Genomic DNA, 121,896 nt, shown 5'->3' on the forward strand with positions numbered 1-121,896 from the left:
GACATTTTCATATTGGATTAATGAAGGTAAATTTGCTGAAAGGATTCTACATTACCACACTTCTAGCAGAGAAAAAAAAAAAAACAACAGATTTTTTAAAAAGTGAGACACAAGAATCCTTACCTTTCTCTTGAGTCTTCATGGAGGCCACTCACTAATCATTACAAGGTTTTTTAGTAGTATGCACTTGTGTTGCAACTAGGGCCTACAAACTCATCCAAACAGGCCCTGAGAAATGAGAGGATCATGAGTTTCTCTCTTAATTTCCAGGTGGTAACAATCAGTGCAAGAAAAGCACTCACATGTCTCCTGTTACCATATTATCCCCACACTTTGCAGCCTGTAAGGAGCATGACTGCCCCTTGCCTTTGCTGTACCAGGAGAGCCTGATCCTGCAGATCAGAGGCAGCTGAGCACCTGGCTTACTGACACCACAGAATCAGAATGTCGTGGCAGTGAAATCTTTCTGGTAGCCTGCATCCTTCAGCTCTCTTCCCACAGCTGAGTCCCACTAACACAGCAGCTCCATCAATGTTTCATGTCTATAGGATCATTCCTATAAGGAGGCTGGCAAACCTCTCCCTTCCTTACTCTTATTAGTCACATCATTTAATGTCCCTGAAAAGTAACTTTTCAGCTTGGGAGAACTTTCCTCATAGAACTAGATACTGAACAAAATTCCAATTATGCAAATCTCATTCATGTGGACATGTTATTGAATTTTTTATTGTTCCATTGTTTGCCCTTTCAGAAGTAATCTTTTTTAATGGACCTGATGCCTTGAGAGGCTACCAGGAACAGAGGCTAGACAGTGTTAAAGGAAACAAGCAGGGATTTAATAAAAAGGCCTTCAAAGGATACACCTTGGGCAGCACAAGAGCCTGGCTGAGGCTACCACAAGATGGATGCAAAGTTACAAGTTTTCACAATTTTATAAGTTTTGGTTCATTTACATATTGGGGTTAATTGTCCAGTTACAGCTTCAGGTTCTGAAGTCCCATCCTCCCAGACTGCTCTCCTCAATTTGCCATTGTTAATACTTTTTGGGCCTGAAGCTGCAATGGTGTCCTTGGTTCCCAGGCTGGAAAAGGATTGTTTTGTCTAACTAAACTGTGAAAAGAACTTGCTAACACTTTATATGAAGTTCAGAGTTACACACTAATGCAGCACAGAATCTGGAAAATATGAAAGCTAAAACTTAAAACATCAGACCAAAACAGTATAGTAACGTTTAAGGTCCACTTTGAAAAGTGAGAAACAGGTAAGAATTGGGCCAATTTACTTTAGCATTGTAGAGTTCTGCAACATTTAAATCCACAGGTTTATTCATATGTATGGAGCATGGTTTTGCCTTTTATTTTTGCATTAACACCCACATATGTATAGTACAGCAGATCATATGTGCACTATACTACTCTAAGACAATCTGTTCTTTTTCTGTATTTCCTTTCAACTTTATTCTGAACAAGGTTTCCATCTGTTCCTGTGGCTGTCAGCCTGCAGACATTCTAATTTTGTGATCACCTGTTCTCATGTATTCCTCATTTCTCCTAGTGTTTCTTCTCCCTTTCTCAGAAAAGCCTCTATGCTTCTGACATCTGCTCACCACCATTATCTTTTATGAACTCCCAGGCAAAAACCCATTCAGAGATGCTGTCAACTGCTCTGTCAAAATATTACACTTGGCACATCTGACAGCCTGCAATGTGCTGACCTTCATTGTGTCAATGCCCTTGAACAATATCTTTTTTTTTTCACTGCTGCAGTACAAACTAACTTTAGTTTTTCTTAGATAGAAACATGACTTAATAGAATCCCATAACCATTACTGAACTGACCAGCCTGCACACGAGATAGGAACTAATGCAGTCCTTATTTAGTCAGTGAGAAATTTAACTGAAAAAAATAATGGCTTCACTCATATAACTATTGAAACTGAAATATTCCTGCATTTCCAACTGAAGGAGACTGAGATGTCTTTTCTCAAGGTCACAAGGTGTGATCAGGTGTGATTGAATTCAGAAGGGACATTTGGTCACTTCAAATCCCAATACACCTCCCCAGATGCAGGACCAATTTTTCAAAACTTACACTTTTGCTCTGTTAGGATCCAAAATGTAGGTTCACTCATTTATCAGGAAAATAGCTTGGAAGTGAGAGCATTCACAATCTTCCTGGAACATATTTATCTTGTACAAAATAAATAAAAAGTTGCATGAATTGTCCACAAAGCAAGTAGCCACATTCACGGCAGAAAAACAAGTTTTGGCATCTTTTGTTATTGCTGCATCAATATTCCTTCAACACAGTTTCTCTGCCAAAGTTCTGAACACACAAAGGCAGGAGGGCTTTCCTCCACACTCCCACATTTCCATAGCTCTGGGATTAAACGGTGCATGAAGTGTAAGCACTTCATCTGCAACTGTCAGGCTAATGAACACAGAGCTGCAGAATATTTCTCTAACTGGAGGTCTAATTAACTCATAGGAAGTGATATTAAATGATCCCATGGCACCTGAGCACTCTTGGGATGTAAAAAATTTAACATTCTTTTCACCTGTACCCATAGGATCTGCCCACATTTTTGCCATCTTAAGACATATTTATTTTAAGAAAGAAACACAGTATAATCTCTATCACACATACAAAAATTTGTCATGCAATGCTTCTTTTACCTTCCATTTTAACACAACCAAAACTGATTATCTTACTCCAGGAAAACTTGTGGTTTTTCTTTTGTTATTAGAAAGGAATTTCCATTTTCCAAGTGCACAACCAGCTGCACTATGATCTTCAAAAGGTCTCTTAGAATCAAGACCTTTCTCGTGCTTCAAAAGAACTTGATTTCAGAAATATGAAGCAAAATATTTGCTAAAATTGCGGTTATCACCATAAAAAGGAATATAAGACCTATACTGAAGTAACACCATGTTATGCTGGTGATTACTCCTATTTACACTTAAGAGCTGTATGGGTGCCACCTCCTCTAATATGAAAAGTTCAGCACAGTTTTATCTTTTCTTTCAATTTACCCATTAAGGATCTGAGGATCACTCTCAGGAAAAAAAAAATAAAGAAAATTATAAAAGGGGGAAGGGGACAAAAATAAAATTTGTCTCTTTTTTTAAAAAGAGTGGTTTTCTTAAGGAACAAAAATTAGAAGGACAATTATTCTCTTCTTATAGGAAACAATTTCCAATTACGAGCTATCAGCAGGAACTTAATTTTATTCCTTATTGCTATACAGTATCAAAAATACTCTATTCACTACAACTGCCAATTGTCTGTTTTAACCAAGGTATAGTTTTGTCTACTTTTTAAAATGGGCTTAAAATGAGGAAAAAAATATCAGCTGTAGTGCATTGCTGACTGTGGTGTGTCGTTGAACCATCACAGTAAATATTCTAAAGAAGACTTGAAAAACAAGCTGCAGTATTAGTAATGCAGTAATCATCTTCAGGTTGTCTGCATTCTTAACTCCAGCTTTGTTCACTCAGGGGACTTTTTCAGGAGGGTTTTACTAAAATCATTTCCTGAGCCTACAGGAAACTCTTAATTACCTAACCTTGATTTTAACCATTGCTAAAAGATAATCAATTTCATCTTCCAAACAAAATAGGTTAATTTAGCTCATAGAGTGGGTCTGAATATTAATTGTGTCTTATTTACATATTTTTCATGATTAGCAGGCATGTAATAAGGGGGAAAAAATTAAAACAGCCCTTGAGTGAATGGAGGGAGAAAAAGAAGGAAACAGAAAATCTTCCAAGGAATGGTTAAGAAAATGGGGTAGGTGAAATTGCAGAACTCCCTGCACAAAGGTCTCAACAATAACTGCATATATTTGTTCTGTGTTTGCAAATATATTTTTTTTAAATGCCACTCTGAATTTATGTAAAAAATATCACTGCTGCTAGGGACAGCAAAGGTTATCTCATTAGTCAAACCCCTGGCATTCCAGTCTCAGGCTACCATCAAAAACGCATGTATGGATACATGGAACACACCATAAATGCCTGCAATGAATGATGATTTTGTAACAAACCATCCCAAGAGCTCTAGGAATATATTTAATTTCTCTATGGATATACACATGTCTAATCTGATGGTTCAGACATCCATGTTTACTTAGCCTCTGTGCAGTTTTACAGGAATCATTGTCACAACACAGCTCTGACGTTAATTCATTAATTCAGTCAAAATGTAACCCTGTTCAGGAGCTGCAACACTGTGTTACCTTACTGCAAAGGTAAGGGTGGTGCTACCCTTCCCATGGCAATTGTTGAGCTACTACAAGTGTCTCATTTACATCATCTCATTCACCACTTAGGGTCATCAGCTTTCCCCAAAATTTGTGACTTTGTGACCAAACAAGTTTCATATTACACAGCACATAAATTACACAGTGCTAATATTGGTTTGTATATTTACATATACACACACAGAATGCAAAAGCTCTGAGCTGTTGCGCTAAATATATTAAATACTAAGACATTCCTCTTCCTCAAAATCATTGCATTGTATTATAGATTTGGCTTTTGAGAGCTGAACATAACAAATGTTTTTTCATGACTGAGAATATCTGTAAAAATTGCATCTTCCATAACCATTTCCCATTTAACTATTCTGCTTAATAAATCAATAAATAGACTAGGACAGCTCAACTGGGTATGACTTTATAAATTTCTCTTGCCTTTGAATTATATTTCATCTGTATGTAATGTTTTTCTCCCTCCCTTACTTTCCTTCTGTTGTAGAGCTCAATTTTCAAGTTCCAATGATTTCACCACAGAAAATAATACAACCTTCACAATAAGGTTTTATTAACTTTTATTGTTCTAAAGCCTACATCTGAGATGAAATCCCACAGCTTTAACTGTCAAAGGTTAAATAAGTGATTGCTGCATCTAATGGGTGTCTGAAAGACACTCAGTTGTATTTTCCCTTATACAATCTCTCCTGAATGAAAATATAGATTACAGTAACTCGAGATAAAAGACTTTTAAAAACAAATCCCCAGTGCGGTATGTTTTAGGAAACTAGACCTTAATTTAAAGGGCTAAGTTTTAAAGTTAAATAGTTTTGTCTTGCCTACTATATGCAAATTTTTCAACTAGTTTGCTCAGCTAAAACTAAATAGCAGACTTGTACCTTATTATGGAAGAGAGGTACGATATTTCAGAAGGGATTTCTTCCTGCGTTATCACTGAACCACACTGAACTTCCATCAAAAGCATAGCACAACTTCTTGTTTTAAAAAGAAACAACTGAATTGGGTCTCTGTCTCAGAAAGGTAAAGATCTCTGCACATAATGATCATGAAACAGTTTCACCTTTTTCCTACTTATTTTGCTGCAAATTCTCCAGTGAAGCCATAGATAAAGCCTGAATGAGGGCTGAAAGAAGACCCTTCTTCCAACACAGAATCAGAATGTAGAACCCTGTTCTCAAAGTGAATTTCTCCCTCTATTTTTATAAGACACAGACAGAAGATGAGCCTGCTTTAAGGAGGCCAGAATGGTCAATGAAGCCACGGTAGGGGTCAGGGAACTTTTTCTAGGAGGGAAACCTTGAGTCATGCCTTCTAATTTCTTCAACTGAATTGTTTTCTGAAAGTGACAATTAAAAACAGGGCCATAATTAGAGGCTGTAGAACAGCACAAACCTTCTGGTCTGTGTTTTGCCACATATCGCAGTAATTCACAAAACAGCACAAAAATTTTACTGGCTTTAGGCTGAGCATGCTGATCTTCCTATCACTGGTAAGACACAAGTGCAACTTTTGGGCATTTTAATCTGCAAATTGTTGTTGCCCTGGAGCAGAATAGAGGCAATCTCTGCAGTCAGAGAAAATGTGCTGCTGTCTGCACACAGGATGTGATCTGTCTGCAACACATCACAGGATGCAAGGAGGGAAAGGAGAGTCTTGTTCCCAACCAGGCCATCAGCAGAATTCCCAGTGATGGAAGCAGTGACAATCTTCAGCTCAGCTAATACAACAAGAATTCTTACCCAGTGACACAAGTAACACTTAATTAGACAAGTCCTGAAGTGGATATTGATCATATTTTGATTTGAAAAATTTGATTTTTTGTATTTTGAAAAATTAATTCATCTTCATCACAGGCTACAGCCTGTAACTTTTATGGGTTTTTTCTCTTCATGAAAAGACTCAAAATCTATACAAAAGTGAACATACTTCCGTATGTATTTCCTTGTACTGAGAATCCAAAATAAACAGATAAAAGTTCTCCTGCTCATTAGCTTTGTTGCATTTTCTCAGTATCAGCCTCTGCTCCATGGGCTCAGTAGATGCAGTACATAAATGAGGCATGAAAAGAAAGCTCCTTGCCCTCACAGCGTGTCACATGCCCCGCTCCCTAGCACAGTGCCAGGTCGTGATACCCACCCCAGAACCAGCCAGACCAGTTTGTGATACCCACCCCAGAACCAGCCAGACCAGGTCACAATACCCACCCCAGAACCAGCCAGACCAGGTCATGATACCCACCCCAGAACCAGCCAGACCAGGTCACGATACCCACCCCAGAACCAGCCAGACCAGGTCATGATACCCACCCCAGAACCAGCCAGACCAGGCCACGATACCCACCCCAGAACCAGCCAGACCAGGTCATGATACCCAACCCAGAACCAGCCAGACCAGGCCATGATACCCACCCCAGAACCAGCCAGACCAGTTTGTGATACCCACCCCAGAACCAGCCAAACCAGGTCATGATACCCACCCCAGAACCAGCCAAACCAGGTCACAATACCCACCCCAGAACCAGCCAGACCAGGCCATGATACCCACCCCAGAACCAGCCAGACCAGGCCATGATACCCACCCCAGAACCAGCCAGACCAGTTTGTGATACCCACCCCAGAACCAGCCAGACAGGCTGCCAGGGCTGGGAGAACTGGAAAGCAGAACAAGGCTCAGAGAGGATGACCACAGACACTTCTCTCCCTCATCTGCTATTTCTAGCAGGGCCACATACAAGGGCAGGGCCTGCAGGCACAAACTGCTGGATGTTCCTTCCAAATACTCTGGAATTAAAAAATGATAACACATGGATTTTGGCCTGGAAACCCTTTGCCACAGAAAACAGGTACTGTACTCTTCTCCTGTGATTCTGACATTTGATCTCTTACGTGCTAGGAGCTCTGGAAGAAGCTCTGCTTTGTCCTGCTCCTTTAGAGATAAGAATGAGGAAAAAGGTAGGCTAAGAACAAGACAGAGAAATGATCAACAAAGAGACTATACAATAACTTGTGATTTCCCAGGATAGAAACGGATAGAAAATTTAGACTAGAACATCAGAAGTGTAAAGCACTATGAAAAAAAAAAGGGGAATTATGTACGTTGAGATGCCTAGATTCTAAGCAAACTCAATAGTAAGGAATGATTTTAAAAGAAAAAAAAAAAACTATTTTTAAATATCCAAGGAGTTTTTCTCCTTTAAAATTCCATGAATCTTGAAATGAGTTGAACCATGCATCCAGACAGTTTCAGGCTGAGATAGAAAGTAAAGCTACCTAGAGTATTATTGGCATTATTAGCACCATGATCTGACCAGCTGAGTTCATGTTTCTGATTTGTGCCTGTGTGTATGCATACACTTGTATGTGCCTGTAAATTCAAGACAACTTTCTGTTGTAAACAAAAAGAAACTCATTCACAAATGTCTCTGGTATCTCTGGACAGCTCTTTTTAAATCAGGTAAAAGGTTTTAGGGTTAAATAATGTTCATGACATGCTCAAACATGAGCTCAGCTGCCTGTCACAAGAGGGAATAAGCAGATGGGCAATGCTGAGGTACTCAAGTGGAGAGGTCCCTGTACACCCTGCTGTGCTCAGTGAGTGAGTGAGAGCACTGCTAGTCCCAGGAAGGGCAATTTACAGTCAGTCAGGTCTGCAATGATTCCTTCTACCTACCAGGTTTCAGACTAGAAGTTGCACAAGTAGCTACACTGGGCAATTGCAATGATCTCTCCAGCATTACAAACTATAAATAGACAAAGCACTCAGCATTCTGTTCAAGTTGCCAACGCTTTCTCTTAATTCCTTTTGATCTTTTTCTTTAATCTGCTACAACCAGTTGTTCAAGGCTCAAACACATACATATCTCTGTGCCATTATATTTATAGCTTGTGTTTTTCTTTCCATCCAAGACCAATCTGATGCTAATTTTTTTCTTTAGCTTTGATTTGTCAGTTCACATTCCTTTTAAGGTGTATTTTTTAGGTAAGAACAGGAACAAAGGTGTCTCTTTTTCTACCTTTCATCATTTAAGCCATGCCTAGACTATAAGCTTTCCATAAAACAAAAGCTGAAGTTCAGTAACTTTGAATCAAATGTTCCATTACTACAGGGCCTAAGAGGTTGAAGTCCTTCTAAATGTAGTACAAAGCTGTCTTGAGTAATTTGCACTTCTGCAAGAATTATTCCATTGTTTCTATCATTAGGGTTTCATATCCCCATTGTTTTTCCCCTGTGTGATTAAAGTAAAGCAATGTTTCCATGATTCCTTATACCAGACTTGGAGTGCTTTCACAACTAAAAAAAACATTCTGGAAGGTACAGAGAGAATTTTCTGAATTTCTAAACTCAACAATAGACATTGATTTAAAAAAGAAAAAACCCAACAAAAACCAACCAACCAAAAACACCTCGCCGAAAAACTTCAGAAAAAAACCTCAAACCATCCAACACTGGTGGCAAGACTGCCTGCATATCTAATAGAGCAGATGTAGACAAAATCTACCATCTAAAAAATGATCAGAGGAGGTAAATACCCATTAAGCAGCATTGCAGCACTGTCTGGCTTTTGCTGTGTCTAGTTCTAAGAGAAATAAGCAGTTGCCTAAGGCTGACAAGATATTCTGGTATCATCAGTTCTTCCAACACTACAGCAGGTACCAGTGATGAGAGGGAGCTGCTGCTATTGCTATTACTCTGTGCAATTTGTGTGTGGCATGCATGTGTGTGCACAGGTGAGAGAAGAAATAATAAAGCATTCTAATGCCTTTACCAAAATTACAGCTTTTAATATTTTCTGAATCAAAACAGCCTTTAAAAAGAATAAAATATTTTCAGAGCCATACATTACTGTTTTTGTCGTCCTCTGCTTCTCACTAATGTCCACTTGCCTCATAAAATTAATAATACAATGTACACACAAGCAGGGGTCAGACTGTAAGAGCATTCATGCACTGCAAAGTAGAAAGAATTGCCGAGAGAAGCAATTAAAAATAGCCTTTCTACAGAGATAGGAGTTGTGGGACAGTCGACCTCATTCTGGGCCAGTTAAACAGGGTTGTATTGAAATGCAAATATGTTGATTCCACAAGTCTTTCTGTGGGTACCTGTTAAAGAAGTTTCCTTCAAAAGCTATTAGAGAGTACATTGGTTTTGCATCAAGCCATACATGAGAACACAATAGGCTCTGTTAAATAAAGATAAAGGAGAGGAATAACCTTGTTAAAGGCATGACTGTATGAAACAAGGTTGTGCATTTACCACTATTTAGCTGTAATTACAACTGGTAGAAAAACAGTATTTTACTTGGGAACCAGTACAGTGGCTGCTGAATTCTTTTATACTTAAACCACTATTCATTTTGTTTTTAACCATTTTTATTTCCATTTCAGTGTTTTGGAGGGCTTTATTTAATGTATGGCAACATAAGTTCAGTAAGCACATGCCAGCAAGAAGGAAATAACCAGGCTAGGAGTGTTTTTGAATTCTGGCTGTAAGGGCTCACTGGGCCTTTGTGGCCAATGGACAGCAGTGAACAATGGAGATTTCCAGGTAATTGGAAGTACATCCAAGACAGTTTTGGAACTTCATTTAAATCCACTGTGCATAATCATTTCAACAGAAACAAATAACAAAACGGGAAGAACCTCAATGAATTTCCACTGAGGCACAGTGTAACTTTTTTATTCATAGTGATGCCATGAAAAAATAACCAGAGCTGCAATTAAGATCAGGTGAGAAAACAAGCAGCTTATCAATATAGCTATAGGAGAGAGCACTGGGCAACAGAGCCACAGAACTCTGCCAAAATGGGGCAGTGGCAGAATTTCTTCAGATTATTTAACTCCTTCACCAGGAGTTAAAATTCAGCCAATAAGCTGAATATGATAAGTAACATGAGCAATTGAAAACCTCCAGACAGCACATCCATTCACAAAGAATCCTCTCCCTTTACATAATCCACTCTGTTGTTAATTAAATTGTGCTGACTGGCAATTGAGGGAGAGGCTCCTTCTTATTCATACATTCTTCTTAGGTTCTGAAATCTTGATAGTAGGTGAGGCCTATGGATAGTTCTGGAATATATGTATTGCCCTGGCATAAATTCCCAGCATCATTTAGTCCCAGGAAATGAGTTTTTCCCTGTGGTTCAAATGCATCCTTGTTCCTTTTGACAACAAATTATTAAATAAATAAATAAATATTAAGAATTGAAAAATTTCCCAGCAAGAGTTTACAAAGATTTATGGTATAAATTAAGGTTTTTGAGTCCCTGACCTCCAGTTTAGTTGCTGTATTATTTATATTACTGAAAACCAATGTTTATCACTATCTATATTGAAATGACATCACATTCCTTTTTCAGATACAAATTAGATTTAAGCCAGAGCTTTTAGCCTCAAACCATTCTGAAAAGCCTGAGGATGTATTGATTGTCATAAGACACAAGGCATCAGTTTTTCACCTCTTCCAGACTGTTTCTCAGAGAAATACCACCAGAAGGGATTGTCTAAATGACTTCAAAACGTAGATTGTGATCAAAATAAGCAATGCAAGTACTAAACCCTTTCATTTTGGGAAACAGATATAAATCTCCTTGGCTCTTGACATTTCTGTTTTCAAAACAGAAGACACAAACTCAGCTAACCTCTCTCAGCAGCTATTTTACTCCAGTGGCTTCACAGCCATCTGTTTCTAGTGTCAGCAGTGCATCAGAATTGAAATTCAGACTCCATCCTGAACAGGGAGATGAGGCTTTTGAATAAACACCATGATCCAAAATATGTCCCACATCTCCAGAGCAATAACAGCAGGGAAGAGAAGAGTGGTGAGCTCTGAAAATGGGCCATTCCTCCAGCTGCAATGATTCATGGTTTTTTGTCTTGAATACATTGCTCACATCTGACATTGTCTTTGGACTGGCCTTGAATTCAAGTGCCTACAAAATAGAAATTGCTTGCACATGTTCTGTTTACCCTGGAGCAAATTGCCACGGTTATAGTACAATCTAGAAGTACAGAAAAAGCTACCACGTGGTCATGGAAAAGGCAATGATCAAAAAAAGGGGGATCACTAACAAGAAGAAAGGAGGTGTTTCATTTCAGTAGTTACTGGGGCTGAAACTGCATTTACAGATCTCTGTATACAAATTAAGCACTGTTTCCAACAGTATCATCAAGAACCACTCTGCACTTTATAGCCTTGAGAGGAGCATAACCAGAAATGTACAGAGGGTAAAATGGCAGTTTCATAAAAAAGTGGGATTTAAAAATATATATTAATTCAAAACTGTAAGTGAAGACTGAAGTCCTCAGAATTCTTGGAGTGATATAAAAGCCTGTGTTTACGTGGAATTGTTAATATCCCATACCAAACGAAGTACATAAAAATACATTTCAAAATGTCAAAATAAAGTAGAGAATTTTGATGTTGTTTGAATGTTCAAGAAGAAGTTTAACAAAATCAGCTTTGGGTTGGTTTTTTTGCTGTTATTGCCTTTTTTTGTTTGTTTGTTTGTTTTGTATTGGTGATGAAATACTGCCCTCACCAAGACTCACCACACAGTTCAGCTGCAGGGCTAGAAGTGTTAATCTAAAACTAATGAAATTATTTTGCCACATGCTTTTCTCTTTGCATGGCTTTTAGCAAAAGGAACACCTGTAAGTCAATTGATTACTGTATGTGGAGTGGAAGATAATCACCTTAAAAGGTTCCTTCCAACCCAAACTATTCTATGAATCCATGATTGTGGAGATTCTGAATAAGAATTAGAAATATACACAATGCAGTTCTGGATTACAGGTGTACCTACAATAGTGAAAACTATGTAACATCCCCTTAGCTCACACAATGCTTAGAAGATGCTATTCTCAGTTATCTATGTCCTGCTCAGATTACTATTTACTATATTTTCTCTTCTCCATATGTCTGAGGAGATGTTGTAGCTCATGGAAACTTCTGCAGCTGTGATAGTTAGCTGCCATTGATCACATTGCTATAAAAGGAGAAAATGTGGGCAATTGTGGCTTTGTCAATATTTGCTGCTGTGACAAAGGGTAAGTTCTTCCTATATCAACTGCAACTGCAGGATGAGGGTTGAAATAGAGTTTTGAGCTACATCTCTTGCATTACCTGTTTTAGACATATTATCTACCTTAGCTTTTAATACCTACTGTAACTCTTGTTGCTGGATTTACTTGTTAAAGATAAGCTACTTTGTATAGAAAAGACTTTATAATGAGCCCAGTGTTGAGCAGTGATACATAGACACCCACTGCACTAAATTTTCTGGAAGCTGATTAAGATGGCCTTTGGTAACACAGATTTGCTGTATTAAAAAAAATAAATCTAAATCAAAGTAATAAAGATTGTTTCTTTCCTCCTGGATTTTTAACATCATTTATATTAAAATAAAGATCAGAAGCCAAACCCAACAGCCCACCCATATACGTATACAAGTTTGTAATAGAAAAAGAAAAAGGACATACTGTAAAATCCATTTTACAGAGTAGGAAAGAGGAAGAAAGATATCAGAGGCTTTACCTAAAGTAAAACAAGAAATACACAGCAATAATAGTGACTGGTCTGCAGAAGGCAGAAGTTATCATCCCTGCTAGAATGTGTGAATCTTCTTTGGTACCATAATCAAGTCTCTGCCAATGATATACACGCTGCTGCAAAATGCCAGCCATGAAGGAAAAGGAAAAAGTACTTACCTGGATGTAGCAAGGTTCATTATTCCCTCTTCTGACAGGACTGGAAAGAGCAGATTTCTTCAATACCAAGGTACTTCAATTACTTTTGCAGCACAAATACATTCCTCTTATTTTCTGCTTCTTTGGCTATAGAGAAAAGAAAGAATCTCTGTCCTGGATTGTAGAAACCATGACTATGCTTTGCTCTCCACAATTTGGAGCCTATGTCATTGCAGGTGCAATTTTTCAGTCTTCAACCAAAACAATGCAAATTACTTTCACCAAGTCCTGTAATAATTTTAGCTATAACATTGTCATGAGTGTTGAATGTACTTGGCCCTCTGCTAAACATGAGAAGTTTATTCACTCCTACAGACTACTGACACTGCAAATAACACCTAAATTCTACTCTAGGTACTGCAGGAAAGGCTTGGAGATAAAAAACACAGTAATGGAATCTCTGTTCATCTGTGAGATAAAAACCAACAGAAATGGATCTCTGTTTACCTGTGTTTATCCTTTAAAGTGTTCTCTTCAGGTAAGCTAGGAAGAAAGAAATGTTCTCATGATTTCTACTTGCTCTTTCCTATTTACCTTTTTCATAGAAACAAACTTGTAAAAAAAAGGGCAAATTTTGACCAAGCATTTAAATGCCCTTGTGTGTTTTTGCTAAGCCAAAGGTGATTTAAGAGGAATCCCACTTAGAGGTAAAAAAAAACCACCCTTTGATACCACCACAACACATATGTCTGAACACATGGGTAAGATTCAGTTTTGAAGCTTTTACAAAATATCACTACAAAGCAGACACAGTAAAGATAGAACAGAGAGCAAATGTCCTTTCCAACAGAAAATACAATGTTCATTAATCCATATAAGTAAAAGAATGAAGCATAATTCATCTTATCAACTGTTTATTATACGATCATAATGCAAGACTTGAAGTGCCTTAACGCACTGGAAAATATAAATGAATGTAAAGAGCAAACTGGGAGCTGTGTTACGTAACAGCGTAATAGGCATGAAGGGAGTCATATATATGTATTTATTATCAAGGACACACAAAACTGCTTAGATCTATCCTTGATTTTTCAATATGGTTCTGTTCTATTAAGGGCAGAAAGATGAACTGTGCTAACTGAAAAACATGGGCAGGTGCATGACAAATCCATGACAGGGTGAAAATTTCCAAAGCATTCACATTTGTCTTTAAACATCTGAATTGCTATTTTCAACACAATGTTTCCTTCCACCCACAGCTGAGAACTAACGAAAAGCTTTCATAACACTTACTGTAAATATTTCTTTTCAACTGCATAATATGTGAGTGCTCCCATGGTCCACCTCTGACAAATGTCCTGAATAACACTTGCAATGGCAGAAATTCAGGAGTAAACAGAGTGAGTGACTCATATGACACAAAACTGTCTGGGAGGACGTTCGCCCCACATAGTTCATATTAAAGTGAAAGAGAACCATCACCTGGATTAAACAACTGAGGAATTACAGAGACTTCTGAAACAAAGAAGCAAGCCTGAAAAGAATTATTGAAGCACGAACATTGTAAGAGATGGGAGACCTGGAGGTTGACACATAGGTGGCCAAAACGTGTTTTGATGGTACCACAGGTGGTTACACAAGTGGCACAGCCTCTGCCAAGGCCTCTCAGAGCATCTTCATCATCAGACATGCTGAGCAGTCACAATGCAACCAGGAGAGAGACCCTGGGGGCACCAAGTAGGTACTCAAACCTGGAGGGGCTACACATCACTCAGGGAAGGTGGAGAGTTTGAGGGGAAAGGGATCTGAGCCCAACACTGAGGGTAGGATTAGTTACAAAGGGTGCTTCAAAATTTGTGGCCATCTGTTAACATTTTGTAAATGTCTGGTTTTGTTGATTATCTGATATTGATTCATAATATATAGTTAACTGATTGTTAATTACATGTTGTTAAGTCTTCAATAAAGTGGTTTGATCCTGATTTTGGTTTAAAATATGTGATCTGAGCTCTGTGAAGTACAGCTTCACATATCTCAATATTTTACTTCTTTTCTCCATGACATAGCAGCTGGACAAAGTTTATATGAGATATGAACTCATACCAGTAAAAAAAAAAAGGAAAAAAAAATCAGGTCAAAAGTTTTCAGTCGGTGGTAGTGGCACTTTTTGTGTACATGATACCACACACTTCACAAGGTTACTTTGAAACCTGAGAACAAGCGATCCCTAAATTCCATCTGTTACAGATGATCATGTAACTAGCTTTACACTTTTTCACAATTCCAGAAAAATTATTTAGCTATTGCTCCAAACACTTCCAGGGAAAGTTAAGTATCATTAGTGTTAAGGAAACCTCCCTCTCTGACCATCCAGGAGCCACTCTTGCAGTCCCACTCCCACAGCCTGAACTGGGACCAAAGCCCCTCTGCAGCTGCACCCCCCTGCTCACACAGTCAGACCAGGTTTCTTTACTCTAGGTTTCCCACAGCAGAGTCTCAGACATCCAGATCATTCAAATGGTTTCTTCTTGGTGCAATAACTAAATAACAAAACTACAGCTTGAGCTGGTGCCTCCAAGGAGGGACCCCAAAAAAGGAACCCCTGAGTTTTTATCCCCTCACAGTCTAAGTGTGTGAAAGTCTGGGCTCCTGCAGTGTCCCTGAGTGTCCCTCACCAGGTCCCCAAAGCCCTTTGTCACACAAAGGATCAGCAGAACCTTGTCACAAAGGTTCACAGTTTCTGTCTCAGGCTCCCACCACCACACCACATGTATTCCTCAAGCTATTAACTCTATTTGCAGTGGACAACTCGGAGCATTTAAGTGAAGACTATTCCAGGTTCTTGAATGGGAACTAGTTCTGGAGTAATACTAGTTATATGTAACATATCTTATGTAATCTTTCTGAGAAAATCTATCCCAGTTCAGTTTTAGGGATTTCTCTGAAGTAATTTACGTGCCATGATTTCAGTTTCCCCACCACTGAGGAGGATGCAGGAACACTTGCTTACCTTAAGCTCCAAAGGTGGTACCCTTCAGCTGTCTTCTTCAATCCAGAACAGCCCACAAGTCTGCTGCCTCCCTCATTTAATGACTGAGTAGATTAATCAGTTCACAGAACTTGTTAAAACTAGTCAAGAAATAAGAGTAATGGGGATAATTTGCTAAATTCTAGCTTTTGAAAATATCCAGGGCTCTGATTCATGACTAAGGACAGCTTGCATTGAGGTGGCAATCTGGCAGTCCTGCTCCAGCTGACTACAGGGAAGTGCAAGTATTTCTGTGGCAGCAGCTGAATAACCACAAATTACAGCCTGATGCATTACAGAAACCCAGAGCGTAGCCTCGGTTTACCTCAATACCCTGGGCTCTAAGACTGTGAAATTTCAACTTTTGCTTGGTGCAGAAATACCCAAACAGCTCAGAGCATTGTGCCTCTGGCACAGAGGGGTAGGAGCTGCTACATCAATCTTCTATTATGTGACTTTCACTTTTTGCAACTGTTATTGCAATAACAATTTAAGTGCATGAAAATGTCAAATATTTAAGAGCTACTTATTTTTAATTAGTTAATTAATTTCAAATTAATAGAATTTATTTCTAGTTTCCTTCAGGTTATTTATTCATCACTCTTAGATGTGTCATATGCTGGCCCTTTGTTCTTTTTATACTGCATATCTAGCATTTCCTGAGTCAGATGATTATTTAATTTGCAGTAATTCACTACTAATACATACTACTATTAAAACAGTGTATTTTCAGAGTTGAAAATTATTCCATCTTTGATGAGTTGTCACTCACACTTGCTTCTCACACTACATCTTTTAATACAATTCTCATGAAATCAAAATGGGATTTACTACTAGGATTTTTCCCACACACTGAAAAGCGTACTTCTTAATCCTACAATTACAACACAAAATATCACATTTGATTATCACTGAAGACAGGACAGGCTTAATTATAACAAGTCTGGTAAACTCAGTGTGCTCTTCTTGAATTATGTCTCGCACTGACAAAATTTTCACACAGCTGTCAGGGGTGAAGGCTGAGACAGATCACATAGATGTCTCCTATGTCTGCCTTCCTTAAACAAAGCAGAGGGAGGGTCTGGGAACCTCAATAGCTGTGAGCAATTGCTCAGTCTCAGCTATTAGTACAGTCCTGTTCATGCTCATCCCATTCTTACAGGAGAGCTTTCAGAAGACAGCATTTCCAAGATGAATATAGAATTAATAGGACAGGCATTGTGAATCTAAGGTAGTTTAGAAGTGCATGGTGACTGAAGTACAGAATGGATCTATTTAATAGCACCTGAAAGTCACTGTCCACAAGTATTTATTCTCACAGGTCTGCAACACAGGGCTGAGAAGGAAGCCTGGTGTGACTCCCTCACTCTGGGAGCTCCCTTAGCAGAACATCCACAGGCTCAAACAGCATGAGGTATTTGTAGCCAAACACACCCAAGCAAGTTTTGAAAACAAAAGCTAGAAATTTTTTTTCTGACTCTAGCACACGCTGGTGAGATCTTCAACACAATTTTCAGTCTAAATTCTGTGAGTTAAAACTGAGTTTGACCAAGACTTCAGTAGAGAGAGCAAGCACACCATTGTTAGGAACTGAAGCTTACAGTACTCACTTCTGGAAACAAAATGGGGAGTTCTAAATAATGGGGAGAGGTAGGGTGGGGGACATATCTGGGTTGGGGCTTTTTTTGGTTTTTTATGGGCTTTTTTTGGTAGGTTTTTTTGGTTGTTTTTTTTTTTTTTGGGGAGGGTGGGGGTTTTTTTGTGGGTTTATTTTCTTTCAGCAGAGGAAGCAACAGAAACTTTTTCGAGGGTTTTAGCCACACTTTGTAGATCCCACTGCTCTGAGTATTTAGTATTCAGGCAGAACATAAGATAGATCTAAATTATACAATAGCTAAAAGTAGACACAGCAAATTTGAAACACCGCTGGTCTCAGTTCTAATCCATTCTATGCCTTGCAGTTTATGACATATCCCAGAAGTTTCAGCTACAGGTGCTGCTTCACCATTCAAATCAAAAAGTGAAAGCAATGCAGACTATGCATCTGAAAACTCAACCTTTTTTTAAAACCTACTATTTTTACTGAAGAAAATGATGAATCAGGTGTGCAAAAATGTGCAATGTTAATATATCATAAAGTAATGCAAAAAGGAAGTTTGAATGAAAAAACTCTTGCATTGGACTGATTATGATTAGTTTTGCAAAGCAAAATAATCCACAGTGGAAACTTGGAAGGAAGGAAATTAATATCTCATCACATTCCTTTCCCAAAGATAATATCAAAGCTGCTCAATACAAACAGATTTTGAAGAAGTACCAAACCAACAAAGATAGAAGCTGGTCTATCTGTAATTCAGATATCAGTAATTCAGCTCTTCAGCAATGTCTCAGAGAACAATAGTTGCTACTTGATCACTTCAAATTATCAACTACTGACTCATTCAGTGTCTTCACCAGAAAATGGACAATAACTGATTTAAACCTAGTCTGTTAAGGCCTGTAATTGTCCTCATGGCAGAGAAAGCAAATAAAAATTAAACTTTTCTTCCTTCCTGTTTTGTATGTAATAATTAAGGCAGTGGAAGACATTATGGATCTCAAGGAGCATCCTAAACTGTGTAAGGATTGCCACCTGATAATAGCATCATAGTTACTATAACATATAGATTTTTAGACATGTATTAACTTAGTGTCCTACTGGTCCCTTCTGCAATTTCTATTTAAATGGGATTTTTGCAAGGTTACTGGAGGTGGTGGAATGTTCCCACAGCTCACAAAGGACAGACATAAGCACACAAGGGGCACTGCTGAGGACTCAGGGTGGTGTTCATCCCATGACATTGCATCTGGCTGATGATCTATGACTACAGGGATCCTTTGCCCCCACTTATAGCTCATTCCAGCATTCCTCCTTTCTTCCTGCTCTGCAAATGAAGCACGGTGAATTGCTGCTTCATCATCCTGACACCTTGCACCAGCTCACTGCATTGTCTGCCACAGCTACCCAAATTTGAAATATACTTCTGCTGCTTTGGGGCTCCATCAATACACATCAAGGCAAAAGGAAAGGAAGGAATAAGATTTTTTCACACATAGGTAATACATTGATTCTATGAACATAAATTCCATTTGTAAAACCCCTGTATTCTCTTCCACATTTTTTTCCAAGGGATTACCATCAAAAGGTATGCCAAGTACCACAGACCTTTTAAAACCCTACCTGAAGTTCATTATGGTCTGTAAATGAAAATCAAACCTCCCTGAGAATTCCTACTGTACATCAGTCTCATTGCAGCTACAAATATTCTGCCAGAAATTATTTTCATGGCTTTCCTCCTCTACATAAACATTTCCTTCTCACAAATTGTGTTTCTTATGTAAATATCTGTTTTGAAAAATAATCTGGTTTGGAGTAGGAAAATAAACAATAAACTTCTTAAATCTTGGTACAGTATTAAGAAGTGTTACGCTTTTGGCTTTTTCTAAGTATCATTCATAGTCACTTTGAAACAAAAGGCTTCCCATACCAACACCTTTAGCACTGAAAACCATACATGGCATTGTAGATGTGGTGAGCAAAGATTAAGTTGATACAAGAAAGCCATTACTTCCATATTAGACCACACATACATTGATAGACCTAAATTCTTATCCAGCCTCGAATTCTGTTCACAAAACAGGATGTGTCACACACACTGAGACCTGACTGCTGTCATTTCAGGGCTCCCAACCCAAGGATCAAAGCTCTTTATTCGTCCCCAAATTGGACAGAAACCTGTTAGAGGAGAGTACCCAGTGGCCTGTGACAATGTGCAGCCACACTGACCTGAGGGCTCCAGAGGGAACAAAGATTTATAAATTTTGTAAAATGAAAAGTTATGTTAAGCCCCTTGTCACCCTGGTGAACTCTGCCTTTTTGACCTGGCTGGGAAATTACTTCCAACATGGGAAGCTCTTTTATGGTCTCAGTGGACCTCAAAAATTCACTTGAAATCAAACAGGTACCATGGGTTTGACTGACATGGAGATTTGTTCGTTGTTCAAAGCTTGAAACACATGAATTTACAAACAGATATCACTCTAGAACCTGATGACAATCTCTTCATTATACATGCTCCTTTGGTGATTTGGCTGCTGTAAATTTTCACTAATGTATTCAGAGACATAGTTCATCTGCAAATGAGATGTCCTTTTCAATTACATTTCTGGGGGAAAAGAGTTGTCTAGAAAACTTTTTGACAGTACTTGGGAAAGAGTGAAAAGAATAAATTTTTGAAAAAGTTGAAGAGGTTTTTTTTCAGCAGAGTTTTTGGGTTATTTTTCTTCCTCCTGGCTAATTTAATTTTGGGTTACTACATTAATACTCTTCTCCCATACTGTGTTCCTTCAGTAACAGCTACTTGAGTGATTTTGTAATTGACTGCCACAATGCTTATAGCTGTATAGGCAAAATTTACTGTGATTACATCCAAATTAATTATTTCCACCCAAATACTAGTAGAGTACAATTTGCTTGGGGGGGAAAAAAATGCTTTACATTCCTTCAGCTCTCTCAAAAAGAAAACTCATAACTCCTCCCAGAGAAAGGTTTTTGTAAAAGCAAACTGCAATGCCAAGAACTGAACCAACAGACTTCTTCATGGCTTAATAAGAATTCCTTTTCTCCTGGGGCAGGGATCACAGCACTTGCTCCCAGGACTGTGCCACGACACCCTTCTGCTTTGGGAGTGTGGTAGAGGAGCTGTGGGTTGCTTTTGCTTCTGCACATATATCATGTCTTCTAAAGATATTTCTGGCTTCTAAGGAAAGAATTGGTCTGGATTAGTGGCTACCACAATTTCACAGTGGGCATTTTAACTGTCAGGAACTACCATCAGCAAAACCAAATCCTTTCCTGAAACCATGGCCAGGAAGCAGATTAAGGTGTATGTACAGCCCAGGTTCCAGCTGGAAGAAAATCACCATAGTGTACTTTAAAGTTTTCCAGAGCAAAACCTCGTGGTTGGGAAAGGTTAGTCCTGGAAAAGGACTCAGAAGTCTTCCCTTGTAATTTGTGCTTGGTAAGAGATTTTTGTCACCCTCTTTACAAGTGTCTGCATAGGTGACCATAAAGAATTAATTTTGCAATAAGATTTCTTACAATGGAATCTGAGTCTGACATTCCTAAGGCATGTTAGAGGACTTAGAAGAAGAAGCAGGCCAGCTGCACTTTCTAAATAAATGAATAATGTAAAAACAATTCTTGCTTTTCACAGATACTGCACAGTATAACACATAATATTTATTTTTTCATTTTGCAATGTGGATGTTTATGTTTACAATGGCACTTTTCTCTAGGGAAGTGACAGTTATGACAGCTGAGGACAATATCTAGAATGTGCTTCACAATTATTGTGCTGCAATGGCAAAAAAGAGGGGAAATCAATGAAGCCAATTAAACTACATTAACTGCAGTGCCCCAGTCCAAACACAGCTTTCCCTCTGTATCCAAGCTTTCCTCTTAGAATCTACAGTCAAGGCTCAAGTATTTGAGAACCAAACCCAAACAAGTGACAGTGGAGCAGTTCATACCACTGACAGGAATAATCCTGTTTGCTAAAATCTGCTCTCTTTAGTCTGTTACTGATGCAGTTGGTAAAAGAGCTTGTTTGAAATTGAATTTGGCTGATTTGAAAACAGCATTCTGAGAGGAAGCATTTTCAGTGGCCTGCCAGAGTAATTGGCAAAATGTAAATACACAAACCAATTGCAAACTTCTTTCCTTCCTGTGAAGCCTTCTTAGTGTAAATGTAACTGGAGGGACTAGAGGAAGGTATTTCCCTGGAAGTGTCAGGTGGGTCCATACTTGGTACTCATTCCTTATTTAAGAAGAAGGTTGATTTCTATGCAAGAAGTGCTCTTTCCACTGGGTAGAAGAATTTTTATGCTAAGTTCAAACACATGGAAGCAAAATAAAAACCAAAACCAAAACCAAAAAAATATTGCCCTATGCAGATTAGGAAGCCATGCTCTGTAAACACAAATAATGCAGCTCAAACAAATCAGGTCTTAAGGTCATAACAAGTGAGGTTTGTTCTGTATTACATCTTTACTGAAAGGTTTGATCTATGACATTTTCAGAACATCTGAAAAAGACATCAGGAATGTAAGGCACAGGGAAGCAGTGAAAAGGTTACACAATAACAGCACATAAAAATGCAATTTCCCAGCATTTAGCAGATTGATAAGCAGACATTTTCTAGTCAATGTTTCAGCAAGAGGCACAATAAATAATTAGGAAAGCTTTTGCCCTTTTGAGCCCTGAGTTAAATTCAGTGATGACACCACATAAAAGAAGCTCAATGTATTTTTTGTGGATCCGAGGGAAAGTCACTCACATCACATGAAATGAAAGTGTGTGGCGACTGTCAGAGAGTGAAACAGATTACAGCACAGGCTAGGACACTCAGACTGGGAAATATGCTTGGATATAAACAGAAGTTGACTGATACACAAAAGAGTAAAGTATAAAGACATGCAAACACAATGCAGTATTTCTGAAGCCTGTTTCAGACAGCATTTTGGATCTTCTAATGTTCTGGTTTCTCTGATGTGTCCAAAACCTCAAAACTGAGTCATAAGAAAGGATAAAAAGCTCCTGACATGAAGAAGTGGTGGGAGCAAAATATGGAATCTAATGTTAAAACGGGATTAAAAAAAAAAAAGTAGCTTTTCCCATGGATATATAAAGAGTGTGTTATTAGCTGCTTTTACTACAACTGTATTTCATTCCCTGAAATCCAATTTCTGTACCAAAGAATTAAGTCAGAAACAGGACTTTTTCTTTTAAAACAAATACAGCATTTTACAGAATGCCTACTCTACAAATCCTTCACAAGTGTTATGTTAGAATTTTATACAAGAAGAAAAGAGCAAGCGATGAAATTTTAGAATGCAACAAAATTTCAAGTTTTGTGATATCTTTCATGGCCCAAACACAGGGCAAATTTGGAACTGGTACCTTGTGTCCTAAGTACCTGAAAGTAGGTGACAAGTGACACATGTGAACTTAGTCCTATAAGAACAGACAGTGACAAAAAACAATGACTGATAATGCAACAGCATTACCATGAAACAGTAATAATTTTAATTCTGTGCTGCTTCTTGTGATAGATAATAATCATCTTGAAAGATGATAATTCTTTTCTACAGTACATCCTGTTCGCAGTCACTTTGCCCATGACAGTCCCTTTTGCTGGTGATACTCTCTGAAAGCAGCAAAGCCATCTGAGACTTCATGGACTCTCTCATGTCCTCTCCCTTGTCTATGGAGAGTTCTTTCTGTCTACTCTGACCTATGGATGAATATTCGATGACCTACTCTGACCTACAGATGAATATTCTTTGATAATATGAATGGCCCATGACTGTAAAAGGCATAATTAAGTGCACTGTTTCCTTCATTGAATTTTCTGAAAAATTCTAAAATTCATTCCACTTTATTTGATTTCTAAGTATTGAGTGAGGACTTCGTAAATCTGCTAAACTCATTGTAGTAATGCTAGTATTGAGTTGAAGGCCAATAAAGTCTTAGCTAATCCACTAATACTGCTCTCAACCAACTCTCATGAGACAGATCCAGACAGCAAACATTTCCCTGAATGCACTAAGATTTTATCTAAAGTAGTGTAAATGCATCATCATTACAAATGAAATCTTGGCCCTCCTGATCAGCCATAAGTAAGTTAAGAAAGACTTGATTCTAGCTAAGAATTTGAAGCACTTCTTCCTCCTCCCAGACCTTCATGTTTAAACTTAAAAAATGAATACAAAAATGAATATTAATACTTTTGTATTGCTCTGCATTTTCCCACAAATGAGGGATGAGATAACACACCACAAGGTATTATTGATTTCTCTAATGGTGACAATATTGGTTTTGAGATAGCAAAGATATTTCCAAGTAAACTATGGTACAGAAGAATGCAGAGACCACCCACTAGTCTCCTAGAATGTGATACAGTTATTGATTTCACCTTTCCAAGTAAAAATATCTTAAATCATCTTAGTCCAAGCTTTTATCTGGTTAAATAGAATTAGTTTTTAGTCATTCTAATTAATTATTAATTATCATTTATGAATGGAAGATTGAAGAGTGACATGAAAGTGCTGAGGCTGAGGGCAGAATGGGAATTCCTTTGTCTCTCCATGTTTATGTATGTCAAGTCCACTCTTTGAACATTTCACAGACAATTCATTTCCAAAGTGCTCATTAGTTTAAAACCATAGGAAAGCTGTGCCTGTTACCCTTTTCATATGTTACTTATGTCCTGCTCCTCTATATGCTGCTATAGCTACTGGACAAAGTGCCTGAATGTATGTTAGATACCCACTGCACAGTGGTTGTGTAGGTTAAAGTTACAGCCACACACAAGGCTTTATTTGACATGGACTTAACAGCAGGTGTGTCAGCAATGCTAAAGCTCAAATCAGACTTGGGATATTTATTCATCTCATGTTTTAAAAGATTCATTTTTACCTCATGGTCAATTACTCTATACTGCATGAGGCTTTCGTCCTAATGTTAAGGTACTCGCCTTTTAACATGGGAAAAAAAGTGCCAACTGAAAGGGAGTTTAGAAAATTTAATTTAGAATGCTTTGGGAGATTAGAGAATTAAATTTAGAACATTGTCAATAGCTTCCTCTACAGAAGCAGGAAGTGCTTTAGTGTGACTCCGTATTTCATCGTATTCTTAGAAAAGCATTTAATTTATTATGGGCAATCATTGAAGTTCTAGACATACAATTATAGAAGTTTATAAATAAGTTCTAGACATACAATTATAGAAGTTTATAAATATGTGTGTTTAAATTTACCTTATAAACATAAATTAGCAGCACAAGGTCTCCAAACACACTGAGGACAACATAAACCTCTCTCCCTCACGAGACAGAAATGGTTTCTATTCACCCCTAAGAGCGTGATGGAAGGCAGGAGCCCGCTTCCCAACCTCATGAATGGAGCAGGCTGTGAGGCGAGCAGCTCAAAGCAACTCAAAGGCTCTGACTGCATCCTCCCCCGCTGCATCCAAAGCTCTCACTGCAGCGTTCCATGGTGCCAGGCACTCCCAGGCACCTCTCCCTTTACATCCCCTCCACAGCCACGCTGGTCAGAGCCATCCTGACCCCAATGCCACAGCCAGCCTGGCTGTGCACTCACAGGCGGCAGCTCCACAAAAAAGGCCCCAAGAAAAAGCCTGATCCTGAATGAGATGCTTCACACACAGTGGGAACCAACAGCAGAAATAAACTACTCACAGAACCAACTTTTGGGAGACAGCACACCAAGGATACAATTATTGTGAGATTAAATCAACTTCCAAGTAAGAATATCTTGGCAAGTAACCTGAAATCAAGCCCTCATAGCTTGCTGGAAGCCACCCCACGGCAGCAAAAATGATTTGGTTTTGGGTTTTGTTTAGCTGAATTAATTCAGAAACAGTTATTCTCAGGAGGCTGAGGTGGGATAGAAAGTGAGCTTAAAATCTGAATACTCTAGGGAAAAAACTGCTTGAAAAATAACAGATCAATAATTTTTTTTAAAATTTATAATATAAAATTAAGTCAAATAATTTGAAAAATCTGAATCTAGGGTTTCCTGTGGATGTATCCTGGTGTAGAAAAAATAGCATATCTTCAAAGAAACAGGGACAGAAAAAAACAGTAAGATCTGGACCCTAAAAATCTTTATGTCAGTCCTGGGGAAAAAAAAAAAAATTGTTGCTAAGGATGCCTTTCTCAAAACAAGTACTGACAGGTTAAACAAAACATTCAGTTTCCACAGTTCCTTCCCAACAAAAGAAGTGCTCACATAAACACCCATACCTTAAAAAGGTATATAATCAAATCTGTGCCAGTTCTGTAAGTTTCTGACATTTCTTGTCTGACAAATAGGTACAACAATGCCACAGAGCACTGGAAATTTTTCAAATTTCAATGGGAAATATAAGAGATTCCTCCTAAAACTACTTTTTTCTCACTTTCTCACACATGCATGTGTGACACCTCTTTCTCACCTTCCTCAACACAATGGTGACTTTTCAAGGAAGATTATTTTCCTAGCTCTCTGAAGTTATGATGGAACACACTGAGCTGCTGCTTCATTTTCTGCACATCCTCTGTGAGGACTCAGCATTTTGAGAGAAGAAAGTGAGAAATGAGCAGTGACAGTCAGGGCCTGCCTCCCTGCCCTTGAAGGGTGGTGCTGTACAGACCTAATGCAAGATGAGTTTCCCTAGTGCCTGCTCAGAGAGGATGCCTGGCTTTGTCCTGTCCCTCCTCCACTCTTGTGTCAGACCCTGCAATGGTTTGTTTGCCTTGAAAGTGCTTCATCTTTCAAGTATGTGATAATGACAATTAAAAAAAAAATAAAGCTAGGCTTTAGGGTGATGGAAAACTCTCTAAAATAGGAAAGGATTTTAAAATATGTACAAAATAAATAGAAATGAGGATTTATTTATTTTCTTTGTTAAAAAATATTTCAAAAGTTTGGGCCTACTATGATTTATCTGGGGGAACAGCAGCAGCTCTGCAGATATACCATAAATATTGCCAGCTGTCACACAGAAATAAGGGAGTGAGTTATTGCTCCTCAATCCCTTAACAAAGACATATGACATAGACCAGGCTCTCTGGCTTCAAGGAAGTTAATACAGTACTTTTTGCTCTTGAAATCAAAAAATACAAAGCTGTGTGAGGTTCTTTCAGGGTTGTTTTTCTTTTCTTGTTGGGAAATGTTTGCTCTCACTAATGCTACAGGGTAGCAATAACTGTTCATTATTTAGCAGCAAACAAACAAATGATTTCACAGCTATGCAGTGTAAATAAATATTTTCTTCAAATTATCCCACACAAGTTAAATACAGGTGTCAATGGTCTTCTAGAGCTGCTGTCCTCAAGAGTCTTGGTTGTAGCTGAAGATAAGAAAATCCTTTTGTAACACTTTTTAAGGATATAGTGGACATTTATGATTTTTGACAGGTTACACATAATTACAGTGGAACTCTGCATTGTGTCTAATTGAATGCCTGAAGAGTTTGATAGTGTTGAAATTACTACAGTGATTCCATAGAAAACAGTTGGTCTGGTATTCTATTACTTAAGTATCTCAAGCTGATTTACACCAGTAAAGAGAAGGAGAAGCAGACAGCACCTGGACAACAGGTGAAAACACATCACTAAATCTTGAAATTTTACCAACTCTCATCCATACTCTTACACTCTCTGAGATATTTTTTCAGTCTAGCTGTCAATCCTTTAGTTTTCTGTATCCTTGGCTAAAAGTAAAAAGTACCAATTATGAAGAGAGACCTTTTACATCATTTAGTCCACGGGCTCTACTTTGCAGATGTCACTGCCACTTAGTCTGAGCAGGATGGGAGGTTGTGAAACACAGCTTTTTACCAGTGATAACATCTCCTTTTCCACACAATTAATCTGTAAATAATTAACATGAGTCATCACCCTATTTAGAGCCTGGCATTGCTGAACTTCCATTGCTACAGAAGGACGAGCCTTCAACGCATGTCCCATCTTGCTACAGCAAAAAGGGCAAAAATGTTTGGAGAAAGGCATTAAAACCTGACAATATTACACATTATATGCTACAAAGCAAAGAGAGGGTGGCAGGTGGTCAGTTTGCCACCCATTAGAGGTTTGGTTGCTCAAATGGCATAGGGCAGGATATTACAGTGAGAAACTTTAATATTCTGTGACCAGTTAAAGGAGTTATGTTGACCCTAAAGCCACTGGAGTATGGGAAGAGAACCAATCTGTAGGAATCTGACACAGTGACAGGAAACCTAAACCATGCTGAACAGGTAGAAGCCAGCCTTTAACATCACTCATGAAAAACTGCACGGGTTCTTTGCCTATCCTCTATCAGATATCCCATAAACAAAGCAACCAGGAACTTTTGAGGAGACTTCCCACACATACTCAAGGCAGTTTTTTACTAATGTAATTGATGCTATTATTAGAGGAATAAAAACCACAACAATAACAACCACAACAAAAGAAAGTTAATGTCTGGATCCTGTCACAGTATTCTAATGAAGGAGCTCAATAATTGTGTATTTCTTATAAGCTACTTCAGCTGTCACTCAGCATTATCTGTTATAAAAACTAATTCTGCCTTTCATACCTGTACTGGTAAGTTACTAGCACTAGAACATCTTTGTGTAATCATTTAAAACTGCAGTTTATGCTTAAACAAAGCTACTTTTTTGTCATGTGTGTAAGTCAAGAAATCACAAATTTGTGACAAATCCATGACTCTTGTGAAATATTCTTCTCTTTAGTCTAAGGAGAAGTTGTGCTTGATTAGCAGAGAATAGCAGATGCTAGGAAGGCATCTGTTTTCCCAAATACAGTGCTTACAATGCAATAATATTCATACAATAAACTCTATACCATCTTGCAAAAAATATATAAAAAGCATTATGTTCCACCTTTTCTGTGGGAAAAAAAAAATGTTAAAAGTCATAACAGCTTACATTTTGTAGCTTTAGCCATCAAAAAAAATCCACTTGAAAAAATGTATCTACATGAACTTTGTTCCCAAGGGACAGACAGAAAAGTTGGTTTTGCCAGCATACAACTCCCCCAGAATCTTGAATAAAAGTTGTTCAAAGCATTATAACAGTAAGCTAGACAAATATCTGTTTGTCCTATTCTTCTTGAAATTTTGGGGATTTAAGCATTAATGGCACAAAGGACAATGATTTCAAATTGCATGTAGTTTTTAAAATTAAGAGGAATTCAGAGAAAAAAAAAAGATGAAATGATTTATACTGCTAGATGTTATTCTGCTAAATTACAAATGCATAGATTTCTTGGCTTTTTTTTGCTTAAATTTAGATCTTTCATGTCATTTCTCTACTGGATGGGTAATTTCTTTGAAGTGCCATCTAACCAATTATGAAAAGTATAAAAACACAACTTTGGTTTTAACCACTAGACCTCTCTTCCTAGATAATGAGTTTATTTTTCTATCAAATAAATCAAAACCTTGTTGCTGTACATAAGCACATCAATATAAATGGTTACAGCCTGGTATTAAAATATTTGTCCTTCTCTTCAGTTTCCTTTAGGGTTACAAAATGAGGTAATAGCTTTTGAGTAAAAGGTCCAGACTAATACGATTTGGGTAGATTAAAAAACAAGCCTCATAAATCAGTTTCCCAGCAATGTTTATTTTTGTCATTGTTCCTGATACTTGTCATGCAAACATTAGTCTTGTAGGGTGTGTCAGCCTTTGTTAAAGCCCTGATTTATTTCACATAAGAGAAAGAAATCTGTCATTGCATTAAAATTTAATGGACTCTTAAAAAATAGCTTTAGTTTGGTATGCAATTTTCTAAAAATCAGGCCAGTAAGGGCCCAAATAACCCAAGGTCTGTATTGCATTAACATCTTAAATATATATGTAATTATATTCTATAATAATTCATAGGGTTTTTGTGTGTTATTTCACAGATCTCAGATTATACTAAAAAAAATGGTTGTAAGGAAACTTGAAGGTGACACTGAATGTGTCCCCCCCATGGATGAGGCACTAAGAAATGGAGAAAGAAGGCTGGGTTTCACTGAGCTCTGGGTGGCAGCAGAGAAATCTCTCAGTCTAAAACTTCACTTGGCTCAGCCGAACAGGAGCAGAAGCAGGGCCACTTCAAGGCAAACCTGATGGTGCTCCCACCATCAGGTGTTTGGTTTCCAGGAGCCTGTTCCTGGGTGAGAACTGCCACATGAACTGCTCTAGAACACAAATTCTTCAGACACCTCAGGGCAGGTGTAGCATAAACAGTGGAAGTATAATCTCCCTAAATGTGTTGGGCTTGAAATGGAATCACAGAGAAGCTTGGTCCTCTAAGTCTTATTGTTCTTGGACCAATTGTTCTTGTTCTTGTGCAGTGTTGCATACCCTGACTTGGTGGTTTTTGCAGTGGTTCAGACAGCCACTTCTGCATAGCATTCTGCTAGGGTAAACTGTGCCCTCAAGAAGGGAGACCACTGATCTCTAAAACGGGCATTTTTGGGGTATACCTAAAAAGCTCTCATCATGAAAAATGCACAAGACATGAAAAAATTCATTTCTAGTCCATTTCTTCCTGATGAAGTTATTATGTCTCTAGTACAAAAATACCATACAAGATTAAGTTATTTAAATGAAGTTACCAGGCAAGGCTGTGTCAGAAATAGGAAAACAATGTCAAATTCTTAATTCCAATTAACTGAATAAATTTCTAGATTACTAAAATTTCAGGTGTCTAGTATGTTAAGTCACCTTTCTCAACATCTAGATAAGCACATCTTACTCTGAGGTACCAATATCAGATCACATGTATGAGGGAGGAATGGATAAGTTCAAAGTTACATTTTTCAGCAAAATTTGGTCTTACCTATTGCATTTACTCTTCCCCCTAAATATTTACATGAATCATTAGAAGTGTACTTTATAAGTTATTTCAGCAACATTAAATCTGAGACCAAGCATGCAAAAGGAATAATATGCAGAACAGTGTGTGGCCTCCAATACTAAGCATACCCCTTCTGCATCTGGCAGTACATGAATTGTTTGTAAAACCTGACTTAAGTCTCTATTACAGTCCTTGCAAGGTTGTCATGTCAAAATATTGATGTTATTCTAAAATGCCATTAACCTGAGGGTGTCCCTGAGGGTGCATAATGCACAAGATTAAAAGGTCAATAATGACTTCCCAGCAACAGCATCAGCCATTCTCCAGGGCTGTTAGGCCTCTGTGCCAGCCTTAATTTGAGCCAAGAGGATACAAAATGTTACAGTGGGCATCACTGAGCAGGGAATACTCACTGGGTCATGGACCATGAACCCTTTTCCTGGGTCAATTACAGATCCTTTGTGTGCAAGTGCCCAAAGTGAAAGCCCTATTGCCTCTGATGAAGCAATTACAGAGTGTTCACAATATTTCATTTTGCTTTTCATCAATGTCCAATTGCACTATTTAGCCTTAGAAAGTAGTAATTGACCAGCTGTCTGATAACTTAGACTCACACACCTGGGAAGGCCCAAAGAATATAAGGCCACCAATTTTGAAAGTTCAAAGGCTTCCTCCATAATGCAAAAGCAAACACAAGAATAATTCCACTGGCTGTCATTCTTGTTGGATTACCTTTTGCCACGAAGCCTTGCATTACTCTGTTTAGACTGACAATGCAACTTGTGATTAGATAGCAAATTTACTCTTTGAATAGGATGAGCAGCAGAACAGCAGAAAATGCCATTGACTGCAGTTTCAAATTCCAATAAAGTCTGGCACGCTCCACTGCCTATGAGCATCTCTGAAGTAAAGCACTGTAGTTAAGCTTGCACCTTGCATGCTGGTCTACAATTCAAAGAAAGAAAGGCAAGAAATCATCATAAGAAGCCCCAGCTGTTGTTCAGATTGTAACTGCTTTACTCTTGGTGTGACAAAGTATTTAGATGCTTCTCAGTATTGACTTTTTCACTCAGTTTCCCTCTTCTGACCCCGCTCTTTTAAAGGTATTATCTCCTGTGCAGCCTATGAAACACAGTCCAGGATGGAAATTTGTTTGTGGAAGAGGTTCAGTGTCTCCCAAATGAAAGGAGCATAGAGGTAAGCAATCAGAGCATACAAAACACCTTCATTGCAGCAGTTATAGAACAGTGAGACTCCCTAGGTACAATTTAGGTGTTTTATTATGCAGTGTTGGTAGTCACTGGAGAAGACAGAAGACAAAAAAGAAATATTTTATCGCGTTAAAATGCTAAATAAGTGTGCCTTCTTTTTCCTCATATTTTCATATCTGCTGGCATGGCAGAGTCTGATGACCCTGTATTGCCTTCAGACTAATAAACAGTGTCTGTCATTGTGCTCTGACTGAGACACAGAAACCTTGCTTCGGTTTCCACGCACAAACAAACCAGGAAGGCAGCACTCATTCCCTCCAAATCTCAACCCATTGATATTTTAACTTTACTGAATTACAGTGTAGGCTGAAATGAGCGTAGGCTATATAAAGTCACTGATCATGAAGGTCAGATGGAAATGTATAATTTTCTCAATTATACAAAAAAAGTTAACAGATGGAAACATCTTGCCTGGTGGTCAACTAATCAGGCTGACTTCTTTTGTCTCTCTATAAATAACAGACTCCAATTCATCCACACAGTTTGTTTTCTTTTTTTCCTTTTTGCACTGTCAGATTTTCAACCATCTTTTGAAGAGCATGATGTGGAGAGTCTGGTTCTAGCATGGCTTAAAGAAAGAGGCCATGAAGGTATACAGCAGAGGGAAAAGTAAAAAGGTAGTTGTAAAGCAGTTCCCAAGCTTGATTCTATAAACAATTAGGCTCTCTCAAGCATCACTTTATAAACAATAAGGTTCTCCGACAGTCTTCCCATAACAAGTTAAACACTCTGTCCCTGGGTTCTCTGGGAAAAGATAGCTCCCTGGGAACAGATATGGGAACCTTTTGGGAACCTTTGATATCACAGTGGGAACGCTAGCTCTGTTATTAATAAACAATCATAGGTATTGTAAAACAAAAGGAGTGGTTAGAGTTTTCTCTGTTAACCTATCGTGAGCTTGGATTTTGCAATATGCATGAAGTTAATTAACACTGTGATGTAAAGTGGCTGATCGATCAATAAATCGGAGTTCGATGCATCAGTCGGATGGTCGTCTCCCTTCACTTCAATAGCATGAGTTCTGCAACTTCACACAGAATTTCAGTATCACTCTTACCTGCAGCAGAGATCAAAGTCCTTCCCTTCTCACCAGTCTCCACTGTAAACAGCCAAGGACTCCCTTAAAGCTCTTTCAACAGCTTTTTCTTGAAAGCTCATTTTTGTTTACCCACCCTGACATCTGTGTTTCTTGTACAACGCACCACTTTAGAGAAAATAGACACTCATATGGAGTTCTAATACTCACCATCCACACCTTTTAAACTGATCAAATAAATTTTCTGATCAGGGGCAGTTATTTAAGTAATTACCAATAAAAGGGCAGAAATTTAAAGCCCTTAATAATCTCCAATAATTTCACCTCAGAATCATAAAATACTCTTGGCAGTCATGTTTTACAAAAGTCAACATGCTAATATGTCAGGGACAGGGAGAAACAGAAGAAATGCTTTGTCATGAGGCTGCCAAAGAAATCTTTCCTACTACTGTGATTTCTTTTTTCATAGTTTCTGGCCAAAACAGAATTTAGTACCTTTCTACAAAAAGAAGTGATAACTGGATTGTATTGAGCAGAAATGCTGCGCTACTAAAGGGAACTCTTATGGGTGAAGAAAACCACTTGGATGACTTATTTATTTCCTGTAGAACAAGGAGAAAAATTAATATCATAAATTAACACCATAATTTCTTGTTCTGTTGAAATAATCCCGAAAATTATGAGATATTAAAAAGCAACATCAACTATCTTTTTGTACATATTTCTGTTGTTCTGTATTCTAAAAACTAAAACAGCAGGAAAGTTTCAGTGTTCCAGCCTCTAAGAGGTCACATAGGTACCCCAAATCTATCACCTCTCTTACTTAATGTCATTTAAAAAGCATGGCTGATCTTAACTTCATGACCTGTCACATGTTGGTGTCAGAGTTTCAAGAATTTAAACCTTAATTTGAGCCCAGGGTGAAATCACTTAATGTTTAAGCAGACCTCACTAGTCAGGTACTCTGAACCAGGGGAACCAGCATGGAAATAGATTTCATGCACAGTGCATGAAGTACAGAGATTAAAATGACGGAAGCATGACAGCACCTGAGAAATATTCTTCCTTATCCTCTCCTTCTCTAAGAGCACTCATTCCAAGAACAGCTTTAAGAAAACACAATTTCTTTTCTGAGGCTGGCAAACACCTCAGCATGCACACACAACCTGCCACATTCCTGAAGCGTTGCACATACAAACACGTCCTAGCACATTATTCCATTTAAGTCATTTCTTAAAAGAAAATTAAATAAGTCACCCTTCCCCAAAAAATAAACCAACTGATAAAACAAATGGACCATACAATTTGTTTTGAATTACACTTTATTTATCCTTTTTACAGTCAGTTTGCTAATTCACATCCAGCCAAAATAGGGGTGAAAAAAAAAAAAAAAAAAAAAAGAGGGTGCTATCTGCTCAGGACTCCACAAAACCAGAGAGCAAACACAGCCCTAAGCTCTGAAGAGGCATAAGCAGGGCACCTACTCTGCTGGAAGCCTGGCTGAAGGGGAATTGTGATTAATCAAGCACTATGCTTACAAGGACGATGTCTTGCAATTGCAAGGTCAGCAGGAGGCAAGTAAGAGCACAGGATGATCAAAATATACAGTCTGAGATATCTTCATCCCACACCCAGCAAGGTGGGCTTGCCACAGATCAGATGTAGTTTGCAACAAGGGAAAGACAACTAGAAGAGGCTTGCTGCAATGACAGTCTCCACTAGCAGAATAAAGTAAGAAAACCACTACATTCTTTACGTGCCTATAGCATCACAAAATTCTTATGTCCTTGCAACTATACACAGTTGGGCAGGGAAGATGTGTTTATGTACATGTAGATAAAGACACCCTGAATGACCTCCCCTCAGCAGCAAGGCTAATGTTTTTATAAAACCAAGAACAAAATAATTTGCATGCATCCAGATGGCAATGTCATGTAAGCAATTCTCCAGAGCAGAGACTAAGCTCCACAGGGTACAAGATCCACAGCTGTGCATTATGAGAGTGCTGATGTCGTTCTATGCTGTGTTGGGAAACCATTCTGTCTAGAGGCATCATATGTCCTTTGAGCAACAAAGGTTTGGAGACACATCCCTGAAACATGTCATGTTTCATACCTCTGGGCACCGTCTCTGCAGTTTGATGATTTCTTATTGGTCTTAAGAGAGGATAAATTCTGGTATTCTAGCAGCATCTCACCCATGATGAGTCATATCAGATGTTGCAGAAACATCTGCTCCAAAATGCCTTTTGAGTCTCCACTTAGATGGAATACCTGCCTGGAAAGCTGCCAGTGTCTCAGAAGTGATGAGTAAAGAAACACACTCTTTTTCATGAAGTGTAAAACTTGGACAGAAACTGATTTTTGGGTGGTTTCTGAAGAAAATACCAAGATCCTTGCTAAAAGTAGCCAGTTATTCTAGTTGTTCATAATACATTTTAATATACCATGGCCTCACCCAAGTTTTTCAAGCAGCTAAGGACAGACCACAGTCAGAATGGCATGGACCATGCCTCAGTGATATTTCATTTCTTCTTTGCTGACACTCGGGAGAATCTACCAGTCCACTGAGGTCAGGTCTGTGGTTCCCTGGATTCTCCTTCCAACCCTTTTTGCAGATGGGCGTCACAGTTCCTGACTTCCATCCAACTGGGGTTCCCTGGTTGGCCAGGACTGCTGGTAAATGGCAGAAAATGTCTCAGTGAGCACTTCCACCAGCTCCCTCAGCATCCTTGGATAGACCTCACCTGTGCCCACAGACTTGTATGTGTGTCCAAGTGGTTCAGCAGGACCCTGGCCATTTCCCCTGGATCATGGGGCTTCATCCTGCTCTCCAAAGAACCAATGCTCGCGCTATTAAAGACTGAGGCAAAGAACATGTCACATGGAACAGGAATAACTCGAACACATCTGTGTTGTGTTGTGTTATGGGAGAGTTTAGCCCAGACTGGGTGGGAGCAACATAAAAAAGAGTGGAAATAACCCCTTGGTGTGTGACACAGACACATTTGTGTTGTTGAATCTATTTTTAACTTGTCACCTGTTAGCACATAAATGAGGAAGTATGAAGGATGCTATTATTTACCTGCTAAGAATACTAACATTCCAGTTGTAAGCATTTTTTAGTCACAGTCTGTTATCTTTCTTTTTCCTCTTGAGTCAATGTAGAATATCTCCTACAAACTAGACTGAGGGAGGCTTTGCAGGGGTATTTATTCTAAGTTGTTATTCCTGATTCCTCTTATTCATTTTCTGTCATTGGTGCTGCTCTTTTGAAGTAAAAAAAAAAAAAAGTACACAGCTCTGAATTAGCATACATTTAAATGGAAGAATGTAATTCAGACAGCAGCTATACAAGAATGAATCAGGAATTGTTATCTCCTTTAAATCCAAACCTTGCTGTAATACAAATCAACTTTAGCAGATTAGACCTTCATTATGTTCCATTTTATATCAATGACAGTCCTAGGATCTCATAGCTTGGGAAGCAGCAGGGGTGAAATGTGAGCATTCAAGCATTGGAAACTGGTTTCACAGGTGCAGGGAAACTTAAAAATGCAGCTACAGTAACCACAATATCCCTGTTCTTTAAAGTATTTCACACATTAATACTTGTGCAGGATGGCACTGCCAGTATTACCTACAGGATGCTTGGTAGGCAATTCCCTACAATGCTGGGGCCAGCTTCCATAGATATCCCCCCACAGGATTCATTTTGCATCTGGTGCACAGGCCAGGATGCTGGGAGGATGGAAACATCCTAAATTCTGTCCATTGCTGTCCAAGGAATAAAATTGGTCCTTAAAAACATGATACAAGTAGGCACAACTCAGAATCAGAACAGGTTCTATCATGGTTGCAGAAAGAAATGGACTTTCAGCGGGAACAAAGAGCAAACCCTCGTTCCTGCACAGCGTTTTTGCTGCCCTCTGCATTTAAAGCCGTACAACACCACCCTGCCATGACTCGCAGTGTGAGACACACGCGGAAGACATGGCCATGACATTAAAGGACAATAATCCATGAAAAGCGAGGGGCGGGAGCCCCGCGGCGCGGCGGGAGCGGCGCCGGGCTGGCCGGCTCAAGAGCGCCCCCTGCTGCGAGCGCTCCGCGGCTGCAGCACCGAGCGGCTCCGCTGCCCGGCCCGGCCCGGCCCGGGGGCGCCCTCACCCTCCGGCCCGCTGCCGCACCGCCCGCACGGCTCCCTTCCTTCCTTCCTTCCTTCCTTCCTGCCCTCCGCCCTTCCTGCCCCGGGCCGCCTTTATTCTCCTCCAGAGGGGGCCACGCTCTGTCAGCGACAGCCTCTGTCTGGCAGCCGTCTAGAAATCAGGCTCGGCCCAAGCGCAAATGAGCTGTGTGGTTTAGAAGGTGAACATCACCCATCTGTCTCCTCCTCAGATTACAACAGCGGATTTAAAGGATCCATCTTCATCTTAAAGAATCCTTCCATATTTATTCTTAATATGGTGTCTTTCCTTAGCTTAATCAGACTTTTGTCACCCCTAGTAGTTTATGCAATAGGAGCTCTTTTCCTTTTTTACAAGATATTTCAGAGAGACATAAAACCACACTGGGTATGAAGGAAGGAAAGGAAGCAGGCAAAACATAGTTTCTACTGTCAAGCTCATAAAACTGAAGAAACTACAGGTCTTCTGTATTTTCACGTCAAAAAATCTCATTCTGTGTCAACACTGCTCAGCTTCTGCGTCAGGTAACACAACCTTCCTATTAACCCTCAAAACAAAATTCTCACAAGCAGGGTCAAGATCTGACAAAGGGCAAATATTGAGGTGAGAAATCCTCTTTGGGACTGGATTTATTTCACCATAGTGGCACAGCCACTCAGAAATGGGAGGTGGAGATGTCCTCAAGCGCCTGAAAGGAGCCCAAGCAACAGAAATCTTGCATCTCCAGAACACTTGGACTATTATTTGTAAGGCATAGCCTGCTATCCCTCTATGCATATAATCAGCATCACCATTCACATCCAAGTCCGGAAACATGGAAAATTCAGGAAACTGAAGCACATGAGTTTGCTTTTTCTTCCCTGCAACATCTCATGGCCAAGTCAAATAAGGGGGGAAACCACAGACCACACATCATCTTCCAAAGTAACGGAAGCATCAAGAAGGAAAACAGAGTCATCTGTTTCATGGCTGGGCAACTGTGTTTCCTAGTGTGGAAGTGAAGCCTGCACAAATAACCTGTTAGCAAGTCTAATTCAGGGAGTGTTCTGAAGAGAAAAATCAAGTGCAGCTCTCAGAGTTTGCAGTGCACAGCGTCCAGAGGCATAGCAAAGAAGGATATCTTGACCCACACGTTTTAAAGTGAAACTGGCAACCTCAGTCAACTGCCAAGACCTATCATGTAAAACACGCCCATAGAAAGCACCCAGTTTCCACTGCACTGAAGCCACTGTATCAGATCTAAGGATTCTCCTTGAAGTCTTTGTAGGTACTTGAGGAAAACAAAATAAAGGGCAGGGAGAGAGAGAGAGAAAAATCTGATGATTTAGGCTTGTCACTCATATTTCATTACAAAGGATTATTAATTGGACCCCATGAAAGAAATCTATCATAATTTTAAATAATCATAAACCTACAAAATTAAGTGGTTTGATCCACTGTATTTTGTTTTATCTGAATATTCTGTTCTAATCCTCATGATCTTTGAGTAAATGAAAACTGAACACTGCACCAAGCTTCCTCACAAAGGCATTTCTGTGTAGTTGTGGTGGTTTTTTTCTTTCAAATGCTGTGTTCCAAGAAATCATAACACCAAAACCCCTTGCCCATTGTGGCACTTTTGAATGGACACAGTTTACACCCCTATTCAAAGGAGTTCTTTCACATAAATGTTTGGTTCTGAAGCAGCAATGATGCCATTGATGATGCCTGAGATCACAAGTTCCTACATGACTTGGCTATAGGAGGGTGCTCTGGACTTGGCCATCCCTTCACTTCTTAAAATCTTCCTGGGGAGGAAGGGCAGGGGGAAGGAAGAGAGGGAGTTCTCTTTTTTTGCTATGATGAAAAATGAATTACAGTCTGAATAGCAAATAACAAGTGTGTGAACTATTTATATCAACTCACTACCATTGAGCATCACAGTATTATCCCAGGCTTCCTTCCAGTTTTATTCCTTTGTGTAACTGTGACATGAACTTTCAGGGTACACACAGGAACACATGTATGCGAAAGCTTGCATGTGTGACATGCAGAACCATTTTCATAAGTATTTTGAATTTTATTGTCTATAGTAGGGCATACAAGACATCTTGTTCTACAAGCAAATTGTTCCAAAGGAGAAATAGGTCCTGTTTTACCACAGGTTTTTTGATTTCTTTCACTGTATACTAGCAAATGCAATACTATTTTGGAGAAAGATGAATATATTTGTCAGGTGAATTTACTTAATTTTCCTAGACGTCTTTCAATCTGCACTAATTCTACCCTGATGATTAGTCTGTCAAAATATAATTTTCCCTTTAGTTTCAAATGATGAGAAAATTTTCTAACAGTTATAAGCGAGATGACAGTGTCAGTTGACTTTAATTTTGCTTGTGTAAAAGTGAATGTACAAGAACATGTGGAATATTTGCATTGAATTGACCAGCTAGGCAGATAACCTCTAATGCCATCTGTAAGGTGTTATCTTAAATAATAAACCAATATATCCATTCAGTTTCATGTAGAGGCAACTAGAACAAACTAGTGAATTCTATACTGCATAAATTGTGTAGTAGGAAGGTAAAGGTGGAAGCCATATCCTTGATATTTATTGATATTGATTTATTGATATTGATATTGATATTTATTGATATTGATATTGATTTATTGATATATCCTTGATATATAAGCAGGCTAGAATGTGTTAAAGTTTCCTGACATACATCCTACCTAAAAATAAACCCAAAAAACCCTCAAATCCGACACTTGAAGTCAGTGTTATTTTTTTCATAGTATAATTCAGCCAGAAACGAAGGAAAGGGAAAAGGGAGTCATATCCAAAACAATGAGGACAGACAGAATAACCTGAAACAGATAATCATATAAATAACTCCTTAATAATATTTTTTATTTATGACCTTGTTTTCCTTTATACTTCTAAGGGGGAAAATATCAATTTGTTTGAGCTCAAATTCATTATAATTTCAGATCTCATTAACTGCCAAAACAATATCAGAGCGAATGTTTTAAATCTCTTGGTTTTGGAAAGATGTTTCTGCTGAGGGGAATTTATGCAAAATTTTGCACAGAAAAACCTCACTCATTTTTCAAGATAGCTTTTTTCTGCCTCTGGATGGTGCTGGCAGAGGGAATGAGAAGCTTCTCTCTATGGAATTTCAGTGCTGTGTCTTGGTGAGGCACGTGATGCACAGCCGAGGGATGCCAGGGCTGTTCACAGAACAACACTACAGTGGAAAGCAGATGATGTTCCAATGCAGAACAGCATTCCCAGCCACAGCAGCAGCCAGGGCTGTGCAAGGTGGGCACCCAGAGCACCCCCAGTGTCATCCTCCTCAGCCTTTCTCAGCATGGGCTGCCACCTGGGAGCATTGTTGCCACTCTGCAAACAGAACCAAGCCACAGGACCCAGGTAATCTGGCAGAGGTACCAAACCTCTGATAAGGCTGACCTTACTAAATTAGATTCCAGGCAGATTTCATCACCTCAGTTCTCACACAATGCCTGTGCAAAAAAAACCAAACAGACCTGTAATATATGACTAGATAGTAAGAATACCCATTTTCCTTGGTAACGAGAGCTTTCAAATGTGAGCTTTCCCTGTAGAACTTTAATAGAAACCCGATTTTCTATTAAAATGCTGTTTGCCTTGTCCTTGGAATTTTATCTGAAACATTTATTCTTGTAAAATTCTATATGAACCTTAATAAATTTTCTCTAAGACCTCAGGCACTAAACTTACTGATGTTTGTTACATCACAATCAATGTTGTAAGACTGTCACAGGAAAATTTTCTGAATAACATTAGAATAGAAAATAACTTTTAAAACCATGTTGGATAAGTGAAATTAATACTTGATTGGAAAAAGGCAGAATGCTGTCAGAAGAGCACATTAAGGATGAGAGCCTACACACTACGTGTAGGAAATTGGCATGAATAGTAGTAAAGATGTGGAGAATGAGTGAGTCAAGATAAGAGCACCATGATCTGCAGCGAAGATGACTCAGTGAGTTTATTTATGCTTTACACCAACAGGAGGAACAGTAATAAAGTTCTTGTCTTTTTAGATCAAGATCTTCAAAGCTACCTGCAAGCTATTAATGAGTCTGCATTTGGGATTTCTCCTTTTTTCTTTTTTTTCCTAGTTTTCCCATACTCCGTCTCATCAATGACCATCAGTCTGCCAAACACCTTTGGAAAGATTTTTTTCTCAATTTGGAATCAAACTATCATGAAGGTTTAGCCTTTTCCCCCATGTATGGGTAATTGGTGTATTTTAATTTTCTGGCATATCTTTTTTAAAGATTGCCATTTTGTTCTTGTTGAAGTGCTAAAATAAACAGCATTGTCTTAGTGCTCTTCAGACTGGATTTTTCTGTGTGCCTACTTCTACTGAAGTACAACACTGATTACCTAAAATGCACCAAAATTTACCTGATTTGCTTTCAGTTCTCCTGACCTCATTTTGCAGGGTGCCAACAGAAATTCTTGATGGTAATACAAGTAGGCAAGAGATTGCAAGAATTCTCTGTGGAAGGGCTCAGGGCAGTGTGAAATCAGAAACACAGGACTCCCAGAGAATTGATTAAGGGTCCTGACCCTTAACTGTGGGGTGTCAGAGCCAGATGAAACAGCAAAACCAGCTTTATTACTCCACTCAAGCTCCAGTCACAGCAGAAGCAGCATGAAGCTCACTCTCTACATGGCAACTCTGACACTGTGCTGTGAACTTTGGAATAGTTACTGGTAAGCATGTGCTGCAAAAGCAGGGGAACATAAATACCCAGGTTCCACTGCCCCTATTTCAGGCATCAGCAGCTGCATGGCACTAGGAGCTTCCTGGGAAGTTACAACTCACAATGACTTTGGTATATAACAAAAAAAAAGGTGATTCCTTAAGGTATCTAAGTCATGTACAGGTTCATTCCAGGTTTTAATGTCAACTGAGCCAGCACGATTTATTTCTTTTCAGTAGTTTCATGGTACATCTCTACAGCTTCCCAATTTGTCAACCAAAAAATTAACCAAAGAGTTCTTGAATGTTATTAATCTATAGATATCATTCTGAATGATTATTTGTTCGGCTCATTCTGAATAAATGTTTAGCAAGGGATAAGGAAATTATCTAGTCATGTTGGATTAATTTAAAGCAGGGAACTTCTATTTTATTACTATGGGGACTGTTGCACATACATCATTTCCTTTCTCCATCAGCTACTAACTACCTTTTTTGGACATTCTTCCCTGTTTGATTTTGTGATTAAGAGACACCAGTTTCACTTTGAGGCATACACAATGTACCTTGCTCTTTTTGAATATTAGAGACCTCAGATTGAGAACAAGATTAATTATTAGAGACCTCCAATTGAGAACAAGATTAATAATTCCACCTGTGTGCCTCAAACACATGCCAGGATTATCACTGGTGATTTTCTATATATATTGAAAAACATTGTGCAAGTTGTGCAAACTCACTTGATCACAAACAATTGTGTGCATAAGTCTAGAAATAAAAAAAAAATAAAAGGTGGTAACAGAAAATCTTGGTGCTACATTAAATCACTAGGGACACAGTTTATTCATTTAGCTAAATGTACTCAATATTGTCTTCTCTGCCATAATGTTATTCCTGTTTGAGCTACTACTTCTGGTTTAAAGCAATTCAAAACTACAGCAAGAGGAAAAAATTACTTTGCTTTAATAGAAAATTTGCAGGCAATTTGCTACAAAATGGAAAATTATATATCACTCTTTTTTTAATTTCTCCTTTCCTTTTTACTTTCTTCATCTCAGCTACTTAAAAAAATCAAAAGCAATTTTTAATTCAAAAACCATCACCCTACAAGGCTTTTGTTGAACGTATCAAACACTTTTGAGGACACATGGCATCAATATTCATTTAGGGATAGATAGATTCATAATCATGAAAAACGAATGAATATCTCAAAAGTTCATAAAACTAACACCACTTAGAATGATATCATTAAGAATTTTTCATGTCCTTTTATAGTCCCAGGTCACCAAATCAGGCCTTAAAACACTCTGACAGTGTATCACTGAAATTAATGAAAGGACTCCTGAGAATTTGGCTGATTCAGACATAGATGTTGTAAAAATTCAGCACCAGAATTTTTCAGCTCTCACTCTCCATATTCTTATGAGGAAGAAACAAGTCATGCTGTAAAGTTGAAGTCACAAAGTTGCAGTAGGAACTTAGAAGCCACAAAGGATGCATATACAAGGCTTTCTGTCCCACACCTCCAACATGAAGGAGGTCCTTTAGAGAACATGGGGAAATTAATTATCATGTTGATCTACTATCACTAAAGCTGTGTCAATGTTTTATTAAACAGCAGCTTTTGACTTAGCTGAAAAAATGAACATATGTGACTTGTGACTCTCAATGTTACTAAAACAATGCAAACAAACAAAGTCATTTCATCTTCACTGCAACTCCTGCTTCTATCAAGGCAAATCTTAGCAGAAGCACATTTGGTTAACAAGAAGCTTTAATTTCAAGGCCTAATGCACATGATGAAGTCTCAGGAAATAAAATGTATCGCAGCTTGAATGTGTCATTCTTCCCTTTCAACACTTAAAAAGATGTTTGCTTCTCAGCCATCAGACACACAAACCCCCATGGGTCAGAAGAAACAGTTATTGCAACTGTAGGCATTTATTCTATTAAAGAATTTCTGAAATGTTGGAAAGACTTTTCTCAGAGTTAACAGTGTGATGAAAGACCACATATCGGGCGAGTGGAATCAGTTTTTCTGCTGAAGTTTAACAAAACACAGGCTTAAGAAAAAGATGTTAAATCCTCAAAACATTCTCTACTCGCTACTAAAAGCAGAAATTGAGTCTTTGATGTAGAAGTCTGTATTAACAATTAAAATAATTATCTTACTTTCCCTAATTCAATCCTTTTGACTTTTTTCTGAAAGAAAAATAACAACACTGTGTCTGAACTACCACTGAAAGGCATGATTATCCACTTCCAAGTTTGCTTTAGTTGCTGCTTAATGTTCATTAATTATTTTCATTTTTAAAAGAGTTTTTCTCCCCTGTAATGCTCGAATTTAGTTCCCAGATAAACTGTAGCTCCCAAAAAGGAAACCTGACATGCCAATTTTATCTCAGTGTTGATGCTTCTGTTGCTACAGCTCCATGGGAGAGAATCTCAGCTGGTGAACACAGCTACAGTTTAACTGATCCTATGGCAGCTGGGCAACCTGTACTGAAGGTTTATATTTGATTATGAGAATTTGCAAAACTCTGTTCTGCTGTGAGATACAGAATCCAGTTCAGAAGAGAGTATTGACTACTCCTAGCTGTCTTCCTTTAAGCTGTTAATCAATGACTAATTAGTCATTTAGGTTTACCTCAAAATAATTCCTTCTTGAAGAGTGTTTTCCCTAACCCTGCAGCAGTCTCAGGCTCCAACAAAGATTCTCACTGAAAGTGAGGCAGTTCCCAGGAATACCTCAGAAAAAACCCCACATGGACGGAGTGCTCCATCCTTTTATAAACCAACACGCTTCACCTGCAAAATTGGAGCCACAGGTTTATCACCAGAGCTCATCAAGGGCACACATTATCACCATTCCAACATAATAGTGCTCTTTGTAATCTGAGCACATTAAACAGAAAGCTCCTAAATTCAGCTGGTTACTAAGTTGAGCTGCATCAGCACACAGAAAAACCTCAGGAACAGCACCTTGGCACCGTCCAGCAGCGCTGCCATCTCCACCCAGCACAGTGCTTCCCTGAGCTCCCATGCAGGACCTCTGTTTTGGAGTGTCCTTGCATGGAATTCAGAGATGTGCTTTATGTACACCTAACAGCTTAGCCCTGACAAACCCTGAGGAATTTCATATGCTCTAATCAATTTCTCCAAATAATTGCAGCAGGCTAAAATATACTGAATTGGTTTTTTATACCTTTGCTCTGACTTTATTTGCTTGCACATTCCAGTGACAATATGCAGGCTCTAACAGTGCAGGCACTATTGTTTCAATTCATAAATAAATACTAGAAAATAACTACCCATGCAACAGTGTTGGTCTGTTGTTAAACTGAAAATTATGGAGCAAAGACAGCTTTTGCAACGTACATAATTCATACTTTATTATTTTGCTACCATTTTCCACCATCTCATTCAATTGGAGACTTCCTACAACATGTATTTCACTAAAAACATCATCATTTACCCACTGCCTTGTAACTTACAATCCAAGTACATTTACAATGTGTGATAACTACTAAAAATACAGGCACACCTGTGCCCCTGCCCTCTCCCTGCCCCTCCATTATGGAACAGGCAAATATTTTTGATTCTGTGGGGATTGTAGGGTATGTTTGGCATCACAAATTCATTTATACATACTGGCTTAGTTTTGCTTAATAATAAACAAAATCTTCTAGAATTCATGCTGGGACTATGGTTTTCCTGTACTAACACCTTTCAATATTGTCTCCATGCCCTAATTCAGAGGAGCGCTGCCAATCTGGTAGTAAGAGCCATAACTCACAATTTTCTGAGACACTTCTGTTAATTTCCTTCATAAGTTTAGGATGTGGAAATAAATAATTATCCAATGTTCAATACTTTTCACGTACATTTGTGTATAATGTGGAACCTTGGCAAGCACCACACCCATTTTATAACATACAAGTTAATTTCCATCTTTGAAAACATTCCTTTATGTATATTTTTATTCTAATAGTGATACTGTGAGATAGGTTTTGAAAAAACTCTATTTCTCTGTGGGCTCTAGCCTACTTTGTCTGAACTCATTTCTTTCACACAAAGGCTTCTGGGAGTGCCTGAATACATGCATGCAGGCACAGAGTGACAGCAATGAAATGCAGTGAGCCTGCAAGATGAATAAAATCACAGCTGGAAGGAGCTCCCCCAGAAACACAGTACCTATACTTGTGTTTTGAGATCAGAAACTGGTCCTGATGTGGAGGGAAAAGTATGACTGAGATGGCAAAAGCAGAGGGAGAAAAGCAAACCTACTTTTAAAAGTGTAAGAAATACCTGAGAATTACAGCTCACCCAGCTGAATGAGAGATTTGGGAAGATCCTGGAAGACTTGCAGCATTATTGCAGCGATAAGTAAATAAAATAATCTCCTCCATGATGTAAACAAAACACCTCACCAGAGCAAGTGAATTTCCCCCCAGCTGGCTTAATGAACAAGGTTAAGCAATAGTTGGGCCACCTCTCAGATTTAGTGAGGCATTTGACACTGGCATTACAACAAACTGCAAACATTTGGAGATGGCCAGTGAAACAATCTCAAAAATTAGCAGTTTATGACTTATCAGACTAGGAGATTTTGAGATCTTTATGAAGTCTGTCCTGTGATTACTGTTTTTTTACTATTCAAGCCATAATACCTGTAAATTATTTGAGTAATTAAATAACGCAGAAAATTAACACATCACCATGTACTGGGATAATTTAAAAGCATATTGAAGGAAAATACTAAGATGTAGAATAATCTTGGTAAGCCAGAAAAAATGGTTTAGAGATAGTAAGATGAATTAAATTAGGACCAGAGCAAAGCACTGCCCATAGTAAAGAGAAATAAAGAGTGTAAATACAAAGAAGGGAAACAAACCATCAGAATTTACCAGGGAAAATTCTGGTTGTTAAGATTAAACCTGAATAAGAGTTAACTTATTCTGAACTGTATTAACAGAAATATTTAAATCCAAAATTGAGGAATTCTCTGCTTTTCATCATCCTGGTGAGAGCCTGGCTAGAACACTGACTGTAGCTTGGCCTGTCTGCCTAAGGCAGACAAAAGCAAATTACCAAATCCTGAAGAGAACATTAAGAGTCAAAGGTTTAAAAATGTGAACTAAAAGGAAAGGCTGCCATTAATTCAGCAGGGTTAGTCTAGAGAAGAGGGATTTTACAGGTAACATGACAATAGTTCTATGATGTGAAAGCTGGTAAAAGTGCTATAGCAATAAATTGCTCCCCAGTCTCACAGGGAGGAGGAAAAACAAACAAAACTTTGCCTGCTGAAGAGATTTCATATGGAGTGTGGAAAAGAAATTCCTAATTCACAATGTTTCTATGTCTATCATTAGTGTCCAGGGAAGTTGTGTCACTGCTTAGACAGCAAGGGACAAAACATCTCTCATTAATGCTGTCTCACTGAAAGGAGCCATGCTGGATAAAAAGGTCCCTCTCTAGTGCTACACTTGCAAGATTTGTAAGCATTCTTCTGCTAAAAGACACAAAACAAAATACTGAAAAATATTGTACAGTGCTGGTATTTGCAGTTTCACAGTAAACATGTCAAGCTGTTTTTTCTCCATCTTAAAATAACTGAAGGCCCAGATGGTCCCTGAAGTGCTTGAATCGCATTGATCATCACCTGTTCTGCATAGTACATTCAAGCTGTGAGCACAGTACGCATTCATGCAGCTTTACAGAAGAATGATAGGTAACAGTAACTTTTCCCAGGCTTATGTGTATGCCACCCCTGAATAGAAAATTTTACCATTAGTAGCTTGTTCATTTTTTAAGCTTATTTTTAAGCCATTGAAAGAGTTCAAGTAACAGCTAAGTTATTTTCTGCTATTCAAAACAAATATTTTAAATCTGCCTAGTGTATTGTAGCAAAATTGGGTAAAAGAGAGATGAAGTATTCACAGTAGACATGTTCTCTTTTAAATCCCAGTTCACAACATCCCTTGTTATCATGTGTGAAGCCCATGGAATGTCTGCTGGTGCTGTTTTATCCCTCATTTAATGACTTTCTTTATGAGGACAACAACGCTGGTTTTAATGCTGATTTCTCAGGGAAATGTCAATACTGTATAATTTCTCTCTAATGATATTTTGAGGGAATAGTGCAATTTTTTTAATTAGTAAATGTGACTAATAGTGCTGTGTTCTTGAAGCCATTATGTCTGTAATTTAGCCTTGGCAGTGCTGTGGTGTATTACAACCACATCCCCAAAAAATAGGACTCCTTGACAATCTTAACAATCTACTTACTACCATGACCAACTTCACGACCTAAGTTTTTCTCAGTTAGGAACCTCTTGCTCAAGTTGTGGGGGAAAAAACCTCAGGAGAACACACCAAAACCTGAGAACCTCCCCATAGACACACTCCTCTCCCTCAAACAACAAATCTATTCCTGGTGTCTTCATCCAGTGCTGGTGGCACAGCCAGAAGGCTGCAAGGTACAGTGAGAAAGTAAATTGATTACACAAATGCAGTTCCTCTGAACGCTGAAGTGAAGGAAAGGAAGGGACAAACAGAGACAACACAGTCAAAAGCCTGCAAATTATTTAAGCAGCAACCTGATGTAAGAGACTGGTATTCAAGTTCTTGTTTTAAGTTGGCTCTCAGTGGTATCCATTAATACAAATAATTTTTATAGTCATCACAGCTGTGAAACTCTGGGTAAACTTCTTTCAAGATTTTCAGGAAAATTTTAAAATACCAAATTTAATTTGAGATATCAAAAGAAAAATCATAGTTTTAGTCCATCCTTGTAATTAATGAAAAAAAGAGCCAACATAAGTTTCCTAATAGCACTTACCTGGAGACCTTGGGAGCTCCCACAGTCAGAAGGACAACTCTGTGCAGTGATAATGTAGAAGAGAAGAAGCACCAGCAACAAATTATGAGGAAAGGACAGCCTGCCTCCTAGATTAACTACTGCCTAGGCACCTTCTAGCAGGGATTGACTTTCTTTTAACATCATTTTAGTCTGTGAGGTTTTTTACCTTGTACTGAAATTTCCCATGCATTCCCATCAAAGTGAAAAGGGAATGAGGGGATGTCCCAAGTTTATATGAACCCACAGAGATCCCAATGGCCTGGTGGGGCAAGAGAGCTCTCATCACTTCCCACCACTCTCACCTGAGGACCAGGGGCAGCTGCTGTCCTCCAGCTGCTCCACATCCCCCTGAGGCTGAGTGAGCCAAAAGGGCTGAAGTATTTCTTAGCATGCCCCTCCTTTGAGGGCAAACACTTTTCTGTTCCTGCAGAAACAAACTCCTCTACACCTCACCAGATCAGGAGCAGATCAGGATGTGTTTTGGCCACACATCCCCACATCTTCTCAAGGAGATAGTGGTGGGGCAGATAGGACCTAAACACTCTCTTAATTAGGCTGGGCTGCAGCATTGCATTTGTGTACTGTATTTAACACACATAAAAAGTATTCAGCAATTGATCATTCTTGTTGATAACCATATTCAGAGGCTTATTTTTCTTAGAAGTTCTAATCAAGAACTGTTAAGAAGGATTTTATCAAATAATATTGAAAGAAAGATTGTTCAAAAAATGACAGATTTTGAATGCATCAATTTTTTTGCCCAAGTTCATTTGAAAGAATTGTTCTGTAGAGCACTAGCAAATTTAAAACCTTATAAAATATCTCTAGCACAACAAGGCAATACAAAATTATTCATCATGTTTGAAAAATTGGGCTGTGATATGTCACAAATCAAGATTGTGCTTGAAATTGAGATACAAATATATGAATTGCAGAGTGCTGCCAAAATGATCAACCCTGTCTGCTGTATTTCTTGGAAGGGCATACAATCGCCCTGGTCCATAAATGGCTACTGTTTCTATAAAACAATTCCATTCTGTCTTGCTCTCTGGCTTTAATTTTAAAGGCATAACTCCACGTGCAAGCCAAATAACCAAATGCTATTAAAATATTTGTTTTTACAGAAGTTGCTGTCTGCTTGTCTTCTAAGTAGAAGGGTGATGAGAAAGTGAATTCACTGACATTTCAGAACTCAGGCCTTTTGCAGTGACAGGGACACACCAGTTAAGGAGGATTTTATGCCTGTTCCAATTTTACTGTGATCTGAAACATCGGCTGTGTCTGCCAAATCCTGAGAAAGGTTTAATTGTGAATGTCCAGAAGAAAACTGAATGCAACCTACTTGACTCCATGCCTGTCAAAACTACCCTCATCACAGATATATATGATGAGTTACAAACCCTTGTCAAATCCTGGCAGAATGTTGCAGCAGGAGGTTCCTTATCTTATATGAAGAAAGATTTTATTCTAGTATAAATATATATATACATATATTTTTAAAGCCAATAGAAGGGGATGATATCAGTTACTTAAAGATCTCCTATTATACCTAGAACAAATGGGAAAGAAATTGATCTGGCTTTCCTCCTTCAGCTTTGGCCCATCAGAAGTTTCCTGACTCCAGCACTATGAGTTATAGATGATCATCTAGTGAGCCCCCAAATTTATGAGCTAGGCTTAACAAATATCAGAGTTAATATGCACTCATTTTCCTCAGGGTTTGCAGCTTGCCTCAACACTGTGCTCACTGACTTCAGATCTCTGAGCACAACAAGAACACTTCCACGTCTGCTTGCAGCAGGAATATGCAAAGTGAAAGATTTCACTCACATCTGTGTGAATAACAGTATTTAGACTATAGTCTCATTCTCAGATCCTGTACTCTAGGTTCAAAAGGAAAGAAATTAGTAATTCTGAACCTCTGAGAGAGTCAGTTTTTCAAAGCACTTCCCTTTAGAACAGTTTTAATGAGGTTTTAATTGCACTTTTCCTCCTTAGGCAGCACATACCTTTTCACAAACTGTTTGTGTAGCATTAAATATATCCTCCCAGCGAGCAAATATTTGGTACCTAACATTTTGCATGAAAGTATTTAGTGTTTGCCTTGAAGTTCTTCCACCATTACCTTATTGCTGTGGTGGTCTTCCACTGGAATTCAGCCCATCATGTAGCCCACAATCTTTCCAATTATGTCTCCAGCCCACATCCAGCTGCCTTGTCCTACAGGCTGTGGAAACACTGCCTTCATTGCAAGGCAACATTACAGTTTTCCCAGGATACCAAGTCACCCTACACAGCTGATTGGAAGCTTCAGAACAGTGCTTGAGATGTGCATTGGCTGTGTGCTGCTGTTCTGAGTGGGGCTGAATTTTTCTCTGATAGGACAAGAGGACTGGGCAATGTGAAGGGGAGAAAATCATCTAAAACATCATTCCCATGTGGGGAATGAATTGAAGCTGGGGGTTATATTCTCTAAAATCAAAACACCCAAGGTATTGACTGTGGAAAAGGCTTGCATTTACTTTTACCTCAGAGGACCTGTCGTGATGATCCCCAAACCTTAGACCACATTTTTACCTCTAAAAGCTCTACTTTCTACACTTTGAAGAGTGCCCAGGTTATTCTCTAGAGCTTACATGTTCCATCCTTTTGGATGGAGATAATCAAGCAAGTTCAGCCTTAGTTGTTTCCAGCTCATGTTAGATGAGGGAATACACTGCAATAATCTAGTCTGGACTCCTGCAGAAAGCATTTTTGAGATTCAGGTACACAGCCCACTGTCAGCATTGCTGACTGCTCAGTTATGAACTAACATTGAGAGATGAGAAGAAAAAAGAAGGTGGATAAAGACTCATACAATACTTTCAGGAACCACAAGAAAAGCTGTGCAGGTATTTCAGGCTTTAGTGAAGTCAACTAGAGGTCTACAAAACTTTTCTAATGAGCATGGGAGTATCATGTTTTGAAAACAAATGTATGTGTTTGAAACTTAGCTACCATTCATGAATTTGATTCTAAATTGGTTTGGTATTTAGAGAAAAACTTATTCTCACACACATTTGTGGCACTATTTTACTCAGACTGGATTATTTCTGGAAGTCAAATCTAGCCAGTTTTATTCAAAGACTTCAGAATTTTTCCTTTGAAAAATATCTATGTTTGGAGACCTTGTACTGCATGTCACTGAAAGCATATTTGCTGGTAAGCAACCATATGTAACAGATGCATTTTACAGGATTATTTTCCTTGTATTTCTCTTAGCAAAATTTTTAGAGATCCATCTATCTCCTGAAAAACTTTTTTTTTCTTAATGAGTTCTATTTTACAAGCTTCCTAATACTTCACACATGATTGACTGGCCAGCAGCTTGCAACCAGACACCTGGACTTGCCCTTGGGAGTCATTTATTCGAGGAGAGCTCAGTTCAGGCTGCTCACTTACAGATGCTAATGTAAGATGAGCTGTGTTACATTAATGGGTAAACAGCCACCTAAATAGCAGTCAGAAAACCTCAGCAGGTAAGTCAAAAGTCCAGAGTAAAATTCCAGCCATAAAATCTACAGAAACAAGGTGAATTTGCAGTAACATGGTGCTGAATGACCAGCACTGTGGTTAAATGAGCTTGCACTACACCAATGCCTAGCACTGTGCTCACACTTTCTGCCTTCAACATCACCACAGTTTCTCTGACAGTATAAAATTTTCATACTATTTTTCCACTGACTTGTTTTTTTTTCTCTGCATCTTATACAGGTCTAACTCTTCTGCCAATTAAGTCAATGGGATTTTTACAGTTGACCTACATTGAAGAAAAACTGGCTTTAGGCCTATTGAGTTACAATTTCCACACAAGTAACACTAGAGAGGTGGTTTTTTCTCTTCACACATGATAAAGACCTTTTAAGGAATATGAGTGAATGGATAAAGTAACTAAACACGAGTCAGAAATCAAAAACCTCAAAAATATAAATTAAGTAACATCCAAGCTTGTATTGTGAGCAGTGCAGTTTCATAAACAATAATGACTCTTATCTAGGAAATGAATGGTATCTGAACACATATTGAAGGATTTTATATCCATTACAGTGATGAAAGATGATGACTTAAAACCAACTTTGAGTGGTTTCATTTAAAACACTATTAAAATCACTATTGAAATCACTTTGTCCAGCAGGTGTTTCTAAAACCTTTAGTTCATTAGGCATGCAAAACCCCCAAGATCCCTCATGCATTAAACTGTATTTTGCTTGGTGCTGCAAGGACTGCTACAAGATAAATGGCTTGTGAAGATATGGATTTGAAGTATTACAAATTACTTTTCAACTGCATATCAGTGCCATTTTATTGATAATGAGGGATTTGCTGACTATTTACAACTGACATTTTGAGAAGTTGTTCTGTAATCCAAAATGATCTCCTATTCTACAGCATTCATTTTTAAGCTAGGATCCAGAGGGAAAAGAGTGGGTGTTCAGCACAATATGACATTTTGATGTATTCTGAAGAGTTTTTAAAGGACTTAGCATCCAAAATAGCAGAACAAATTAAAAAATACATAAGGACATTTTCATTAGAGATTATCTCTTCTCAAAAATTCAGATGCTTTAATATGAAGCACAGGAGTTCAGAGCTTCATCTGAAAGTATTTCATGGAATTGAGGTCTCTGGGATGCATCAAGGTGGTCTTTTGAGACTTCCCATTCTTTCTATAGCTTCTTGTAACAGGTTGTAAAAGGAAGATAAAGGCAAGCCTGCATGGAGTTTCAGGACTTTGGGATCAGGCAGGCACTCACAGAGCATCCTTTTAGCACTCAGATCAAAACTAGTAAGAACCAGGAACTTTATGAGGCCCTAAAGGGAGACTGGAAGTAGAAGCACTGAACTATTCTTAAACTTCAAGAGAGTTCTGTTATGGTTACCTATAAAACCAGAATGAATTCAGTTTGCCTGAAATAGTTCTGTTTTCTTTAACTAAATGGTTGATCCAAGGTTTTCTTCTCTTCTACTTCTACAATAACTTTTCTATACTAACTGTTCTGGCACCTTTGCCAAAGGAATGTGATATGCACAGTTTAATGGTGCACTGAAATGACAACTCACTGACAAACACTAGATTGTAACAAACAAAAAAAAAAGGAGAAAAGAAAAGGCAGGAGGTAGGAATCAAGAAGGGGAGATGCCTATGTCTGTGAAAGAAGCAAAGTGGCAGAAGATCCTGGACCTCTAAAACTGAGCAACAAGAAAAATGAAGTAAAAATAATGAAGAAACAGTGAGGCAGTTCACAGGCTTTGTGCTACAATTATTAGCTGTTTATTGTCCTAGAAGACATGGTCCATTCCTTATAGTCTTATGATTAATATTGATAAGGAACTCCTAATATGTGCCTAAATATATTGACAGGAGCTGCCAGAAATTTCTGTGCCTCAACATAGCTCAAAATTTATTTATGACTATACTGAATCACAATTTTTCCAGTATATTAAACATACATTGTACATGCACAGCTACATAGAATATTTGAGACTTCTCAGTTTGTCCATTTCTATTGTGATGCCAAAATGTGAATTTTGGAGCCTATCTCTGAACAGGCAACTAAGCCCTGTGTTGTTGGATTTTTTGGGGTTTTTTTAACATAGTGTAGTGTAATAATGTGCATAGTACTTTAGAAAGAGAAAGAATGCAGGACAACCAAGCTGCTGATTTCCACCACAGACTCCCTGCCTGAAAGGAAATCTCTCCATAAAGGAAGTTAATAACCCTGGTCTGCCCACCTTCCTGAGAGAGGACATCACTCAGATGCTGTACAAATTCATTGTCTATACATGTATCTATTGCAATATTTATTCATTTTCCTGCTGTCAGCAGTGACAAATTGTTTCCTTGCATTCTTCAGTTAGAAATGGGCTGCTTTTTTTTCCCCATATACCTCCCAACACCTCAGTCATGTCCATACCTGTTACAGAACTCAAAGCAAAGGCATTTTATGAGACATGCAGCAACAACAATCACTGTAAAATATCAAGCTTTAAGAAGAAATTTCATGAAGCCTTCAACAAATCCTCTCATATCCCATCACAGGTTCTTTTTTTAAATAAAACAAATACAAAACCAATGGTTAAAAACTTCAACAAAACAACAAAATCAACAACTCTCCTCTTGATCTATGACTATACATAAAGAAGTTTCATAGTGCAAAAATAATAGATGGGCAAGAATTTCAAGTTAGGGTATGTAAAATATTTTTCACCCTTTTCAATGGAACTTTTTGCCCATATTCACACATAACAAAGTCCAGCATCTAAACTGTAGTTTAAAACTAAAAGTTAAAAAAAAATGGGTGTGCAGGAAAAGCTCCACTGATCAATGAGCTCCAGGAATGACAGCCTGAAAGACATTCATAAAAATATAAGGGCAGATCAGTTAGTTGGACCAATAAATTAGACAGCTATGGTCCTCCAGAGGGTGCAATGACAAGGAAAAAAAATGAAAGTCCAGATGCTGAAAGATTAAAGAAAATTAAGTGAATTCCATTAAAATCCAGGAGACACAATCCTAAAATTTTAGTACAAACATGACTTCCAAAGACACCTAAAATCCCAAATTATTCTAAAATGCCACAATTCATCCATGCTGAGTCAAAAGCATCTTCCTTTCCTTCATATCACAAAAGTTCTTTACCTGAGTTTTGTGCTGTGTAGAATGAGGCCAGGAGAGTCTTCACCTTTTATTTGCTCTTCTCATCAAATACAATTACAGTGCCATGAGTCTACATTTTATTTTCTCTATTGGACTCCTTGGTTTGTTAAAAATTAAACTACCATGAAAAATACTCACAAAATATTAAATAAGCATAAACATATCAGTTGAACTACTTAAGAAAGCATTAAATTTGTTTAGATGTTCTCCAGCTTGTTCTGTGGTAAAAGGATGCACAGAGATTACTTCAGACAGAGAAATCAAAACAGAATAATTTCATTGTGAAAATCAGGCAACATTGCATTCTTGATGGCCATTTACACTCCTTTTTATACAAAAGCTTTATTGCATTACATCTCTGAGCATTATTTCAGTATGTGTTAAATAGTTTTTGAAGGTTTATAGGCTGTATCAAAGCACATCAAATCAACCAGAACACAGCTGTTTGCCACTCCACTCTCTAGCACAATCCTATTTTGGACATTTCTAAGTCTTCAGACAGTTTTCCCTCTCCTGTATCTGAAATTGTGTTTAGGGCTGTCCGGAGCAAGGTGGTAGTAATAATATTTAAATTTACAGTTTCAGAGAATGATACAGTTTACTTCATCAAATAGAAACAGTTCCATTAAGGGAAACACAAACTGCCCTGATAGTGTGTGCCCCAGCTGTGACTGTGAAGATGAGAAGGTTTATTTTCTTTTGCATTCAATGCTTGACCCAAGACCCATTAGAATAATTGGAAAACATCACATTTTTGTAAACATCCTTGATACTTAACTGATATGTGATTTGTGTCAGTGCTTCATGGAGATCCAAACATGTTGGAAAATTTTTCCTTTACATTTGTTCTACATCAGACTCAAACTTTGGACTTGGTTAACAAATTGGGGCAGTGAACACTGACCTCCTCAGCAATCCCTGTGGGTAATTTTCCTGTTTCAGCAATCAGCTGGTACCTTTCCTGCATTCCACCACTGTTACACTGGCAATTCAGGGAAGCTAAGCCAAACTAGAGCAAAAAAAAGCATCTTACCTATCGGTCTGCCTCCATCATGTAAGTATTACTGGAGAAGAGGGTTCCTTCCCTTATCTTGGGGACGAAAGGGCAGCTTCCTTCCCTGGAGCTTCCCAACCTCCAGCAGGTGAAGAGTCCTTAAACCAGGACAAAAGCCAGGAGAGTTTGGCATTTCATGTCAGTTTCATCCTGTCCATGTGTAAATTACCTGCTCTGCTCAACCTGGGAGGAATCAGCCCACGGGGCACGACTTTATCACGCCTTTATTTCGGGAGCTGATTAGGGCTCGGTGAACATGAGGCTTTGGGCTGAGGAAAACTGCTCGGGGAGTTTCCTGGAGCAAAGCTGCGGGACCGGGCCCTCAGCCCCGAGCCCCCGCTGCGGAGCGGAGCCGTGCGGGGCCGCTCCATCCCACACGCTCCCTCTCCACGGCCGCGGCTCCTCCGCCATCTGCGGCACAGCCTCAGGGTGCGAGCCGGGCCCTCACAGGCCATGGGCGGCTCGGGCTGCAGGGCCCGCAGGGTGCAGCGGTACCAGAGCCCGGGAGGCTGCAGGCCGTGCCGGCTGAGGGAGCCCCCAAAGCCCCTCACACGCTCCCGGCCGCAGCGGGACACGGGCGGAGCGACACGAACCGGCGACATACAGCAAAGCCAGGCGACAAATCCTGACCGGTTCAAGCGGGCTCAAATCCACCCAGTGAATTTTACCCCAGGAAAAGCGAGGTGTGCTGTTTGACTGACACTTTTCTCGAATGTTCTCCGCGGGGCCGCCTCAGTGCTGCCCAACCCCGCTCGCAGACCCGGCTCGGGGCAGCTCTGCGCCTGGAGCGATGGGTGGGACTGCTCTGAGAGCAATACAGCCCCCACTGCAGTTTGCAAGGAGGGAGCTCAGTTCGTGACCTTGTACTTCCCTGTGCCTGGGTAATTACTGCATTACCCTGGAGATTTTTAAACCATTTCAGATTCTCCCTGAATCACCACATCCAGGAGTTAATGCGTTCCCTACTACACTGCTGCAGCATTTATAAGGATCTGCCTGTCAGCCTCAAGCCCCACATTTTCCTATTGTCTCTAACAGTACAGTTCATTAATGCCTTCAATCTTGATTACAGCGGATTACAAAGATGCCACCATTCTGCAGAAACAAAGTTATCAAAGAAAAAATCTGAAAAACTATTATCTGCTGAGCCTTTGAGAACTTCACTTGATATTAAAACAGGTAAAGCAACATAATTCAGTCTCAAGAAGGCTCTCTATTCCATTAAAATTTCATTGATTTGCTGCTGATAGAAAATGAACCTCAAGAGACATTGATGAAAAAGCTTTATAAAGGGATATGACAAGTGATCATCAATTACTGCAGTGTAACTTGAATTGAACTTTAGCACGGTGGGGAGGCGCAGACCCAGGATTACGAACAGAGTCTTAGCCAGCAGCCAGTTTTCTCCTTCATCGTTTTGAATTTGCTTCATTATCAATAGGTCTGGGGGAGGAAAAGAGATTTTAACAACAGAACCCCAATGCCTCTTAATTTATCACCTTTATCTGTGGCCCAAAGTAAAAGCATCCAAGACTTCTCAAAGTACCTCGACTGTCTCCTTGGCAGACCGAGTATTTTTAGCCCACTGGATGTGAGCTGCTACTGAACAGATGGGTTAGCACTCCAAGCACTTCATGGCTGTATGTGCACTGCTGTAGAACAGAATGAATAAAAAATGACCTGGCTGTGAAATCCTTATTCCCCACTTCCATCTCATTGACTTCAACAAATTGTGTACGTCTCCTCCCCAACAGGAAACAAAGTCTGCCGGTTTCACAATGCCTCCTTGTTTCCCCATTACAAACTGATTCTTATCTAGGGTGGGGAAGGGAAACTTTTTGGGATTTTTTTTCCTTTCACAAGTTTTCTCACTCTCTCCTGATCCTGCCTTCTCAAATAATCAGTGGTCGTTGGCAGAGGAGCTGATACAACACTGACCTGGAACTCTGAAGCACCTGTCTCTAGCCCAGCCCGAGGAGAACAACTGGAATCCAAGCTACTCATTTTTGCTACACCAGTACAGCTGTTCTATGAGATGTTTCACCTTTGCAAGGAGCTGGTACATTGCAAATGTTTCCATTTGGTATTTGAATGTGAGGTCTGAACTTTGTATTTCTTAATCACAAACTTTCATCCAGAAGGAGATTTCTATTGTGATTGATCACAATGACAGTTTGGAAAATTAGATTCTTTTTTCCTACAAATGTTCATGAATAGGCTTGGTCTTTTACATAACCACTGATAGAATTAGCCTTTTTCAGAGAAACTGGAACAGTAGGTCTAATTTCCTTTATGTTATTTATTATTCAATTTAAATTAATTACTTTTTGATGTTCAGACTTTTTAGCAGTGTATAAATGTAAATCACACTCCAAAGATCCAAGCATGTAACACAACATATTCAAAATTGTGGACAAGATGCATCCATACTTTTTTTTCTAAACTCACTTTCCTAGTTTCATTTTTTTCTGGAGAAAATTATCTGGGGTCTTATTTAAACCTTCACAAATTTATTTCAGTCATCAGATCAGATATTTAATGGGCTTGACATTTTGAGTAACTGTTCCCTGGGTATTTTAATTCTCCCTTAAAAGGAAACTAGCATTAAGGGAGAGAATGGATACCTAATGAAATGTCAAAAACATTGAATATCTGCATTGAATTTGGAGCATAATGTAGTACATTTTCTTTTAGGGATTACTAAAAATATAAATTTTTTTGTGCTAAAATTGAGCACATTTTTCATATTTTCTGCAATTAAAAATGCCCTTATATAATTTTATTCTTTTTTATTTTTTACTCTAAGGAATTGAAACAATTTCCTGAAGCTTGGTATTTTGAAAACAGAACATTTCTCCATTAAATAGAAGATTTTTCCATGTCAATGGAAGATTTTAGAGTAGCTCTGGGGAAAGTGAAAAGGGATTTTAACAGGCAGCCCTGATAAAAAAATTTGATATTTATCAAATGAAGGTTGCCACATGAACTCCAGCAAATGATGTGGGAGCTCAGCATTGGAATTCAGTGAATATTTTTTTGTCCCACAGAATGGTTTGCTTGCCTACATCTGTCTCTACTGCTTTCTTACTTAAAAAATCAGATAGATTCCAATATACCGTATAGACTACTGAAATTCAAAATAAATGAAGCAGCATTATGTGAGTACAGCACATAATAGGTAGCAAAATATTCTCTAGAAGGCAGACCAGAACTTATGCATTGCTGTTAGAATTTTATTTTTTTCTTGGATTCCTTGAGAGAAAATGTCAACAATAAAAATGGTAATGAAACATATACTTTAACACTTCTTCATTACATTGGATTTTAATGACTTCCTAAAAAACATATTTCACATTTGCATCTGGCTATCATGAGCAAAAAGACTTTGAGAATCAAGAACAGACATAAGTGCAACAGCCTGGCTGTCTTACTAATTGCAATGCAGTGTTCACTGTACAGCTCTCAGAAATTACTTGCTGTAGTCCATTATTAAGATTAAATTCCTAGATGGGAAGATATTTTCTTGTTTACAATGCTGACATTTCCTACAGGAGAGCAGAATAACCAGGGATACCTTTACTCTTCACTGAGTTTTGAAGTGCTGTGAAAATTACTCTGAAAATAAACTCATCATATTTCACGTGGTAAGCAGTACTTGGTTTCTACATTTGTAAATCCTGATATGCATTATACATTTTACAATTTTCTGCCCCAAATAAACTACAAGAATACTTAGTAACTTTTGTCTAAGACAACTATGTCTGATTTTCCTTTCGGGCAGTCCATGCTCTACCAGCTTGTGGAATAGAAGGTACATTACACTTGCCACATCTTCACATGCATTGACCATTAATGACAACAATCATTAAAAGAATTAACTTCTACCAAACGAGAATTTGCAATCACTCCCCTTCTACACACCCATAAAATATGTCTTCACTGTGTTCTTGATCCACACTGCATCTGTATCACTCCTGGGGCACTGTAATGTTACTGTTAATGCACTTACTGAACAACTTTGGGCTTTTTCCTTACCACTAGGAATTGCTTGCTGTTGCTGTTGTGTGAGGGAAAAGTAGTGACCAGACTAGTTTGAACGGTAAGCAAGAAAACCTGTGCATCTCAGGAAGTACTTAATCCAAGCTTTGCCTGCTGTTATATGAAAACCTGTATGGAATAAATCAGTCCTGCCTCCTCTCTTTTCACTCTGTGACTTGTGAGCCTGGGGCCTTCTCCCGCCCACAGTTCTCATTAAAACTGAGAACGGAGGAGAAATGGCAGCTAAACTTTAAAGGAGACATTAACATGCCAAGTGTTTTCTTTGTACATCCATCACAAGGACACAAATAGGACCAAACTAAATGTCCAATCTCTTTTGAAGTTATTTCTCTTCCATAAGAAAAGTCACTTATTGTTGTATAATAAAGACACCATAAAATGTTACCTTCATTTAAAACTACTGGAAGAAATTCCAAGAGAGAAGAACCCAAATGCATTGAAGGCTCCAGCCTAGTAGAAAATTTGCATTAGCTACGGGCCATCATGTAAAAATACAAGCTACAGGATTAATCACTAGCAGTAAACAAATATTTGAAGAGATGCTTTCACACAGCACTTGCATGGCAAGAAATTAGCTATAAAAATCAATTATGCATCATTATCATCTGACAGTATGTATCCAGGAGATTCATCTCAGGAAACACAAAGCAAGCATCTGGTCAAGTGCAAACACCTCATTCTGCAATTGATAGCCTGGCCAGGGACACATTTCAGAGAGGCCACTTACCCCATCCCCTTGGGAAGGGAAAAATGAATCTTAAAGCAAAGCCACAATAAGATATAAAAGAAAGCCAGTCCTTGAAAATCATTGAAAAATAAGCTCCGACCTGTAAATTATGGAAACAAATTTATTAATAGAAAGAGAAAAGCTTCTCCCAGTGTAAACAACCACAGTCTAGCAGGTTTGTATTGTGGTAAATGGAAGCATTTAGACTGCAGTGAAATGAGGTATAACTTCATTAATGCTCAATATTCAGGTGTCTGGTGTTTCAAGAGAAGTCTGAGCAGAAGTGGATTCCTAGTTCATACAAAAATGTCTTTTACTGTAGTCAGTGTATTAATACTGCCTCACCTCAGCCAAGAAATAGGTTTAATTTGATTCAAGGTACCTGAAATCTAGTGGAAATTCTCCCTCTGAATTTTTTTTAAGTAGTTTCTACTCAGCCTGAAAATGAATCTCTGTATTAAAAACAATTTTTAGGCATCTCCTTCTTGAGGGAGGTGTTATTTTATTTATCTTAGGATTTGTTCAGAACAATAGGGATTTATTACCTAAAAGAATAATCCAGAATATCTATTATAAAACTAGTATGCAAAAACTCATACTACATCATTATTCTATTAATTACAAGAGTTAGACTAGCATCTACTTTCTTTGAGTAGCCTTGGAAATCTCATCCATGATTACTCTCAATTTCTTTACTTGGTTTTTGTTCTTTTTTAGAGAAGAGGGCAATATTAAATTGAAGATATCTGTGTGCAATAACAGATTAAAACAAAATTCAAAAGAACAGATGAATCTGTGGATCTATGAAGAAGCAAGAATAAATCCTCAAGAGATGCTTTTTTCAAAGAAACCTGCAAACAAGCTTTGGACCTTGTGTGCCATATTTTATTGGTGTGAAACAGATATGAGAAAAGTTAATTCATTTTAAAGTTTAAAAGTTTACCTTACTGCTGTGGCGTTTTTCTTTACGAAACACAATTACCATAGCAGAACTCTCAGTGAACTCCTGGTGGTCGCATCAGCAAGAAACAGTGACAGGGAATCTTGTAAGGAAATTCCATAACACGCCCCTATTATGATTTACCAATAGTTACCACTAGGAAAACAAGACTGGAAGGTCCCAATGAGCTAAATCTCCCCCTGGCAGCCAAGGAAATGGCAGCACCAGGACACTTTTTCAGCCAGTGAGGAACAGCTGCAGGCAGCACTACATGGAGAGGCAACAGAGGGAAGCATTCAGGGCTGCAGCACAGACCAGCCCCGCTCTTACAGATTCAAGGGTGCCAAATCTACCTCCAAGGTAGATTTAGCTCAAAGCTGAAAGCTTCCACACGTGCAGAGAGAAAAAGAGGTAGCAGCGCCTGGTCTTCCTCCCAGAGCAGCAAAAATCCAAAATGCTTTCTAAAGAACAGCATAAGCACATTTTGCCCTTTCTTATTTTCCTAATTTTCCATATTTACTCCTTCACTGCTTTATCTCCTATTTTTCCTACTACCTGGGCTACATTTTCATAGTCCCCTTATTGTCTTTTGCCCCCTTAGGCAACAAGAAGCACCTGTTAACTTAGGAAACATCTCCACACCTGTACCTCACTCAAGTAAATTGGCAACAGCTGCACATCTCTACCAAGGAAAGCTGTTCTTAGTTCCTGCTAGCTATGATCTCCTTTTGTTTCCTTCAAAACTTATCTTCAGCCAAGTGCACAGTATTTCATTGCAGCTGCTTCTGGTTTTATATTGGTTAGATTTCTTTCTTGGTAACTCTATGAATTGGCTGAATACTTTTTATTATTTCTGTGGGGCTTAAGGGAGAAAAAACAAGCAATTCCTTTACTTGTGAATTCTGCCATTTATTAGTAGAGTAAAACTCTCAGGAGAAATTGTAGTATTCCAAGTAATACCTTGTGCAAGGGAACTTAGAAGGACCTTATTTTAAAGCTAGGTGAAACAGAGTGAGAAACCGATGACAGACAAAAAATTAGAAAACTAGAATTAGGAAATGTGCTCTGAAGTGAAAATAATGTTAATTACATCGCAAGAGGCCACATAGGCTAAAGAGCTATTATTTCTAGGCCTTCTTAATGCTAAATAAAACAAAAGCAGTTGCTGGGAACTGTGTCACAAGAAATAAATAGCAGTATTATTATCAGCTTCTGAATATGAATTGCATGTGGAACAAGTTCTTCAGTATTCTTCTATAAACATTCACAGCATTGTGTTGAGTAATCTTCCGAAAACTTTGGAATTTGCATGTCTTCTAGCATACCTAGTGCCTTCTCCAGAGAAAAAGTAGCATTTCTTGGGGGTTTTTTATTGTTGGTCTTGGTTTATTGGGGGGTTTTCTTCAGTGCATAAAGGCACAAGACTGGTCTGTAATGACCCCTAGGTGGCTAATCCTGTACAGTCACCTACTGCTTTCTGACCTCAGAGGTTTGTCTATGGATACTTATATTTTTTATAATTTTAAAGGTCCTTTTCCATTGTCCTTTAAATAAAGGTCGAATTGTTCCATGAAAAAATTGTGCAGCTGTGAATAACCTGAGGCTGAGGTGGTTCTTGAGATGCCTCTGAAGGAGGGAGAAAGTGCAGAGCTGTCTTTCTCAGAGAAAGCAGATCTTTTTGCTTATTTGCTGTGTCCTGACTTGCTTTGTTCTGAGGTGCTAACAGTAACTATTTGAAACCTCCTGAGCCAGTGTGCCAAGTGATTAGTACAGAAACTGCCCAGCTGTCTCTGTGGGAAGTTCAATAGAATTTTCTTTTCATGGGCCACAAACATTGATGGATTAAATCACACAAACCCCAATGTCAACAGAAGAAAAGGTTCCTGACCAAGAATGAAGCTTGTGTACAAAAATCTGTACTTTAATATGAGCTATCCATAAAATTAATTATAAAAAAATACTGTTATTACCACCACAAATATTTACTGTCGTAGCACCTGAAATGTTTAGTGTGCTTTATTGGCTTGGATAAGACAAGTTTCTTTTCCTAGTTGACTTTACCATCTAGATCACACAGAGTACAGAAGGTAACAGTGAATCAAGAGTCAAATGACTGTTTGAGGAGAAAGGGTTCAGGAGACAGGAGGTTCAGGAGAGGTCACACCTGGATTTTGAATAGAACCCCACAGGGTTCAGAGACTGCCCAAAGCAGTAGTTCATAAAAATATGCTCAGTGTGCCTTTCCTATGTGTATACTGTGATGAGATTTTATTATTTTTCTAGTCCAAGCACTAAGCAACTGCCCCACAGATCTAGGCTTCTATTCAATTTTCATAGGGTTAATATTTATAGTAAATGGATCAGGAACACATTGTGTGCATCTTGGTTTAACACATAACATAGCCTGATGATAATGTAATTAGCTGTACCTTTTCTATATATAAATATACCAGCCCCACCTTTTCTCATAACTCAGAAAAGGAAAATACCCAGTCCTATAGCAAAGTAAAGCTAGCAATATCCACTGTGTCTCTTGCACATCTAAAAGTGGAAAGCAGGACAAGGCCAGTGAGAGAATTGCAGCAAATCAGTTTGCTTTAGAATAAACTGACCACTTACTGTACAGGAGAAAAGTTCCTGCCAAGGCTGCTGGGCTTCATGAAAGTGTAAATAAAATGTGTTTGACCTTTGTCTCTGCTGTGGGGAACTTTGTAGGCCTGAATTCAAAAGCATAATGGCAATTTTCAAACTACACGTAATTACATACACAATCACAAACTTCACAGGGATGTTTGAAGGCTGCTTCTCTTGTCATCAAAGTGCACCATTGGGTAATGAAATTGTCAACAGAAACTGTCAAACCTTGCTTTGGAACACAGAATATGTTCACCAACACTGATACCTCATACAGTGCTCTGTGAATGGCTCCTGCCCATGCTTCTTGCAGTATAAAACATGAGAAAATTAGGACAGGAACTTAGCACTCTATGCAATTGGCTACAACCCCTTGAAAACTTTTTGGAAGTAGTCCTCTTTTGCAATTTGCTGGTAAGTTCTCACCTTTCAAGTGCTAGCAGTATGAATAATGATGTTGATAATTCAGATGCAAACCAGAAATATTTTAGGCCTCCTAATGAGGATACTTTTTGGCCACAAGACCAGTGGCTTTGAAAGTGGGTTAACTACTCCCATTGTTTACTTTTGTAACTATCTATTACTACAGCTATCCAGAATGCATTCCTGTTGGTCCTGGATCAGTTATTCAAATAAAGGGCTGTAGTCTGGTGGATTCTTCTGCTGTCCACATGGCTCCAGGAGTAGCTCCCCACCTGAGGACGTGATGATTTCTTCCTGGAATGATAAAACCAATTAAAATATCAAAGATATAAACTGCATCTACCTTCTAAGTATAGCAATGAAGGCCATCATTCCTCTGTAACTGGCTAGCTACTATAGATAAACACTTGATAAAATAATTACAGACCAGCAAAATTATTTTACCGGTTAATAATTTTCTTCATGCTCTGTTTGTGTTATTTATGCTGGTAGCAACTTGTACTATTATCAAGCAGTGAAATCAGCACATCCAAGAGACACTGATTTGTACTACTTGCAAGTTGCTGCACTATTTAGGAAGTCACCTACAGATGCTTATAGAGGGTATTCTCATGGGTTAATTGAAGCGACAGATTTACCATGGCCAGTCTTCCATGCTGCTACCCCCAGGCAGACTGAGCAGGAGCTCAGTGTTTTAGTGAGCTCACACACAACAGTAACAGCTTTCTGACTGATGACAGCAAGGTGAAAGACATCACCCTTGCTACGAAAAGGCAGTCTGTACTCACAGCAACTATGCACAGAAGATGCACATTCACACCACATTCTATAAGGTTTGTTCTTCCAACTAATGGCTACCACCCCCTTGTGTCTGCCAGCTGAGTTGTTTGAGTGACCTCTCAGTTTTTCAATCAAAATGAAACAAAATGAAGTCAATCAGTACAAGCAAGTAGAAAATCAGTTACGCCAGCCCTCCTCAGGCCCTTAAAAAAATTCCATGCAACCTCTGGGGTGGGGAAGTATACTCTTGCTAAAAATAGTCATGAGGAAAGCAGCACCTTTTCCAAAATATATAGCAATAGCTGCAAGGGAAAATGTGCCCACAGCACAACCAGTCATATACAGATTGCTTGGGGTTACCAGGAGGCATTGGGACAATTGACAGTGTACTTCACCACAGAGGGCAGGCAGAAAAGCCTCTAAGAAAACCAAGTGACAGACAGGATAAAATACCTCCTGAGGTGATTGCCAAAGGTACCAGTTTTAATACAGCCATAAGCTGGACAGGGAAAATAGAACTGTGTGCTGGCATTAAAGCTGAACTGGTTTCCCTCATAGGCTTACTACTGGGGTAGCTATTAATTCTTATCATGGGACACCGAAGCAAGTTTTTATTCTTTTATTAAATGGCAGGAACTAAAAGCCATTCTGCTTCTGACAAGTGCAGTACTGATCTCTGTACACAGATGTTTTCCTAATATAGAGATTGCCTAACGTGAGCTGTGATGAAAATATAGGAACATGGCTGGAGCAGAGATGTCTGGAATTGGCTGTCACCATCACCAGGGGCAGAGGGGAAACTACATTAGCCAGGGGTTCCACATCCAACACCTGATAATCTGGATTTGAGTTGTTGCATGTTTGCTTTCTTTCCCTGCCAAAGCCCTGGTTAGACTCTTTCCAGGTGCAAGGGGGCTGGCTGGGATGGAACTTCACAGCTGCCTGTTCTCCATTGTGACATCATGTTTTGAATTTGTGGCTAAAACAGTGTTAATAACACACTGCACTTTTGGCTATTGCTAATCACTGCTTACACAGCACAAAGGATTTCTCTTTTTCCCACTCAGGCCCTGCTGGTAGAATAGGCTGGGAATAAGGGTGAAGTAGGAGGGGACACAGCCCAGTTGGTTAACCCAAATTGGCCAGAAGGACATTGTGTACAAGAAGGGTGTCAGGGATTGGAGCTTCCAAGGTGGCCACTGAGAAAGGTTTTATTTAAATTAGGGGAGAACATATATTTTAGTCAAATGTGACACCTACCATCTCCCCATGTAGAAATAGAATTTGTGGACATTTAATATCATAGTGATCTCTGAGGGGACACTAAGGCAACACTAAACAGATACTGCAAAACAAGTGAGATAAAAGTAAGATTTAAAAGACAGGGAATTTAGAAGAAAAGTAACCTGAGACTGAATACTTAAAAAATTAAAAGCTGTGAAGAAAAGGAGGAGCAAAAAATTTATAGAATTACTCTGAGACAAGTGTGAGAAAAAGATAAAATTGGATGGGGAGCTAGAAAAGAAAGGATAAGAGGAACTATAAGGGTGGCTAAGAAAAAAACAGAATTAAAACTGATGAAGATAGGGAGATGCCAGATGAAAACAATTTATGCTTTCAGAAACAGTGCTACTATTTAGTTACAGTCTGGCAACAAGAAACAAAACCTAGAGGTAAAGTAATTCAAACCCATCTACAGTCGAATAGTAAATTCTTCTTGCAAGATTGTTTTGGGTAATAAGAAGTGACCCTTAATATACCCCTAAAAGAGAGCCCCTCCATGTTCCCTTCTTTAGTGCAGGGTCACACTCTCTTGCTTTTGCACATTACAGCCCTCACATCAAAGGTAGAAAAATGCTGAAATTTCATTGAAAGACCTTTCTATGGTATTTCAAACCCAATTTTCCACAGCCAAAAGGCTCAGAAAGCGTTACATCTGTCAGCCCTTATTAGGCCATTTGTAGCCAAGGAGAGTACACACTGTGTAAAGGGACACAAGTACATACTGGAGCATTTGAAAGAAGGGGAAAAGCATTGTGATTCACTGCAACAGAAGGATGAATGTTACAGCTGGGCTTAGTGTACAATATTCTTTCCCACTGTGGTCATTCCTATTTTCCAGCATGGTTTCAAGCTACATGGCTGCTCATTAAATTATTAATCCATTCCACTCAGCTATTGATCTCCACCTAGCAAGTGTTACCTTGTGAAAATCAATCAGGTCTGTGAGCGTTGGGTGTCGGTTTGGGTCCACCCCCAGGAAGCTGTAGAAATCCCCCGAAGCATCCACCAGGAAGTGCTTGAAGCCGTTCTGCTGGCGGTAGGACAAGGCGTAGCCCCAGATTTTCTCACTGACTCGCACCAGGAACGCGCCTTCAGATTTATTCATCAACAGCTCCTCTGCTTCCTGACGGCTGATAATGCCTGGCCAGAAAAAACCCCATGGTTATGCAGGTAACAGGTCTGCCAGAGGCAATCAAATGCACCAAACACTGAACAGAAGTGAAATCACAATGGTGTAACTTCTGAAGGCTGGACTGTTTCTAGGAGGAGGTGGAGACAACGTTTATGCTGTTTGCTTTGGAAGGATAGCTGTAAGGGTTTTGATGGAGTCTGGTGGGATATGCTTTTTAATTTGATGATTAGGACTTGCTTTTTCCCATCCTTACTTCTTTTTCAAAGGATAAATAATACAACTGGCCTATCAAACCAGCAAATTCTGGACAAGCTGTCATTTAAGCAGACTAGCACAGCTAGGCATTGCAGCTTGAATTTGCAATGCATTGCTGATATTTGCAATTGTATTGCAGTTCTGCAGACTTTGTTGTCTTATAACTGCTTTATATGTCCTACAAAAGGAATGTAAAGCAAGTGCCAAGAGAAAAAGAATTTCTCTTCTTTTGTACATCCACACACATACACATGCATAGATGCACATAGGTAAATTGGATGAAAAGGTTTAAGGGCAGTAGAGTTTCAAAAACCGTCCCATTTTGGTTTTTTGTGTTGGAAAAGTCTTCATCTTTCTTGTTCCTTCTGATTCTGGGGTACAACACTGAAGTTGCTAGTACTTCTGCTTGCATAGAGGTTATAAAAGATAAAACCTATTCTAATCCTACCCCATAACAAAGGTGTGATCAGAATTGCACCTGGCACTGAACCAGGTCTTACCATCCACCCGGAGAGCCTGGTTCCAGTCTGTCTGGTCGGCCTAGAGGACAGTCAGCTCATGTCTCAATTATCTGTGAAACACCAGATGCTCACTCTCATCAGGAGCAGATGTTGAATTAGGCCATTCTGAGTGTGAACATGGCACATACGTCAGTAAATAATGTATGTACATGTTCCAGAGTTACTCTCTGTGGGGATAACTTTCTCCAAACAATGCATGTAATATTTAATGGAACTACTTGTCATCCTAGAAACCTACACTTGTCCAAGAGAGAGTTCCATGAAGCCACATTGTCTCAGTGTAATAACAAACATAGTTCAGGGATTACCAGTTTGCACAGAGAAGGGTTTATCTGAACGTTTGGAATGCTCTAATTAAGTCCTTAAGGAAAATTATGCATCTGGGAGACATAGGAAGGGACTGAGGAGGTCTGGGTACTAAAAGCAAGCACTATGTGATGTTTGGAAAGGTAGTAAAACATCTCCTCCTTTCAATTTTTGTCTACTTTGAGAATATGAATTTCTTTTACAATTTTACTTGGTGAAGTGACAGAGGGCTGAGTCTCAATGGGGGGTCAAGGTTCCCTTGATAATACCCTAGTACTAAGAAGAAATGTACACATATGTAGTCTGCTGAGTGACACCCATTTCTCTTTTATGAAGGATATTGCATCATCTTTGCACCAGACATGTAAAACAGGTAGTCCAAACATAAGCATTTGTTTAGAAACAGCAAGTAACTGCTCAGCAACACTGTCAATTGATGCACTTTCCAAAATTAAAAATACTTTTATTGGAGGTGTTCCAAGATGAATTATTATTTTTTTTTGAACTCTGTTCAAATGAAAAGACAGTACCAATATGAATCCATATGATATTATGGGAAATGTATTATGGGAAGTTGCACCACCAAATCCCAATACCAGATACCCAAGAATTACACAAAAACTGATTCTGAAATCACAGTATCTGTTAACCCAGTCTTCTCTCAAACTGGCCTAATTTAAGTATGCATGAAATGTGATATTAGTGATTATAATGGCTACTTCCTTGACAAATCTCTGCTGGAAATAAATGTAGATGAGCCACACTACCAGTCTCAGAGCATTTAATGACAGGAAAGGATAAACAGTGCCATCACCAGCAAATACTACATTAATTACCATAAATCAGTATTTACACTGTAGTTCCAGATTGAAGGCATGCTGATAACTTTTGAGATAGGAAGAGGGTGTTATAAGTATCTCTTCTCCAAGCAGTGCCAGAATTGTTATGCAGACCTGACAGGGAATGAGGTAGACTTCACAATTCAGACTTGGTAAATGTAGAGAATTTGTAAAACATAGAGAAATATAAAAAAAGAGTGGTTGTATTATACAGTGAACACTATTAGGATATTTCTAGGGTTTGAATCTCTATATCAGGCACATAACATGAAATTCATTTAGCATTGATTAGTTTAATGGCAAAGAATCTGTTCATCTGCTCTCAGTTCCCAGCAGTGGAGCTAAAACACTGGAGGCTTCCACACAATGCCATCTTCTTTGCCAGACCTTAGCTGTGTTCTAGGCACTTCATATCATTGAGTAGGTAAGAAATGCTGCATTGGTCAAAGCCAAGTTCTTTTTTCTCTTTTTTTGCTTTAATTCCCTTTTCTGCTAAAGATGGTGTAATAAATTATCAGCCAGCCACTCTCTTCCCTTTTACTGTCCTGATTCTGTTAATAGCTCACAAGAAACCATCTCTCCCTACCATCTCCTCCCTCTCCTTGCCTCCCAGTTATTTTATATTTCTCCAGTTCAATTCTTCAGAGGGTGGTTATTACAGCAATGAAAGTTTCCCACTACCCTTTAAAAAACATTATCCTGTTCTCAAGACAATTGGAAAAAGAGTGGCATTGTTCACTCCTGAGATGATTGTAGAAAGGCAGACAACATCTGTGAAACGCCTACATTTAAAATTGTTTTAACTAAAATCAAGAGTCTTTGGTTTCCCAAGGCTCCAATAGGAGGTATGGAATCACAAATGCTCTTATCTGAGCTAGTTAGGATATTAATGACACATATTATATTGAATAGAAACCACTGATGCTTTGAAAACTAATTTCCCCTCACTCTCATTCTTGCTAATCTCTTAAAAAGATTAAAAAAGGGGAAAGCCCAGTCCAGTTTTTGATGCTTATATATATTAGCAGCTTGGATTCTTAGCAGAGAGAATAACATTTTCTAAGACAGTTATTTCAAATCATAGAAGATTCATCATCAACTGACATGTTCCTAACTAACAGCTTCATTTTTAAAATACAGGACAAGTTTTAGATGATGATAGGCACATATTAACATTTTTGTTGTAATTATGTTCTGATTACTGCCACCAATCTTTCAAACAGGAAAAAGAACATCCTAACATTTAGGATGTATTAAGCTCATGTGAAAAGTGGTGAGTTCATTATTAGTTTTATGAGCCCAGCTAAGAAATCCTAATGCTGCCTTCCAAGTTTACAGGAGCCTCAGCAGCAAAAAGTGCTATTCTGCAATATTCTGCAATGACACCTTAGCTTCCCACTCTACTTTCAGGGTTATCCTACATATATCCTTGAGTGAAACTCAAGATGTATGTATGTATTTGTTGCAAAAATGCCACACCAAGCATGAACCAAAGGCTGATAAATTTTGCCAACAAGATAGACAATGTAATAAAAGTCTAGAATTATTTTTTCATGATTATACAGATAAAGTAACATCATACTCTTTGCTGTGACCTACCAAGACTCTAAAGTACCACATGTAATAGTCATGTCCACATAAAATGATAATTTAGTCTTTAATGGTCAATTATTTTAATACGCACACATATATATAAAATAAATATTATATATAATACATGTATATTATAATATATGTGCATATGCCAAGAGGCCAGCTAAGGTTAGAGGGACAGCAGGTACAAACACAGCCCAGAAGCTTTCATTTACCATTTTGCAATAGAAGCTATTTGTTGAGCTGATATTTTCTCTTTTTGTATTTTTTCCATCAGCTTGACCTCAAACACTCCAGTGCATGAGGTCTTACTCAGAAAAAGTGCTACAAATACTGGCAGGAATAAATTAGAACAATGTAATGAAAGAATTCATGGCAAAAGAATTCACAGCCATTATGAAAAGCTTTCTAGCTTGTGCAAAATTGATTTGATGAACAATTATGAATATTCACATATAATAAATGCAGAAGAAAGAGACCATTCTGTTAATACAACTGAAGACATCTAACCAGGGTGATGTAGGTCACTAATCAGGTTCCAAAACAGAGAGAAGCCAATACCAGCATCTTCTTTGTTTTCAATAGGATTAGATCAAAGCCCAAATGAGTACAAATATGCCTGGCAATCATTACCTGAATGATTCACATGCTAAAGGTCATAAAAATACATTGCACTGAGAGCAAGTGTAAGTAGTAAATAAACACAAGGAATTATGAGGAGTGAGCAGATAACTCCTGAATAGGAGGTCTATATTTGGGACTATATTTGTTCAATTATACAGGCAGATCTAATCAGAAAAGATATGAATATATTAGAATATATGTCATTTGAAACATAGTGATAAAATGGCCATAGGAGAGAAGGAGCAGTTTGCCCAGCATCAGACAAACCCTTCCATTTTTTCAAACTGAAAAACTAAGCTAGGTAGACATACTGCTCTAAATATAGCATTTAGAATAAAAAAGTCCCAAATCGCAAATTTTTTCCAAAAATCTCCAAATCAACTTCTCTTCAAGACTTAATTTGAAAGTCAAAAGTTGGATTACACTTCACAATGATAAAAAGAAAAAAGCTGAAGTAAATTTCAGGGAAAAAAAATACCACTATAGAAGCTAGGAAATAACTTCGTTTAGAACAGAGTTTTGGGTCTTGGGCATTTTGAATCAAAAGTTGTGGTTTAGTGAGAGGATAATACATTATATGTTTTTCTCCTTACTTCATTATGACTTTAAAAAATCATGCAGTTGGAAGTAAAGATCAAACCTGCCTGGGGCCAAAATCTGAATGAAGGCAATCAGTTTTGAAGGAAATAATCAAAGTAAACAGAAACTCAGAAGGGATTGATCCAAGTGCAGCCAGTGTGGTTTCAGAGGAGCTGACAGGCTGTGTCACATGGCAGGGTTAACATAAACCACTGCCAGGAGGAGCAAGAGCAGCTTCTGAGACCCTCATGGAGGGGGGCAGAGCTTCCAGAGCCCACAGAAGATGAAGATGCTCATGAGGAGCCAATACAAGGTAAGATGAAAACTGAAACTGGGGAACTAAAACTTAGAAAAGGTCTGACTTTTTGAGGTCCCACTATAAGGTGGATAGTAAAAACTTGAAACAAACACTCAAATGCATGACAGTAGCTACCATCTCTGGGTGAAAAACCCAGCTCCTTCAGCCACTCAGAAAGACCAAAAGCATAAAATCAGGGAAGATGAAGTAGTGGCTTCCCTGCAGTGGAAGAACTAGAGCAGTTATGGTTTATACTCTCAAGGACAAGTATCACTCAAAGCAAGTTTCCTCAGGTTGACTTTTTCAATTCTCTTCCACAGGTGCAAGTCTATACTTGGACTCTGAAACTGACTGAATATAGTTTTGCTTGTTCATTGGAAGGTCACAATTAATCTACAGCAGGGTGATGTCTTGACTGAATACTTTATGTCATCCTTGAGACTGCCAATGTCGCACACAATTTAAAGAATGCTGTTATCAGTACAGTGGTTTATGGACTGTGCTGCAACTGAAAGAGTCAAAAAATAACAAAGGGTCTAAAGTACCACATATAATAGTCATGTCTATATAAAAAGATCATTCTGCCTTTAATTATAAAAAGTCATACATTGTCATTTCTCTGGTGTTTCCAGCAGGAGTAGCATGCACAACTAAATACATGCACAAAGACTTGCAGCAATAGGATCTCACAGTGTACTGCTATTGAAGAGGTTTCACCCTCTCCTTCCTTTTAGTCACAATGCTTTTTTGAATGATGCCACAAGAAGAGATCAATAGTATTGTGTGGGAAAAGCTAGAGCTGAGAGGTAACAATAGCTCTGCCTCTGCTATTTCAGCATAGAAGCAATAAAGGCCAAAAAGCAAAGCAAGGGAGTAAATCAAAGACATCTGGTAATAGAAACAAAGCTGTTGAAGCTATTCACCATCTGCTGTTAAGGCAGAACAAACTCACATGGGACTAGATCTTCAAAAGAGTTCTGTTTCCGTTTAGACATTGAAATAAATGGTCAAGCTTAGTAAAAAAATAAAAACAACGAATAACAAAACAACAAAAATTCAATTAAAAACTCAAACAAAAAAACAGCTCAATGATGGGTAGATTTGCTGAGGTTTGGGGGGAATTTTTTGTTGTTTTGTTTGTTTTCAAAACTCTGTCTTGAAGTGCGATGGCAAGAACCCAAGAGCAAAGGGGTTCTGAATTCTTATGTAATGCTTTTGTTATTTACAGCTAGTAAGAATGCAGCTTTTTCATGCTGTGCTCCAGGTTGGTAATCTGAGTCCTAGTAACTAGTAATATTTAAGGTCACAAAAAGCAAAACATAAATGTGTGTAAATAAAACCTTCCTGTCTCCATAGAACTGCACTGGTCGACAAAGCTGGGTTGTATTTAGAAACCAACAGGTAAAACACACATTAGAATAAACTCACAGATGAGTTCTGTTGGACTCAGGGGCCAGTATGGGGCCAGCCTTCTCTGAGCTACATTGGCAAAGCAAAGTGAGACTCTCTAGGGAGCCTCTGGAGAAAGTTTTCTCTGCTCCACACTCACCACCTCTTCTGCACAATTTAGCATGCAGTAACAAACCTCACATAGAGATAATTCTGTGCTGGGGAAAGGTGAGCAGGAGCCCATTAGCCATTCTTCACCATTCCTCTCCTTTCTAACCACCCTGGCACATTTCAGGCGTATGCAGAATTGGGAAGCAACACCTCAGTGAGATTCAGCCAACTCTCCAGTGTGCCTTGCTCACTACAGGAACTATGCCCTGGGCTATGCATAGACATGTACAGCAAACCAAGGCCCAGAGGAATAATGTGTTTCTGATGGCAAGAGATCCCTTTAGGCAAGGATGAGGCACCTTGATAATCTATCATGTGCTAAATGAGCTCTCCTTGAAGACTTGATGCATATCTTGAATCTCTATACAGGAGAAATTCAAGGAAAAGTATCACAGGTAAAAATATATAGGACTGGTTTTGTTTTGGGTGGAGTTTTTAAAAGGGTTTTTTGTAGTTTTTTTTTATTGGTTGGTTTGGGGTTTTTTTCCCAATGTGTATTCATCTCCTTGTTTTGTCAAGACACAGCAGTTCTTAGAATAAAGCAAACTCAGTCCTCAGAAGATTTCTTAATTTCCTAAGATTCTCTAAAGCAATTAAAAACCTACTGAAATTCTGAAAGGAATAGATGCCTTACTCCCCTGGGAATCTTAAAAATTCCATCTAAATGAATAGTGCAGTAATAAAGAGTATTTTTCTTCAGGTTTACAGAAAATTGGGTGTGTAACATCCATTGTTGCCAGTGCAGCTCACAGTTCATTCCCTATGCACTCTGCAGAAAATATACTTCTTAATTGTCTCCTTCAGAGTTCATTCTACATCCAACTATCAAATACTGTAAAAACCCTTTATACCCACTGTCAAAACATTTACACCTTATTCACTAGCAAGCAGTGCAGCACATAAAAGACAGGTGTTGGCATTACTTGTCTGACTATACCAGTGTATAATAGAGCTGTAAATTTTTCTGTTAATGTCTCCTCAAAACCTTGTCTTGCTTTCTCTTCCTTCTTTTTAGAACAGCCTATAGAATGCATTAGCTGGGAGGAAAACAAGTTAATCTCTCTCTTCTCTTTTTACATTATTGTCATATATCAGAAGAAAAATATAGCACAAAATACTTTTAACCTTTTATCTCATATATATATATATCTTTTTTGCTTTAGATATAGGCTCTTCTGACCTGAAATCCCGGCATTAAATCTCTGCTACTACCCTTTAATTTTTGTGAGTTTTCTCTTCTTGTCTAAATAGCTTCTGAAAAGAAGCAAAGAAGCTTATGCTAAAAGATGGAACAGTTAACCATTCAGTTTCAGTGGCTTCTTAAACTAAAATCTTGTGTGTAATTTAGTATGTATGATCAGTAACTTGTCAGAAAGTATGGGTCACGAATATTTCATTTGGTACTGTTTTCACTGTTGGAACACTGTTGTGTTTCAAAGTCAGATGCCTCAATGTTCCAGTGAACTCAATGGAAGATCAACAACAGGAAGATTGGGGTTTTGGTTTTGCTTTTGTTGGTTGGGTTTTTAAATCAGCAAATACTTCCAGGCCTGTATAAATGTTCTACACTCTGTTATAGATACCTGCCATTACCTGCCATGTAAGTAGGATGGGAAATAAAAATATGCATGAGGATGTCTTCAAACTTGAGAAAATATCAGTACACTAATCCAAGTAGGGAATTTTGTTACAAATATTATTCCTGTAGGATGCATTCACCTCCTTACAATACAGATGAGATGGAATTTTCATTTCTATTATGTACTGAAACATTGAAATTTGCTTAATCAGTAAAGCACACAAATATCTAACTAAACCTGACAGGGCTAGAAATTGTACAGGGGAGTAATAAACACAGAGCAAAGAAACTGATTTATGCTCTGATCCTCGCTCAGTAAACTGAAACACCTCTGTCCTGGTACAATAGTCACTGATACTGTGTTTTGTGTGCAAATTGAAGAGTGGGACAACTTTTTTAAAAAGGTTAGTGGGCAGTATGCATCATCTTTTCTCCAGGCAGACAGAATGTTTCATTTATTCACTCTTGGTCTTTGAAGCAAGAAACAGGAAATTCTAGTTTGTGGTCATCTTTTGCAAGCATTTCACTTGTTTATATTACTCACCTTGTTACTGCTCATCTAAATTCTCCAAGTTTACTGAGTTTGAAAATGACAGAGAAAAACCTTCTAGTATGCAAATTAGATCTAAATCATGGGAAAAGATGAGAAAACTGATACGTGCAAGAAGAGGGAAGAGGAAAAGCCCTCTTGGGACCGATTTATGTTTTCAAAACTCTAGCCATCATTAGGCTCTTGTTTCTCCTAAATACTTCTGAGGGAAACACAAACATGAGCCAACATGAAAGACTGAGCTTTTACCAAACCAATTGCACAAAACAAAACAAAGCTCACAGCGAGATTCTTGTTTACTTTGGATTTCTGCACAAAGGAAATAAAGGAGAAAAGTAGAAGTAGAAAAATTAAAGTAGAAGAATTAGTCTTTTAGTAGAACCCTCCTGGCTTTGTACAACTCATTCCAAGGCAGCATTGCCAGGGGACTCTCATTGCCATGGGGAGCACGTGTACCAAAGGCAAGAACAGTGCATGGAGCAGCACTGCTGCCAGGCAGCCTCAGCTGGGATGACTTTCCTGCAGAGATCTCAGAGCCCAGCACTGGCTGATGGGCACTTGCAGTAGGGGCATGGGGGCACAGTTCTGAATACACAGAGAATAAGGAAAGTTTGTGAAGCTCAGGGTAATTCTTTCTGGAATCAAAGGCTCCTTTAAAAAACAATTTAAAGAAATATGTAAAAGCAGAAATTCTTTGCAATTCAAACTCAGCAGTCACTGAACACTTCACTCACTGAAGGCACCACGATGAGGACTGAGTGCCAGTTCCCTGACTTGCTGTGCAAGCTGCATTTGGAACTCAACCCACTGCTCACTCAGTGCGTGATGTTACCATTTCCCACTGCCTGCAAGTGGAAGACAAGGGTGAAAAACTCCAAGTGTTAAAACTACTGTCAGTCTCAGGGATTGTTTTGGGAAAAAAACTTGTTTCCTTAGATTTTTATTTACTTGCAGTATCTTCCTTCTCTCAAGGCTGTATGCACATGTAACCACGAGGATTTTCTTTTAAAAACAATGTCAGAAGAAATACTAGTACTTGCAAATCTATAGGTGTTTAATCTCAAGAAAGACAAGTCAAGCACAAAACTTCAGCTGTGCAGTCTTTTAAAACAGCTACATATTTTACTATCTCTGAAATAAGCATTGCTGACTGACGTGTGGAATACTTTACAGGACACGTAAATCCATAATCATTATTTTAAAAATTAAATGCTAATGGATATATTTACTTATTTTAGCACCAGGTTCTGCTTCTGCACTACACATTTAATATATTGATGTTTCTTAATAAGTAAGATGCTTCTTTTTGTCTTCAAATAATTTTGACATAAGAAAAATACTATATACTGACACCAAACATATATTTTTTTCATTAAGAGTATTGATACATAAGTTATTTTTTATGCTTCTGAATTATGAATACTTGGTTGCTCAGGCACACAAACATTTAAGTTTGCAATGCAGACTGGCTCCTTTGTGCAACCTGTTCTAAAAACACAGCCACATTTGCAGATATATAGAAGACACAGTAAATAATGAGCATTCATTTAGAAAGGCTGCTGTGGACTAAGAACAAAAGAACTCCATCCCAGCCAAAAGCAGGACATTACCCCACCATTTGCATGAGTATACCGCTTGTAGAGAAAAACGGGATTTAATTCAGCACCCATGGATTTCATAATATCTACACTGTGGCTGATATTATCCTGAATAAGTTATATAATAAATCAGCATAAACTCTGGCAAAACAGCTTGGGCCTGATTAGACGACTTTGCCTTGTATACTGTGCAGCCATTTATCCTGAGGCAGGTTTTGACCCATTATACGCATTTTCCCATCATGTAATTAAGTACAGAAAATAAAGAAGAATTAAAAAATTAGGCCCATGTCCACACAGATTGGACTGAGATAATCAGCTGCCAAAAAGCTTTCTAATAATAATAGCAATAAATTACTTAGGATTGTAACATGCTCTGATTTTCTATCAAAATTAACAAGACAGCAACATTAAGTCCTAGTGCAGTTCCCTGTGCCACTATTGCCATAGCTGTAAACGGCTAGGAGAGGGAGTAACTGTATTTACTAAATGCAGAAAAGGAATTAATTACTTAGGTAATAGGAAGCTACTGGCAAATGTCATCAAGCCAAGTGAAAAGCAGAAAAATGGACAAGAATACTCTGAAATCATGGCAGCCACATGACACAAACTATAAAAAGGCAAACAAAAGCAAAGCAGATGTGTCTGTAACACTACATTTTATGAGTATTTCTGCCTTTATCATGTCATTTCCACTAAGCATTAAAAAACCCACCAAAACAAAATAAAAACCCACTCACACAAAAACACACAAAAGGTAAAAACAAAAAACCAACTAAAAACTGGAGGGAAAAGCAGTGCATTCAGTCATGAGCCAAATTATAAAAAGCCTGCAATTTTTAGGGTCTAAAACTCAGAGAAAACAAGAGTGCCACTTTCTCAAGCTCATCTCTTGAAAAATAGGAAAATAATTTTAGAAAGAGGTCATTCTCAGGCATTCTTTCCTTCTTCACATTGTTATAAAGCTTTTCAATATGTCTTGTATAAAAGCAATAGAATGTTTTATTATACAAAGCATGTTTAAGAATCTTTTCAATACATATTCCAGTTTTTCATGATTTTGTTGAATTAAGATAAATCCCAACACTTCAGATTCAGACTTAGAAACTGAACTCACTGTCTTTATCAGAGGTTTCACATGTTTTACTTGGATGTAACAACACAACCAAAATACAGACTATAGCTTCAGGCAAACAGAAAATATATCCTAGTCCTGTTTAGGAGAAATCTTGAAATAAATGAGATGTACTTAATGAAAGCACATTTTAGAACACTGAAGAAAAGTTACCATGTTAGTGTTTACCAAGAGGAAGAAAACTGCATTGGCTTTAGACTGGCAGATGGATTGAAATAATTTTCTGTATGATGCATCTCTGAATGAATTCTTCAATTATTTTCCATAAAGGCAATTAATCTGCTGTACTCCCTAAAGCAAACAAGCTTCACAATGACTTCAATGAAAGAGCAAAGTAAAATGTTGACATGTGTAATGATTCTTAGATATTCAAAATCTGCTTTTGTGTAAACTGAAACCCAGAGCTCTCCACAGACACCCATGCTTAGTAAGGTTTATTCGCATGTCAAATTGCTGTGAACAAATGTCTTGAATAGTGTAACACAAAATACACGTGGCTAGGAAAGGTTTTGTAACTCTACTGATTACTAACGGAGAGGTGATACCTCAGCTGGTCATTGTTTTTGAGCATTATCAATGTTCAGCCTTCTTTGGGAGCCTTCCTTCTACATTGCTAGTTTAAATTCTTTCTTTGCTAAATCAATGCTAATATTGATTTGCTATTCAGTACACAGGGAATGCATTATGAATAAAACTTAATTCAGTAGTCTCACTGTAAAAGCATTTGCCCAATGAACAAACACTGCAATGTCTAGAAGATAATCGAGTTACATGGTAGTAAACAAAATATTACACTACAGCCTCTGACAAGCTGCTAACTTGCTACAGTTGCTAATGTTTTTCACTGGCCCTTACATATTGATACTGATTTTTATTGATGTATCTATGCTTTTTACATGACTACATGGAAGTTAGGTTTGGCTTCTTGCATCCAACAGAATTCTTTAGACCTCTAGTTTGACTTCAAGCAGCAAGAGTTGGCTTTTAGATCCTGGGGCCATTTCTCCATGTGTTGTCTTTCCACGTGCCTCATGACACAGCTGAGGGTTGCTGCATGCTCCCAGGTGAAACTCTGAATTTCAGGAAGAACCCAGACTAGTGCCACAGATTTGGCCCACAGTTTATAGCCTCTCATGAACACCCTGAGCAGATAGCAGCTGATAAAGGCAGTCACATGGTGCAGCTGGCTCTGCAGTCACCATAGCAGTGTGTGAGTACAAGGCAAGGAAGCTTTCCAGGAGGTTTTACTGATACCCTTCTTGGCCATTAATTAGACAGAAGAAAAGTAGTGGAATGCATTCTCAGTTTGCTTTTATCTAATAAGGAAGCCCTAAGTTTAAAACAAAAAATATAGCCCACAATCAAAAATTACTGATGAGTCCTTGTCCTTTCTATAATTGAATCAATAGATCCAAAAAGTACAAAATCCTGATTATATAACCAGAAACACATGCTCACAATGGTCTTTAAAAGCACATATATCTTACAGCTCACCTAGAATGCTACAATCTCAAGGGTGTTGAAGAAGCTGTCAAGACACATTTTCCATAAACTTAAATGACAAGTGTACTAGTAAATCACAGTGTCAGCAGAGCTCACTCAAAAGGAGGAGAAAAACAAAAGCCACAGTTGACATGGAGCCCTGGAAAATTCAAATTTTACAGCTGAATGTTTCAACAGATAACTAGGCAGAAAATATACTGTGTTCTTTGCTTTACATGCTTTCCTCCCAGGTAAAGGAAACTGGTTTTTTCCTTAAATATATTCCCTTTGTGTAATGTTTAAGAATGCATTTATTTTCTACGTACATTAGCAATCTGAAATCTATTTTTAACTGTGAGAAGCTTCCAGATGACATCACTGATCTCCTAAGAAATCATTCTACATGTTTTTTTAATCAAGTAATTATTAGAACCTTTATTGCTAAAAGGGGTACAAATTTAAATCATGGTTTATCTGGAGTAATTTCCCATATTCAAATTAAAGCAGTAGGTCCAGATAGATTTCTACATAGCATTTTCTGTAACTGCCTAAGAAACTGTACTTCTTTATCTAGCTCAAAGAAAAGTAAATGTAGACATAATATTGATAACTAATTTTTCTTCTCCTACACTTGGCTAGATTTGGGAACCTTAGTCTAGCTTTGTTAATTACACTGCTTTCTATCTGCTTGCAGCATTCTTGAGCATTGATTTCTTGTACTAGTCCTCAGGGGGAAAAGTTACCTTTAATCACTCAATAAAGTGAGCCAGACACTGAAGCACTGTTGAAAGTCAAATGAGAACAACATTGGGATAGTAAAAACTTCACACCTAACAAGTGGCAGCGTAGGACCCATGTGCAGCTCTACCACTGACCCAGTTCTGGACATCCCCTGGGGTCTGACACAGTTCTCAGTTAAGCCACCCAAAACCAGGCACTAAATTGCCTCATTTCCTACCAGCAGTAGAGCTAAAGTGAGTGAGCTAGCAGCTAGGCTCAAACTCACAGCAGGAGAATCTGAATGAGGGATTTGAAACCACTACTCAGAAACAGAAATTACTTCACTGGAGGAACCAACTTCATCTCAAAAAAAGTTATAAACAGAAGCAGGCAAAATTTTTACTAAATTTTTGAATCCAAAATCTGGAATTAAATGTCTTTCATTTACAGTAAATGTCATTATTCAAACATGATAAAGAAACTCCACTCATGCAGCAACTGTGCAGAATAATTTGTTCCTCCCACTGTCTAGATTCTCAAAACTTCTGTCACCACCCTGTAAACAGTAGCATGGTTAAGAGAGAAAATAGGAGAGGGTGTTCTGTCCCATGACTAATGAGCTAATACTTTCTTGTACTTTGGATTGAGTATCTATAAATGTTTATAGCACACCTCAAGTTGAAAAGATTACATTTATCAAGCATATTGGAATGAATTTATAATAGCCACGTGCACTCATGAAATATCCATGCTGTGTTTGATTGTGAGAAGCAGTGGTAGCAGCACTGGCAGAATGGCCATGGAATTACATACAATTTAGATCTCAGTCCTCTCCACTGTGGATTAAGAACTCTTGTGTATTTTATTCTGGATGTTAATCTTGGATAGAGAGCTAGGGTTTGAAGCAGTCAGAGCCAATGCCAATCAGTGTGCCAACTTGTTCTTTTGGAGCTTTTCAAAAGAGTCGTGAGTTTGTGATTTGACAATCCCATTCACTGAAAGGCCAGGAAAAGAGGGAAGAACTGACCTTTCTGAAATTGAAAAGGGAAGAAGCTGTCATTCCCTTAATATTTGCAAGGCAAAGGCAAATTTCTGTCTCCCTCACTCCACCCCATTCTGTCTCCATGCCAGCAGCACACAGTGCAGTGACAGACACAGGTTGGTTGCCTCAGTCACAGAAATCCCTTCTCTTCCTTTCTCTACCATCTCCTCCTGTTTACCTCCTGCAGGGAAAGCAGTTCAAGTGTCCTGATCTGCTTCTAACTGGGTGAACTGGAATTAAGCTAAACCAACAACACATTGTCTCTCAGGCCCACGCTTTGTCCCCTGAATGGCTACACACAATACCTGCTGGTACTCTGTTTGAGAGAGTTGTCTTTGCTTAGCAGGAAAACAGTATTACTTCAGAGGAGCTGTCAAACTAATAACTTGTAATCTTTTCCCTTGAGGCTGGATCAATAGGACTGCAGGTTCAATGCTTAGCAGAGCAAGAAGAAGGACCAATAAGGCATCCAGCTTCTGGGAAGTCAGGGAAATTTACTGACCTCAGGTCTGCAAGTCTTTGCTGGGCTTTAAATAGATAAAATAATAAATATAACTCAGTCTGTCGTAAGCTGATGAAAAAATATACAGAAGCCTGTGAAGGAGAAGGCACATTCTTGTAAGCATGCAGGCAAAGGAACAAGAGCTGCAGGCATGGCCGATGGACACTCAGATATAGATAACAATGAGCAGGATATGAGCAATTCATCCAGGACTAACAAGGTTCTGCACAGGATACCTGTGGTATGCTAGCGGGGGTGATCAGGAAACAGACAGACGCAGCACTTAAAGGTGCACAGTATGAGCTGAATATCTTGTGCTGGTGGTGACTGGTATCTAAAAGTGCCTTGTGCATAAAAACTCCAACAGACACATCCACAAAGCCACTAGAAGGAGAAATCATGGTCCAGCAGGTAAGGACCAGACTACAGTACCTGGAAAAGGGTACACTGCTCAGATGCAGGCTGCTGGACAGATGAATAAGGCCTTCTGCATTTGCTTTGGTCACCATCAAATAATCAGAATTCCTTCCAGTCTTACTGTAAGCAACCTTTGGGCTTTTTACTTGTGTGTAACACTCTTTATTCTGTGTAAAATGTGACTTTATGTCTTAACATATGATTTCTTCCAAATAACTCTTGCTCTTACATGACATGATTTTATAAATTATTCTTCATATCTAAGCACTAACAGCAGAGCTTTCTGTCCAGACACACCTCTCTTTGTTTTATGCAGTGTGATCAAGCCTGAAGGAGCTGCAGCAACAGAGAAATGTACTCACATACAGACCAGCTCAAAATGGAGACAGAACTGCAGTGAAAAAATACAGGCAAACACTGTAAGCTACCATGATGGCTTACTGAGCAAAATCAAAATTGCTCACAATGGCATGCTGTAACAGTAGCAGATGGAGAAGAAAATCTTGAAAGGGTTTTAAGTGAAAGGGGAAGAGGTCTTCAAAATGTAAAGGTATTTGATTTTCAATATTTTTTCAGTAAATTCACCTGGGAGTAAACTCTCTGAAAAAGTTGCTCAATATTCTTCACTTATGTCAAGAACTGCCTGATAAACTTGAAAATCTTTTTTTTTAAAAAATATTATTTTTAACAAACCCTGTTACTGTCTGGGCTCTGTACCTGACCTGTTTGTGTCAGTGAAACTGTTAGCACACCACACCTGTTTCCTCTTTGTGCTCACATGTTTTTTATTATCTCTCATTCTAAATGTCTGCCTTACCTGCCAAGAAAAATTGCTGCCTTCTATCTTCAGAAAGTGCCAAATCTTTAGAATATAGCTTCCAGTTAAAAAGCAGTCAAGAAGGACAATGTGTTGTAAAAGAATAAGAAAGCTCATTTCACATTAGCAATTAGCCTATTTACATTAATTATTCAACTGCCTCATTCTACAATTTCCCTGCTGTTCTTTTGTGCTTCCTTTCTCCTTGCAGCCTGTTACAGCTCACATTACCTCACTTTGATACTTTTCTCCCTTCCAAGAGGAGCCATGAGTCTAAAACATTTATTTTGTTTGCAAATAAGCTGTCTGCATAGACACTTTGGAACTCTAATGGTGTAAGAAAAACAATTCCAAAGCCTTCAAAAGAACTGACAGACTGAAACAATCATTATGACCTAAGTGGAATGAATTAGTGTGTGAAGGATCATCTTATTTCTCAGAAAACAGAAAAACACCTCTCATTTCTTAAAAAAGTAGCCAAGAGCTGAATTGAAGCTGAGGAAGCATTTGGGTTTTTTCATGTTATGGGTCTGACTTAGCACAAAAATAATCCAGTACCAGAATCCACCATAGGACCTCAACACTTAACTCCAAATACAGTGTGATCTTTAAAAAATACTATCCAGTAAATGTTTGATAAGAATATGTTCAGGAAATACAGAAAAAGAATGTTCCATCTCACAGGAAGTAAAAGATTAAGTAAAAGATTATCACGACTCTAATAACAGCTCTCATGCTCATATCCACTCATGTAAAGAATATATATAAAACTGCAAGGACAAACTGGCTCATGTCTGGTGCTGCATTAAAAGCTGTATGTGTAGGTTATAAAAATTACTGCTTTATAATAATTCTGAAGTGAAATTACAATAGTGTTACTATTTAAAGACAATGGTACAAACTAAACGTGAGCCAATCCTCAGTCCTCGAAATGCAAGACAGATTTTCCAGCCTCACAGAGGGCTTAGCAACCCCTCTGTACAATACATCAGAGGGCTCTCATTCATCCTGCAGCACCACTGTGAAGGAATATCATCCTTCTGAGCCTCAATTCAGCAGTGGGGGAAAGGACTAAGCAGCCTTGGAATCTCCTGTGCTCTGTGTAACCACAGGTTGGGGACAGCAGAGGTGACAGCTGAGCCTGCCTTCCCACTCAGGCCTCACTACTTCTCTAATGCAGGTTTATGTGATGAGAGTGTAATTCGGTGTCCAAACTTATTACATGTCTATTCTTCCTGCCAAGACTCCCAGCAAAGGTGACTTCCATCCCTACCTAATTTTTCTGAGAAAACCACACAGATTGCGGATGCTGATTGATACTAATTGAGTGTGGCATGACTTATTTTACACAAAATCAACCAGATGGCAATATCTGGCAGCCTGTGTTGACCTGGCTGTATCCCTGCAGCAGCCACAAGCCACAAAGCCTACAGATATTTGAACAGCTGATCACAGCTGTGTCCATCCTCAGAACTGACTGGCAGAGAGAGAACTCTCTTTTTAATAAAGGAAGTGAGACACAATCTCTTCTAAATCTATCATCTTGAAAGTATCACTTTTTTTTATCTTTCTCAGACAATGGTTCAAAATAATTTTTTTATATTCTGTAACCCTCTTCTTTAATCTCACTTCCCCTTCTTCATTACTTGCATAAATTAGAGAACTGGATCTGTCCTGCAAATGTATGCAACAGGTGCATTGATAGTCACAATTTTCATTTGAGTCAGGAATTCTCTGATTCTGTTCCAGATGTTTCCTAGCCACAGAAAGTTTCAGATACCAAGCCTTGCATATAGCTATTGGTTTGCATCCTTGAAGTCCTGTGGAAGACAGTGAAAAGCTCTCAGTGAAATCAGGAGATTTTTAACAAAGTTTGTATCTTTTTATCATCAGCTACAATTCTAGAAGACAAAAAAAATCCCAGACCCCTAGGGTCTGTTTACTTAAGCAAATAGTCTATGTGCACACTTTCTCAAATAGATGTAAAACCTAGATAATGATAAAGCAGTGAATTACAAAAATAGATCATTAATATCAAGAAGGCTGTAGTTCTGCTAGATTTACAACACTTGCTTTACATCTTCCTAAAATGCATTTATTGAAAAACTGAAAAGCTCCTCTTCAAGAGCAGAAGGAAAAGCATGATTTGTGCTCAAAGCAGCAAACTTTATTCACTGTTAGATGTTTTTCAAACAAACCACTGCCATTTCTGTGTCTTTTAAAAACATTACAACACAGACTACATGTTATATTTCCTACGGTTCAGCTATATGAATATTCTGAGTGCCCTCGCTGTTGTTCAAGGACTCAGAATAATTAGACTTTCAGAAATATCTCCTTTATTGAGAACACCTGATTTGCAGAACTATTATCACTCTTTTGGTGTGCTAGATTTTCCTCTTGAAACAAGTTTCTTCCTGAAAACAGCATTAGCCATCTGGGTTAAACCTTAATCTGGAAATGTTTGGAACACATTCCTGATAAACTGAACATTTTCTTTCCTGGCTCCCCTGACCTCAGAGATTATTCAGCTCCTGCATCTCTGAGAATTCTTTCAATCCATCCCTTGATCTGCTCTGATCCACTCCTCCACAGCTTCCCGCTCCCTTAACTGCATCACCACTCTGACTTGCCCTGGTGAAATGGTTCTCCACAATAGCACCCATGCTCCTGCAATTACATTTTAAAGGTACAGCCTTTAGGGCAACTACCTCATGTTTCCAGATCTGTGATATCAGCCTCTGAACTTTCCTTTCAACCTGAAGGCAACTGGAGATCTGATAGTGCTGCAGCAGATGCTTGGCAAGCAAGCCCACCGCCACCCACAGACAGGCAATGAATAAATTCTGTACTGTGCTCACTACACACCTGAGAGATCCCTGTTGTATTGTGTGTAAACAGCAACAATCATAAAACATTGCTCACAACTAAACCTGGGGAAATATTTTGAGATGTAAAGACCAGCACCCTATATTCTGAACAGAAAATAACCAAACACAGAACAAAGTATGTGAGGGTGAACAGTCTAACATCTGAAGTTAAAAATATCAAAACTGTCAAAAGTAACAGCTGACAAACTAATTGGAATGGGAATAAAAAAGTTCTGAAGCAGATTGCAACCATAAGAGAAAAGTTAAAAGACAAATGAAAGAGCAAATATGGAAATAATACACACTTTAGCTACCAGCAACTTTTTTGTTAAATACTTAGGGGAGGAAGGATCTTTAGTTTTGCTGCCATATGGAATTCTATCGCAAGTGTCTCATGCCTACAATAAACTGAAAAGCACAATTTGCTAATGTCTGTGATAATTTGGCAAAACTCTTCAACATTTGCAAGGGGAAGACTGATAACTTTCCCTTTACTTGGCATGGGTCCCACAGGAGTTTGAAAAGAAAAATCCTGTTCAAAGCTAAACTTAGAAAAACAAGGAATGTGTCCCTCTTTCCAGCCTGTTTGAGAGACAGTTCTCCCATCCTAAACACCAATTTACTTCTCTGCTTTCAAAGCATATCAGCAACTGGGATCTTGGCAAAAAATGCTCTTATTTCAAATTAACTAAAACCTTTCATACAACTTGATACCACATTAGGATGCCCATATAAGTTTGATTAATATGTTTATAGTCATAAATTAGCAGGTCGGAAATCAGAATACAATTACTAACTTTCTGGTTATCATACTGTACAGAACTTAGCTTTACTTAAATTTAGACCAATTTCTTAGTTTTCATAGTTAGCAAAATTAAATAATATTTCTTTTCACTCAAACCTAAGGCAACTATTAGACAATACAAAATAAATAGTCACTGATTACATTCAATCCCAAGATGGTCCTGGTGACACCTTAATCACTGGCTCTGATTCCTCTTCATTTTAACTGTTTGATAATTGAGCATTGAGCACTGTGGCCACAAAGTGGGCATAAGCTACTTAAAAAATGGTTCATTGCTTCACAAGTAAAGGTCATGTCATAATTTTATGATTTAGGACAGACTTAAAGTTGAGTTTAATTTATATAAAACATTTGAAATAGATATGTATTTTTTTTCTTCACAAACTTAAGAAAATCATTCTAGATTGGAAGGGCAAATGTTTTGGCAGGCATCTATTATTCAAACAGAGCAAAAAATAATTAAATTTACATCCAGAATTCAGCTGTATGTTACAATTTGCATCCTTAACATCAATTTTTTTAATGAAAAAAACAGTAAAGCCTATTTCAAATGAGCTAAAAAACATCTGCTGAAATTTAGATAACTGATGATAATTTCAAGAGACAAATAGAGATGGATGAAGTTGAAGCTGATATTTATTTAAGTTCCTGTGAATAAATAAAGAAATGTTCTGATTTGAAAGAGCTTTGTTACTACAGATTTTACTACCCTGCTTCAAATGAACATTTTGTAGTGATTCTTTAAATGAAGACAAAAGGAAAACTTCAGGTACATTAAGCAAGCCATATGTTACCGTGTTCCATGTACCATGAAAATGCCTCAGACAATGTGTATTTTTAAACAGAATCCAGATTGGTTTGATGACTTAAAGTGGAAAATAAGCCAAATATATGAGGATAAAGATGCTTGCATTATGATTTGTACTTTGCTACTTTAGCTACACACATCTGTCTGAAAGCTTCATCTTTGCATAACTGGAATAAGTTATATGTCCACAGTACAATTTGAAGACAGTGAATCAGCTAATGCTTAACTTCAGCTAAAAAGCTGAACAGCCTGACAGTCAAAGCAGGCAGCCAAGCTCTACTGACCCTGGCAAAAACATGTAATTCTGTAATAAACTGGTATCTACTTTTTCAGTACTGCTGCAATAGCTCTCTTAGTGCATTGCATTCAAAAAACCCTTAACGTGAGGCAGAATATTAAACTCCCATTTTGTGGTCCAAAACTGAGATATAAGAAAATACAGAAATTGCTCAAGGATGTGAAGGACCTGATTATACCTGCAGTGAGAGATGCTTGAGGTGAGTCAGTGGCTCGAGTTGTCAGCTGTAATTCTGGGCTTTACAGAATGGCTTTCATTTGTACTCCCAATTTCTTATACAAGTCAAATATATTCTGCTGTATATTTGCTCATAGAAAAAAATAATTCATAATGTATCCTGATTCCCTGAATACAATACAAAATAACAAGAGGCCCAGGATTCAGACTCCATGATCCTTGTGGGTCCCTTCCAACTCAGCGCAGTCTGTGATTGTGTTTGGCTTTCCTCAGATTTTTTTGTCCACTACAAACAGTAACACAAACACCAGCTAACACTACCAAACACTAATTATTGCACCTGTAATAGCCTCTTTAGATTTCACCACTGCAAAAGAGCTACAAGGCAGCTGAGTTTTTTGCAATTTACAATTGTTACAATTAATCTGACCAGAACTGCAAAAGCCAAAACAACTCATGCAGCAAAGAGGTACCAAAACAGCACTCACAGGAGTCCCTGCAAAGAAAACAACTGAGCTTTAGGCTGGGAGTGTAACTTGACTGTGTTTGTCTGGCTCCTTAGTGGGAGAAGGAAAAATTAGGTACTTTGCTCACTTTTATAAGTCATTGTATTCAGTTTCTCGAGATATGAAGAGCATGGTCTGGAAAATTATTGAATGATCAAGAAGGTCTCAATTCTTTCAGTGATTAACAAACTAATCCAAAAGCCACCAAAATTAGTAGAAGGACTGCACGTGCATTGGCTCAAGCCTAGATACCCACTTATACAGAAACATCCTGGTTGGAAGCACGTCTGGCAAATGTCCACAAATTAAATTTTAATCAGTTTGTCTCTCAGAAAGCAACCACACCTAATGTCTTCCCTAAGGAAACACATAACACTGTCTGCATCACTGTTCCTAAGAAATGAAAGTATTTAGAATTTACAAGCTGTACATGACTGACTTCAATGTCTTTGACCAATTAAGCCAATGAAAATAGCAGCTTGTTGATGTCTTTTAACACATAATGATTTGTGTATCATAAACAGAAATCTGAAATACATGAAACATTAAACTTATTCAGAAATCTTCCCTGCCTGACTCACTTCAAAACACCCACACATCCTCATCTTAGGCTTAGAGAATCATGAATGACATGAGGGTCAGCTTAGTGCTTTGAACAAAGCAATAGACTCATCAAAAGCAGTAATAAAAAAAAACTTTAAAATCTTTAACTTTAAAGTCTTGCTGTTCCCTCAATTATGTCAGCTATTAAACCAGAACATTTTTTTTAATGTCTAAGAATACTGAATATAAGGATCATTGCTAATACCTATGAAAATAAGACATCTTACCTGTGAATTTGATATCAAAGATTCAGCTGTATTGCAAATACTATACAAAACAAAAGTCTCAGAGATGCTAGCAACTCCAGCAGATAAGACAGCGAATTTTGGATCTGCACAAGTCCTATTTCAGGAAAACTGCCTAAAATTATATACTCTCAATTATTTTTGAGGAAAAAAAATAATAACTTTTGTTCTCAAAAGAAAGCAAGAAAGAAAAAAATGCTCCTTCAGTTTATAAAGTAAAACAGTGATTTAAAAGATATGAGTTCAAGTCATTCTTGCAAATCAGGTAAATCAAAAATTTGAACATCATTCATCTACCTACCACATAACTGTTGTATTTTCCAGTTAATTTTGGGGTTCTTCTAACCCTATCTTTGTTTCAGTACTCTCGCTTGACTTGCTATTTTGCAGCAAGTATATTTTGGCCCAAATATTCCTGAATAAAACTTTGGTGATATGAGTCCTACATTAGTCTGCTTAATTAGTAAAAATAAAACAGGAAGATTGTATGCTAATTGTAGGAAAGATGCAAAAATCTTGTTTTAACAGGCACTCGGTTTCACCATGTCAGTAGGCTTTGCTTTTTTGGGATGGAAGCTGGCAAGATTAATTTCCTGAACAGATGCTCACAGCCCTGTTATACATCAAATGAGAGATCAGGGAATTACCATGGAACCACTGAGCAATCCTGTTGGTGCTCCTCTCAAAGCCAGCCCGCCGAGGGATCTGCTCCTCCTTGAACCAGCGGATGATGACGTCGCGGGAGAAGGGCCGAGCAGGGCGCTCCCAGATGTTACTGCACGCAAAGACAGAGCACAGCAGGGTGGGAAAACAGGGGACACCATAAATAATGGCCTCTTTTTACATATTGACAAAGCATACAGCTGCAAAATGGTCAGCGTAACTTCTGCTAGTACAACTCACTGAACAACTTTTTAAAATTTGTTAAATTTACGTTGTGTTTTTATGGAAACCACAGTAGTGTGATTTTTATATTTGCAATGGCACCTTAAACATTTTCTTACAGAACTTAAACTGAAAAAACAATTTACCACAATAGACATTTCAGTCAGCTTTCCTTTTCCACCTCATTTTTATTCCAATGTAAATATTGACAAGCAACTCTTTTTCCTTGAGTATATTCCTTTTTACTGGCAAAAAGATGTAAATCATTATCAGCTACAATACACTGTGTCTCCAAACAGGAAGCACTAAGCACAATAGAAGGAATGTTTAGTTTAAACTTTTATGTTTCCTTTGCATTCTCTGCTTGACAGCCTGCCTTACTCTTTCTACTACTTTTTATGTGTTTTAGTTAGTAGGAATCATCCTCCAGTTTGAATTCTTAAATACTTCGTTTTGCCTGAAAAAATGCCACAAAAAACAAAGCCTCTGAAACTTAGGACTGCTGTCTGTAAAAAAAAAAAAAAAGAAAGAAAGGAAAATAAGCTGTTAAACAGCAGGCAATTTTAGGCTTGAGGCTTAAGACATTTGTCCATTTGCCTTCAGCCTCACATACTGATCTCATACTGTCTTCTCAAGGAGTCGTATCTGTGTGAATTCTAAGAAATCAGCCTGAAGATAAATGACATTTAGTTTGCATCAAATCTCTTTTTCTTTTCCTTAAAACATTCTTTTTTTCTGATCATCAGGAAATAGCAAGACTGAGGACTCCCCAAACCTGAAGAACAGCTTGTTGAAATGGTAGGGATTGGAGAGGGAGCAATCCAAGAGAAAACCGTTTCAAAACCACTCCAGCACAAACCAACCTGGACGCTGCAGGAGACAAAGGAGTCGCACTGTTGTTGTTCAGTTTGATGTCCTGATCGCTGCTCAGGTTTGTCCCCTGGAACAAATGGCTCAGGCCAGCCACCCTTCCCTTCTGGATGGCGCGCAGGGACTGCCGTCGGTACTCGTCCCGCGCCCTGCGCGCTTTGTGGCTCCTCTCCTCGTCCGCAGCCTTGGAGCGGCGCACTGGGCAGGGTGAACAGGAAGAGAGATTGAGAATCACAAACAGCCATGGAGCCCTCTGCTCACAGCAGCTTAGTGTCTTTATTCCTACATGAGCTTGTTTTAAGAGTGTATAAATTGCACCACATTACAGAAGGCAGATAACTGGATGGCTTCCCTGATGCTTCAAACACAGGCCCGCCTCTTGAAGGAGCCTCAAATTATCAATGATCTGACCACTGCTGGCAATTAGTGAGCTTCTACATATTGTGATTAAATCTGACACTTCTTTTGGCTGTAATAAGAGAAATTCTGCTTGGGGATCTCTTTTCCCCTGGAAATGCACCAAGTTCTATGTTTCAAGAAAGGATGTTAATTACTGCTTAAAATTAAGTCTGTATCTAACAGTGTTCTTGGCCACTATGAACATAACTAGAATTGAAGAGTCAACTCCCAAAATTTACTATTATAAAAACTGACATGTAGGTTGCACTTTGTCAGTACTGTTTGTTTCTGAAAGGCCTATGCTATCTTGGTCATGGTACTTATAGTCACAGACATTTCCAACTTGAAATTCACAGTCTAAAAGGGTTTCAGTAACAATGGATAAATTAACAGCCACTGGAAAGGGCATGTTGATGCTATGGATGGGGCTGCCTCACACTTCAGTCTCTGAAATTGTATATGGAGAACCAGAAGTTGTACTGGAAGATTTAATACACACCTAATCAGGGCACTGCCAGGGAGTTGCCCATTTCTGTAATCTGCAATGAGACTGCTGGTCAGGCCACTGTGGCTCAGGCATCTTTCACTAAACTTCTTCATTTTAATGTTCCAACAATCCTGTCTTTGACATGGTATAACTTAAATGCACCAAGAATTCTACTGCAAATATTTGTTATCTATCAGCTCTTTTCTGGTGCCTCAAGCCCTACTTGGATGATGTTTTTGAACAAATAACTGCAGGCAGGCAAATTATTCCAGTGCAAAACAAACCTTTAAACATGCAGTGAAGCAAATATTAAAGAAGCTAGCTATGGCCTCCAGTAGCAATTATCAATCCTACCATGACTATCCTGGCTTAGATCATATCCAGTTCATAAAGTGAGCACTCCATTTCCAACTCCCCTGTGACTGTACCTGTGACTAGGAATGCATGATATAATGCCAGACAGCTGCATTTCATTACTCTGTTTGCATCTCTCTGGTTTACATTCCCAATTTAAAGCAAGCAGAAGTATAACTGGATTTAACTCCCAAATTCTAAGAAGGTTTAATGGAATCAAGAAATAAAAGCACTCAAAGCCAAATGAAATGAAATAAAACCTTGTGGGCAAATGAGGGAAAGGGAAAAGACCTTTAAGCTGAGACTTATATTATCATAAGCAGGAAGATATGCAGGACTAAAAGCTCATCAAGATAGCATAATGAATGAGTCATAGATGCTTCACATGTATACAACTGGCAGAATTTCAGTTTTACTTAACTACATACCCTGCAGCTTTGGCTAAACACAGTAACAAACAAATGCACAGCACAGGAAACACAAGTAGCAGACTACACTATTTATCTTAGAGATCATTATTTTTAAGGGTAGATAACATAATTTACATATAGTTCTTCAAAGGCTCCAGTATTTCTGTAATTTATCCTTTATAAAGCCACACATAATGGTCACTTTAAAAATGAACTTTGTGCTTGCAGCACAAGGAGAGACTGCAAGGAAGATAAGTGTGATACAACTTTGCAAGACATCTAGAAACCCTCCACTCTTTGCCACCATCACAATATTCACATTGAGGGCAGGCTGCCTGGAGCTTTGTGGTTTGCTCTTTGTTGGTAAGAGGATGTTCACACTACATGTCACAGAGACATCTCTGAGCTGGCTTTGAACTGTTCATTTCTACTAATGACAACCAGCCAATGATGGTAGCATGGACCAGTCTTGGATGTATTTGCCAGTTTTCCATGAGGGCTTGGTCACCCATTTTTCACCTGCTGTGCTGAGGCTGCAATCACAATGGTACACGCCTCTCTGAGCAGCATATTTTTCTTTATGGCTTAGAACCCTCCCTCCTAGTGAGATGGTTCTAAGCCATAAAGAAAGATAGGAATAGTAATGAAATTCTATTGTAAGAAAAACCTTCTACAAAAATACACCCAGATTTATCTTCAGACTCTAAATGACTTTCTCAAGATAGATAAATTTGTAGGAAGTGTCAGTATTGGAGGATAGTTCATGTGGTATATATCATTTTGTCTGATATGTAGTGAGAAACTTTTCTGTAGATTCCTGACTGTGATGGCTTTATCCCCAATATTATTTCTAGTCACCAAACATGGTTATTGATGCCAGTGACTTTGATTATTTGCTCAAAAAGCTGGGTATGCAGGCGCTCTTTGGGTCCTAGAGGGGTTGGCTTGGGATCACCTTGTTTTCCATGAGCAGTTTATGAAAATCTCTTCTTTCTTTATGCTAACCTAAGGTGCCTTTTGTCTTCTATATTTTCTTAGGATTGGGAAATCCCTATTAGCAGTCCTGGCAAAGTTCTAATACCAGATATTTTGATATAGATGAGGATTAATTCATACTACGCTGCTGCTGAACTCGATCAAATAATTTGTGAAAGACTAGGACCTCTCCATTTTCTATAATCTATTTTCTAAATCAATCTATTTTTGATTTACAGTCAGATATGTGAAAGCTGGAAAAAGCCCAAACATATGCTATGAATATCCATCATGATTTTTTTTTTTTTGTTTAAACTTTCCCCTCATTAAAAATTCTTGGAAGCTTGTTTATGAGCTATTCAAAAATGACTAGCTAATAGATAAAATTCAATCTTCAGATTTTCTGAGTGCACATACAAATCACTCAGTGTTTTTTTCCCTTTCCTAAGTGGAAAATATAACTTCCCACAAATACTCTGCAATATGGCTTCAATTCAGCCATCTTATCTGAAAGCACATGAATAATCTCATTCCTATTCACTGTGCACTGTGAGACCTACTGGAGTTCAGAGGGCACATACATGTAAGGTTGAGCACTTGCTTAGTTAATGCATAGCTGAACTGGGGACCACTCACTTTAAAATTCAGCATTTTATCATCGTTCCTGCCAGTAAGCTCACTTGAATTTTTGGGGAACATAAATACCCAATGAATTCCTTTAAAAGTTAGGCAAAATTAAATTCATAGACACATTCGTAGAAGAACATAAAAATACAACATTATAAAAGAAGCTATAATGAGTCAGCCTGGTATCCTTCTTCCAAGAGAGACCAAAAGTAGGTGCTCAGGGAAAGGCACAAGAATAGATCAACTCATTCATCTCTGTCTTCATTTTTACTGGAATAATTTTTTTCTGGAGATGAATCTGGTCAGATGGTATCTGAGCACTTCCCTACTTGATGCAGTTTGTAGGGCTTTTTAAGTGTAGTAACAGAATGCCTTTTGCAATATTCAATCAGATTAATATTTGTGCTACAGATTTTCCTATCATGTTTCACAGACACTTTTTTTGCTTTCTCAAAGAGTGGTCACAAATAAACTAGAAACCTAAAAATGGACAGCACACAGAAATGTCCAAAACTAATGAGAATATGTACCCTCTACTATCCAAGTTTAGTTTTGCTTTTCAATTTCAAAAATAAGAGTTTTGAACAGTAGACTCTCTGAATAAGTCTTCCACAATACATCCTGCCAACCAATATCCCTGCTCAACTTGCTAACTTACAACTGCCCTCTAAAATATCCCAATATATATCTTTTATATTAAATCAAAGTAATTGCTCTTACAACATAATTTTTCCCTTTTAGCACAGATTTTCCAAATTATTCTACACTTGTTATTTAGTATACTGAAAGCCCTAAAATCATGTATTTCAGTTTACACAGTAATTCTATGGGCCATTATTGTTCTCTGGCAAATAGCAGAAGCAAACTGAAATGAACAACTGAAACTAATATTAGCATCACTTTGCTTATTGCCTTGGCAATAAACAGCTGGGGGATAATGTGATGAGGAGAGATGAATCCCCATCACATTCTGAATTCTATCTACTAAACAAATCAGTAGTGTCATCAATATCATTGCTACATTCCTTTCCCCAATACCTGCTCTAGCACTACTGTTCCACTGAGCTCCAGCTCTGTGGAACAGGGCAGGGCTCACTTCAAGGAGGTAAGACCCAAAGGAGCCTGGTCTTGTTCCTAATAGACAATATGATCTCCACTGCAGGTTTGTAGTGGCAAAAAATATAAATACTACATCTGCTTGTAATTCTCTTATGCATTCATGCATTTATTTATTGCTTAGAAAAGCTGACTCTTGGACAGCTTTGCCTAACTTCACTAAATTTCCTCTCAGTGCCCCACAGGAATATTGCAGACAAAATGGAAGGATTATCATAAAAAGAAAAATATGTCTGGAACTGAAATAAAAAATGAAAAATCTGGTGAGCCTGAGGTACTAACTAATTTCATAGCAATTTTAGATGTTCCCACTTCCAAATATTTGTTGCTATCTGCTACACATGTTGGCTCCTGCAGTAAAGTTAAGGAAATGGAAGATGTTAATACACCTGAGGAAACTCAGTACAAAGTTTGATAGCACAGTCTAAGCCAGCCAGCAACTGGTCTCAGATAAGGCACTGAACACTGCATCTTCCTGTCTTCAGCTGTTGCACCCATTTGCTAATGGAGCATGGTTCTGAGCCCTCAAACCAACAGGGATAAATTGAGACACTGAGATAAGCGTAAGAGGATAAACAAGGATATGGAACACTCCAGTCATTAGTCTGCAGTTAGTTTAATGCTAAATCAATTACTGCTAACAGCATAACTCTGGCAGCACACAATTTATAGCAGGCTGCAAACCCAGCAGCAGGAGAGAAGGTGCTGAGGCAGAACCACTGCTGGTGACCAGGCTCAGCAGCTCTGAGCCACCTGAGCTGCTCTCAGCCACCTCTGGCTGAGGGGACAGGCCTGAAGGCAGACAGACGAGCTGATTGAATTCCTCCAGAGCATACAGAATACCCCAGAGCTTCCACAAGAAAAAGTACTGGTGGCAGACCATCCCCACCAGCATGTGATGCAGTCACAAGTGTTTTAACAGACCAAAAATGCCATTACAGAACTCCTGGTCAAGACTTTCCATAGCTTATTCCTTTTTCTCCCTCCCTTCTCCCATAATTATTCTACAGCATTTTTGATGTCTATCCCTGCACAAGCAATGTTCCTCAAGAAAACAGAGGCAACAATTCAAAACATCAGTTACCTCATTAATGCAATAGTAAGAAAATGATACCTGGTTTTAGTAGTGTTTGTAGAATTTTGTTTTATTTCAATGCAAAGGTAACCTGGATTACTTTTTTCTTTTAATATTATGATTGAAATGTTTTTTTCTTTCCTTATATAGTATCAAAGAAATCCTAAAGTACATAATACCATCCTCTATGTTGGGTTGCCAGCTGATGCTGATTTTCTGCAGACCTAAAAGGCAACTTTTTCTCAACTCAGTTTACTCTCACATACCCAAAATACAGAAAGTTAGTTTTCCTTTCCATATAAACATGTACACCTGGATTTAGATAATTCTCCAGAAAATAATTACTTTATCTTTATTGACAGTGTAATATGCAGAGGTTTTGTTGATCAAAATTAACATACTTTATTATGAGCTTGGAAAATGGCACCAGTGTATCATATAGATTTAATTCATCTTGTACACAGTGATTCATTATCAGATCAATTCCAGGTAATAGCACTACAATAATTAGTCCTCAGGAATTAATGAAGTGATGACTAAAGCCATAAAATAAACTAATTGTATATTTTGAAATTTATTCATAATGTGGGCCATTACTTGTCTACGGTATTAATGTGTACATCTGTATAATAATATAGTTTTTCTATTCCTTATACACTTTTTAAAATCACCAAGAAAATTGAAATTAATCACAATTATGATATTAATAAAGAATTTCAGGCTATCTAAAAGGAACAGTACTTCCATAGAATGAGATCATCATCATCATCAGGTGTTTTTTTAGAGCAACAATATAAGTATGATTTACTGTAATCTTTTGGAATGAAGTGAGTTTCAGCATTGATACCATAGCTTCACCCCACTACCATATGGAAGCAATTAAAATACTGATGAAGACAGATTCTATCTCTTCAAAGATGGCTGAGGACAAGCTGTCAAAATAACTATGCCCTGAGTTATTATTACTAAGCCAAAACTGTTAATTAAGTACATTAGACAAAATTTAATGATCTCAGTCATTGTACACAAAAACTTTTCTATAAGACATTGACACAGATTCAGGAAGAAATCCAAAACTCCTGTTTGTAATTTTAAGCTGGCAATTTCCACCAAAATAATACAGCACTTTGTATTGCTCTAGGTAGAAGTTTTTTTGGCCACAACATCTCCATTCTGCAAGTGCCTTTTTACCTGCTTTCAGAAATATGTGAGTGCTGTGAAGGTAGTTTTACTCACACTGTTCTTCCCACTCCTGGTCGTCGTCGCTGTGCTGACTGTGCTGCTGAGCTTGCTTGAGGCTCAGGTACAGCTCCTTTGCCCGGATTTCTTCCTGCTGCCTGATCAGCTCCTCACCTTTCTGTCTTTCCTCTTCTTCTCTTTTCTAGAGAAAATGGAGTAAGCAACAAGTGACTAAAGAGGTAGAATGTGCCAAAAGCTGAGACGCTGCTTCAGTTGCTTCCTATCACAGAGAAGCTGCATTACCCTGGACAAATCACCATCTCTTGTAACTTTGGGCTTCTCGCCTCTCACAAGTGGCATCACTGAATTTTCCCACCTCCTAGGAATTCCTGAGGGTACATTTTGAGACCACAGGTATCAAAGGAATGAGGAACTTGTAAGCATCTAAGATCTGAAAACTATACAGAAAACATTTTGTCACATGGCACCAAAGCCTGTGCTATTCTCCAGGCTGTGAGGAAAGCTTGGTTTAAGTCCATGTGTACCCCCATTGAAGATAATGCTGCCTTCAAGCACTAAACACAGCATCCACAGAATTTTAGAATTCAGGAACTGATTTATTGCTATTCTTGGTTTAGCAACTGTCCCAGTGTGTCATCATAACCAGTACAGGGAATAATATTTCCAAAAATTAAGATCATTACATTCTGGAGGAAAAGGCAGATCCTTCAGCACAAAACAGTCACTTTGTAAAATGCAGCTAAGAGTAACATGCCAAAAAAGCTCCCTTCCAAGAAAGCCTTAAAGAGATGGAAATCTGAGAAAGACTGTGTCTTCAGTTGGCCTCCTTCACATTTTCAATAACATAGGAGCTCAATTAATGCAGAGCTAGGAATCTGTATCTGTTTTCCAATGAGTTTTCCCAAATCCCTTAGGTAGTGAAGAAGTAGATTTAAATAATATTGTTTAATTGAAGCCCACAAAAACCTCAAAACTGAACTTCATTAAGTGTTACTCATATTATTGAAATAACTTGAATAACAAATAAAACCAGTTTTTATTTAATTTTATAATGGAACCAGCACTATACCCTTATGGGAACAAACATACAGGTAAGAATTTTTTTATAAATCCCTGAGTAAAATCACTCTGAATTACTATCCTAGTTACCTGACCTAAACTATAAGTAGAGGAAACCCAAGTAGGTTGTTGCAAAACGTTACTCCTATGAAATTTCTAGGATGAAGGTTGAGAGTACAGCCCTTAATGTTATATGGTTCTGTGAACAATGCATTAGACTGCTCTTACTATTTCTAAGAAATAAAAGCCTAGTATTTTTCTTCAGTCAATTCTAGTGCTACTATCTTGGATTATATCTAGCATCATCCTTCCATTGTTATTTCCTGGCTCCTAAAAACATGAGTTGAGTGGACAGTTCAGTAATTTTGAGAAGTCAATGCTTTTAGACAATGCTAATTTCAAAGCCAAGCAGCTTCCTCAGAAAAAATAATTATCTTTTTTAATATAGAATTAGGGATTGCACATTTTAGCTGCAAGTAAATAGTTCTATTCTCTTCTTGAAAAAAAATATGAGATCAACTGTTCTTTATTCTTATGAGGAGAATATTTATTCACTTAGCTTCACTACCTAAAAAAATTCAATACATTCAGTCTATCCTTCAGGAAGATGGACAGACACAGAAGCAATCCTGGGTTATCAGAATATTTTCTATTCAACATCTTAAACCACAAGGCAAACTTAAAATAGAGGAGGGGGAAAATCAATCTCACTGCAGTTTCACTGAATCACATGAGAGTTTTGTTGTAAGTTTGGGCTTGTTTCTTAATGTAGCTGTTGTTGAAACATTTCTAGTAAAAAGATGGAAGGGTCTAAGAAAAGCAAACAAATAGCACCCCCACACAACACCAAAAACTAGAATTCAGGCAGAGTTTACATTCTTAATGGAAGGTAACAATGCAAACTAAGAAAATCCTACCTTTTTAACTGAAAAGGAGATTAAAGTCAAAGAAGAGATAACAAAAGCTTAACATGGGCAGTTGATTCTGAATTCACCAAATCTTTTTCACATAATTTTCCTTTTTACAGAAAGAGGAGATTTAACTTATATTTATTAAATTAGTGCAGAGATGTGCAGGTATATTGTCCAACTCCCTCAAGTGGTGTGTGAGAAGTAACAATCCTTGCTGGGATGACACAGGAAAAGAACAGTCATCCTTTGTCAAGTACAACTAAACAGTGTGTGTTTGTATTTAAAATTAACAACAATTGAATTAATTTACTCCACTGAAAGAATACATCGAGCAGTTTGTGTGCTCCTCCCCAGGAATCTAATCCTGCACATCAGAGCTGGGAGTGAAGAGCTGTAATATCTACAAACACCATCTTCTGCCTGACAGTTGAGAGAGATTGTACTCTTTGCCTGACCCTTTTAGCTCTGCCAAAATAATTAGGAAGTGACAATTCTGTTCAGAGTTGCAAATTGTTGTGAAATACCAAGCTGCTGAAACAAATCACACTGGCAATTCGACAGGCAGCAGTAATCCTCTCCAGCCTTTACTCCATTGGAGAATTTGAACATGCTAAATGATCTTATATATCCTCTGGCAGTTGAGAATTTACCACCAACTTGTTTCTGTCTATGTGTATCTCACTATGTTTGACAGCTTTATTATGAGCAGCTCTAAAAAATATTTAATATTAGCCATGGTTAAGTTTTAATGTTTTAGTCCAAGGCAGGTGAGAGGAGTTAGGTCATCATTTAAATTTTGCAGAAAGATTTAAAAAATACACTGAAGAAAAGGTAAAATAGAGCAGTGGGGGTTTTCACAGAGGAAAACTGGGCTTCTGGCTACCACAGCTCTTGGGGTCTTTCTGGGGAGTGTTACATGTTGCAGGGCAGCTGAATGACCACCCTCCTGCTGCTCAGGGCAAAACCCACAAGGTGTGCTTGTTACAACAGCCCTCTCTGAAGCAAATACTACCTGGGATTCTCTCAGGGCTTCAGGCTGGCAGGCAGCGTCTTTGGCAGCCCTGGAAGCTGCAGCCAGCCGGATGCACTACAGCTGCATTGAACCTCCTGAGCCCACTCAGCAACCACCTGGGCCAGGCAAGAGAGTCAGGGCTCCTAAAACACAGCTGAGAGCCCTCAGGGACACCCTGCTCTGAGGAAGGAAATCTGGAACCCCAGGGCCACCAGCTGCAGCACAGGCTGCTCTCAGCAAGGCTGACACAGCCAGCTGTGTTCAGAGATGAGACATCTCTCCAGACCCACCTGACAGGTGCCAACAGAGCTCTGAGTAAAGGCAGAAATATGTCCAACTCCTTCCCAGACTTCTTCTGACAAAATTCTCTCACTTGCATCAGAAAATAAAGTGTTTGCTGAGGCATTATTTTTTCTCCACTACCAGTGTCTGTCAAAAGGAACACAGGCTTTGCATCACTTCACTGTGCATGTATTTGCACAGAGACAAACATATGAACTGCACTCATGCTTTATGCAGAAGCTACGAGATTTCTGCCATGGGTGTGTCCCAGGACATGCTATTCACACATACAAGGAGGTATCAGCCTACTCTGATCACAAAGACCCTGTGTTCCATAAGCTGGACAGCAAAGCCAAGGACTGCTCCTGGTTGGAGATATCTGACATTTGCTGCACATGCTGGAACAGGCTCTGCTCAAGTAATTTACCATAGATCCAGTGACCATCTACTTAAAGTTTGTCTCTGGAGCTTAGAGACTCTTCACAGCTTGAATTCCTAACATGTAAGCTACCCTCATTAGTGGTTCAGATTTTGCCATTAACCCATGGAAAACACCTGAGCTTTGCTAGCTTTTGCCAGCAATCCAGACTGAAGATAGTGGCTTCAGAAGTGCAATCATTACTGATGTCACTGAGGAAGATATTTTCCTTTAAAATTAATATCAATTACAAGTAGGATAGATAAAACCTGAACACAGTTCCCAACCAAAACTAACAACTTCCTCATTTACAATATTGTTTAAGAGACAGCAGCATTGGAGGAAAAAAGAATTACTGAATTGTAGTGACCCAAAAGGAAGCAAAATGAATTATTGTAATTGCCATTGATACAACGAAACTAAGGCACTTCCAGAATGAATTGGGTGCTGAACCCCAGCAAGAAGCTGTTGTCATGTTCCTAAATTATATATATGCTGGTTTTGGGAAAGAGTTCAATGATTTCTTGGCACAGCAAAGCACAGAGCTGAACTTACAGCTTATTTGCACTTGGAGATAACAGTGGTTGACGTTTACTTGGAGACAAGAGTTTTTTCAGATCAAGACAGAATGCTCACTGCTCTATTATAAGAAGCCCACAGTACTCCAAATGGCAATGGTGACAGTTCACTGTATTCCTAAACTCTACATCTGGCAGCAATTTTCTGAAGAATCAGGTCCACAGCACTTGGGGGCACAGTTAAGCATGCAGGCATGTGTTGAAAGCTTATCCAAGCTCAATGGAAAGTGTATTCTTTCTACTGAGCACAAGGTTAATTAGATATTTCCTGAACAGAAGGGCTAATTGTTCTGTTCTCTGAACCTATCTTCTTTGATGAGACACATTTCATCTCCCAGGGAATTTTTAAGAGGCAATCTAGCTCTGCTGTCAACTGTGCTTATATTATTAAATTTGGCAGGTATCTGATGTTGTCATAAGGAGAGTACTTTACTATTAATATTCTCCTGCTTTATGTAGACCACATGAAGACTGAACTGAGAGATCTCTTTTATTTCTAAATGTAGCTGAAGGATACCCACCCCTGGCTGGATGACACTCACATCTTCAATTTGCCTTAGCTCTGCACATTGTTCAGACTCTTAATGACAGCTACTGATAACCATAGAAAATTATGCCTATGAGCTCCTAGCCTTTGTGAATTAGCAAAAAGATTAATGATAGTAATTGGCTCTCTTATTTGTCCTTTGCAAGAGGTGCATAAAAGAATAGCTGTCCTTAAACTGCAAAAATAAAGTAGTCAACGTTACATTCTAGCATCGTAAATTAAAGTCAATTCTGCTTAGAAACACCAAGGAAAGCAATACTTTTGGAGTAGTGTTGGAAAAGGAAATAGGGATCATCACTCACTTCGATATGTAAGATATCATTTATCTAGTGCAGACAGCCCTAACGTCCCATGACTGGTCAAGAGGAATAGAAGCGTTTTAAAAAGGAGATTTTGTGACACAATCTGGTTAGAAATTAAACATGCCAGCAGAAATGAGACAGTTTCAATTTCCCAAGTCAAAGTGCTTCACGAGGATGAAGCATTAGCAGAAACTGGACTTTCCATACCTCAGTCTGGAGACCTCTTTAAATATGGCCTGATCATCATCACAGAGGGATGATTACCAGTGTGTTAAATATTTTAAATCTGTTGCAGCAATCTTGCCTACAGATCTACATCAAATTCCACACCCTCTTCTTCATTTTATCAATTACTTTTGTCATACATCAGTAGATTCATTAATTCATCTTTTTCCCTGAACCCTAGTTGTATTCCTTCCTTCTAGGTGGACGTGGATGCCAGAAACACAGCTTTCTTTCCCTGTCTATGCACCATGCACAGTGTACAAGATCTGATCTTTCAAGAGCATGTAACAGATAAGCTGCTTTTCTGAGCAGCAGAGTGTCAAAGGAATCAGTCCTGCATTTGGATTTCTGCTGGTGGAACCCTATGCCAGACCAAGTCTCTCCCAGCAGATCTCAGATTATAGGCCTAATTGAAGAGCCTATGCTGAAAGTGGAATTAGACTCTGTTGTTGGATTAATACAGAAAATTATGGGGAACACTTGATAAAGGGCATTTAAAGAAACAATCACTACATCATAACTGGTTTGGGGAACACTTGATAAAGGGCATTTAAAGAAACAATCACTACATCTGGTTTCCCAACTAATTCTTTAAGTCAGGAGTTCCTTTCAGCTGGGTCTTGTCTTGAAAACTTCGGTCCTTTTATTTAAATTTTTGCAAATTGTATCTTCAAATGCTTGATTTAAGAGAAACCATTGGGAAAGAAAGGGTTTCTACTTCCTTAGCAGAACAAATATGTTGGCAGCTTTAGGAAGATAGAGAAATCCCAGATGAAGTTAAGTATCTGAAGTTCAAAGCAGAAACTGAACCATAATCTCATCCCACTTCCAGCAGTGCTCCTACAAGGCACACAGCTGGATGGAGGACACCTGCTCATGTCCTGGGAAACAGTGGAAACAGAGATCACTGTGACATTGCCTTTCCATCAATATGAACATGAACAGAATTTAGTGCCATTCCTTTTAATTTTATCAACAACTGAACAACTAGTTTGCCTTAATAGAAAGCTATGAATACTGGCCACTGAAAGTCTCAGAAGTTGCTCACTCTACTCTTTGAAAAAGTCTCTTTGAGACAGAACAGTAGCAGTGAGCTTGTGGACATTTTCCCCATCAAGTGTCCTGTGAGTCAGCCACATAGACATGAGTGAACACTGTCAGCCTTTGTTCAAGAGGGCTTTACTTTCCAGAGAGCAGAGGAAAGAGTGTTTAATTAGTTGCTCTGCTCATTATTCATACATTAATAAAGCAGCAAGGTACACTTTCATTACTCATTGACATCACATTTCAAAGGCCCCATTCTCTCCTGTGAATTCAAATTAATTGTGCAAAGGTAAATCAGCAACTCTATGCAGCCTCCTCTGCAGGAACTGCCCTGGCTTTGTGCTCCACAACCACCTCAAATCCCAGGCCCACACTCTGCAGAGTGACAAGAAATTTGCTATTTGCAATCAAACCACATAAACTTAACATTAAGTTTTCAGTATCCCTCCCATCACAAAGGGCCAAAGGGAAAAGTCTGTCCCCTCTTTCCATACCTTAAATAACTGCACCAGGAAAGGAAGAAGAGACACAGCAAGCTGTCAGCAGGGGAGAGGAGGGTGGATGGAAGTTAATGGATCCTCAGAGTCAGATTTTCTAAAGCCTTCTCCATGGAAACACAGCCTCACCAACCATGTGCAGTCCCAGCATGCACATCCCATTCTCAGAGGACTGTCATGACTTCTATACATGAACGCATTATATTTCACTTTCTCATTTTTAAACAAGTTTTTATCTTTATCAAGTAATATGAAAAGGGTGGACAGATGTGTTTCCTATTTTGTTTTGAAATTGCTATTTGCAACTAGAAAATGTGAAAAATATTATTTCCAACAAATATTAAAATATTGTAACTGAGCTCATAAAAAGTTCATTGTAAAGTCAATAAAAATCAAGCAAATTAACTTCTCCTAGAAAAGCCAACTGGACTTTTCCCATATGTGGAGTAGGGGAAGGATCCACCCCTTATTATTTTGAAGGAAGTAGTGGCACAGTTTTGAAGTTCATTATGTGAACAAACTCATCCAAGATACACAGAATACATTCAAACAAACTAACTTAAAATGAGATCTTTCCCAATTGTACATTTTTTCCCCCGGATGATTCATCCAGCACAGCTGACTGAACAATTCTGTTAATGTGTGAGCTGAATAACCAGTTTGATTGTTCTGGCACTTCTGAATGAGACCTGTAATTTTTTCTCATCGCTCACCCAGCTGTTCTGCTGAACACCATGTAGCTATCTGTATATTCCAGAATGAAAAATTACAACTCTGGATTTTAAAGCTTATTAATAAGCATGCACTGAAGGTGACAAAAACTGTGAATCTATATGAAAACACTATAAAAAAATCCTTAAATTTCTCTATGCAAACCTTTAGTTCCTCCTGAATTTTTTCTTCCTCCAGTTTGGCTGCTTTCCGATCCTCCATTTCTATTTTCCATTTTTCTGCCACTATTCTGGCTTTTTCTTGAGCCATAGCATCACGGAATTTCTTTGTTATTTCAGCTTCCTTTTGTCTCCTTCAGAAAAGGATGTGAAAAAAAATTTAATGCACTAATTTTCTTAAATTGAGGATCAATGCTTACACACTGGTTGCAATAAATAATTAGCATAAGCCTTCATGGAAAGATGCAAGCAAAGAATTAAAATGTATTTAATAAGAGACCTCGCAAAAATCATATTTTAATAAACCATCCAGAAAGCAGACAATTTACAATTTTTGATAAATTATTAATTAAAATGGCACTTCTAAGTTAGACAAGTACTTCTTGGATGTCTTTAAGTCATACCTTATATTTTTCTATTGGTCTAGCAAAGCATGGTTGGGAATTTACTATCTTTCAAATACCAGTAAAAATGTCTTCCAAATTCTTATGCTAGATTGTTTATTCATACTGACAATGTAAAAGGAATTCAGAGGACAGGTTGAAGGTTTCAATCCCTGCTTAAATATGCAAGCACTCAAAACAAGAATAATCTCATATGAAAAAGGATAACACAGAATAACCTGATATTAAAGAGTCACTTTTCAGTGCTGCACTGCAAAGGGAAGTGTGTGAGGCAGGTGGCCTAATTTCTAAGAATATCAATCATCAAAACACTTTTGAATGTCCCCCAAACCTGGAAGAGGCCCTGCTAGAAGCACCACATGGCACTTTGTATAATGAGTTTTGAACTGCTGGAATAAAAATTAATACAAGCAAATTGCAAATAAAACCAATTTCAAAAAGGATTTTATGTACTAAACCCCCATTGTGGGCTCTGAACTGTGATATAACAAACATATCTAATTTAATCATCTCAAAACCAGACTGCTTCATTCTTCTTTATTTGCAGGCTGGTCAATGGTTTAGCTAAATTCCCAACAGAGAAAAAAGTTGGCACCACTTTTTTTTGCAAATAGGGTTTTTGGCTTTCAATATTCAATAAAAGCAAAATAACATTTTTAACAAGCTGAAAACCTGAAAAAGCAAGTGAAAGCAAACGCTCACAAAACATACTTACCAGTTTTACCCACCATCACCTCCCACCTTTCTACAAGGTCATGCCTCCCCATTATGCCAAGTGGACCCTGAACTCAGACTCTTAAATCCTCACCATAGCTCTTCTGCCTCCTTCTGTGCCTGCAGCCTGGCCCGCTCTGCTATGAGCTCCTCCGAGATCTGCTCGTAGGGTTTGTCCCCCGGGGCTTCTCCCATCACCCAGACCCAGACCTCACCGTCCTGGCCCCGCAGCCACTGCACGCGCTTGCCGTTACCTGCAACACCACCGAGAACACACCACAACGTAAACACCGCCTCAGATCCTGCACAGACACGTGAAAGCCTGGGCAATCTGCAACTTAGAAAACATTAAGCTTGCCATTTGCAATTCAGAAGAAAACATTGCTCAGAGGTCCAAAGAAATCTTCAGATTTGACCAGATCGTGCCAAACGCTGGGGAAAAAAAATTAAAAGGTTTTCATGCTGCGGATTACCCAAACTTTAAAGACTCACTGTCCCACAAAAATAAAAATTATTAATTCAGGCATGCATTTCCCAGAATTCCAGTATTATAATCCCTTTTTAATTGCTATATTTGCTCACTTCACTCAACAAGGGATGAATGAAGACCATGGAAAAAGAGATGGGCAATGACCAGTCATATTATGTGACTAAATTTCTTTGTGCACAAAGAATGTCCAGTGTTGAACAGGTAGAGAAACTTCATGGGAACACCTTCAAAGAATGCAGGAATTTCGTGTTCCCACTGTGTGAAGCAGGAGTTTCAGGGAGCCTGCATGCTCAGAGCACACCACTCAGTGCTGCAGAGCCTATTCTGCTCACAGAGGCAATTGAAAGGGATCAAATTTCTGGCTCAGTTTTCATGACACAAACTACACAAAAATCTATGGTTACTGTGTTGACAGAGTGATTTTAAGAACACCACAAAAGGCCTGAAAAGCTCTTTACAAAACAGACTGCATTTGGTGAGCCATCAAGTACAAATGTAGGACTACAAAGGACACTAGATTGGATCCTACCTGAACCCATTTTAATAGTTATTTACATTACCTGACTTAGTGTGGTTTGGTCTTTTCCTTCTGCTTTGATAAATACAACTGTCAAATATTATAAGCATTTTAGAGGTTCATAATAAGGAATTTGTAGAAACACCTCTTATGCATCAATTTTTATGTTTCATTTCTTGCAAATTTCTTGAAACTGTCCTCCACAAAAGGAGATTCTGCCACAAAGACGTTTATCAAATGAATACTGGATTTATTTCAAAGAATTCAGACTACAAGGACATAAAGGGTCAGCAGTTTTCATCATTCCCTGAATATTAGTCCCCTAGATTTCATCCTCTTACCCAAACACTGATATGAGAAAATTGTGCATCACAAAAGGAAACTTCTAAATCTTTATCTTCTAAAAGAAACCTTGTCTCATGTGAAAACATGAGGAAATGGACAGAGTACCATTTTCCTAAGGGGTTTTTCTCCAGTGTTCCCATAAGAGTCAAAAGAAACTTATCCTATTTATAACAGGCCTGCCAAATAACAGGCAGGCTTTGCTTCCACTTTTCCTCCATCTCTCTCTAGCAGCATCAGCTTAGCTACTCTCACCTTAAGCTACCACTTGTTCTGTGTGAGGACATATCCATTTAACCGGATTAAGTTTCCCAATGCACAATCAATAAAGTGTTTCTGACATCCCAGGCTGAAGGCAGAAAACTGCAGGAGGCAGTGGAGAGGGGCTGTTGACAGCAGCAGTGTCAGCACCAGCCCACACTCACAAGTGTTGACAATCCAGACTGAAGGCAATGAATGGATCAGATCTCACCATGAAAGCTGATATTCTATATCAAATTTGAAAATGTAATTTATACGAATCCCCAGCGTTGGCCTAACGGTACTAACTTCAAAGAGGGGTGGAAATTCAAGCTAATAGTGTTTTCCTCCAATAACCCTCAAAAGCATTTGCTCTTTCACAGTCTATCAGATTATGTCTCAGGTTATAAATGTGAATGTATTTCATTGTGGTTCTTATTCTGTACATTGTGTTCCTGTCAGCACAACATTTATTTTGAACTTGTATTTTTGGATACAGCATTGGAATACCATCTGCTGAGACCTGACTGGCCATATCACTACTTGACTCCAAGGTTTTCTCCTACTGCAGTTCCTGGTAAAGTATCTTGAGAAGTATGGAATGAGTACTCCCAGGAACACTAATTCCATAAAACTAAAGGCAGTGTTTGTTTTAAAATCACAGCACATCATCTTGCTTGTGAGGAATCTGAATATCCTAATGTCTCTCCTTCATTTAGTACATTAAGGAAAAGACAACAACACCCCTTGTATTAATTGATGTGTACCATAACGGTGGATACAAAATACTACTCCAGTTCTGAGACAATTTCACTATTTCTATTAATTTATGAGCTTGCCAGAGGGAACCAGGAATAAAAAAATAATAACTTTTCAGGTAAGCAGACAAATTTTATCTTTGCTTTTCTCAAGGTTTTCTGTGCCAAAGGTTTATTAATGTGTTTCTCAGAGGCACAACTAACCCACTGCAACCCAGCCCAATAAAAGAAATAGCTGATTTGTCGATGTGTCTCGAGAAATTGTTCTTTCTTCTTTTAAAACAATGGATCTTTTTTATAAAGTTCTAGCCAGTAGGTGTATAAACTCCTTTGAAACCACCAGTGTTGTTGGTTCAGTACTACACATAGTACTACTGTATTTGCATAAAGTACATGTTCAAATGTAGTCAAAACTGAAAGATTTGTGTATTAAACAACCTGGCAATTTTAACCTTCATCATTAAACAGACATACTCCCATATATATAAATATATATATATATATATATCATTTTAAAATAATTCAGCTTGAGCACAGATGGTCTAATTCAGATCTTTCTCTAGAAGAAAAGAAGGCCTTTTCACATCCAGCCACTGAATTTGCTTCAAGAAATTACTCCCATGCAAACCTTCTTAAACCTCTGCTCCTATAAAGCTGCAGCTGAGCTTTACTGTACAATCTGATCATAAAACTCAGTAGATTCTTAGCACAAAATAACATCAAAAATGATTGTGCAGGGAAAAAAAAGAGCACCTCAGGGAGAAAATCTGGCACTGTGAAAGCAGAATTTCTGCCATACAAAAAGCCTCTGCAGCCTGCAGAATCACATTCACAGTGAGAGGGTCAGCTCTTCTAGGCTAATGATATTTTAAACTGCAGAACCTATGGCAAGATCAAGAAAGTCCAGAAAATCATTTCCTCTAGTACTTGCAGGAGACTAGTGTTGTCTGCTTTGCAAGCAGAGAATTACTACTATTTAGGGCTGATTATTACAAAATAATTCCTGCTTTAAAATGCCTCTCGAGTATTAATTTTTTTCTGCAAAATAAGATGTTTTGTTAATACACTTTATTTCCAAATGAAAAACACCAAAAAAAAAAAGAAAAATTCAACTAAATATAAAAGGAGACAAGTCCTGACTAAACAAATTTGAAATGTAGATGAGAAGGAGGCAAGAGAGGCTCATGTTTCCTGGTCAGCAGTAGGCTGCTGAGCCCAGTCACAGAGCCTAATGCAGAGTCAAGAAACAAAAATTAAACCTCTTGAGCCCCAGTCTTGTGCCTTGACCACAAAAGTACTTTTTTCTTCTTGAGAGACTGTGACAAGTTGCAAATAATAACCTTAAGGAAGCAGCGGACATCAAAGCTAGTCTGGATTGGAGAGTGGAAATGGAAGTACTTTAGAAACAAGCAATGTTTTATTAGGAAAACTTAGTGAATAATTTACTAGGTCTTTGCCATCCCTACTCTTCTGCCATTTTTCACCTAAAATATCCTTGTAGCACCAAAAGAAAGACAAACTTTTGAAGTTCTTTTCACCTGAAGCTCATCCATTAATTAGTATCTCACATGGAGGTCCCCTAAAACTACACTCATACTGCTTTGAGACCAATAAACTGGCTTCTGGCTCCTTACTCCAGACAAATACCAGGTCAGAAAATGCAAAATCAGGTCTTTTAAATTTGCAGCACAAAGGGACCACAGCAAAAACTTTCTCGGAGACCTAAAGCCAGAACCAACAGCAACTCAAGTTTGTACATATAAATGCACACAATCAAAAATAAGACCAAATCATGTTTTCTATTTGTCTGTTATTTGCACAGCCAATTCTATAACAGCAATGAAAGTGTAAAACAATGCCCTGGAGGGCAATTGGAAACTCGAGCTCTCACCTATAAGAATCACAAGGCTCTGCCAGCAGCACGCCTGATCCCACCCGCAGAGTGCTGGAGTGCTACCAGAGCTGAGCCATGGGGCACCACAGGCTGCTCTGGCCTCTGAGCTGCCCCAGGGCCAGCAGGGCATTGTCACCTTGTCACTGCCATGACATTGCCAGGGAGCACCGACACTGCCTGGACACCTGGGGACAGAGAGAAGCACCAGGGAATCCCACCTCATGCTCACTGGGTTCCAATCCTATCAGCTCAGACCTCCACGTTGTGTCTGAGGCTTGGAACAAACACAGACACACCAGGAGACCAGAGCCCCACACTGCCTCTGCCAGCTGGAGCAGAAGAGCTGAGCAACTCACTGGGTTTAGGAGTTTTATGGGTTCTTGGCCTCCTTTTTAACATCACCAAATAAAATGGCTTTGGAAATAATGGTAATTAGAGCAAATACAATACTGCTGGAGTCAGCTTCCTTTCTCCAAGCTTGGTCACCATTGCTTTAACAGTTAGAGAATCCCCAGCAGTCTCCATTTGTGATCCATCCCCAGTGTTTACACAGGAGCTATTCCAAGGGGCTAGAGGCCTGATTTGGTGTCAGGATTCCCAGCTGTGCCATCACCCAGTCTGTAGGCTTAGTCCAGCAAAATAACAGAGCACCAAGCACCCTCCTGCCTTTCTGTGGTAGGAAACACCACAGGGCGTAAATTCAGCAAATTCTGTGATCACTGATTTATAATCTCAGAACCACGGGACAGCATTCAAATTCTGCTGAATGATGTACTAAAGAATCTGCTATTTCCATGAACAGCTTTGTTTCTCTGGGCTTTCCACCATAATTCTCCTGCTTGGAAGCTACAAATCTCTGCAATAGCAATTGACTGTCCTTCCTCACCCGCTGGGAAGCTTTGCAGTCACACCAAGTATCTTTTGAGTCTCTACAGAAAACATCTCTATTCTTTCTCTGGGCTAGAAAAAACCTCCTGAAATTCATCAGGCATTTGAAACTGGCTGCATGTGCATTAAAAGCTGATCAGCTCGATCCGCTTTTGCCATGGAGAGCTAAACCATAGCTCATGGAGTTTTCTGTGTTTGTAGGGTTGTGGTTTTTTGTTCTTCTGCAATTCAAATATCTGGTATACTCTGGTCTAAGCACAATGTCCCTTACTTGAGATTTCTTGGCTTTCCAAGCAAATTATTTTTTATGGTTTCTTTAAAGTAGAGGCATGAATTTTGCTAGTCTGCAGGGTAGATGAGTTAGATGAGTTTCCATTCAGAGTTTCATTTAGCTAGAGGACATGTGTTAGAAGCTCATTGATTAGGATGAAAATGAGCATGTGAGCTTTAGGCTGTTCTCAATTCCTTGAGCTTAGCCAACATAAGAATTGAATTAGCCTTTTTTTTTTTTTTTTTTTTTTTTTTTTTTTTTTTTTTTACAAACACACAAACAGAATTTCACTTCTTTCTAAGGAGAAAACCTAGGAAATTACTGTGAATGTTTTTGAGAGGCTATTCAAAGGACAGAATGCACTTCTCAAAACAATAACTGCTGTAAATCCATTAAAATATACAGAGAAGAACTAGATGGTAATGAGGAAAGTAATGAAAATAACATCATTTCACAATAAACTGAAGATCTACAATTAATTTGTGCTCTGCCTCTGCTAATTCTATGCTAGGGACCATAGAATCCCTCTCTTCCCAAAACACGTTCAAAAAACCCCTTCATTTCAATTCTTAGAAGAATGGGGGGAAAATTCTGCCCCTGACATTTCAATTTACACACCTTTGAATTTCAATACTGTGTTATGTGCCTTCCCATTGAGGGGAGGATTTGCAAAGGCAGAAAGAAATTCAGCTGATTACATTAATATATCAATGAGGGTTGCAGGATTTCAGCATTGCTGAAAAATCAGCCTTTTATGGCTCTCCAGCTGCTTCCTGATCATATAACAAACTCAATCTTCTGTTTATGGAATTACAGCCTGTTACCATGGAAATAATTATGCTGCAATAAACCCCTGCAGCATCAAATAAAAGAAGAGTGACTGAAGAGAGCAAATATTAAGGGAGGAAGCAGTTACTCACACAGGACTCTGGTAATTAACAAATGTAGCAGGGATAACTGTACACAACACTCAAAGGTAAGTGGGTTTGCATGAGGACATGGTATGTATATATGTACCACACACACAGGGTTAGAAACCAAAAAGAAGAAGAAAAAAGAAACACTGAAATAAAATACCATTTAAGCTGCATCTGCCCAGTATGTTCTAAACAATTTTGTCGCTCCCTGGCCAAGGCACACTGTTACATGTAACAATTTTGTACTTGGCCAATTTCAACTAGGAGATAACATTCAAAACTCTTACTTAAAGACCTTGTTCTAACTCCTTGTACAATCTAGAGGCAGCCTCTTGTCTGTCCATTTTAATGGCTGACCTTCTCACTGTAAACAGCATAAAAATATAGGTAAGCATCAGAGGAAAATTAAAGGTTTTAAAATCATTCACATCAGTATTGCTCATTTGAGATTTTTTTCTTCATTAAAAAATTTCAAAAACATAGCACCATATTTTCTGATTCTTCATCCAAACTGAATCTTGTAAAGTGTAAAATCCATATAGAAGGCTTGGTTTCTCTCAGAGACCTATCACAAAGCTTCAAGGTTTTCCCTTTGAGAAAATAAAACCAAGTCTGCATGGCAGCTTCAGGGTCTGCTGGAGACTCAAAGCAGGAGGATAAGGGTTCTGTGTCACAGAATGAACAGGGAGCTATGGATCATTTTCTCTACCAGGCTCTCCTGATTAATGCAGCGTGCCAGGTTTGCACTCACTCCTTTTGTCAGGCACACAGGACCAGGGAAGCAGGGAGAACTTTACCCTACAGTGAGGCTTTTTTGCACCACAGTGAACAAGTGGACTCAAAGGTTATTGAACTGCCATCAATGTCTGGCTAAATCCACTGCTGACTCGAACACATTGAGTTTTCCTGTACCTTCCAAATCCTGCTCTCAAAACCTGGTTCCTTTGTCCTTGAATGTTTTAGTCATTTATGTAAAAAAATGGCAAAATCAGCAAGAAAATATTGAATTAACTTGGGCAAATCCTATTCTTCCCTTGGCCACAGTTCTGCCCTCTTTCCATATCAAGTATTCATGAGTTTGCAGACAGCCACAACCTCATATCATTACTGAGGCACAGTATGTGGGAGAAAGTCCAGCACTGCTGTGTCAGACAGGCAGAGGAACGTGACACTGCAAAGAAACACAGCACTGCCCTCTGTGCCAGAGGCTCACTAACCCAGCAGCCTCTCTCACAGAATGCCTGATGCCAGATGTCTCAGGGAACAGGAGCACTGAGGATTGCGTGTCTGCAGGAGAGGGCCCCAGGTAGGCAGCAATATTCTGCTGTCACTTTTCTGCAAAACAGAGAAATCAGCTGCAGGACAAGAGAGAAAACGGAAAAGCACAGACTTAGTGCAGATCATAGGAGGCGAGAGAAATCCCTCAGGATTTGTTCCATCTGGTGCATACCTAGGTCATCCAGCAGCTGGAGGTCTCTTGATAGCCCCAGGTTCAGAAAACTGAGTTCAGAAGCTGCTCTCTAACCCTACCTCAGCACTCAGCCACACCAGGCACAGGCCCTGAGCAGCTCAGTTTGGCCCAAGGTACAGAGCATAACAAAGCTGCAGCACATCTCAAGCTGCTCTACATTGTGTGTTACATTAAAACTTGTCCAATGACTTCAAATTAGGTGGCTCTGTACCCTAACAAAAATTGTTTTTACGTTCTTGCTCCTGTTCTCTTTTTACTTTTCCATCTATATCTGAATTGGAAACAAAGGACAGGACTGTTCAGAGTTCAAGATCACATAATGCCAGAAGTTTCAGAAATACTGAGGTCTGACGTCCCTGGTTAGATCCATATCCAGTGATACAGAGAAAGAGACACTGAACACTGACAGGAGCTTGTCTCCATGGGAGATAAAATCTTCGCTAAGTATTTCCAGGGTCTGTAGAGGCCTGAGCATAAATAAGGAATATATTTCCAAGTTCAAAGTCAGAAAAATGTCACTGCATGTCCACCCACTGAGACACATGCTCACTCACTGGCCTTCCTCTGACACTGATGTATTCTCCAGCCATCCACTTGGTATATTTGAGATACTTGCTTCCAAACAGCATCATCTATTCTCTAATGACCTTTCTAACACAAATGTCATTTAGATAGATAAATTATTTTCTAGCCATGCTGTGATAAGCTTACCCTATTTTCTCCCAGCTTCTCTTGTTAAGGACAGGTAAATAAGAGCATTTACAAATAGCTCCCATCTGAGCACCACCAGCTGCAGTTCACAATGAATAAATGGCAGAAATAACAGCAGCAGACCAGCATTGTCTCCCCTCCCATATGACTGTCCTTCAGCTACCTAATGCTCAATAGTTTTTGAGATCTCATTTTGGGAATGCTGGCAGCTCTGGATACTGCATCAGTGTCAAAACCAAAATTGGCAGGGCCCTCTGCTTCCTCCCAGCTCAGCTGTAGTGGCTAAAGAGCTCCTGCCTAATCACACAAATATGTTTCTGTGCAAATTGCAAAGCAGCCTGTCACTCAAATCTCAGAGAATCCCAAAGGATCTTGACATTTTGAGGAGACTTCTCTCAGTGATTTTAGCACAGTAGGAACAAGCAAAGTGTTTAATTACAATGAAGTATGTTCCTGAAACATCTGCCCAGGAGCAATTTGTAAGTGAATTGAAGGTGGACCTCCAAGAATTCAGCTCACCTGTGATGCTATTCCAGCACCAGCCAGCAGTCATTATTCAATTAAAGCTACAAAAGATTTCCTTTACATTGAATGCTTTGATAGGACCCATATAATGCCCAAATTCTACTAATAATTTTTGGCAAGGTACAAATAGCAAAAAAAAAAAAAAAAAAAAGAAATTGGGAGCAATTTATTCAGTATGGGAATAAATATAAAGGAAATACTTCATTCTGAAGTGTTGTTTATACATTGCTTCCCTTTAGACATCAATCTGTGGTTTTTAATTGGCAAAGAAATTAGAATTGTTCAATAATCTGAGTATAATTCATTCACCCTCAAAATGAAATAATTCCTTCAACACTGACTCATTCTGATACTAACTTCAATTTTAACCTTTCCTCAAGACACAAGGAACCAAACAATCCAAATAAAGAAGCAGGCACCATTTAGCATTACATTTTGCAGGTGACTAATAATTTTTTAGAAATTAGGAATAAGGCTACACAGATGGGTGCACTATTTGGATTGCTAAACACTCTCAACAACTTCAACAACTTACATCTTTTTTCATGGTTTGGACTTGTTTTCTAAACAGCAAATTTCATGGTACTGAATAGGACATTTATGGACAACCTGCATTCAGTGGCACTGTTTTAAAAAATGCAGATTTGGGGCCTTTGGTAGTTAGTTTCCAAACAATTAAAAAATGATCATGTTAATGATCATTCCCTAAGTCTGAGGATGATTTTAAGTCTAGCCTTTCTGACCTGCAAATGCCAATCCTTTTGCCCCCAGCTCTGCACTTGTAGTTTCCATAGGACAGCACACTTAAAACATAAGACCATTTCATCCTTAAGCCACCATAGGAAATCAAACTTGAACCCACAGTCACTGCTTTGTTTTGAAAAATCCAATCCTTTTGCTGTGCTGCTGAGTGCACACATCCCACGGTAGCTAAGCTCCTGAATCCATGGGGAATTGCAGCAGCTGGGATATAGAACTCTAGATCAAGCAGAAGGCACTTTTCAGAGCATTTGAATTGGAGAAGTGTCCATTAGCAGCTTTTGTTCAATCTTATATCCATCCCAAAGAGATGGGAAGAAAAGTTTTCTTAGGTGGCTATTCAAACTTTGAGGAAAGCAGAAGGATTTGAAAGGCAGTGCTATAAAGATAATTCCACTTAAATTAGAATAAAATTATTTTATACAAATGCTATGTTGTATTCACAAACAACATCCACATTTTCAGAAACTCAGCACAACATTAGCAATATTGAAGTCTCATATCTATTTTACTCTTTCAGGCTACAAAAATATCTATAAACTCAGAGTAACTCCTGGCCTAAAAAAGGTAGCATGAACACAAAACTTGTCATGCAGCAGAGTCAAAACCAAACCCACAGGTGAAAAACCTCAGATCCCTCAGTTTCAAGGGAATAAAGAACATGTAATTGGGGTGGCTTTGCATTTCTTGACAGACACTAATTTAAAACGGGACCAAAAACACTCTACATTCTACGCTATGTAGCAGGGGAAGAAGGTCTGGAAATTCATTTATATATTAAGGGCAACTTAAAATTAAGCAGCTTCAAGGTCCAAAAAATTATGATGTCAATTGTCTTCTAGGAAAAAAATATTTTAAGATTAAAAAATATTATTGTCATCTACTCTACTTGAGTCTATGGGCAAGACTATTGCACAGTAATTACTATTTTATATCCATAATTTGCAGTTGGCTTTTTTATCTTTTTTGTTTTAAGCCAGAAACCATCTTCACTGAGAGACCATTTAACATCACATTGTGGAACTATGCAGTAGAAATCAATTACAAGTATCTGTACAGTTAATGATCAGCACACCTGAAAGAAGTTATATTTTCCAACTCTGGTGCACATCAGTTCATGAAAGTAAAAATATATTTCCAGCAGAACCAGATGCCTGACTTGCAAATCTGATTCCAATAGTTCTTCACTACAGTTCTGAAGAAAGTAGAAATTCCCTAACAGTGGGCAAAAGTCAAACCTAAGCAATACCTTTAATTGGCAATTTAAGAAGGTAAAATGGAAATGGGTTTTTATGAAATTTAACTCAATGTGCATTTGTGACTACCTTTGTTAGAGCAAATAAAATCTATAGGGTACTCTGCTGCTCTCCTTTCTCCTATTACTTACAAATCAGAAAATTACTCACCCAGAAAATGGTCTCCTGCAGTAGGAAGCTGAACAGGTTTAATGTATAATTTATATATGGAAATGTAGGTGTCAACACTGTGACAATTCATCAGATAAATATTTTTGCAGTTAGAGTTTTCTGTATCTGTCTCCCTCAAAGAATGAGCATGATACAGATTATCTCAATGATATGATGTTGTTTTGGTATATGGAGCTGAACTGCATTTTTAATTTTTTTCTCAGCTACAAATCAATCAAAATGAACAAGGCTTTTGTGCTGTATGAGAGAAGCTGTTCTGATGCCATCCCTCTCAAGGGGGCCATTCACAGTGAGAGCACTAACATGAAAAAAATAAATATTTAACAGAATGACGTTTTCCAACATTCACCTTGCCATCTCTGAGGGGTCATTTTCAACTCTTCTATGGCAGGGTCTTCTGGTCATTCCTCCCTCATTTTAAGGCTACTGTTGTGATTTGTTCCAGTCATTCCATGCAGGTCTGTGCTTCAAGTGAGTCTTGGAAAATAGTTTTAATTTGAAGCACTTTTCTAATAATAGTCTTTGAATTTATAACTATTTAAGGGGCACTTTGTGAGGTTCAGAAGCTCTAGATATTTCAAGTCTGACAACTGAATCCAACAATATCTCTGTATTGAGGTGTTTCTACCATGGCTGTGTTCAAATAAGCAACATTTGAAATGGGATTGCAGTCCCATAACCATTACAGAGTTTTCTCAAAATCAGCTACCAAAAGTTAATAGAAACTTTGAATATTCAAGCTTTAATAGATTTAAAGATGTGATAAGATCTTTGGCAGGGAAATGGGTGGTTTGCATATCCCTGTGACATCTTGTTGAGAATCACTGTAGTTACATTTCCAAGATGAAAAGGTTTTCTATTTTACACCAGCCTATCAACTTCATCCTATGGATGGGGGAAAGAGCTGGAAAGGCACTAACTCAGAAAAAAGAGCAAGGAATTAAGTATTTCTGTTTACTTGAAACCACTTGGACCCAAGGCCAGTCAATAGGAAAAGACATTTGGAGAAGTTATTTTCTGATGTTTCTTCCACCATTGTGCTATTCACTTTTCAAGTCAACACACACATTCAGCATTCATAGCAGTCTCTGGTAGGAGCTCCATGTTTTAACTATATATTGTATGCAAACACATTTCTGGTTCCTTCTCTTTGGTTTTGGTTGTTGGCTTGCCACACTATTGTCCTATTCCCTAAACAATCTCTTGGAGACTATTTACTAATACAGTTGGAAATTTAGTCTCATATAGTATGGCTCTTTTGGTATTACATTTATTCACAAAGAGCCTTTCATAACAAGCTCAAATTCAAAATTATTTCCTACTACAGCCTGATGGAAATATTTAATACCAAGTGAAGAAACTGCAACAGCACAGGCTTTTGCCTGACCTAGAATGAGGATGTCAGGTGATAAAAGAAAAGCCTTAGGAGTAGGAGAGGAGAAACTTGGTCATGATACATCAGTTACCACTGACAGAACATCAGCAGTGACTCCTGACTGAAACCGGCACTTTAAAACAATTCCCCTTGCTCCATCACTAAGATACTCCCAAAACAAAGGAGCAGCCTGGAGATACAAGGAGCAGGAACACATAGCTTTTGCAGTCCCAGACTGTCATTTTGCCCATGGGGACAGCTGGCACTCATCCTTGCAATCTCTTCCAGATGCCTGCTGCACCACAGCCAGCTGCAAGCCCACCATCCCCAGCTGTGAAGCAGAGAAGGAGGTCAGAAATCTTACTCTGGTTGCGCCTTGCTGTCTTTCTCAGCACAGCCTCCTCCATTCGGGCTTTTTCTTCCCTTTCCCTCCAGCGCCTCAGCTGCTCTTCTCTCATCTTGTAGAATAAGATCTGCTTCTGCTCTTCGTTCAGCTCTGCCAGGAGCTCAGGGTCAATATACATGTCACGCAAAATTTGCTGCAGCATGATGACTCCAAAAATATAAAAATAAAAAAGATAAGGAAAAATAAAAGAGAGAGAAACCTGCTTCCAATTATACCCACTACAGTGACAAAAGCCCACTGATGGCACTCCAGAAGGCAAACTGCAGCAAAGGAGCTCTCCCACACCTGCCTGCCCAGGAGAGGTTTGATTCCTGCTCTGGCTCTTTTTGTGCAGGCATATTCTGCTCCTTGGCTTGACAGGGACAAAGTTCTTTTCTTATCTCATCCTCCAAATGTAGGGACAGGTGTCAAGTGAATGTAAGAAAAATGAACAGAAAAGGCTACGGAAAAAACATAAAATGAAAAGGCTGGGAAAAAAGAGTAAAAGGCATTTGAGTGCTCCTGACTGCAAGCCAGTAAAAATAAGGGATTCTTGATTGAACCCAGCAGCTTTGCTCCCTTGAGCAGAAGGAAATTCAACATAGAGAGTCTCAGAGTTTCAGGTCAAGCAGTTCCCTTCAGCAGCAAT

General features: G+C 38.5%; 1 protein-coding gene across 2 annotated transcripts; it reads right to left on the minus strand.

The window, feature by feature from the left end:
- Window positions 1–65,030: 65,030 nt before the first annotated feature.
- Window positions 65,031–121,410, minus strand: SH2D4B (SH2 domain containing 4B). 2 transcript variants are annotated; one of them, XM_058029384.1, is made up of 8 exons: window positions 121,227–121,410; window positions 108,372–108,531; window positions 107,146–107,293; window positions 99,431–99,575; window positions 92,751–92,949; window positions 91,644–91,771; window positions 68,055–68,275; window positions 65,031–65,365 (listed from the first exon to the last, which is right to left on the minus strand). In XM_058029384.1, the coding sequence occupies exons 1-8, from the start codon at window positions 121,408–121,410 to the stop codon at window positions 65,273–65,275; spliced, it is 1,278 nt and encodes a 425-aa protein (XP_057885367.1). In that variant the 3' UTR covers window positions 65,031–65,272. The 2 variants fall into 2 exon arrangements, with proteins under 2 accessions (XP_057885367.1, XP_057885366.1); XM_058029383.1 differs by having other exon boundaries at window positions 92,745–92,949.
- Between the last annotated feature and the right edge of the window lie 486 nt (window positions 121,411–121,896).

This window comes from Melospiza georgiana, chromosome 8 (genome assembly GCF_028018845.1).
Source record: "Melospiza georgiana isolate bMelGeo1 chromosome 8, bMelGeo1.pri, whole genome shotgun sequence".
Lineage (NCBI taxonomy): Eukaryota > Metazoa > Chordata > Aves > Passeriformes > Passerellidae > Melospiza > Melospiza georgiana.

Bases quoted from the DNA above. Each gene is read 5' to 3' on its own strand.
- SH2D4B (XM_058029383.1), bottom strand. From the start codon at position 121,410: ATGCTGCAGCAAATTTTGCGTGACATGTATATTGACCCTGAGCTCCTG. The intron at 92,950-99,430 runs GTGAGTAAAACT...CACCCTGCCCAG, and splicing joins CCAGGAGTGGGAAGAACAGT to TGCGCCGCTCCAAGGCTGCG. The intron at 68,276-91,643 runs GTAATTCCCTGA...TTTTCTGGCCAG, and splicing joins GATTGCTCAGTGGTTCCATG to GCATTATCAGCCGTCAGGAA.